General features: G+C 47.9%; 1 protein-coding gene across 1 annotated transcript; it reads left to right on the top strand.

Annotated features, from left to right (window-relative positions):
• The first annotated feature begins 29316 nt into the window (after window positions 1–29316).
• DCAF15 (DDB1 and CUL4 associated factor 15) lies at window positions 29317–113413 on the top strand. Its single transcript, XM_069604379.1, has 13 exons — window positions 29317–29476; window positions 39596–39693; window positions 44357–44498; window positions 45148–45254; window positions 58240–58370; window positions 63295–63465; window positions 67579–68178; window positions 77805–77896; window positions 91610–91738; window positions 92084–92169; window positions 105058–105162; window positions 108397–108512; window positions 111883–113413. The coding sequence occupies exons 1-13, from the start codon at window positions 29363–29365 to the stop codon at window positions 111936–111938; spliced, it is 1947 nt and encodes a 648-aa protein (XP_069460480.1). The 5' UTR covers window positions 29317–29362; the 3' UTR covers window positions 111939–113413.
• Window positions 113414–144179: the final 30766 nt, after the last annotated feature.

A 144179-nucleotide genomic window follows, 5' to 3' on the forward strand; every position in this document is an offset into this window, starting at 1 on the left:
CTAACTGATCCAGAGTTTGTCATCCCCACACCTCTCACAAATAAATGGGAACCCCGGAGTTGGTTCCTCGACAAACCAGGATCCAGGCTGCTGGTCAGATTCGGAAACAAGAAAAGAGGAGGTGCACAGGAGAAAGGGAGTCCCGCCACGATTAACTCCACCCTTGCTAAAACTAACATTCAGGCTCAGTTCTTTAGAAAAATAAAGCAATTTAATATATATCATAAATCATAGAATCAGTACAAAACACCTGGTCTCCTAGGACTCAATCTCCTCTTTTGAACAATCACAAGAGATACAATTTACAAAACAATCTACTGTGTGGGGGTTAGTACATGAGACTAGTAACCCGCTCCCAGTTTAACAAACAACATGACTGGGTAACACCATTTTTAACTCATTGTAGACGTGTTTGGCCTTCCACAGCACATTTAAATCACTCTTTCCACCCAGCTGTTGATGATCTTTGCACCAGATGTGGTAGTCGCTGAACAGGTGTGGAGTTCTGACCGCCTTTGAGCAGTTTTTCTGTCTCACCAAATATCGTCTCGTACAATGTCTAGAAACAAAACGTTGACACTACTGTGTTCTGGCCCAACGGCTTCCTGGGTCTCCCTTGAACAGTGCTTAGGAGCCTCCTTTGTTATAATCGACCTTCATCGGGACTTCACAGATCACTTCATCCCCTTCTTTGCTTTCTTTCCAGATGTGTAAATTCCACAAGGTACAACAGAAAATACTTTCACTTCAACCATTTGAAATGCTAAGGACCTTTAAATGGCTCCACTTCTGGAAACAATCCAATTCGAAATGATTACATATCAAAATCAATCTACTTTCATTTATCTAAGCTGAACGGCTTTCAGGATAATAAATAATGTTCCACTTCTCAGAGGGTCATGCCCTTTCTCAGACCGGCTCTCCTCTATTGGCATCATATTTCCAAAATCTCTCAGCTGTACCTGGTTCTGGCGGCGCCCTTGTCTCCCTCCACTCTATCTGCAGAATGTCTGTCTCCGCTCCCCGCTGGTTTACTGCCCTAGTTTTCAGTGAGCGTGACAGTTGTTTTGAACTGATTTTATGTTGTATGACATATATTAAATTGCTTTATTTTTCTAAAGAACAGAGTCTGAGTATTAGCTGTGGTTACCATAGGAAGAGTGTTGATTAAGTCATTATCATGTTGCTAGCAGTGTGCTAAAAATTGCTTTGTTTTTCATGTTACTCCCAATGAGGTGCTAAGTATATTTTCTTCCAAGCGCCAAGCCCCCCATCCTACAAGTTACCATTGTTTAACTTCAAACTGAACTCTGCAACTCAAGTCGCTCAGATTATCAAAGGCCCTAAACCTTGCTGTTGTCAGGGGGATTTCTGCCCAGATGCAGTCCTTAAGGACTGTGCGGCCCCCTTGCACCTTTCATTACTTCCCTAATTAAAGCCTCTTTCTCATCTTGCTCTGTACCCACTAGCCTTATAGATGCCTGGATTATGGCTCTTCGAAAAATAACGATGCTTGACCCATCCATCCCTATGAACTATGGCCCTATCACCACTGCCCCTTCCTACTTAGAATACTGGACCGAGCGGCCTACCTACAGATCCAGCCTCATCTGGAATCTCGCAACCTCCTCGGCCTGCATCAATCAGGCTTCCGACCAGGCCATGGCACATAATCGGCTCTGTTGGACCTAAGAAATTAAATGGATGAGATTAGGGATGCCGGTAACTCTGCCCCGCTCCTTCTGCTAGACTTATCAGCAGCCTTTGATCTTGTGGACCACCGAATCCTGTGTCATCATCTGGCTTCAGCAGTACCCTTCTCTCCTGAAGCCATCACCTGGACCTCCTCCTTCTTATCCAACAGATCCATGAGAGTGTTCTCATCCAATGCCTCGGCCCCGCTAGCCCGTCACCTGTGGTGTCATGCACGGATCTTGTGTCTTCCCCACCCACTACATTATCTTTACTAAACCTTTATTCAACCTACTAGATGACCAGGGAATTCCCTACACCAACTACGCCGCCGACGCACAGATCCTTCTCCCCCTCACTGGAAACTACCTTACGGACTCCAACTACCTGCAGTCAGTCTACCACACTATCCAGGCGTGGATGGCATCCCACCTTCTTTTCTTCAATGAAGAAAAGCTAGACATTCTTTTGGTAGGCTCTGTGAAGGCATCAGATGCAAAGTTCAAATTTAAATGTTTTATTAAATCAATTGTCAGGATGGTAGAAGGCCTAACTTGCCATGTTTTAAGGTGGGATGTCCCTACCTGAACAAAACTAAGCAAGGTTGTCTTGGGAGGATAGCTCAGGGGCAATGTGCTTGCATTGGAAGCAAGACGACACGGAGCAACACAGGTTCGATCCCCGTGTCCACACTTAGAAACCTCTGGGTATTAAGCGCGTTATTAATAACCAATCATATCATATCAATCATATCAAGGTCTCGTTATTGTTATTGTTATTGTTATTTTGCACTTATATAGCGCCTTATATACCATTGGTATGGTCTGAAGGCGCTGGTAGGTTGAACGCCCTTGGGAACCGAAGTTCAGATCAGTAGAGAGAGAACGGAGAGTCAAAAAGGTGCGTGTGGGCACCGGATATGTGTGCAGCTCGTGCGGTACTCGTGTAATAGCTGCTTCTTAGCGGTAGATGTGGTGGTTTAGAGATCAGGAGAATGTGTTCGTTCTGGCAGGATTTATCCGGAACGGATGTGGCTGCGTTAGGCCTGAGGAAAACGCCTGGCTGGAGGTGTGATACCAGCAGTGTTTACATAGAATGATGTGGAGTAAGCGGCGGATGTTGGTATGAGAACAGATATACCGAATGGTGTCATAGTATCTCTGTGTTCTAGTTGAGTGGTGATGTAAGGAGAGAGTAAGCGTGGTGGTGTGATATGATGGGTTATATGCTCTTTCAATGAGCACACTTCTAAATGCAACTTTCCCAGAGAGGGTACTGGGCGAACTTCTAAATTCAATTTTCCATAGCAAGGCTACTGGGCGAACTTCTAAATACACTTTTCCACAGAGAGGTTTATTGGGCACACTTCTAAATTCAATTTACCAGAGAGGCTATTGGGCACACTTCTAAATTCAATTTACCAGAGAGGCTATTGGGTATACTTCTAAATGCAATTTTCACAGAGCGTCTACTGGGCATACTTCTAAATTCAATTTTCCAGAGAGGCTATTGGGCACACTTCTAAATTCAATTTTCTGGAGAGGCTATTGGGCACACTTCTAAATGCAGCTTTCCAGAGTGTCTATTGGATACACTTCTATAATCAACTTTCACCGATGCTATTGGGAACACTTCTAAATGCAACTTTCACAGAGTGGCTATTGGGAACACTACTAAATTCACAGCGAGGTTATTGGGCATACTTCTAAATGCAACTTTCACAGAGGGTCTTGGGCACACTTCTAAATTCGATTTACCAGCGTGGATGTTGGGCACATTTCTAAATTCACGGAGAGGCTATAGGGCACACTTTCTAATGCAACTTTCACGTGCTAACAATCACATTTCTATCTAGATGCGACGCAGGCCAATATTCATAATTCCATCTAAGAGTGGACATGCTAACATTCATAATTCCATCTAAGTGTGGACATGCTAACATTCACAATTCCATCTAAGTGTGGACATGCTGACATTCACAATTCCATCTGAGTGTGGACATGCTAACATTCACAATTCTATCAAAGAGTGGACATGCTGACATTCACAATTCTATCTAAGTGGGGACATGCTAACATTCACAATTCCATCTAAGAGTGGACATGCTAACATTCATAATTCCATCTAAGTGTGGACATTCTAACATTCACAATTCCATCTAAGTGTGGACATGCTGACATTCACAATTCCATCTAAGTGTGGACATGCTGACATTCACAATTCTATCTAAGTGGGGACATGCTAACATTCACAATTCCATCTAAGAGTGGACATGCTAACATTCGTAATTCCATCTAAGTGTGGACATTCTAACATTCACAATTCCATCTAAGTGTGGACATGCTGACATTCACAATTCCATCTAAGTGGGGACATGCTAACATTCACAATTCTATCTAAGAGTGGACATGCTAACGTTCACAATTCTATCTACGAGTGGACATGCTAACATTCACAATTCTATCTAAGTGGGGACATGCTAACATTCACAATTCCATCTAAGAGTGGACATGCTGACATTCATAATTCCATCTAAGTGTGGACATTCTAACATTCACAATTCCATCTAAGTGTGGACATGCTGACATTCATAATTCTATCTAAGTGGGGACATGCTAACATTCACAATTCCATCTAAGAGTGGACATGCTAACATTCATAATTCCATCTAAGTGTGGACATTCTAACATTCACAATTCCATCTAAGTGTGGACATGCTGACATTCACAATTCCATCTAAGTGGGGACATGCTAACATTCACAATTCTATCTAAGAGTGGACATGCTAACGTTCACAATTCTATCTACGAGTGGACATGCTAACATTCACAATTCTATCTAAGTGGGGACATGCTAACATTCACAATTCCATCTAAGTGTGGACATTCTAACGTTCACAATTCCATCTAAGTGTGGACATTCTAACGTTCACAATTCTATCTAAGTGTGGACATGCTAGTATTATGGCACTCTATGTTATTGGTAGGTAAGATAGAGTGACAGAGGTTTTCTGGAGTAGAGTGATTGCTCTATTCCCCACCCATGCCACACTCACGGTTTTTGTTGGTGTCTGTTGTCTTCCTTGGCGTCCCCTGCGGACACCTGCAGACACATCCTGGAGCCGCCAATGTAGGAGCCGCCCTTGGCCTTCGGGCCCTTAGCCGCAGGGGGCTGCCGGGCAGAGGGCTGCCCTGGGGGTTTCGGATTTGTCTGTCAAGGGGCCAATCACGGTGGGGGTGGGAAAAATACAATCGGAGAGCTGGTCGGGATCGAGGCAGTTTATCAGGGATGGTGGGAGGGAGCGAGGGCGGGCGCAAGGGGAGGCAGGAAAGACACGGGGAAAGACGCGGCCTGCGCTGGGGGGTATGGAGGGGCTGGGGTCTCTAAAGGGGTTACAGGCAGTGGATTCAAGGCCTAAGGAGGCTGGGGGGCTCACCCACTCACCTGCGCAGCCCAGATGGAAGTGGCGTGCAGGTCGAGGTGGCGGCAACAATACGGAAATCAAGGCAGCCTATCAGGGATGGTGGGAGGGAGCGAGGGCGGGCGCAAGGGGAGGCAGGAAAGACACGGGGAAAGACGCGGCCTGCGCTGGGGGGTATGGAGGGGCTGGGGTCTCTAAAGGGGTTACAGGCAGTGGATTCAAGGCCTAAGGAGGCTGGGGGGCTCTCCCACTCACCTGCGCAGCCCAGATGGAAGTGGCGTGCAGGTCGAGGTGGCGGCAACAATACGGAAATCAAGGCAGCCTATCAGGGATGGTGGGAGGGAGCGAGGGCGGGCGCAAGGGGAGGCAGGAAAGACACAGGGAAAGACGCGGCCTGCGCTGGGGGGTATGGAGGGGCTGGGGTCTCTAAAGGGGTTACAGGCAGTGGATTCAAGGCCTAAGGAGGCTGGGGGGCTCTCCCACTCACCTGCGCAGCCCAGATGGAAGTGGCGTGCAGGTCGAGGTGGCGGCAACAATACGGAAATCAAGGCAGCCTATCAGGGATGGTGGGAGGGAGCGAGGGCGGGCGCAAGGGGAGGCAGGAAAGACACAGGGAAAGACGCGGCCTGCGCTGGGGGGTATGGAGGGGCTGGGGTCTCTAAAGGGGTTACAGGCAGTGGATTCAAGGCCTAAGGAGGCTGGGGGGCTCTCCCACTCACCTGCGCAGCCCAGATGGAAGTTCAACTTAAAAGTCTGTCTGCGTCCATAGCCTATCCTTGCCTTCACAATTAACGCTAAACAACGTGTAGGGATGTCAATAATCAGCTTCCTTTTCAGCTCCCCTTCCCCAAGTTCAAGAACGTTCCACAAATCCTTGGGGTTTCCTTCACCAAGTTCAAGGCAACACAGTTACACACAGTCCTTCCCTTACTCAAGGTCAAGGTAACATAGTTCTAAAGGATAAGGGTCTTGAGGCTCAGTCCTCAAGACAGCATGACAGTTTATCAAGTCTCAGGGTACCCTTCCCCAAGATTTCAACATAGCAACCCAGTCTTTCAATATTCAACACAACTCTGGGTAAAATGGCCCCTCCTTCTGGATTGCTTTAGCAGTTTACTCACAGTGCTCCTTCTTGGTTTGTTTCACAATGTCTTTCACTTTTACGAATCAGGGCTCCCTTGTCCAGGCGCAGCTGTCAGACCACACGGTCCACCGATCACAGGTCACGGAGCCACATAGCCCTGTATACTGATTCTTCTTGCTGGCCTCTCAGCTTTACGTGCAAGGTTACACTTGCTTGGCTTCTCCTGATTAGCCCCTTGGCTTTGCCACCGTGTGTCACACCCCTTTTGCCAGTCTTTGCTCTTGCCGCACTGTATGCATTTATGAAGTTCACTTTGTGGTGGTAATATTTACTCTGCACCTTTCTGTCATACTCTTTCACACTTGTACTTTTATTTCGTAGCTTTGCTTTTAAATGGGCACTTTCCCCTTTTTCTTTCATCGGCTCGTGGCTCTGCCCGCAAAGGTTTTATTCAGTTCACTATTCAATATTGTGCTCAGTCTTTCGTCTTTTGAAAGAGACGATCAACAATGCTCCATCTGTCTTTCTTTCCAAAGATATCAACAGTCTTTTGGCTTGGACAATGCATGTTCTCTAATTGTCCCTCTTGTTCACTTGGAACAGTTTAATTGGGTTGGGATACAAAGAATCGCTCTTATTGTTCATGAAACTCTCACACGTGACTTGCCTCTCATTCGCCGGGAGATTTAAACAATTGTACAATGGACTGTTAATTTGTTTCTGCTCGTGTACCTTCTGTTCGAGTACAGGGCTTTTCAATGGTGATCGGTTCAACACTGCTTTTACTCTACTTCCCACTGCTACTGTTGTATTAAAGATAAGCGTTCACGTGTACAGCGATCCATTGTTTCTAGGATTACTGAAACTCACTGGCTTAGGGATCCGCTGACACAGCAAACCTGGAATGCGACTTCCACTGCCACAACGAAGATTCTGTCTGCCCATCAGACACTGCAAAGTTTTACTTCACTTAAGGGTTAACAAGCATTTTTCTGAGTCGCTAGGATAATGGTCCAACACAGTACCACTTTTCGCTACCCACCGGCTCCAGGCTGGAGTACAAGCTTCCTTGCCAAACACAGGACAGGACCCAAACTGCATGGAGTTCTCAGTCCTGGCACCCTTTGCTCCCAACGGTTAACCTGGTCTGCTACAGCCCTTGCTGCTACCACACTTCCTCGGCTTCCAATTGCTCACACCTGTCGCTGCAATACATGACAGGTGCTCCTTCTCTTCTTTTCAGTCCGTTCTCTCTGCTCTTACACCCGCTTTCTTCCTTAGCGTGTAGCCCCACCTCATATATGCCCTGGGAGTATTAAGGGTCGACAGGTGTGGGCCAGTAAGTCCAATTGCCTGACCTTTAGGGAACCTATCTGTGGGACAGTTCTGACTTCCCCAATGGTGCTCTTCTTCTTCGTCTCAGTACCAGAGTGGGGAACATACTTGTTGGTGTTCACTACTCCTAGTCGCCTCTTCCTCGTCTCAGTAGTGTAATAGGTCACATGAGGGGAAATGAGGGGAAATGTCTTACAAAAGCACATAAAGACCAGAGGATGGTTAGGTTGTTTTTCACAGGGAAAAGGGGGACTTCATGTCTCGCCTGTGGGTACATCAATCCCCAAGGACCCTCCACCTAGGTGATCCTCCCTTGCTTCTCCACCCCTAGGGTATCCTAAAGCGATGGCCTTTCCCTAGCCACCTGAGTAGAGGATCCAAGGGGAGTAGGAGTGAGGATGCCCTCAGGTTTTTTCGTAAGCTCTCAAACATTGCTTAGTGAACTTGACCAAGCCTACCGCTCTTTCACCATTGATGGCAATCCGATCACTGTCTTCAGTAATGCAGTAGCATCAAGGCCTTGGGCATATACTGTAAGAGGATTCAATTCAGCACTACAGCTAAGTTAACGCCTAGTCTAGAATACTGAATGAAAACCCTTATTGATATATCTTTATGTCCAGTTCATGCGTTCTGGATGACTACCCCTATATAACACCCCTCTCTTGGAATCCCCCTGACCCCACTGAGCCAAGAAGTAGTTCTGTTTTACAAGTTAAAAGGTTTATTTGATAATTTAAACAAGAGATATATAGATCACACTTTATAATAAATTAATAATTGAATAGCACACTTAATCTGATATGACAAAGATTAATAACGGAGAATCTGGCACTAACACGCTTCTCTATAATCAATAAGGAGTTGACATGAAATGGATAAGGTAGCACACTGGTAAATAGGAACAAAAGTATAATGTGGTAGAGAATGCCTTATAGAGTTCAAATGGATGTAATGTTGAATGAAAATGCAATACAGAAAATACTCAATATGATTTCAACAAACAAGGTAATCACTTTTCTCTGGCAATCCCCTCCCCCCCTTGATGCAATGCAAGGAAATGGAAGGAAGCACACAGTTCTCAGAAATGCAATCAAATGTGATTCAGTTCAACCCAGCAAGCTTAGACAACAGAAAACAGATAGGAGTTTTGAAAACACAAGCCCAAATGCTTTGATATGTGCTAGCAATGGATGAGAAATATGCTAAATTTGCTTTTAATTCCCTTTCAGAGGTTCAGGGTGAGTGGTATCTAGTTAATATTAGTCCAGGCTCACACTAGCAATGATGCAGGGATAGTTAACAGGTTAAACGAATTTCTGGCAAATGGAAAAGCAAAACTGCTGTCTTTTTACACGTGAAGAAATTGCAAATCGCGGTAAAATTCGCGGATGCGTGTTCCGCGATTGCGGTAAAACTATAGGGGGTAGGAATGCGGTTCTAGGTTCGTAGGAAAGCCACGATTCTAAGCTATCAGAGGAAAGTTACTGCAAGTCTCTAGCCCAAACGGTTGCGGAGATATGACCGATTTACTAGAGGTCGTTTTTGGTTTTTGCAAATTTTAAACGCACACTTTTTCAGCTTTAAAAATGATGGCAGGATAACACAATTGCTAAGCTGCAGTTCTACTTAGATTAAAAATGGATTGAATTATATGATTTTAACTAAGAGATGTGTTCTGAGTTTTGCTGAGTACTCACAAGAGATTTTGAACCGGAAAGCGGCTTTGTCCCGATCTGGTCAACAGTCTGGTCAGGTCTTCCCGGGTTCTGCTCACAGCGCCTGGCCTCTGGAACTGCTCACAGCGGTCTGGTCTGGGTCTCTCTGGGTACAGCACTGCTTTCTCTCTGCTAGGCACCGGTTCTCTGGGTCGGGTCCTGCCTTCTCTTTGGATATCTCTGTCACCGGGTTCTTGCAAAAGTTCTTGGCAAAATTCAGACGGCTCACCCGGCTGTCTGAAGAGTTCAGTTGCAAAAATATTTTGAGGCCTGCTGACAAATACTCTTGCTGGCAGTGGCCTTTTTGGTTAAGGTTCTGAAGTCTCTGTTTATCTTGGAGTCTAAGGGTTGGCTCTTTGAAGATTGATGGAGGTAAGTATGGATTTTTCCGGCAGAGTGCGTTGCAGCAAATGGAATTGAAGCTCCCTATCTGTCCTGTCTGTCTGCTTTTATGTGTTTAGAATATGGGTGTGTTCTAGCATCACTGACCCTACCTCTCTCTCAGCTTCTAATTGGTCAAACTTCCATTTATCATTTGATTGGGGAAGGAAGTGTGAGTCAGAGGGATGTCATTTTATGGCTTGCAGATAGGACACTCCTCTGTCAGATTGCACACATTCTATATTTGATAATAAAAGACATATTTCACAGTTACACAGTTGCTTGAAATTACATATACATGGTGTGGCTGAATTTAGCCATGTCTCTGTCCAAATCTGCTGTTTCTAAGAGCTTGCATTCAGAAATGGCACATATTTCACTTTTTAACTGGTTTTGCAATTTCTGACATTGACCCAACTTTACATACATGTGCGCAGGGAGTAGGGACATTAACTGATGAAGTTTCAGATTTTTAACATGCATACATTTAGAGTAATATCCACTTTTCCGCTAAAACCCCCCTGAACACGCCACCGGGTCGAAAAACCTCTTAAAATGTGGGCAGAAAAATCACAAGAATTATGGTATCATTTATAAAATTTTCACATGTCTGCTCTATGAGTTATTCATCTTTTTAGAGTTATGTTCTGGCCCCAAAGGGGTGTGGTTTTCCTCCAGCACAAGGTTGAATTTCTGGTTGTTCCAGTTCTGCCAAGCCAGCTTGCTCTCACAGGCAGTGCTCCTCCCAGCTTCCTCAGGAGGAAGCCACTTTTTACGACCATTTACGACTCCTGCCAATAAAACCTTTGCCTGACCCAGGACAGGGCTTTGTTCACTTTCCTGCAGAGCACAGGTAATTCAATTATCAGATAGATGGCATATCCTTAGTGTGAGCAGCAAAAGGGCAGCTAGGCCTGGGAACACAGCTGTGACTCAAGTTTCACTCCTGATGGGGGTAGTTGCCAAGCAGAATTCAGTTCCTTAAGCCGGGTTTCAGATAAAATGTCACTTTTTGTTCCCCAGTTTCTGCATTCAAATAAAACTAAACATTTTCACATATGCAGCTAGAAGGCTGATTCTAAGTTTAAAACTATGACATTTAAACAATTGCAACCTATGTGACACTCAAAAGTAGGTCACTCAGTCAATTTAAACATTTAGATTTTAGTGTCTTTAAATCCAGTGCAACTTAAACTGCTGACTCCATAGCAGTTTTGTGATAAGCATTGTTTTGGGCTCTTCATTTCCCAGATTTTGTAGGCACACAACACTCCATTCTACCAAATGTCTGCTGGTGTCCAGTGAGTTTTTAGATGTGTTGCAATGTTTAAAATAGACAGTTTGAGCCTGCCTTCAGAGAAACACAGGGTGGTTTTAAACTGCCGGCTTTTGGATAGTGGTGAGTACTGGTACTGCACCCATTTTTGAGATTTAAGAAATGAATTCCCCACCAGTTATGGGTTTGCTTTTGGCAATCAGCATTGTCATTCCCAATGGTTTCAGACTACTGTGTGGGTAGTCCAATGGTGGTTTTAGGCAGTGTCCTTCTGTGCCCATAACATCGGCAAAATGAGTGGCAGCCTATTCTTCATGCATTTCCCTGTGAATTTTCTGGGAAGCTCTGGCCATCATGAGGTTTTCCATGTCAGTACTGCACAGTTTTGAGGTAGGGCTCGGATGCATGGGTAAATACATCCCACAAGCCCCCCCTCTTGCGATGGCCATTCTATTTCACGAATGGGACTCGCAAGACCTGGGATGTTTCCTCATCTTCTTCCAATAAATGGCACAGTTCAGCATCTTTTCCTCCATCCGGTCGGATCGATCGGTTCTCCTCGCCGGTCCTGATGGGAGTATTGGGCGGTCCACTGGGCCCATTGGATCTTCGTTCCCGGTCTCCGGATCGTCCTCCTTGGCCAGTCTCAAGGTCTTCTTTCTCCTAGGACGACAAAGGAAGAGCGGCAATACCTACTCATAGACTTTTTCCACCACTGTTGAGATGGTGGGACAGCATATGCATTTCATCATGACGAAACATTACATTCTTATTTAAAAAAAAAAAACAGTATAACTAAGAGACAGTTTCATGCAAATCACAATATTTTAGAGACTAGATGTGGTATGTTTTATGGTTGGAACTGAATTAGTCTGAGACAGTACCCGCTAGGATTCCAGAGGATTCCTCCAGTTGTTGCAGAGTGTGCCTGGGATGGCAACATTTCAACTGGTTTATGTGGACCCACTTGTCTTCTCCCTCTGCCAAAGGACCTTTGGGGATGTGGATTTTGTAGGCCACAGGGGAGATTTTGTCTATGATCTCGAATGGTCCCTTCCATGTAGGCAAAAATTTGCGCTGCTTGGCCTGGTTCCTTTGGAAGTTGTATAGATAGACCCGGTCTCCCACCTGATATTCCTTCCTGGAAGTTTTCAGGTCATAGTGGGTCTTCATGCTATCAGCCGATCTTTCTAGATTCCGCTGAGCATAAGCAAAAGCATGTTGGAGGTGTTTCCGTAAATTCTCTACATACTCATGAGTAGTGGAGGCATTTATCAGTGTCTGCTCTTGGGTCCTGTAGAGCAAATGCTGAGGAAGCACCATCTTGCGCCCAGTCATCAACTCAAATGGTGACATTTTGGTTGCAGATGAAGGGGTAGATCTGATAGCCATTAGGACCAGAGGTAATCGGATATCCCAACTTGGCCCAGAATCTGCCACAAACTTCTTTAATATGCTCACAATTGTCCGGTTATATCTCTCTACTGCCCCAGAAGAAGCTGGTCTATAAGCAATATGCAGCTTTCTCTTGACCCCCAGTATCTCCCACATCTTTGTCATTACTTCACTGGTGAAGTGGCTACCTCTGTCTGACTCAATCCTTTGAGGTAGACCAAAACGGGAAAAGATGTGGTTAATCATCAAGGCAGCTGCAGTTTCTGCCTTGCAATTTGGGGCTGGGAGACATTCCACCCACTTGGTAAACAAGCATGTCACAGTCAACATGTACTTATTCCCCCTAGCCGAGCGAATCACAGGGCCTACAAAGTCGATTTGTAAATCTGACCATGGCAGTGTCATCCCCCTCTTTTGTAAAGGCGCCCGGTGCGTGAGGGATGATGGGTGAAATTGTGCACACACAAGACAACCCTTCAAATATTGGTTGAGGTCCTGGCCCATGTGTGGCCAGTATGCAACCTCTCTTAAGATTTCCAGTGTTGTGTGAAACCCCCTATGACCGGCAGTGGCCGCATCATGGGCGTGACTTAACATCAGGCTTCGGAATGAGGTAGGAACCACCCACTGATCGTGGCCAGCTTTGGATTTCCTTACCAACAAACCGTCTTGTATTCGGAACATTTTTGGACATTTCATCAACACTCTTAGGTCCTCTTTCCCAATGTAATCGGTATCCGTCAGGGGAAAGTTCTCAGGGTCCTCAAGGTGCTGGTAAAATTTACCAATAATTGGATCCCCCTTCTGAGCGGTAATCAAATCAGCATCAGGGGTCTCCTTACTCCATTGTGCAATTGAAAGGTCGTTGTGAGCATTTGTCTGGGACCTAGTGATAGCAGTGACCTGGATTTCCCCCAACAGGGACTCAATCTCAATTAGATCCCCTTGGATGGCCCCGGTTTTGGCCAGCTGATCAGCTAAGTCATTTCCAGTTTTGTCTGGTCCCTCTACTTTGGAATGACCCTTGATCTTTTTCCAATAGATGGTCATCTCATTCGATGTGACCAGATCATCAATGTTTTGGATCAACTTCCCATGTTTCAAGGGTTTGTTGTTAGCACATAACATGCCTCTGGTTTTCCAATTAACCAGGTGCTCCACGAACCCGTTCCGTACATAATCCGAATCTGTGATTATGACCAGTTCGTGGAGTTGATGCTGGACAGCAGTGAGGATGGCCTGATGCACAGGCATCAATTCTGCCACCTGACTACTTCGGGGACCAATTTTGTATCCAGCGGAGGGTTCTGGGGACTCATTCACCCATGCATTCCCTACGCCAGCCACCAGTTCTTTCTCCCCGTCGTTGTCAACATGGTAAGAGCATCCATCCACATAGACAGTGGGCATTCCCTCACACTTGTCCTCTTCAAAGACTTTGAGTGGGGAATTAAGGTATGCCTCCGTGTTGTCCTTGATTTTTAGACTTTCGTCCTCGAGACAGTTTTCTCTGGCACAATCATGCAAGTCAGCCAGACCTTGCGCGAGTGGACTCTTCTTGTTTTGGCCATATCTGACCTCCACAGGAAAGCCTTGCATTGACAGAATCCAGGAAGTAATTCGGGAATTACTCACATTTCCGGCCCGGATTCTGTCACTTTGGAGATATTGCAGAGGCTGGTGTGGAGTCTCCACTATGATGTGTTCCCCCTGGATAAACGGGCGGTAATTCTTCAATGCCATCACCGTCGCCAGGAGTGCCTTCTCACAATCGTTGAATTTTTCCTCCACAGAGGATAAAGTTTTGCTCGCATAGGAGATTACTTTATTGACCTTGTCATGCTTTTGATATAATACTGCCGTCAAGCACGTATTAGAGAACCCCGTCTCCAGGAAGAACTCCTTGTTTCTGACAGGGTAAGCTAGGCAAGGCGCTTGTGAGAGGCTTCTTTTGAGTTGTTTTACTGCCTCGGATTGTTCTGGACCCCATTCCCACTTGACCCCCCCCTTCAGGAGATGAATCAGGGGTCTGGTGATCTCTGCGTAGCCCTCAATGAACTTTCTGCTGTAATTAGTCAGTCCAAGGAGGCTCCTTAGTTCCCGCAGAGTTGTGGGGTCTTTCAGTTTCTGAAGTGCTTCCACTTTCTTTTCCTGGGGACAGAGGCCCTGAGGAGTAATCTCATGCCCCAAGAAATTAACACGGGTTCTACACCACTGTGCTTTCTGAAAGGAAAGTTTTGCTCCGGCGGCCCTCAACTGTGTCAGAACATAACGGATCTCCGCTATGTGTTCCTCAACAGTTGAGCTTTTGATGAGGACATCATCTACATAAGCCAGGTTACCCCTTGCACCCAAGTCGGGCATGGCCTTGTGTAGAAAAATGTTGAATTCATTGCCGGAGTTGAGGTATCCGAAGGGAGTCCGGGTCCATGTGTACTGCTGGCCCCCAAAGGTAAAAGCCAGCTTGTATTGGTCCTCCCTACTGACAGGCACAGTCCAGTATCCATTGGTCAGGTCTATTGCAGTGAATACCTGTGACCCCTGGATCTGGGCCAGCCCTTGGTCAATGTAGGGCAGAGGCCATCGGGAAGTATGGACCCATTTGTTGAGCTCCCTGAGGTCGGCGCAGAGTCTCCACTGGCCGTTTGGCTTCAATATTCCCAGCACCGGATTATTGAAGGTGCTGTGGACTGGACGGATTATTCCCCGGGACTCAAGGTTCTTAATTATTTCAGTAAGGGACTCCATTGATGCGAGAGGCAAGCGATATTGCTTCACAAACACAGGAGTCATGCCAGGGTCCGTGGGGATTGTTGTTGTGTGGATGTCAGTGCGACCACAGTCATATGAGTCTACCGCAAAGAGATCTTGGAAATCCAAGAAAACTTGTTTCAACTTTTGCTTTTGTTCCAGAGTCACACAGGCATCAGCTAGGTTGACTCTCTCTTCCACCATCTGCCTGAAGCCTGGAAAGACTTCTGGTTTGGCTATTTCCGCGGCCTCCTCCAGCTGGGTGGAGAAGTCCCTGGTCAGAGTGCTGATTTGGACCGGAGGCTTCAGGTGGGAAAGGCAGCCTTCATGGACCTGGAAAATCACCTCATCCCTCCTGAAGTCACAAGTCACATCTTCCTTACCATAGGGGCAGGAAGTGTACACCAGGAAGTTCCCCCCATGCCGGGTAAAAATCCTGTCTGGTGTTGTATTGTCCTCACTGTCACTGTCAACACAGTCCTTGGGGATTGGTCCTAACAGTTCATTTACAAGATCAATGGAGAAATGTCGGTCATCAACCGCCATTCCAATAATGGTGCCTGCGGCTAGAGTAATACTCTTTAAGTCGCTGTTATCCACCTCTATTGGAATGGTGTCATGTTCTATGTTGACTAATGGGGTTGGGTTTACCCCCAACCCTTGCTGTTGGAGAGAAGCATTTAGATGTATGTAAGCATCAGGGTTTTTCAAATGTTGTCCTCTTTTAACTTTCACTTCCAGGGAGAATTGTCGGGTCCTTTCTGGGATGGTGACTTCCTCTTTAATCTGAATTTCAACTGCATAAGGTAGCAATTGAGCTGACCTAAATGCTTTTTCTGGATCATCAAAGCCCATGGGATTATCCGCTAATCGGGACCAAGCTTTGAAGTTTATTAGGTCCAAACTAATGGCAAAGCGATTGAGAATGTCACTGCCTAAGTAAAAGGCGGCAGGGACGTCTCGCACGACCCAACAATTGTGGACTATGCTCTTGTTGCCAATGGAGATTTTGAGCATACACCTGCTTGGCAGGAGATGTTTGGAATTAGGTGCTTCCAGGTCCATTTCCCATTTGTCTATCAGTTTGAAGGTGGGAATGGCTGGATCTTTTGGGAGTTGGCGAAACATGGCTTTGCTGATGAAGCTCTTACCGTTGTTCACACACACTCGAGCGAGAACAGAGTCCTTCCCATCATTTAACTGAACAGGGATGAACAACTGCTCTCCAATTTGCTGAATATCAGCCAGGCTTTGAGCTGATTTCACATCTTTCTGGACTATAGGAGTGGGAGTTTCAGATGGTGGATTGGTATAGAATTTCAGAGTGTTTCCTTCCAGCGTGGAGTACCACTTTAGACTGGAAGGAAGGTTGATTTTCAGAAATAGAGAGGACCCCCCATCACTAGTCTGTTGTCCTACTGCTATTACTGTCACGTCTGGAATCTGGTTGTTCTGGAAGTGAAATTCTACTTGGTCAGATTTTTGTTCAACCATGTGGCAGGTGCCGTTTAAACTAACATGGTTGACACTCTGTTTTAATTTTATTGGTCGGCTAGTCTGGGTCCAGAGGACCCTGTTTACGCAATCTATTAGGGGTGACAACCTTCTCAGGAGGTCATTCCCTAGTAAACAAGGGGTGCCCTCTGGGGTCACAACTATGACCGGGTGTTTCAACTTATGTCGCCCAATTTTAATGTCCAAATCTGCCGTCCCCTCGACGGGAATTTCCTTCCCGTCAAAGTTCTGCAGTTGTCCAGGAAGAGAGGTGAGAGGAATTTGGTAATTCTCTCCCCTTCCTGCATTCAGTTCATCAAAGGCCCTTCTGGACAGAAGGGTAGCTTGAGATCCAGTGTCCACCAGTGCCGAGATTGTACCCTGCCCCTGTACTTGTACCGGGGCATAATATCTTTCCTCCTTCTCCTCAAGGGGGCACAGATAATGTACATTTTTGGACAACTGGTGGGCTAATTTTCTGGTTTTGGACATCGCGAGAGAAGAATTTTGGGCAGAATTCTGTGGAGAGTCTTGGGAATCTGAAAGAAAAAGTTGGCAACTGGAGATCAGAGCCATTGTGGGTTCCCCTGGTTCCGGTTCTGGGCTGCCCCCCCCCCTTTTTGGAGGCAGTCCCCAGGATGGGTTTGAACCAGGGGATTTTCTTGCTGTTGGTTCTGGGATGAGATGGTGGGCGGCGGTAGCTCAGTCTCCACATCTCCCCAGTCTGGATTTGCATCCCTAGGGACCCATTTTTCTTTGGGAGGAGTTCCCCCCTCTCTGAAGGAGAAGATCCTTTTCCCAGGGTCCTCTGAGGATCCCTCTCCCTCAAATTGGAAGATCTGTACCTCCTCCTCAAACTGAGTCTGTTTGGGTCTTTTGTTTCTCCTACCCCCCCTCTGCTCCTTAGGAGGCAGACTTTCAGGGGCAAGAGATTTTGTTTCCGGTTCCTGGGTTTCCAGGGGCTGTTTACAAGTGAGGAAGGAAGCTTCCTCCAAGGCTTTACACCCCCCTTCCCCTTGTGCCTCCTCCCTGGGAACCGGTGAGTTATCGGGGTGCTGCCCCCGTCATTGTTCTGGAGCACCAGGTCCAGAGTTGGGTGCGTTCTGCGCCGGCACACCCATCTGAGGGTTCTGCTGAGCCCTCAGTATGTGACCCAGGTCCCGCGCCATGTTTTGAACCTGGCGCTCTAACTGGGAAACCCGCTCAGGCTGATACGGGGCCCTGTTTTCTCCCCTGGGCTGATCCCGGGAAGGGTAGCTGTCCCTCCTCTGGTAATACCCCGGGTTGGGAAGATTTGGGTACCCCTCCACCCTTGGCCTCCCCTCTCCCGGATTCAGTGGTCTGGGCTCAGGGAATTGGGGAAAGAAGGATGGATGGTTTTGGGGCTGGAAGTCGGGTGGATATCTGGGGAAAAAGTTCTGCCCAGGGTTTGGTAAATTTCTGCCCTCCTGTGGGAAGTTTGGAGGGAAGTTCCCTGGGTTAGGTGCTTGTCTGGATCCCCCCCCTTGGGCTGGAGGAGTCCACACATAACCCAGGATGGGTCGATTTCCCTTGTAACGGGGACTTACATAATCAGGAGAGCGAGGGACCCCATTTGTGGGGCTGCCTCCTTGGCTCCCTGTCTGTGACTGACCCGAGGACCTCCTGGGCCTAGCATTATTAGGTGCAGGCAGGTTTTTAGGCCTCCCCATCTCCAAATCCAAAACGGGGGTGACCTTTACCTCTGCCACCTTGGCAGCAGCAGGGGTGCTGTTGGCTTTGGGGTTTTTCTGGGCATTACTTTTGCTATCTATCGGTTTCTGCACCTCATAGATCCGGGTAGCCTGTTCAATGACCCAGTCTAAAGATCTTTTCTCGTGAAAATCCCTCACGAGCTGGGTCATGATATATTTGGGCAAGGCATGGAAAAACGTATTTATAAATTCCCTGCTATCCGTGCGCACCCTTCTTGTGGTCTGTGCAAAAGCCCGCTTTAACTCCTGCACAAATTCTTGTGGGGCCTGATCCTCCCCACATTGCAAATTGTAGGCTGCCTTGCGAGCCTCTTGAGGATTTCTGTGAACAGAAAAATGTTTCAAGATGGCCGCCTTATAGGTGGACCATCTTAAATGATTTTGGTCCTCCAGCCCCGCAAAGAAACTGGAGTATTCCGGGGAGAAGGTCCACTTTACATATTGAATACAGCTTTGGCTGTCCTTCAAATGGAAAGTCTCCATCATTTGTTCAAACAACTCTAAGTGCTCCCAAACAGAATACTTAGCGTTCTTATGGTAAGGCGTGATGACGCTCCTGATCGCCTTAATCTGCTTTAAGGGGTCCTTAAGCAAGGCCCTTTTTGCCTTATTGGCCTTTTTGGTTCGGGTAACCCTTGTCCATTCGTCCTCGGACTCAGAGGCACTGCTCCCAGAGGTTCCCGTCTGTTCTTCCAGGTTTTCCCGGATTCTGCGAGCCTGGGAATGGCTGGCAGAATGTGGGGACCTGGTCTCCTGTGTCCTGCGCAGTTCAGAGGAGTCTTCAGATTCCTCCTTGCTGCCAGGATTTGATGGGTACCCCCTCCACTGACCTAACTGGGCAGAGGTTTTCAGGATGCCCTTAATGGGCCTACTCTCCTGGGGTTCCCCATTGAACTGTACTGTACTTGGGTGCCCATTCCCGGATGCCCACCCCTCCATTCCTGAGTGGTACTGGCCTATGAGCCCCATACTCTTAGCTGGATAGTAATCTGCCATCCCTGTGGCCCTGTGCTCACGTGCGCCAGGGGACATGGGGGTGGCAGAGTCCAGGGACTGAGAGGTATGAGGGCCTCTGGTACTTGGGCTCCTGAGGTTATGCTCCGGAGTTTCCATTTCCCAGCGAACCTCATCTCTATCCGCCCCTGCTCCCTGTTGCAATGCAAGAGCCTGCATTTGTGCTTTCAGTTCCTCTGTTAAGGCCTTACTCGACTCTATCAGTCTCTCCTGCATCGCTACCTGTTGTTGGAGCCTATCATTGTGTTGGCAGAGAGCCTCATTCTCTCTCTGTGCTTCCTGATTGGTCCTGGAGTACTGGGCCAGTCTTTGCTGCAGGAGGGTTACCTCCTGAGCTGTGTCCCTATTGGCCTGCTCCTTTCTTGCTAGAGCATCCTCCACCCTCCTGGTGTGCTCTAGCAAGTTCTGGTGTTCTTTTTGGAGGTCACCCAGTCCCTGGTGGGTCAGGTGATTTTCTTCCATTTTTCTTTTTAAATGGCAGACTTCCTGGCCTAAGGTATCCCTTTCCTGACTGAGAGCCTGCATCTGTGCAGCCAGGTCGTCCCTTTGCCGTTGAAGGGCACCAGCTTTTTGGCGCTCCTCATCAAACTCTGCCTGGGTATCCAGGTCTTTCAGAATTAGTTTGTTGCTCTCTGCCTTCTCTCTATCTAGGTGGCTTTGCAGGGTGACTACCTGCTCAGCACATACCCTGTTGAAGTCCAGTTGTTGCTCCAGCTTTTTCTGGTTTTGCAGTAGGGAGTCCAAACCTTCTTGGTATTCCTTCTGCAAGGCCAGAAATCTGGTATCCTGTTCTACCTTTTCCTGTTGCAGCACATCCATATCCTTCTTTATTTTAATGATGTGCTGCCTACTATCATCTTCTGACTCCTGGCTCCTCTGCAGCCTCTGCTCAGAAGAGACCAGGTCAGATTGGACCTTCTCTAACGCCATCTGTTGCCTATTTGCCAGATTGTGGCTTTCAGCACATCTATCCTGCATGTCTCCCATATATAGGTACAGGTATGCCGCTATCCTAACAATCTTGTCGTGTTCATCTTTGGCCTTAGGAGCCATATATAGTTCACTCAGGGCCACATGTAATGGACCCTGATCTCTCCATAAATCTGACCCTGTTTCAGTGACCTGTCGCGTGATGGCCTGCAACCAGGCATCCTGGCCCTGCTCAACCCATTCACCTCTCACAAATAGTTTATGTAAGAAGTGCTCTCTGGCTATTTTCATATCTACCAAGGTCGTCATTCTAGAGATTGGTCTCTGTCCTGACTTACAGAAGTTAGTATTTTATTTTTGCAGAACAGAACTTTTCTTAGAGTGTCCCTTTTGAGGAATGCTTCACAGCGTAATGCAGCGTGGTGATCCGACCGGATGTATGTATCCCGTCAGTTAGCACACTGTATTAAGCTGCACAAGTGGTAAATCTAACCCAACGTCTCGGCTCGAGCCCCCAATTTGTAAGAGGATTCAATTCAGCACTACAGCTAAGTTAACGCCTAGTCTAGAATACTGAATGAAAACCCTTATTGATATATCTTTATGTCCAGTTCATGCGTTCTGGATGACTACCCCTATATAACACCCCTCTCTTGGAATCCCCCTGACCCCACTGAGCCAAGAAGTAGTTCTGTTTTACAAGTTAAAAGGTTTATTTGATAATTTAAACAAGAGATATATAGATCACACTTTATAATAAATTAATAATTGAATAGCACACTTAATCTGATATGATAAAGATTAATAACGGAGAATCTGGCACTAACACGCTTCTCTATAATCAATAAGGAGTTGACATGAAATGGATAAGGTAGCACACTGGTAAATAGGAACAAAAGTATAATGTGGTAGAGAATGCCTTATAGAGTTCAAATGGATGTAATGTTGAATGAAAATGCAATACAGAAAATACTCAATATGATTTCAACAAACAAGGTAATCACTTTTCTCTGGCAATCCCCTCCCCCCCTTGATGCAATGCAAGGAAATGGAAGGAAGCACACAGTTCTCAGAAATGCAATCAAATGTGATTCAGTTCAACCCAGCAAGCTTAGACAACAGAAAACAGATAGGAGTTTTGAAAACACAAGCCCAAATGCTTTGATATGTGCTAGCAATGGATGAGAAATATGCTAAATTTGCTTTTAATTCCCTTTCAGAGGTTCAGGGTGAGTGGTATCTAGTTAATATTAGTCCAGGCTCACACTAGCAATGATGCAGGGATAGTTAACAGGTTAAACGAATTTCTGGCAAATGGAAAAGCAAAACTGCTGTCTTTTTACACGTGAAGAAATTGCAAATCGCGGTAAAATTCGCGGATGCGTGTTCCGCGATTGCGGTAAAACTATAGGGGGTAGGAATGCGGTTCTAGGTTCGTAGGAAAGCCACGATTCTAAGCTATCAGAGGAAAGTTACTGCAAGTCTCTAGCCCAAACGGTTGCGGAGATATGACCGATTTACTAGAGGTCGTTTTTGGTTTTTGCAAATTTTAAACGCACACTTTTTCAGCTTTAAAAATGATGGCAGGATAACACAATTGCTAAGCTGCAGTTCTACTTAGATTAAAAATGGATTGAATTATATGATTTTAACTAAGAGATGTGTTCTGAGTTTTGCTGAGTACTCACAAGAGATTTTGAACCGGAAAGCGGCTTTGTCACGATCTGGTCAACAGTCTGGTCAGGTCTTCCCGGGTTCTGCTCACAGCGCCTGGCCTCTGGAACTGCTCACAGCGGTCTGGTCTGGGTCTCTCTGGGTACAGCACTGCTTTCTCTCTGCTAGGCACCGGTTCTCTGGGTCGGGTCCTGCCTTCTCTTTGGATATCTCTGTCACCGGGTTCTTGCAAAAGTTCTTGGCAAAATTCAGACGGCTCACCCGGCTGTCTGAAGAGTTCAGTTGCAAAAATATTTTGAGGCCTGCTGACAAATACTCTTGCTGGCAGTGGCCTTTTTGGTTAAGGTTCTGAAGTCTCTGTTTATCTTGGAGTCTAAGGGTTGGCTCTTTGAAGATTGATGGAGGTAAGTATGGATTTTTCCGGCAGAGTGCGTTGCAGCAAATGGAATTGAAGCTCCCTATCTGTCCTGTCTGTCTGCTTTTATGTGTTTAGAATGTGGGTGTGTTCTAGCATCACTGACCCTACCTCTCTCTCAGCTTCTAATTGGTCAAACTTCCATTTATCATTTGATTGGGGAAGGAAGTGTGAGTCAGAGGGATGTCATTTTATGGCTTGCAGATAGGACACTCCTCTGTCAGATTGCACACATTCTATATTTGATAATAAAAGACATATTTCACAGTTACACAGTTGCTTGAAATTACATATACATGGTGTGGCTGAATTTAGCCATGTCTCTGTCCAAATCTGCTGTTTCTAAGAGCTTGCATTCAGAAATGGCACATATTTCACTTTTTAACTGGTTTTGCAATTTCTGACATTGACCCAACTTTACATACATGTGCGCAGGGAGTAGGGACATTAACTGATGAAGTTTCAGATTTTTAACATGCATACATTTAGAGTAATATCCACTTTTCCGCTAAAACCCCCCTGAACACGCCACCGGGTCGAAAAACCTCTTAAAATGTGGGCAGAAAAATCACAAGAATTATGGTATCATTTATAAAATTTTCACATGTCTGCTCTATGAGTTATTCATCTTTTTAGAGTTATGTTCTGGCCCCAAAGGGGTGTGGTATTCCTCCAGCACAAGGTTGAATTTCTGGTTGTTCCAGTTCTGCCAAGCCAGCTTGCTCTCACAGGCAGTGCTCCTCCCAGCTTCCTCAGGAGGAAGCCACTTTTTACGACCATTTACGACTCCTGCCAATAAAACCTTTGCCTGACCCAGGACAGGGCTTTGTTCACTTTCCTGCAGAGCACAGGTAATTCAATTATCAGATAGATGGCATATCCTTAGTGTGAGCAGCAAAAGGGCAGCTAGGCCTGGGAACACAGCTGTGACTCAAGTTTCACTCCTGATGGGGGTAGTTGCCAGGCAGAATTCAGTTCCTTAAGCCGGGTTTCAGATAAAATGTCACTTTTTGTTCCCCAGTTTCTGCATTCAAATAAAACTAAACATTTTCACATATGCAGCTAGAAGGCTGATTCTAAGTTTAAAACTATGACATTTAAACAATTGCAACCTATGTGACACTCAAAAGTAGGTCACTCAGTCAATTTAAACATTTAGATTTTAGTGTCTTTAAATCCAGTGCAACTTAAACTGCTGACTCCATAGCAGTTTTTTGATAAGCATTGTTTTGGGCTCTTCATTTCCCAGATTTTGTAGGCACACAACACTCCATTCTACCAAATGTCTGCTGGTGTCCAGTGAGTTTTTAGATGTGTTGCAATGTTTAAAATAGACAGTTTGAGCCTGCCTTCAGAGAAACACAGGGTGGTTTTAAACTGCCGGCTTTTGGATAGTGGTGAGTACTGGTACTGCACCCATTTTTGAGATTTAAGAAATGAATTCCCCACCAGTTATGGGTTTGCTTTTGGCAATCAGCATTGCCATTCCCAATGGTTTCAGACTACTGTGTGGGTAGTCCAATGGTGGTTTTAGGCAGTGTCCTTCTGTGCCCATAACATCGGCAAAATGAGTGGCAGCCTATTCTTCATGCATTTCCCTGTGCATTTTCTGGGAAGCTCTGGCCATCATGAGGTTTTCCATGTCAGTACTGCACAGTTTTGAGGTAGGGCTCGGATGCATGGGTAAATACATCCCACAATACCTAGATGCCATGTTGTCCCTTTCAAGGCAGGTCAATGCGATTGCCTCCTCCACAGCCTACAGTAGCAAATTAATTAACGCTGGTAGACCCTTCCTAATGGCCGACAGCTGCCTCGCCATTGCCAGAGCACTTACCAGCTCAAGCCTGGACTACTGCAATTCCCTATTTGCTGGGACCTCTGTGTGCAACATCAGTAAACTCCAAATTATTCAAAATAACTCTCTAAGCGCAGCACTAAATATACCAAAGAGGGAACACATCTCGACTGCAAGAAGAAATGCTCACTGGTTACCTATTCACCAGCCTATCATCTTCAAGACCCTTGCCATCACTCACAAATGCCTCTCTAACTCTGCCCCGAGATACCTCTTACAAATATTCACCCATTCCCCCTGCTCCCACCAACTTATCATCCCAAGATGCAGGAGAAAGAGATCAGGGGTGCTAGTTTACTGGTTATCGCCGCCAAGAATTGGAACTCCGTACCTCTGTCATTTTACTAGACCTCTAGGAAACACCTTCAGACTTTGCTCTTTTCCTTGGCGGGACCGACTGTCTGATCTGTTCTCATGTACTTTCTATTCTATAAGCATTATAACTGATACTACTGTCTGTAACCAGCGCCTTGACGCCCTTGGGTTTAGAACGCTTAATAAATGCAAGAAATTAAATAAGATGAAAAATAAAATGGAGTAAACCAGCTGTGAAAGCTTGTAAAGACCTCCAGAGGACTATAGGTCATCCAATTTCCAAACAAGCATTCAGACTTCACTGATACTTCGAGAGTAGGACTAGGGGGCAGTTATCTATAATCACAGATTACCCCAAATTTGCAATTTAACCACTGACAAAGTAGCTGGCTATCGTGACCCACTGCTTTTTTCCGTAGGTCACCCTGTTTGCAAGGCATGTCCATCCTCATGTTGCAGGACCCTGCCGCCCCTGTGCAAGCCGTGGCACCTGAAGCCGCCATGGTGCTCCCACTCAGCAGATTCAACCTCTGACATGACGGTTATTTCCTTGCTGGGACCACGCTGGGTTTTCTGGTTGGCGCCCTGGAGTACTTCTTCAAGCATACTTGCCAACCCTACTGATTCAGGCGGTAGGCTACTACTTTTTAAGCAGTCATACCGCCTACAGATTTTGTTGTCAAAACCTACCGATTTATGGCTCCAGGCCTGGTTGCCTGCAGCCCAGCCAACCCAGCGTGAGCAATGAGAAGCATCCTCCATGTGTATTGGAAGGTGGGCGTTTTAATGGCCCATTCATTTGATTGATGTTGACATGCTGCTGGCCTTGAACTACTGTGAAACAGACACACTCTCTGCCCTGGGCACCGTGAGGTCCAGGCAAGCATCAGAGCATCAGCGTAACGCCACACACATCCTGTCCCTCTCAGAGCTGCCTGTCTGAGCTCATCGTGGACACTTTGTTCAGAGCTCCAAGCCACTGCTCTGATTCACTGCAGAAATTCTTCTGAACTTCCCAGTGTCTGTCACTGTGCTGTATACTACACACAGCTGCAAACGTCTCCAATCTCTGAGGGAGGTAAATTTGTTACTTCGACAATTCATGTGTCAAAGGTAGCATAAATAGGGTGCAAAGCTCCATTCAATGCCTGGCTGTAATGACGTAGTGTGCTGGTCCAGGGTTCCTTGTGCGCAGTGCCTGCCTGTTCATTAAACTTTCCACCAAATTTTGACCTGAGATTGCTTGTGAAGGTTGCAAAGAAGTCAATGAACATGCTCTGAGTATCTCGAATACTTTATTTAAAAGAGGGAATCTTGCACCATACATTTGATTGTCCCCCATTAGGGAAAGCACTGTGCAAGCACAGTCCTGCTTGCACTCTTCGTTCTTCACTGTGCACTTCTGTTGTGCCTCACGTCCCCCACAGCCATAGATTGTTGGAAGCTGTGTGTTGACATAAGCACAGTGGCGTCACTAGAAATCCGTATTATGGCATCAGGACCATTCCACCCTTTGACTTCAAAGGGCTCCTGAGCCTCAGGGAGGCCCCAGCAACTTCCCCATTTTGCCAGTCAGTCTTATAACATGGGAATATATTTCTTTCTATTTTACTTTCATTTGGGGGCTTTAAATGTACACTTTGCAGCACTTGCCAGCCTTTAATGCTACATTTGTGGGAGCCCTTGCGTCCGTCACTTCTCTTGGGGTATACAGAAGTGTTATCACCTTGTTGCCTTTTCACACTGGTTCCTCCACAGCAGGCACTTGCTGACATAGAAGGATTTATACCTTTTCAGTGGGTGTTTCATGTTTCAGCTTCCTGCTCGCTGGCGATCTCATGATAATCGGTGGCTATTAACCCCCAACTGTATTTCTTTGTCTCCCTTGTAATGTATTGTGATCAATCTTGCAGAGTCATCACTGATGCCCCGGCGATGATCTGCTCCCAAAAGGCCAGGGGACGGCAGCTGCTACCTGATCCTGACCCTGGGGGTGGTATTATGAGGGAGGATCATGTGGAAGGGCACTCCATTTATTAGCAACGCAGTATTCCTCCCCCTTATGAAGGAAACCCTACAACACCTAAACTTCTGATGGCATACTGTCATACTGACATTCTCAGTAGAACACCATTCATACTTCATATACACATCATTTTAAAAGTCCCAGAAACTAAGGACTCCAACGCCCATAAAGCCACAAGTACTGAGACGAGGAAGAAGGAGATAACGTGGATTGAAGGGAACACCAAGCTAAACAGGTGGACTATTTGTTGCAATGAAATCTGAGTGCACGCAACATTTAAAAATGGTGACCGCATTCAGAGAACCGGTGAAGAAGGAAGCAGAACTGAGAAGGCAGCAGCAGATAAACGAACCGTGTTGAAGAAGGCAGGCACTTCCAAGCTGCCACTCGTAAGCATTACCTACCAGCGGGCATAAGGCCAAAAGTGACACAGCAAGCACTGAGAGAACCGAGCTGCTGACAGCCGCATCAGAGATACCGTGGATGCGGTTGTGCAGAGAAGCAGTAGTTTTACCAGCGGGTGAACGCGGAACTAGCAGGAGACCGGAGAGAACGTCTGTAGTGCGAGAAACGCCATCCCAGAGAGGAAGCTTCACCACAGCGGCATGCCAAAGGTCAGGAACGCTACCAGACACCAGTAAGTTTTCCTAGAGATAGTGGGACCCCATTTTATACTGACAGGCATGTGAGCAATTAAGAAACTATTTTGAATACCAACCAAGTAAAATACAAAGAGGGAGTTTGGAGAAAGTATTACCACAAACAAATAAATACTAATGAAAACAGAACGTGAACAAGTCTCCATATATGAGATATCAATGTGGGGAAAGTTGGAACAAGTAGTCCCTCAAGCCAATAAAGTATAGATACAGTGAAGGAATATAACTGTGCTGTACTAAAAAGACAGTGAACTCAGAGAAGTCCTGGTGAAATAAGCACATCAGGTGGTGTGCATTGGGGGAGAGGGGGTTACCTGGCAGAGAAGCATACCAGGGAATCAGCAAAACTCCAGAAGGGATCCCTGGCAGAGGAGTACACCAGACAATCTATTCGAAATATACGGAGGAATAAGACAATGTGGAAAGATACCTGGTAGGAGAATATACAAGGGGATCTAAAGAACCTATTAAAGGATTCCTGGCAGGGGAGTATACCAGGAGGTCATCCTTAAGAACTGTTGTTTGAAAAAGACTATATTTGTTGGATTTATCTAACTGCTTTAATTATGAATTTTATTTTGCCAAATCTAAGTCAGAGACATTTCTTTGAACCCTTAGTTAATTTCTAGTGTGAGGGTCAGATTAGTATGTTTTGGACACAAGGACAGTTTATATAATTTTGATGACGAGACACAGACTGCTCTTTAGTTTACGTTTCTAGGCAGGGAAACTCTCTTTAGGATAGGGACAGGGAGGCCTTTATCCAATGCGTTTATTTTAATAAAGAGGTCTGACAATAAAAACACAACACCTTTGTGCCCGCCTCTCATTTCTGACCCCTGGAGCTGATTGAAAATTGATACAGAGCATACAAGGCAAACCTTCCGATTTAGGCGGGAGTCTCTCGATTTGTTTCGTGAAATATATTTCTATTTTTGACATTCTCCTGCCTAAAATAAATCTTTTCCTAATGTATTCCTATGGCAAAATGTTTGACTCCCGATTTTTCAGATGAAATCTCACTCCCGGGTGGGTTGGAATGTTGGGGTACATGTACAGAGTTTGTCAGAATAACTAAGGTTGGGGATACATTCAACATATTTTCATAGCTCTCAATGTTTTATCACCCCATGGCGGGTGAAAACACCTGATTTTCCTTTTCGCAGTTGAAAGCCCATTCATGTATATGGACGGGTAAGGAGCTTTGTGTGTGAGAGAGCTGTTTTCAGGGCGGGTGTCACCCGCCAAAAGCGTGTGAGTTGGGAGGTATGTATTTTAGAGCATGAGATCAGAAAAATCTGAAGAAGTCTTGAAGGGGCTGTAAGGATAATTGGCCCTCAAAGAGCACACAGACCTGTGTCCCTATAAAACCCTGCACGCAATTCACTTCTGCTTCTTATGTGAGAGTATATCATGACCTCTGTGCCCCTCTTCCTCGTCGCAGTACTTATTGAAGGCAGTCAGCCTGACTTCCAGCAGAAGTTCAGAACCCAGAGATCCTTGCAGAGTGTGGTGGCATGCAGGCTTCAAGGCTCCCATAAATTCTGCTCTTAATGTAAAGCACTACATGTTACTACATTTGATGGGAATTCATGTCCATGGCCTATTTAAAGCCTTGCTGAACACCCAGGAGGGGAGTGATTAGGCAGGGCAAACCAGCTCACACTGATACTAAGTTTAATCCTGACTTTGAAAAGTTCCCCCCAGCATGCACAGCCAAAAGCCAGGACTGGCTCAAGGTGTGAGGCATGGGGCCTCCTGACAGCCATGCAGTGTCTCATGGCCCTTAGTGTCCCCCTCACACCATGTCATGCAATATTATCTCCATGGAAACCGAGTGCCAAATATCCCTTCCTATTGACAGTCTCCAGAGCCAATCAGGACGGCCGTTGGCAAACGCTGCCTTGTTCCCTTTTACAGCTTCCGGTGGTAGGATTCAATTTGATTGATGGCTTGTTCCTCTAATTATATCTTGGATCGCTCAAAATCCCTCTAATGGAACCTCCCTGGAAAAGGCGGGCGCCAAATAGAAATGATAGAAAAGTGACAGGGTCACGGGCGAATGTGTGAATGCGACGGGACCGGGTTGGCCAATGCGAGTGTGCGACGGGTCGCTGGCCGACCAATGAGAGCGCTGGAGGGGCTGGGCGCGCTGGGGCGGACGCTCCGGAAGCCAGGGGATGCGGGGAAAATGGCGCCCGGCTCGAAATGCGAGAAGGAGAAAGAGAAGCAGCGCTGGGAGAGCGGCGGGGCCAGGCGGGGGCGGCGCAGGGGCAACGTGCTCAAGCAGCTCGAGCGGGTCAAGGTGAGGCAGCACGGCGGAGGGCGCGCAGGGGCACGGGCCCCTGGAGCCGCTGTAGGGGGCGCTGTGTCCTGGCCGTCCGTGGTGGCAATGCACGGGGTGAAGGGCAGTGCTGGCTGGCATAGGGTGCTGCCAGGCTCTACAGGGAGCCCTGAGAGGACCTGTGAGGCACCGAGGTGTCCTGGGAAGGGGGCCGGACACTGTGCAGGGGCAGCATTGGGAGTGGACTAAGGGCTGGCCAATGGGAGGCTCCCAGGCACCCTGCCCTGGAATGCATCATAGTGGGGCCTGGCTGGTGGCTCTGCATGCTCCCTGGAATGCATTGTGCCATAGTGGGTCCTGGTGGCTCTGCATGCTGCCCTGGAATGCATCATAGTGGGGCCTGGTGGCTCTGCATGCTGCCCTGGAATGCATCATAGTGGGGCCTGGCTGGTGGCTCTGCATGCTCCCTGGAATGCATTGTGCCATAGTGGGTCCTGGTGGCTCTGCATGCTGCCCTGGAATGCATCATAGTGGGGCCTGGTGGCTCTGCATGCTGCCCTGGAATGCATCATAGTGGGGCCTGGCTGGTGGCTCTGCATGCTCCCTGGAATGCATTGTGCCATAGTGGGTCTTGGTGGCTCTGCATGCTGCCCTGGAATGCATCATAGTGGGGCCTGGCTGGTGGCTCTGCATGCTCCCTGGAATGCATTGTTCCATAGTGGGGCCTGGTGGCTCTGCATGCTGCCCTGGAATGCATCATAGTGGGGCCTGGCTGGTGGCTCTGCATGCTCCCTGGAATGCATTGTGCCACAGTGGGGCCTGGCGGCTCTGCATGCTGCCCTGGAATGCATCATAGTGGGGCCTGGCTGGTGGCTCTGCATGCTGCCCTGGAATGCATTGTGTCATAGTGGGGCCTGGCTGGTGGCTCTGCATGCTGCCCTGGAATGCATTGTGTCATAGTGGGGCCTGGCTGGTGGCTCTGCATGCTCCCTGGAATGCATCATAGTGGGGCCTGGCTGGTGGCTCTGCATGCTCCCTGGAATGCATTGTGCCATAGTGGGTCCTGGTGGCTCTGCATGCTGCCCTGGAATGCATCATAGTGGGGCCTGGCGGCTCTGCATGCTGCCCTGGAATGCATTGTGTCATAGTGGGGCCTGGCTGGTGGCTCTGCATGCTGCCCTGGAATGCATCATAGTGGGGCCTGGCTGGTGGCTCTGCATGCTCCCTGGAATGCATTGTGCCATAGTGGGGCCTGGTGGCTCTGCATGCTGCCCTGGAATGCATCATAGTGGGGCCTGGCTGGTGGCTCTGCATGCTCCCTGGAATGCATCATAGTGGGGCCTGGCTGTGGCTCTGCATGCTCCCTGGAATGCATTGTGCCATAGTGGGGCCTGGCTGGTGGCTCTGCATGCTCCCTGGAATGCATTGTGCCATAGTGGGGCCTGGTGGCTCTGCATGCTGCCCTAGAATGCATCATAGTGGGGTCTGGCTGGTGGCTCTGCATGCTCCCTGGAATGCATTGTTCCATAGTGGGGCCTGGTGGCTCTGCATGCTGCCCTGGAATGCATCATAGTGGGGCCTGGCGGCTCTGCATGCTGCCCTGGAATGCATTGTCATAGTGGGGCCTGGCTGGTGGCTCTGCATGCTGCCCTGGAATGCATTGTGCCATAGTGGGTCCTGGTGGCTCTGCATGCTGCCCTGGAATGCATCATAGTGGGGCCTGGCTGGTGGCTCTGCATGCTCCCTGGAATGCATTGTGCCATAGTGGGTCCTGGTGGCTCTGCATGCTGCCCTGGAATGCATCATAGTGGGGCCTAGCGGCTCTGCATGCTGCCCTGGAATGCATTGTGTCATAGTGGGGCCTGGCTGGTGGCTCTGCATGCTCCCTGGAATGCATCATAGTGGGGCCTGGCTGGTGGCTCTGCATGCTGCCCTGGAATGCATCATAGTGGGGCCTGGCGGCTCTGCATGCTGCCCTGGAATGCATTGTGTCATAGTGGGGCCTGGCTGGTGGCTCTGCATGCTGCCCTGGAATGCATTGTGCCATAGTGGGTCCTGGTGGCTCTGCATGCTGCCCTGGAATGCCCTGTGGCAATGGCTCTGCATGCTCCCCTGGAATGCACTGTGCCATGGTGTGGCATGATGGCTCTGCATGCACTCTGGAATGCACTGTGGCAGGTATTGACATAGTGGGTCCTGGTGGCTCTGCATTCTGCCCTGGAATGCCCTGTGGCAATGGCTCTGCATGCTCCCCTGGAATGCACTGTGCCATAGTGTGGCAATGGCTCTGCATGCTGCCTTGGAATGCACTGTACCATAGTATGGCCTGATGGCTCTGCATGCTGCCCTGAAATGCACTGTGGCAGGTATTGATATAGTGGGTCCTGGTGGCTCTGCATGCTGCCCTGAAATGCACTGTGGCAGGTATTGATATAGTGGGTCCTGGTGGCTCTGCATGCTGCCCTGGAATGCCCTGTGGCAATGGCTCTGCATGCTCCCCTGGAATGCACTGTGCCATAGTGTGGCAATGGCTCTGCATGCTGCCTTGGAATGCACTGTACCATAGTATGGCCTGATGGCTCTGCATGCTGCCCTGAAATGCACTGTGGCAGGTATTGATATAGTGGGTCCTGGTGGCTCTGCATGCTGCCCTGAAATGCACTGTGGCAGGTATTGATATAGTGGGTCCTGGTGGCTCTGCATGCTGCCCTGCAATGCATTGTGGCAGGTATTGTTATAGTAGGTCCTGGCTGCCCTGGAATGCACTGTGGCAGGTATTGCCATGGTGGGTCCTGATGGCTCTGCATGCTGCCTTGGAATGCACCGTGGCAGGTATTGTCATAATTGGTCCTGATGGCTCTGCGTGCTAGTGCAGAGCAGGTTGGCGTGCCAGGCTTTGGGGCTGGTAGCCCTTCAGGTTATCGCAGCTGTCCTGGGTAGCAAAACCGTTTTGCTTGTCAAGTCACTTATGTGTTACAGGTGGAAACAAACATGCTCAGGTATGCAAACCGTTTTCTAGGGATTACCTTAAACCCAGGGAGTATCACTCATTTTTCAAGGTGGACAGCTCATGTGTTAACTGCTCACCTCTGACGTGTGGCCAGTCAGTTCTTAAAAGTTGAATCTTGACTGAGCCTACACAGCCCTTCATCCTTCTCGGGTTGATAGATTGAGTGCAATTAAATTATTACAGCACCGAATTCTTGAATCTGGCACGACGTGCTGCTTAAGGTTTATTATGTTGGTAATTGGCCTGCTGTGGCCTACCTATCAAAATCTCAGGTAGTGGCTTTGTTCACCAATGCAATCAAACTCCCTTTGTGCGTCATTTGCTCTTAATAAAGTTATGCCCAATGTTGTCGGTGAACCACCCATTTAGCATAGCATCAGGATTTGTTGTGTCAAATTTAGTTCAGCAGTGCTGGCGTTAATCGTACAACGGAGGCCAGGTACTCTTTTGCTCAATGAGTATAGAAGTGCCAGATTTCATTATGCCCAGTTAATCAGTGCTCTATTATGGCCCGATTGCACTGGTAAAACCAGATTTCAAAGGCCCAATTAGCACAGTGAGTATGGATGATTATTATTATTATTTTTTTTTTTTTTTGCCTGATCAGCACAGTACGGCCAGACTAGAGTATACTTACTTGGTACAGAATTCCAATAAAGGCAAGTTCCACTGTTGCCATTATTGAACTAAGGGCAAGTCTTAGTTTGTCCTGGTAGCCTAGTGAGGCCAACTTCCGGCATGCCTGGTAAGCAGAGTAGGGGTATTCCACTACGCCTGGTTAACTCAGTGAGGCAAGATTTCAGTCTAGCAAGGAAGCAAAGTGGGACTAACTAACACCGAGACAAACTTTGCTGGAAGACCATCCCCCAACTGGTTGTACTACTTTGCTGCTGCTGGAACTGAGTGTGAGGGGTCGAGAAATCTGTAGTAGAGAGCAACGTCTGTAAGCTAGCCAAAAGTTCCAGGAGTCTCCTGAGTCCTGAAGCAGGGCAACCCAAGCTAGTCAACTCGCCTTGAGTGCAGGACTCAAGGAGTGAAGGAAGCCCAACCGGTGTCCAAGATTCGCAGTCGTGCTGTTTACTGTGCACTGAACTGTGAAGTGCAGCTGAACTGAAGAGCCCGTAGCTGCCACCTGCCTCTGAACTTCTGTGCAGGAGTCCTCCAGACGTCCTCCCTTTTGTCCCCACGACTGAGGCCCAGGAACACCGGGTCTGCAACCAGGATAGAAGCCAGCTGGTTCCTCTTGTCTAAACTAAGGTACTGTTCTGAATAAGGGGTAGTTACCTCTTTGTCTCTAGCTTGCTCTTCTCAGTTGAGACTTGCAGTAGCTGTGTTTCTAGAGTTGATCACCGCTCTAACTTTCACAAGTGTTGTGGCCCAACAGTAATTTTCTACAACAAACTCTCTAATTTTGTGCGAGACATTTTGCTAAGTGCCTTAGCTCCATAGGCTTTGTTCCACTTGTCTTTGGCTGCCTGGCTCCCTGCAGAGACTCCTAGTCCGTTGACTTTGATTTGAACTGTCCCTCATAGGTGATTGTTTTTTAGCTAATTTATCTAGGCTTCATTGGGAGAATTTAAGTTCTCACATGCTCTTGAGAACCTGTTAACCCTTTTCCTTCCTCTAACCTTTCCTTTTTTACCAATATCAGAATTTACCAAGTGCAGTAGTTCACACAAGAAAAGGTATTTACACCTTATGAGAAATCTAAAGGATTTCTCTGTGACACTACACTGGAGGTGACGTGTGTCACCATACAAAACATAGATGCCTATGGAGTTTGTCAGACTCCAAAAATAAAGGACTCATATTCTAAAATCGGGTCAAAACACATGAGAAAAGGGGCTTGCTTGCTCCAGGTTTCAAATTTAAAAAGTCCTAACGTCCATCAAAAGAGCTGGGGGTCTTTAAAGACAGTTGGAGGTAAGAAAAGGTGTATGGGTGAGTGACTGGTGGGTGAATAAGTATGAAAGCGGTAGTGTGTTTGAATGCTGTCTGGCTGTGTTGAATGAATGTGAGGGGGGGGATGTATGAGTGAGCGACCGGTGGGTTAAAGGGGATGCATTTGTGCCTGTACGGCACTGTGAGACTAGGGATCACTAGAGCATTTTTGACACATCCTTTCTTGACTGCATGTTTTACTGGTATTTTGGACACTGCCAAGTCCACGAGCTCCATTGCCTGGCTAGACTGGCATTTTGGTGCATTCTAGCCATTGCTTACTGTGGCATGACAGTTACTCAGCCTCTTTAAAAAAAGCAAGTGTGAGTGTTCTCGCTAGACTGTTTTGGTGTAGCAGCCTGAATATTTTCACTGCAGCGTGACTCTTTATTAACTGAGCATCTATGATGAATCAAGCGAGAAGTGTTAAGGTTCTAGACTGGCTTACATTGGAACCAGTTTGTACAGGTTTTCATATTGTGACAGGTCACTTTTTGTTAGGCAGAAACCTGTGCAGTTCCCTTAGGGACTACTGCAAAGAGTTTAAGACTACAGGTGTTGGCAGTAAACCCAATTGGTAGCAGTCGGCACCACCCAGATTTACCTGGTAGCTGTGGCTGAGCAGTCAGACTTCTCTCAAGAAGAGTTAGGCAGTATATAGAGTATACAGAATAGGGCTAAAAATACAGTAGTACAAGCAAACACTGACCAGAGCTTTGGTATAAAAGTATATAATTATTTATTTAAAAACGCACTTGTAAAAATACACTGGCACTAATATGTCAAGCAAGTTCAAACGGTCACTAGAATATATACACCTCCCTAATTAATTATTTGACAAGTCTAGGTTAATACACCACTTATTTAGCAAAACACATGGTGAGCGCGTAACCATAGATGGCACTCCAATACTTATTTAAAAAGGGAGAGAAAAGGTAGAAATAGGAAAAATCGCACAATACCAACACTTTTTTAAAGAACCACAGCAAGTCAAGAAAGGCAGGGTCTACTGTAGAACAAAAAGTTCATAGGCCAGGCCCACTCTTGGAGAGAGCATGGCAGAATATACCCAAGATCACACAGTGGGAATACACTAAAGTCTTTGCAGGAAAGTCAAAAAAGAGGTTGGATCAAGTTAGAAAGGTAATGTTAACAGGTCTGAGGTCACCCCAGGATAGAGAGTCAAGGATTTACGGGACACCTTGGACGGTCTGTTGCAAGGGAGACCAGGCTGGACACAGTACCTGAAATGGTGAGAAAGCTCCAGCGGGGGCAGTTGTTCCTGGCAGCGGGTGCAAGTCGGTGCTTCGTCCAGGGGAAGAGAAGATCTCGACGTGGAGGAAAGCTGGAGATCGTTGCACTGCCAGGGAAGAAACCAGCCGCAGAGTTTCCCGGTTAAAAGGTACTACCCTTTTATTCGCGGTAGTGGTGAAGCGTGGCTATCCGGCATCCGGGGTGCTTGGCACGGGTGATTCGACCACGAGACGATCCAGGAAGGCGAAAAAGGCAAACTGGTTGGTCCCACCAGCTCAAAGGGAAGAAGACTCTCCTGGAAGAAGATCTTCTCTGCCGTCGGGAAAGTGGTGAGTTTCGTACAGCAGGGCTTTTTGTGGTGTCGTCGTTGTAGATGGCTCAGCTTCTCCCCTCTTCGGATTCTTTAGGTCCTGTGGCGACTTCTGAAGTTCCAGTCCCCAAAGCCCTGCTTTTATGCAGCAAAACCCCCATTCATCAGCCTAGCTGTCAATCAAACATGCTAAGTGGTGGCTCACCACTTGGGCCAATCACACAAGAGTGCGACTTGAGTTGCCAAGGCAACTCAGTCCAGGGTGCCTATTCCCCCCTCCCCTCCCTCACCCCCTCCCACACATCCTGTAGACCCAGACAGAGTGGCACCACTTTTGTGTAGAAGCCTGCCAAAAGTGGAACAAAGGGCTCGACTTGGGTTGGAGTTACAGAGGCGAACACAAACGCCATTTTCAAACCGAGTCCTGGCAAAAAGACCCAACCGGGGAATAAATATTAAATAAATAACCCAGCGGTATCTTTAACATTGCACCAAAAAAGTGGTGCATTTAAAATGAATGGGAAAATCCCATAGGAAATATTCTGGAGGAATATTTTGCATGGTACCCACTGCCACCAGCCAGAAACTCGACAAGGGGGGACTGGACAGTGCCTCCTTGAAAAACAGACCCGGTGGAAATCGAATTACCCCTACCAGTACTTCCACAATATGATTGTTTGTACTGGTTCTGTTCACAATGTAAGACTAGTAAAGTCAATGGTGACTTTACATGCCCTGGGAGACAGTAGTCAGTCCCAGGGTATGGAGTCTGTTTGGGGGTCACTATGACACCCCTGTGTTACTGCACTGAGGGTGCTGTGTAACACATATACCAAAAACACATCCAGCCCTATGGAGTAAAAGACCCCGTAGCCTATAAAACGCATTACAAAGTCAAAGGACATTCTCAAATCATGCCTAGTGGGAGAAAATAGTCTCGCTCTTAGCAGGAGAGAAAAAATTAAACCCCAAAAATCCAGCAAAGCTGCTGGGGGACTCACTAGGTTTGGGAAATTAGCCTTTACAGAGAATTCTCCCTAACACTTTTAATGGACAAACCAACAGGCGTATGTACTTGCATAACAGTACTGGCATATATTGGCAGAGCCAGTTTTGTGTCCAGTGCCAGTAATGATACTATAGAAAAGCGTCTTAAAGCAAACCTGAGTATGGTCTTGTATGGGAATACTAGCATGTGTTGGTCGAGCCAGCATGGAAATGTATGGGCACAGCCAGCATGAACATTTTTTATACTGGCATATATTGCAGGGACGGGCATGAATTTATTGGGGAAGGCCTTGTGCACTTTTGGTGACTTGCATCTATTGTACTTTGCTTCATAACTTGCCCTACACTTTACAAAACGGATTGTTGACCGTTTACCTACATTTTCACAAAGTGTGCTGTGTAATGCGCCATTTTAACCCATTAAAGCATTGTCTCTCTGTGCCTCGGTTCTTATATCTGGCTGAAATGAGAGCGCCTGGGAACATGGGTGCTAGACGCATCAGAAAAATCTGAAGGTCGTTTGACATCACTTGTGTGATGTCACTTGGGTGTGGGGGTCAAATAACATCACTTCTGGTGATGTCATCAGAGGGGGCAAAGGTTGTGTGATGTCACTTAAGCTACCCCTGGCATTTTGGTGAAATGACATCTCTAAGATGAAACCTAGTGATCAGGCCTAAGGATGCCCATCTGCTACTCTATCTGCCTCAGTCACAGGTTCTAACGCCCTGCACAAAGCTAGTACATTCTCTTGATACTTCCAGGGTGGTAATACTGCCCACTCTGTCTTCATGCTCTGCTCAGTTTTGCCACCTACACCAGACTTGTCCTTGGGTTGCCAACCTCGGGGAAATGCTCTAGTATGCAGCTGGTTTCTCATTGGCTCCACTGGCTGCCTCCTCTTGGTGTTGTGCACTCTTACCCGGTTCTTTGCGACAGCCCACAGTCCACTTGATTGTTGACTTCTTTATGGGTGTCTGTGCTGGTTATTGGTTTGGACCAATTCTCTTAATTTTGGCTCATCTGTACTTTCACATGTCATTGCTGAGTCCTTAAATGGACTGGTGGCCAATTTGCAGTCAGCATGAAGTGCCTTCATTTTCCGTGTGATGTGCATGTGGCCCCCTAGCCTTCTAGTGAGGTCTCCCAGAGCAGCTTCCGACTAGAATGGGTTGGATGAATGGGGGTGGTGCTTTCTCGTCTTGATTCATCTGCAGTGAACATCTTGTCATGTTCAGCCCATGCTTCATGTCTACAAACTGGTGGCAAAAAAGCTGCTGGCCGGAAGCATAGCTCAGGTGACCACGAGTTTTGTTGTGGAAGCAAGGCCACGCAGGGCAACACAGGTTTGTATCCAGGTCCCATGCTTAGACTGGTCTCCAGTATTGAGCGTGTCAAAAAATGATTGATTACCAGCAGGCCATAAAAAGTCACTCGCTACACATACGCACAACAATCCACTTTCACTAGCCAACGGTACATGCAAATTTTGTTTGCAGGCGTAAGTGCCTGAATACAAGTCCGTCTCCCATAACTCCAGTTGACGCTTTCCTCGTGTTGATCAAGGGTTGCTGTCTATGGCCTTGTGCGTAACCAGTCAGCATGGGTATGGGGAAAAGTATGCATACTTAGTCCAGGGCAAAATGATAATCCCAAACCTGTCTACAGGTAGGGTCAGTTGGCGCGGTTCTTGGGTGTCGTCCTCATGGAAAGTAGCTGGGGCCAACTTTGTCACAAAGCTTACAGATGTAGTGAGGGGTTTGCGGCTCAGAGTCCAGTCTCAAAGGTAGTCGTGGTGATGCAAGCAACATGGCTGGAGGTCTGTGGTTATGGACACACTGTTGACCGTGTCCACGGCCCCTTTATGGGTGTAGAGCTTCCACTGGGCCTGACCATGCTGGTCCAGTGGATACTTTGGATGGTGGGTCATGTCCTAGGCATTGTCAGTGTGGCCCAGTTATGGTGACTGAATTGTTCAAGAAACGTAAATTGTGCAAATGCAAGCTTCTGTAACTTCGGCCAACCCCAGTTCCTACCCAAATAACTTAACTAGTTGAAATGGTTCATTACCTTTCTTTCCCCATTCTTAACAGCCTCTGTGTTTACCGAATAATTAGTACAACTTTGTGGAAGATACTTTTAGGTTTTGTTTCAGTGGCAAACTGTTGTCTACCTTCATGCAGATTGGTGGACCAGGTTAAGCAGGTGTTTTGACCAACTGGAAGTACCCCTGGTGTGTTGATGGGCACGTTGAGAGTAGAGGACATTTCTAATGGTCATTCTAACGAACTGGTTCAAGCCCATCCCGGCCATCCCGAATCCACATTATACTGGGTTAGAGGCCCATCGGTGGACAGGAACTGAAATGCGTCCTTGTGGCTTGCGACAATGTCCCAGCCTGTGTAATCCCAACAAGCTCAAAATGCATATCGTTTTTGTCGGGCGTGTTTCTGGTTTCTTTGTGCCACTCATTTAAGATGGGGTGCTGTGCACATTTTGTCGAATCTAATATAGCAGTGTCAGATGCCTTCTCTATGTCATCTACTGAAACAAGGCGAAACCAGTTGGCTAGGTTTACTGCACGTTGTCCCATCTCACATTTTGTCTTTCTCTCCAGATAAGTGGACAGCTCTCCCCTCGCCTCTTCCGGAAGCTGCCGCCTAGAGTCTGTGTCTCTCTGAAGAACATTGTTGATGAGGATTTCCTGCGTGCAGGGTGAGTGTGGCTCAACATCTTGCTGTTTTTCAGACAGTACATTTTACAGTAATGGGGGCTGGGTGCTGTGCAAGTGCTGGCAGATGAGGACTGAAGCTGTGATAACATGTCTATAGGCGGGAGGCTGTTGCACGGATGGAGGGCTGGCCGGCGAGCTCAGGATATCACCTTCCGGGTTGGTAAGGTGTGTGGGATGCTGGGACAGGGTGGAGCTGGTTTGTTCGGCGTGGATATGGCAGAAGTGGTAAGGGTGATCACTTGCACTGGAAGGGGATTAAACGGCTACATTAAACTTAACCAGGTGATTGCATATCTGTAAAGTAAGAAAGTGGGATTGCTGTACAACAAAAACCGCATCGCATAGCGTAGAAACTGGCCGACTGGGTGAGGGGGGGGGGCAGGGAGGAGGTGGGTTGGGTATGGAGCAAGGATTTGTCAGCTTGCCAGTAAAGGCAAGACGGAACAACTGATAGTTGTGCTTAAGAGAGAGTCCTGCTCACTTGGACACAGGATAGGAAGCTGATCTGGTGCTCTGTTGAGACACCCAGGCCCCACCGGTGGAGAGCCGGGGGTTAGGGGGGGGTGTCGTGTGGGATATCTAACCACAGGTGGTGATGGACATACTGCCTGACTGGAGGGCAATCTAGCTAGTGTGTGTGGTTTAGGTCAGCAACAGCCTGACAGATGATGGGAGAAAAAGGAGGGGGGTATTGAGGTCGGGCAACCAGCACTGTTGTAATAAAGTACGAGAGGGGGATTAAATCTCGTGGTCTTAAGCCTAAAGGGCTAGGGATGACAAGTGCAAAATAGAGGCATCGGGATTTCCTTATGATTTATTCACCCTGGTGACTCGAAAGTTCTTTGCAGATGGATGGTTGCCCAAAGTGTAGATTGAGTGATAACAAGTTTTTACTAAAACCGCACTTTCCCACTAACTAAGGGATGTGCTGAAAAACCCATGCTTTCTGGGTTTTTAGTGCAATTTCGTGCAGTAACCCCTGTTGGTCTTGGGGGTATCATAAAATGTTGTGGTGGAGCCACAACAGGTCAGGTCGACCGGTTCCGATGGTTTGTTAGTGATTACCGACCATCTTCTTCAGGACAAGCTCAATCTTCGTGTGCTATTGAATAGTATCTGCCCTCTTAGTAGGGCAGCGGTGGCAGACTGCATGGGGATCCTGGGTAGGGTTGCTGCACTGTCCAGGAGTTCCGCTAGGAGTGGAAATGTACTCTCTGCAGGATCGTGCCTGGAAAGACTCAGGGCGGACACAACCGCTGCAGCCTGCACAACGTTTGGACTGAGCAGGATAACCTGGCACATATTCAGTCAGTTGGTATAAATCCAGCATATTCCTGCTGACAGGATGGGTTGGTTTAGAGGAGGCATGTTTGCCAAACCTCTGGCTGAAGTGGCTGACCAGAATGTTCCGATATCTGGGAGTGAACCGATCTTATGTTAAGGTATCACATCAAATAAACACGGTAAAACACAGGATGGAACAATCTATTAGGTTCTGGAAGAAACTGCCACTCGTAGTGATGGGACTGGTAGCACTCATCAAGATGGTGGTTCGCGCACACCTGTGATGTTCTTTATAAGTGTACCATTCTATATCCTGAGGACCTTTTTTAGGGAATTAAACGCTCTGCTAAGTGGGTTTATATGGGGCTCGGGGAGATGCAGAGTTGCTCTTGGCAAGCTGTGCAGAGATTATGTGGAAGGTGGGGTGAAACTACTGCATCTGGAGCTGTATTACTTGGTGGTTCAGCTACAGTATGTTGCCGGGTGGCTATCTGATGAGGCGCTACTGCAAGCCACGATACAACCGTACTTGCTGCCAGAGGTACTTTGGCTAGCAGACAGAGTCCCGGACTCGCCACACATATTAAGGCCAGGTAAGAGGATTTGGGTGAGAAACAGAAAATTGTTGGATCCTGAGGAACGCTACTCTACTCCCTTGGTGGGGGACTATGGCGTAGATAAGGGTGACCTTATTAGGTCCCAGTGGGATAAGAAGGGGGTGACTGTATAGGGAGACTAGATGGTGCACTCCTTGAGTTGCAAACCATAGTAGAGGAGGAAGGGCATGTATAAAGGATAGTTCTTAATGTACACAAGGCAGCTTCACCTGGCCAGAACTGAGTTTTCTGGGAATCCCTGCCATCTAGAAAAGGACAGTACCCTAGAATTGCTATATCTCGGAGGGCAACCACTGCGTCTCCTGACTGCATGGGGGGAGGGTTATTGGCGAGAGTGCAAACTCCCAATGGGAGACTGAGTTTGAGCAGGGAATTCACAGATTGGGAATTGGCAAACCTACTGCTATAAACAAAGGTGTCTAGGAATGCTAGGTTTGAACTCGCACAATTCTACATTTTACAAAGAGCATACATGTCACCACATAGGATATCTCAATTCCCAGGCACAACAGATAATGAGTCCTCCAGATGCGGGAGCAGGTGTGGTCCATATGTTTTGGTAGTGCAGTGATCCAACAATTATGGAGGGACTTGGAGGTGTGCGGGGTAGGCACCGCCTGGTTGCCGGAGGCATACCTATTGAGGATGTACCTGCGGCCAGACCCGTAACTAGGATGTTAGATTTTGCATGCATACTAGCGAAGAGACGGTTTGTCATGGCCTGGAAGTCCAACGAGGGACTACAAATTGAGTTTTGGTGGAGAGATCTGAAGCATTGATCCATGCCAGAATCAATAGTATGGCATATGAGAAGGAAGTGATAATGTGATTGCTTGGAAAGCGCTGGATAATCGTTTCTTTCGGCGGTCGACAACCCCCTTTAAGGTAAATGCGGGTTTGGGGATATAGGGGCAGTGCGCAGGTAGGAAAGGGAGCCGGGGAGGTGGGAGGAAGGTCAATAGGTCATGTGGGTGGCAACCCTAGCACCCTAAGATTAATCACGTTCATTGTGCTCTGCTGTAAGTTGTGTGAGCTGTTTGTTTTCCAATACATTTGTTTGTTACTATTAATACACTTGGCGTCACTCCTATTAGATATCTCAGCCGTATTCGACCTCGTGGACCACAACATTGTTTGTGGACACTTGGACTCAGCGGCCCATTTCTCTACAGATGCTATCAAATGGATTGAATCATTCCTGAGCTATAGAGCTATGAGGTTCTTCTCCCCTTCAGCAGCAGCGGGCCCTATTCCAATCGGGTGCGGCGTACCCCAGGGCTTCTTTGTCTCATCTACACTATACAATATATTTACCAAGCCCTCTCTTTGATAATTTCGACCTTCTGGGTATCACCTACGCTAACTATGCAGATGATACTCAGATTCTCCTCCCACTTTCAGGGGATTATCACAAGGATTTGGTGTTGGTAAATGGGGTGTATCTCATGCCTGAATGATGACAAGACTGAGCTCCTTATCCTGGGCATCCACTCTAACCTAAAGAAACTGGGCCAGGAGTACACTTCCTTCACTATTGATGGAAACCTTATCAAGGAGGTAAAGACCCTTGGCTCTACCCTCTCCTTTGACAAACAGGTGAAATCAATGGCCTCAGCCACCGCTTACACCTGCAAACTCATTAGGACAGGTAAACCCTTTCTATCGAATGATAATTGTATGAGATAAATAAATCGATCGCTCAGAGAATTCAAATACTTCAGGGTAATGCCTTAAGAGCTGCACTGGACGTCCCCAGAAGATCACATATTTCAGCAACCTGGCGGCAAAACAACTAGCTTTTGACTCAAAATAAAATTCTTCTACAAACTGCCGCCCTCACCCATAAAGCACTCAACAATGCTGCCCCCAGTTATCTCACGGCTAGATTCCATAGCAGACCCTTGAGACTCAGCAACCGGAACTGCCTCACCATCCCAAGGTTTAGACTCGCTAAAGTAGGTGGCAACAGCTTCCCTGTGAAAGCTGCTAAACTTTGGAATGCTCTGCCACACCCACTTAGGGAAGTCCAACAATACTTGACTTTTAAAGAAAATTAAATAAACCTGCTCAAATCTACCGACTGGTAGGCCCGGCCACCCATTCCAAGGTAGATCGTATGTATAGTCAATCAAATATCTGCTGTATACAGATGTCACACTGTTTATATTTTTCTCTTGTTGTATCCCTGTTCATAGTGTGCAGTACTGCTAAACCTGTAATTATTTCGTATCCTTGCCTATGTGTTGTAACAAATATTTTAAGCCTTGCATCTGTCGTAATCTGCTGAGCCCTGATACCCCTGGGTCTGGTGCGCATTAAAAGTGAATAAACAAACTTGCAACCAGAATGAGCGAAAGATGCAATGACAAGGTGGTTTTGCAACCAACATGTTAGACTGAATAACACTTCTTTATTATTTTTTATTTTTTTATTAAATGAGCAAAAGGTAAGCTGAAGTCTACTTCCAGGTTAAAAAACCGAGCGAAACGCATGTGGGCCCAAAGAGTATCATATGGTTGTCTGCAGAGTCAAGGGAAGCTCCTAGTATCTGTTGCTAGCCATCAGTTTCAGCTCTATTGTCCTTCCTAGGCTGGCAGGGGAGGGACTCCTGGAGGCTGTACCACTTCTGCATGTCCTTTTCCTCGCAGGGATCCTCTATGGGGCACTTGGTGTCCAGTGAAGCCAATTCTGAGTAGTTTGGTTAGTGCTTGCAGAGTTTAATACTGTGCATTTTCCCTTCTAGGCACATTTTCCTGGGATTCTCCAAGTGTGGACGCTATGTACTATCCTACACCAGCAAAGTCCTGGATGATGACTTCTCCTTCTCGTTCTACATCTACCACCTGTACTGGTGGGAGTTCAACATTCACAGCAGGCTCAAGCTGGTAGGAGTGCTGCGTGTTGAGCGGCGGGTGGTAGCGAGAGGGTATGTCCTCGCAGGCGCTGCCTCTGAGGTGTGGTGGGGTAAATCACAGCTGGGCTGCCTCTTGGTGTCCCCCATATATGCGGAGTTACTGGTGGCATGGCAGGACGGATGCAATCCTGTGCCATTTGTTCCCTATTGGGGGGGGGGGGGGTTGAGGGTGGAATCACTATTGCATTTGTTTGCTCTGCCTAGGTTTCTCCAACCCTGTCTGAGGGACCCAGTTATGTGCATGTATGTGCTAGACCCTCATGTGTTTGGCTGTGTTTTCCTCTGCACTGGTCACTCCATCCGTTTATGCAGTATCGTATGGCTCCCTTTGCTACACTTTGATCCCTGTGTGTGGGGCATTCAGTGCTTGTGTCTTTGCCCCCTTTGATAGTGGAATATTAGTGTCTTGTTACCGTGCCCTAGTGCATGGCTTACATTGAGGTGGTCGTTCCTTGCCGGTCGATGAGGGACCCTATGTATAATTTTCTGTAGACTGGCCCCAAGTTTTGTATTTCTGGGCTGCCTATTGTTTGCATTGCTTTGGTGAGTATGGTATCTCTGCTGCGCTAGGTATGCCTACTAGTTTCCCTTTCTGACACTTTGCTCTTTCTTGTTGGCAGGCGCGCCAGGTGCGTTTGTTTCAGGACGAGGAGATATACAGCGATCTTTACCTGACAGTGTGTGAATGGCCCACCGACTCCTCCAAGATCATTGTGTTTGGTTTCAAGTAAGTCCTGCAATGTTTTTTACACGTCTTCTCGCTGGGGCATTGCTGGCTGTTTGGTGAGACGAGTGCTTCTCACGTTCCTGGGTGGCCCGGAGCTCTTCTGTGGCCCTCGATGCCCAGCTGCACATGAGTTATGAAGCAATGGGAAAAGACTCTCAAATTGAAGTGTTCATTCAGAATTCCCATTTTGGGGTTTGTAAGAACTTTTTGTGGTCCCTCAACTCCACCCGCCCCAATACATGTTTTTTTTTTTTTTGGGGGGGGGGTTTACTATTTTCGGTGGCCAGAGTGACTTGGGAGGTTTTCTGTCATTACAACCCTCTATACATTGCTTGGTGTATTTTCGTCTCTGAGGTGCTTCACAGGCTCCCCGTTTTTGACCTAGGATGATTTAATCACCCTGCACTGGTTTTAAGGAGTAGGGTGGCAGTTGTACTTTAGGTTTGGCTTCACCAGGGGTGCAAGCCATTTTTACTGCATTGGTAGGCCAATGTATGTTTTTGTTAGCCATTGGCGTACTGTCATAAATCAACCACGTATCTTGTACTGACCAGTAAAGGATACAGGCATAACCATAAAGAATACAATTGATTGGGTTTTTCGGATCCTTGAGACAAACGGCTTGAGGGTAGTGAAGTCAAAATAGACCTTCCAAATGATACCACTCTCTAACTAATAAAACAGGCAGAGGGAGGAATCACTGGAAAGGGCGTGTGAAAACCAGCGGAAGTCAGCCTAGGATAAAATAAGGCGTAATGAAGATGTATCCCAAAAAATTCTCACTAATAGTTCAATAATTAGGACAACAACACTAACCTGTGGATGCTGATAACTGGAGGCTCCGACAACAGGTCTTAGAAGTAATCCAATATAGAAACGACGAAAAGGAGGGAAGGTTAGTAAGGGAAACTTATCCCGAACGGCACGAGGTTCACTCTAGATACTGGGTTGGTGCACCACAGCATAGCGTTTAAAGTAACGTGCACAATCACCTTCTTAATTAACAGTTGTCAGCAGTACTTCCTTTCCCATGTAGCCCAAAAGAAAGAGTCAAAGGATAAGTGAGAGAACCACCTGTTTCATCACAGGCGACAGGATTCAATTTAGAGCGTAGCACAACAAACTCGCCTGTGGATTTTATGCGTGTCAATAATACACGCAGCCAGGAAAACCGCACATCAATTTTCCACGCGTCAGCAAGAGTTCAAGAAACCGCGTGTGGTTTTACACGCGGCAATGGGACATGCAGCCAGGAAATCCGCACATACTCTTCTTCCACGCGACTGCAGAAGTTCAGGAACCCGCGTGTGGATTTTACACGCGGCAATAGTACAAGCAGCTGGGACTGCAAGAGTTTGCGTGTGCATGGAAAGCTGCACGTTGGTCTTGGACTCGGCTACGGAAGTTAGCGTGTGGAAAATTACACGCAGACAAGGAAAAACGCCCGTTTCTTCTTGTAAGCAGCTACTGGAGTTTGCATGTGGGATTTACATGCGAAAAGAAAGTCAAAGAAGTTGCTGAAGAGTTGCGGGGACGCAGATCAAAGTTTCGGCTACAGGACTCCATGTTTTTTCTCAATCAGAAGCAGCGAGCGACGTCCAAACGCTGCTTATAAACGTAAAGAGGAAAACACGTGACAATCTCGTATCACGTGATACTAATGACGTGAAAAAATGCAAACGTCGTTTTCCGGGCAAGGTATCAAACAGCCTCCATCTAGACTAGAAAGGCTTTGTGGTTCTATGGGCATTAACAAGTCTTTGCGAAGATTGTGTAACAGGTCCAGATGTGATTTGACTGCCATGCATGACACGTACACCTGCTGTCTTGCATTTGTGTATAGGGCTTCCTTTGTCCAGGTAACCCCTAGGCAGGCCTTAGAATGGCTGTTCGTTCTGCGTGGGCTCTTTGTGGGCCCATAATGGCATCCTTGAATATTGGTCCTAGAATTAGGAGTCAATTTTTCTGATTTCGTCTTAACCTATTGCCAACAGGGGCAGTATTGGCTAAGACACCAGCACAAATATGTGAAACCATGGCCAGGTGCTGCTACTGTAAAGAGCATGAGCAGTCCTTGCGTCATGTGGCCCTGAAAACGCGTTTTTGTGTCGCTTTTTCTCTATGGGCAGGATGGATCTAGCACAAGAAGTATGGGATAGATTCAGTGGAGAGGGATCATAATATTGGATGAGCTCGGCTTTACTAAGCTTAAGTATGTAGTGTTGCCTGTACTCTTCAGGTGTCATGGAAGTATGATGCATAGTTATAGAATAGGGATGCATTATTTAATAGAATGAATTGTGCTTATTTGATTAGTTTTATTGATCTTTTTGTATTGATTTGTAGCAATGTAAAGAATGTCAGTGTATTTATGAAGATATTGATGATGAAAAGTTTTCTGTTAAAATGTTTGTTTTTTAATTCTGTTAACATTTTATTTTGTACTTTGTAAAAGTTCAAATATTGAACATAAGCACAAAATAAAATATTGGTCCTGACTAGTTTAGGTCAGGAAAGGTCCTGTGACTAGAGTGGCTGTCTTAAGCATTACGGTTTGTTATCTGGCCCTTGGCCCCCGACTCCTCAAGTGCTTGGCTGGCAGTCCTGTTGTGCAAGAGTATTTAGGCATGGTCATACCCATCTTGCACTCTTGATTTCCTGTTCTGCAGTGAGAAGGAAGCATTTCTGTTGGCTTGCAAAGGAAATTTCTGCTGAGATTCCTGTCATTATTGCTGGTTTTAACCCTTAGTTGGTAATACTTTCTAGGTACAGTGGTTTGGGGTTGTCTGTTCTTCGGCAGGTCAAGTGCGGGCTCCCTGAAGTCTTACTGTCTCCCCACATCTGCTGTATCGAGACTGCCTTGTCAGGACAGTTTGTATTGCAAGTCACCACATGACGATACCGGCTGAATCTTTTGATTGGCTATTGGTCGTTGCAGAAGTACAGAAGGTGGTTGAAGCCTCAATTACATACCATCTTCGGCTTGGGGTGTCAGAGGTTGCCGCAGCTATTGACCGTTCTGTGACTTTTCTGCTGAGCGGTCTTCCACCGTGAAGCACCAAGCTTCCAGAAACTGTTTCTGCATGTTTTCTGGCCTTTTCTCAGTCATCGCCTAATCGATGCAGGCTTAAGGGCAGATTTCTTGGGAGGTCCTTTGTTTCTTACCTGGGTTGCTGAGCCCTCTGGCCCAGGGTTTGAGTTCTAGAGAACAGAACTCTGCAAACCGCTCCTTCAGTGAAAGAGCGGTTTACTGGGTCCTCTGGTGCTGCTGGGGCATTTAACGCAAAACTACCAACGTGAGCAACTACTTTTGTACATGGGGCAGGCGATTATTGGAGATGGTCCCTGTGTGAGGAGTAGATTCCTTGGAGGCGAGTCTTGTATTTGGGGTTGTCCTGTGATGCACCTGTTTGCCCTTATGCCTGGGCCTGTCTTCTGACATGAGCAGCACTAGTTTGGGCTCTCTTGTGCCTTTCCTGTGGTTGTCGGCCGCAGAATCCCCACCTGTGGCGGTCAAACACTTACCATCCTTTCATTCCAGTGTAATTGCTAACTTGCCTGCACCTTGTAACCTTCTGGGGTGCTTACCTGTCCCTGGACACTTTTCTTGGCTCCCCTAGGGGTTCAACGAGCTCTGGACCAAGGTTGCTGCGTATCTGTACTCTTTGATTTTAGTCTAAATTTGAATGTCTTCCATGGGATTGCAAATGTAACATTGACTATTTCTTGTAACTAACTTGTTACAATTTTTCCTTTGTCTGAATATGGTAAATGGCCTTTGGCTACAGTTTACAATTGTTTTATTCTCTCTGCCTTAATACTTGTATAAAGCTCTAGGGAGTTCAAATGTTATGGATATTTATAGCGTGCGCGGTCACCCGAAGGCATCTTGACACGAGGAGTACAGGGTTAGGACAACAGCTACATAAGAGCTAAAACAGGAAGGTTTTTAGGGCCTGCCTGAACAGATGTTTTTTTTTTAATCCCCCCTCAGTGCCGCAGGTAAGCTGTTACACAGTTTAGCAACTGCAAAAGAAAAAGCTTGGTCTCCCACACGGGCCCATCACATTTTTGGGATGACAGGAAGTTGGCCACACTAGATCGAAGTGACCAGGCCGGGATGTACCATTATTTCTCAAGTATTCAGCCTCTTGTCTGGACAATGCCCAGTGAACCAAGCAGAGGCACTCTATGGGCAATAGGAAGCCAGTGTAGAGTCGGTAGCACGGAACTGATGTGGGCTCCTTAGGGAGTGTCTGTGGCTACCTGAGCAGCCACGTTTTGTAGAAGCTGATGAGGGTGGATAGAGCCCAAAGGTTGGGCCAGATACAGCGCATTCAAATAGTCTATTCGACTAGTGATAAGTGAGGCTACAACCTGCGACCTCAAATGGTGCAGGACTAAGGGTAGCACCTTCCTGAGAATTCTCAGCATAAAGTGTCCTGTCTTACACACAGCACTCGCCTGTGGGGACGGAGAGAGCAAAGCTGAGAACCACCCTCAAATTCTTGACTCTGAACACGGGGACAGGGAGATCACCCAAGGTGGTAGGCCATAGCAACGAAGTCCATAGCATAGACTCAGACGGAGAACCCACCACCAAGACGTTTGTCCCCATTTAATTTGAGCCAGTTCACGCACATCCAATCTCCCACTGCAGAAAGGCATTCACAGAGGGCAAGTGATTTCCCAGCCTAGGCCAAATTGACCAGGATCTGGGTATCGTCAGCGTAGGAGTAAGAGCGGAATCCGAATGAGGCGAACTAGCGGTTGGATGTAAATATTGAAAAGCATAGAGGACCGGGCAGAGCCCTGAGGAACACTATGATTAAGACCACATGCCGTGGATAGAAAAGGGGAGAGCAGCAATGCCTGGCTCGTCTTAGACAGAAAGGAAATAAACCAAGCCAGGACGGTCCCAGAGAGGCTTGCAATGGCCAGCCGGGAGACCAGGGTGGAGTGGTCGACCGTGTTGCAGGCCGCTGACTGATCTAAAAGAATCGGTGTCCCCACTCCACCCTGGTCTACCAGCATGGGCAGGTCATCAACCACGGACATTGGGACACTCCCTTCCCCTCCCCTCCCCTCCCTGGGTGGAAACCAGATTGAAATGGAGGACTATTCCAAGAAGGAGGAAAGGAGGGGTGACGCCAGTGATTCATCAGTTGCATAGAAAGTTGGGGGGAAAGAGAGGCTGGAAGTTAGAACTGTAGTGTCCAGCAAGGGCTTTTTAATTATGGGGATGACTGTTGCGCGTTTACGTTTCTTGGGAATCAAACCTGCCTGGCAGGCATGATTCACAGCATCTGTAACTACGGGCAACAGGCCCGTCATAAATACCTGGAGTTGTGGCCAAAGGGATTGGATCAGAAGGGGCAGCCAATTTAGTCAACGGACAGCCCGATCAACCTTCTCTGCTGAAAAAAATGGGGAATTCCGCCCATACCGAGTCTCAGTGGGCATGGGGGGAGGGGGGGGAAGTAGTCGTCATGGAATATGTCCTCCTTAGCGCAATGGTTTCTCAAATCGTTCCAATCTTTGAGAAAATAAATCTGAGTTGCGTAGAGCCTGCAAAGGCCGTACCCCTGCCGAAGGTGGATGTAGAAGAGTTCCGGGATTGCAGCTTCTACCTTCTGGCTGAAGAACGTCTTTGGCCATCAAAATCTCCTGATAGATCGTAAGTTGGCTTTCTCGCCCAAGCCATAGAAGTGGCCCCTTCGGCCTGTCTCCCAAGCAGGTGGGAGGTTTTCAGTTGGTCACGGAACTATGGTTCGGAAGGAGCCCTCTGTGCTTGCATCAATTTCAGAGGAGCTACCTCGTCAGCCACTTGTTTCAAAATCTGAGAAAGAAAGGACAAATCATTGTTATCAAGTTTTCTACATTGCAGCAAAATTCGGGAAAGTGCCAGTTTCGCCTCCAAGAGGATCAGGAGGTGCTTTGGTCAGTGCTAAAGGCCAGGTAACTAAAGTGTTTATCCCTGACGACATCCGCTGCCAGGCAGAAACGCCGGGGGCCACCTACTAAGACCCATACCAAGGCCCTGTTTGGCCCAGGAGCCCCCCAGTCTACTTTCACTACCTCAGGGAGAGGGCAGCAGCCCTTTCTCCCCTTCGTGAGGAACAGCCTGCCAGCAACCGCATCCGATCGCTGCAGCTAACCTCCCTGCACTTGCCAACATGTGTAGCCCAGCTGCATCCATCCTCTTGGTAAGGGGTTTTGCTACATCTATGGTTGCCTGCATCTGAATTCAGTGTGATCCACAACCTGATTTACGAGCGTTGACCAAGTTCCATTGTGCCCTGACATCCGGCATTTTCTTTTGCCTGACCTTTGTATGGCAGGCACAACGCGGCGACAAAGTGAGGCTCTAACCTCGTACCAACATCATTCTGGGCCATGACAGTGTGCTGCAGGCCCCCCGCACGTCTCCCAAACCCGTGCCTGCAATCGACTACTAATGTGAGTAGTACGTGCGCAAAACCGGATTTGCACACTACGCACTCTGCCTTTCTTTTCGCCCTCTCCACTAAACTACCATTATCAATGCCTTCAGCTATGCACACATGAACCTGAACAGTGCATGACATCACAGTGCTGATTTCTTTGTCACTACTGTTAACTATTGTGCAGACTAAATGTGTGCTTCATGCCTCTCTCGCACCAACCCAGTGTTTCAAATGTGGCCTTAACTGCCTTACTGCTGTGCCTTCAGCCAGTCTCGCCAGCATATGTGCCTATCTCACACTAGCCTATTGTAGCAAACGTGCCTGTGCCCTTGACTGCGTTACACCTGTGACCTGTCTCACCCTAGCCTATTGCTAGCTGTACATGCACCTGCCATCACTACCCAGACCATACATGGCACGTATAAAATTTACTATCCTCGCACTCTCCTTTTACATCTACCACATCACCTCCGGACCCCTCCTAAAAACCAAGATGCAGCACCCAACAAGCTCTCTACCCATCTCCAACATACCACATAGCACCACTGGCCCACCTCATCCCTCTGATTTTTTTCACCTCACATCCTCTCACTGCAACATTAACTGCAGAAATTCCTTCTTAGGATGCCGCACCCCCATCACTTTTCAAGAAACACCACAAACTACACACAAGACCCCTCACAACAAGCCTAACCATCCGCAAGACACTCCTCTACCCGCCATCATCAAATTCAATTGTGCGTTCATAAATGCCAGAACCCTCGTAGCGCACGCACTTGAGATGGCAAACCTGGCTACATCAAGCCGCAGGTCCCACCATCATGCTCGCTGTTCCTGACGACTACACCATCGCCAAAATTGACAGAATAAACGGAAAAAGGGGAGGAATTGCTTTCATTTCCCATTTCCAAAATCCATCTATGCCTAAGAGAATTAACCTCACTACCGTTCTCATCTGGAGAACTTGTATCCGTAAAACTGCTACTATCTTCTCAATGCACACTTCTGATTCACTTGATCTATAGACCTCCAGGCCCTACCTCTACATTTGAAGAAGACCTCTCTTACTTTCTCACCAAAGCAACCTCAAAAATCTTACTATTGGGGGACCTAAACCTAGGGTACAATGACCCCTTGGAGTCTCATGCCCTTATTGTAGACCAAACCCTCATAGAACTAGGATTCAAACAACATACGTCAGGACCCTCGACTGGATCACCAACCTTAACTGCAATTTGAACCTACTCTCGAATAACCCTTGTGCTTGGTCCGACCACCACATCATCCACTTTGAATTAGATGCCTCCACAAACACCCCTCCGGTGTCTGCTAAAGCTCCCCCAGCAGTGACTACGAACAATAAGTCCATCACCTTGGAGACCATTCGCCCCCTATTCAACCCATCAACGCCTCGCATGACATTGAACTAGATCCTGAAGCGCTAGTTCACATGTTCAACAATAACCTACTGCTAGCTCTAGACCAAATCGCCCCTATCAAAACTAGAAAGGCGAAACAACCTAATCACCAATGGTTCACCCCAGAACTAAGCAGTGAGGAAAACTGAAAGATGAGCTGAAGCCATCTGGCAAAATAAAACATCACCCCAAAATAAAGACATCTTCAAGACAGCTGCCGCTACATACAAAAAAGCCATTATCAAAACCAAAAGTGACACATTCAACAGTAGAATACAAAATCCAATGTGAAACAACTCTTCACCATTCTCAGGGAATTGGAAACGCCCATCCCTCCCCAATCTACCTGCGTCAGACGTCACATGTGTGCCAAGATACAAACGGTACTTCTAGACAAAATAGCCCTACTCCAAACTAAAATAGAAGCCAAAAGACTCCTAGCCACCAAAGGTACAAATAACTCGAACCAACCCCACTCTACCCGTATCTTTTTGAATTTGCCCCGGTTACTACCACACAGGTTGAAGCAATTATTGCTAACCTCAAACCGTCTAAATGCCAAGGTGACATCTGTCCAGTGTCTCATCAAAGAAGGAGCCAAAGACTTTGCCCTCTTCATCACCACTCTTATTAACACCTCATTCGCCTCCTGCTCAGTATCCAAGAATCTGACGCCTGGGTCAAACCGCTTATCAAGAAACCTACTGTAGACCCAAGCGTTCCCACAAACTACCGCCCCATCACCACTGTCCCTTTCCTGCTACAAATCCTTGATAAAGCAGCTTGTATCCAAATTCAGAACCACCTAGAAACCCTCAACCTTCTAGCCCTCCGCCAATTTGGCTTCAGACCTAGACACGGCACTGAGGCAGTCCTTCTAGACCTGAAGAACCAAATGGACGAGGCCAAAGGTGAAGGCCATCCATCCCTCCTCCTACTCACCGATCTCTCTGCAGCCTTCAACCTAGTCAACTACAACATCTTAACTTCACACCTAACCACCTCAGCCTCCTCACCCAATGCAGCCAAATGGATCCAAACCTCCCTCTCCGAAAGATTGATGAGGGTTTTCTCAGACACTCCCTCAGCTGACCCATCCGCTATCATGTGCGAAGTTCCCCAAGGTTCCTGTGTCTCTCCCACCCTTTATAACATCTTTACGAAGATGTTGTTCGACCTCCTGGATGACATGAATGTCTTATACACCAACTACGCTGACGAGAACGCAGATCCTCATCGCTGTTACGCTCACTTGGTATCCACAGGGACGGCTTTATGCCCTGGTTGCTGGATTCACCTTGGACCCTTCCTGATTCCGGACGATGCCTTCTATGACGGTCAGGCCTGAAAACACAGGAGGACTGGACTTAAGAACAGATTTTGTTTCCTCCCCCTACCCCCCGCCCCTCCCCTCGCATCCATCCCTCCTGGACTCGATCTGATGGCCACTCCTCACCTTGTTGTGATGTCTGGCATGCTCTCCGTCGTGCCTTCTGTGCAGGGGTGCATAGTTTTTTGCGGGAGCGACCAAGTGCTAACCCATTCAAGTGTCTTTAAGAAGGTATTTTATTTATATAGCGCTAAAGCCCGCAGGCATCAGAGCGCATTCCAAAAAGATAGGACAGTGATTACAAAAACGGGACCAGAATAGGCACACAGAAGATCCTATCATGGGGAGCTGAGAGAGGTTGCTAGTCCAGTTTATTTAAAGAGTAGGGTCTTTAACTTCTTTCTGAAGAGTATGTAGATGGTTTCTGGTAGGTAAGTCTGGTTATAGCAGTCTTAAAATGTCCTTGCTTTCCTTTCTTGCTATTAATGCCTTTTCTTTATTTATTCCCCCTTAGGTGCACAGAGGTTCGGTGGATGCGCTGCTTGGGTCAGGCTCCTGCCAGGATGATGGACGCAGGAGCGATGGATGGATGGACGGATGGATGGTAGGTTAAGCGCGAAGTGCGGCGCGGTAATGTCTTTTCTTGGTAACCTGTATTCTTTATTCCTTTTCAGGTCGCAATGGCCTTTCTGGGCGTGTGAAGATTTCCGGAGCGGAACCGGCCAAGAAATGCCCAGACAGGTGAGGATTTCGTGATTACTACCGTAAATGCCATGAGTAACTAACGTTGTCCTTCTTTCTCTCTCCCTCCCGGTGCTTCGTTCTGGTGCGTGCGTAGTGTCCTGATGATGATGCTGCTGACTGGATGGAAGACCGCAAGCAGCAGGAATCGACGGATGGAAAGTTGCAGGTAAGCAGAGACTGCTAATGATGTTCTTTTGTCTCCTCTGCAGGTCCGCTGTTCAAGGATCGCTGGATTCTGGTCTCTGGACACGATGGCGTCACGCTGCTGGCTGCGGAATAACGCAAATCACGTTCTGTAACTTGGGTGTGGTTTATATAGCCCTCTGTAAAGTAGTCCAGGTAAAGTAGTCCGAGCTACCACACCCAAAAACACTGCACCGCACAGTCTGGTTCTGAGGAGCTAGACTGTGTGGGTGCCTCCATGTTGGCTGCAGGCCTTCACAGAAAAGGTAGTCCCTTCAAGGCAATGTCCCAACCTGAACATGAGCCTGGCGCCAAAGGCGCCAGGACTGACTCCAGGAGAGTCCATGATGATAATGCAAGGCCCTTGGAGCCCCAAGTGAACCCGGAGTCCTAACCCTACCTGGCATGTGACCATGCGCACTTTCAGGCTCTTATGAAAAGGATTCATCATACCTCAATGAAATCTATAGTAAGAAAGCGTGGGCTTTGTCTAACCGCTGAGAAAACCGAGCTCCAACTCATTGGAACCAAACAACGCCTCAACAAACTCAACACAAATTATTCAATACTGAAGGAAACCTTATCAAGGTCTCCAAAAATGCCAAAACACTAGGTGTCTAGCTTGACTCCACCCTGACCCACTCAAGACTGGTTAATTCCACTGCCTCCGCTTCAGCCTCCACCACTAAACTAATGAAAGCCTGCAGACCCTTCCTATCGTCACAGAGCTGTAACATCTTAGCTAGAGCATTGATATTTTCTAAACTTGACTACTGCAACTCGCTATGCTTGGGAACCAGTAAGCAAAATGTACACAAACTCCAAATTGTACAAAATAACGCTCTTAGAGCAGCCCTCAACATCCCACACACTGACCGCATATCCCATGCAAGGCAGACAGCCAACTGGCTCCCAATAAATGACAGAATCAACTTCAGAGCCCTCGTGATCACCCACAAATGCCTCAACACCGCCGCAAAATACCTGGTTGATAAATTCTGCACTAGGACATCTTCTAGATCCACCAGAGCCAATTACGCTCACTGCCTCAACATCCCCAAATACAGACTCCCAAAATCAGGCAGTTCCAGTTTCCCAGTCCTAGCGGCTAAAACATGGAACTCTTTGTCCCCAGCGCTAAGATGAACACTCCTTCCTTGCCTTACGGTTCAAAATCAAAGCTTGGCTCTCCACCGCAACCTACTAACACGTATGAACCTGCAAGTTCTGGGGTCAGTCGGCAACTGCCTATCCTAGACCTAACTTGTAAATATCTGTACAATTTTGTAAATTTTGTCTTGTATTCTTCTTACCATCTCTATGCCAAGTCACGTTTGTAACTATCCTCTATTTATGTATGGATTTCTGTAACTGTATAACTTCTCCACAAGCCTAAAGCGCCTAGCTACCTCAGGGTTCAGCGCGCTATATAAGCAAATAAAACAAACAAACCTTACCTTGAATGAGAGAAGGCAGTGGTCAGACCATATCACTGGCTTAACCAGAGGAGCAGTGATCCTGTCGGCAGCTGCATCAATCAGATCCAGTACCCCCCACGCTCGACCGCTGCACAGCCTGCTAGGGCGACACATCTCGTATTACAGGAGCCAGTCAGCTCCCACTACAAATAGGCTAGGTCGGGGGCAACATGCTCGCCTTGGATGCAATACAAAACGGGGCAACACAGGTTCAAACCCCCAGTCCGTGCTTAGAAACCTCTTGGTATTAAGCATGTTATAAATGGCCAGTTACAAAAAGTAGATTGAAGGCAGACTGCCCCACTACCTTGTGCGTCAGCATGAAAGGAAAGGCTGAACTGTAGACTTGAGCCTAGCCTTGGTGTGGAATAGTCCAGGCACCCTCGGAGTGCTTAGCCTACTAGGAAATGATAGGTAGGAATGTACTACTAGCTCTACAGAGTATGAATGTGGAATATTGTTTTGGGCCTTAAGGATTTCTTGGATATTTATCCTGTTGGTAGAAGTGTCACTTCTTTTCACATACAAGTGTTAGGTGATCCCTACATCTAGGGCCTTAAATTTATACCAGGGATGTGTCTATAGGGAACTACTGTATAGTGCGGGCCCATGGGGTATTTACTGGCTTGCTACCTTGTAGGATTCCCTGGTTCTTGCCAAACCAACCCCCTGGTTATTTTATGGTGCTTGCTCACCTTTGGCAGAGGGCCTACATACAGATATTGTGGGTATTATTATGTTTTTACTGTGCGCTTTACTAGCTAGTACTTTTGACCTGAAGTCTTGTTACTTATATATTTTTCAGTGGATTATTTTCTGGAGGTTTGTCTGGACTAATTTTTTTCGACCTACAACCCGTACCTGAGAGTGGAGCCTTGTCGCTCTGTCCATGTTTCCTACGTTGAGAGGTTTGGCTTACCTTTATCAGTTGCTAGCCTTCACCCCTTTCCCTTTAGGCTCAATGCTTGTGGCAATAGCGGGTGCTTCAAAAACCAGCCTTAACAGGATTGCACAAGGACTGGAAAATGCCACTAATGTGGTGAGCAAGCCACCAAATCCTGCTTCTGATTTTACACTGAGCTACCTGTTTGCCCTGTCGTCTCAATTCTGTGGTGGCAGAAGCATGTGCTGTCCCTCATAACTTCTCCAATTACTTGCTTGCGAGTATTTGATATTTTTCGCTCTATTTGACTTGTGGATGAAGTTCAATATGGACCTTCGGCAAATCTGATGTCCTCGTAAGTGGGGAAGGGGCATTGCAGATAAAATCTGCTTATGGGTAAGCAGAGGCATGTGTAAATGGGTGTAGTGCTGCTGGGCATCATGTTGAGGGCACACCGCAGGCACCACCTTATGCATTGGTTCCAATTGCTTTCTCTTCTGCAGCACTTCTGCCAATGGAAAGATGATGGATATGATGAGCGACGAGAACCATCGGGACATATACATCAGCATGGTGGCCATGCCTCCTCCAAGGCATTGCGTGCTCTGTCGCGAGGCCGCACAAGCCCATCCCAGTAAGTATGCAACTGTTGCACTCAAAGGACTCTGCTGACTTGCCATTGACCGTACCCTGACCGCTGCCTTCGATACCCAAGCACAGCTACTGAGTGCGCATTGCTCCTCCGTCCGCTCAGCCACCACCCCATGGCCAAAACAAAAGGCGTAATAGGTGGAATGTTTAAAATAAATCGTGACTTGGCATTGCTCTGGGCAACCCTCCAGGTCTTCATCCCCCTGCCAAACCGTTAAAGAAAGGGGGAAAGACCATATGCAAATCCAGTCTGGTCCCGTAGTCGAGCCCAAACTGTTTGTCGCATCCCTACTGCACGAGACCACAAGCCTCCCCAGACACGATTGGTCCCTGTGGGTGTAGTCTTAGGTCTGTGCTCATCCTACTTTTTCCTTGTACTGCGCTGACTGCTTACCCCCTTTCCCACTTTTCTGGCTGCTTCCTGTTCCTCCACCCTCTGCTTTCCCACTGTTTCTCCCCAGTCCTGTTGTGTCTCCTTGTTTGCTTACTCACTTCCTTGCCTACTTGCCTCATATGCACCTCAGCTGCTCTGCCTGCTTTAACTATACCACATTCTATGCCCCGCTCTAAGGCACTTTCCATCGATCCTACCTTCTCCAACTGCTTCTCTATTTCCTATTCGCCTTTCACTTAGTCTGGCAGAAAGCAACTCAAGAAGGCCACACTGGGCTGCAACCCAGGCCTGCTCATCGCTGACGCCTACGTTAGTGCTTCCACCAAAGAGACTGACCGACATCCGGTCATTCCTTCCCCTGACCTATGGACACGTCATATGGTCGCTCTGCTCTCTCCTTACTCTTCCTCGCACATTAATGGTGGCAACCGCCTTCTTGCCATATTCTCCTCCACCAGGGTCATCATAAATGTCTATCAAAATGGTACCATCCTGGTAGAATGTCCTCAACCCAACCTCCTACTTTTTGATAGGCTTCTTCCTTGCCTTATCAACTTTCCACCTCAGTCTCCCTTGCCACCGGTTTCTACGGACGCCCGGACTCCCTTGCCAGCTTTGCCCACCTTGGCTACCTTACCTCCTACTAACCTCATTGCCTCTCACAACTGCCCCCTTGGCACTTGCAACAGCACATGCTCTCTTGCCAACTCGCACATCTCTGACAACCTTATCAGCCACCACCTCTTTGGTGTCCTTGCCACCGCATCTGGGCCTCCCCTGACCGCTGTAGCCCCCTCCTACACTTACTTTCTTGCCTTACTCTCCTGGCTCCCTTGCCCAAACTGACATCCTTGGTTCCTCTTCCTACCTCCTCAGGCACTCTCGCCGCTCACTGAGGAGTCCACGATCCCCTGTAAGTCCTTCAAAAACAGCAATGTGCTCCACATTGCAGCGCTTAACTCTCGTTCTGTTGTCAGTCACTATCTGCCAACTCCTGGATCTCTATGTCCTAGCCCTTACTGAGATATGGTTCATGGAAGGCTCTGTCGCGAGTTTTGACACTTCTCCCAAGAGGCTACAATATCCTCTCTGTGCCCAGGCCTAACGCACCAGGAGGGGAAGTAGCCCTGATCTTTCATGAGTGGATCTCTATCCATCATTCCCACTTGGGTCTACTCTTTTTGAATATCTGGTCTACAGTCTGCTCGCTCGCTCGCTCTCTCTCGCTCTCTCTCTCGCGCTCGCTCGCCTTCAAAGGCAATACAGATGCTCCATCCGTTTATTCAAGCCATCATCTCAGCTGCATCTAACAAAACGGCTACAAGGAACTGGCCAATCCTATTGCAGCCTCATGCCTACTGCACACTCCCAGTCCCTTTGCTCGGCCCTGGCTGCCCAGTTCACTGACAAAACACGGTGCTCTCTCCCCACACCACCTTCGCCTGCGCCCCTCTTGGGGTTGCACGGGGGGCCTTGGCCAAACCCTAGCCCCCCTCTTCTCTCCGCCCACTGCTTCTTCTGTACTCCCCTCTCCCATGTCACACCTGAGGAGGTCTCTAGACTAGTCTGGTCCATGAAAGCCTCCTCCAACAGGTTGCCCTTTGTCCTCCTAAAACCATCAAGGACAACATTCTCTTGCTACTTCCTTGGCAGACCTCTGTAACCTCTTCTTCGGCCACTGGAGTTGTCCCCACCTCTCTCAAGCACTCTCTTGTGCGCTCTCTGCTCAAAAAACCCTCTGCTGACCCTTCTATTCCGGCAACCTATCGCCCGATCTCACTCCTTTCCTGGGCAATCTCCTTGAGAAATTAGCTATCGGCTTACCCTCCACACTGAATCTGTTGGTTGTGTCCATGACCATCATTATGGCTTTAGTGCATCCAGAGGCACGGCAACTGTGCTTTTGAACACCTGTGAAATCCTGCTCTCAAATTTTTCCTTCTGCCTTCATTCTTCTCAATCTCTTCTGCCTTCGACACTATAACCCACAACAGCCTGATCTCCTGGGCATCACAGACCTGGCCCTGTCGTGGCTTGCCTCTTTTCTCTGACTGTCCTTTCCAGGTGGAACTTGGGTCCTTTCTCTCCACTTGTGGCATCCCCCAGGAACCTAACCTGTCCCTGTGGTTCTTCAATGTTTACATGGCCCCTCTGCTCCACTTGATCTTTACATTCACCTCTAACTTTCAGTGTTAATGTGGATGACGCGCAGCTCTCTTCAGGCTGCCCTCGGCCTCTTCCTCCTCATTCCTGACTGTCTGCAATTCAGTCTTGGTGTGCTAACGATCTCTGCTTCAATGCCAGTAAGATAGATCGTCCTCATTGGGGCACCTGCCCTGCTTTCCCAGTCTCCCTTGGCTCTGTGTCCTCACCTGCTAGTGTGGTAAAAAATCTGGGGGTCATTTTTGACCACTACTCTCTCGTTCTCTTCTCAGCTCTAAAAAGTCCCACTACCAGCTGCACCTCTTCCAGAGGTATTCTACCTTTTCTCATCTTCCCCCAAAAGCTCAGTCTCCAGAGCCCTGGTTCTCTCTAGGCTGGACTACTGGAACAGCCTCTTTCTCAATCTTCCTACTTCTATTCTCCGCCCGCTACATCTCATCCAGAACAGAAGACTTATCCTTGGCTTCAAGCCCAGGGATTGCGTCTCTCCGGCGCTGGAATCCCACCACTGGCTCCCCATGACTGCTAGGAAGTTCTAGACCCTCTGCATAGTCCCCAAGGCTTTCAGGGGCCAGGGTCCGCACTATCTGCATCGCTCTCTTCCTGAATACATTCCTTCTAGAGCCCTCCGCTCTGCTTCCTCCAACCCTCTTGCGTGTGAGCCGTTTTTTCAAAGCAGAGATTTGGGGGTAGATCTTTAAGTTCCTGAAACTCCCCAAGACTTTTTTAATTCTTTTTTTAATTATTATTTTTTTTTTTTTTCTTCTCCCTCTACCTTGCTAACCTCCCCTCTTTCTCTCCAGCCTCAGTCCTCCCTCATCTCTCCCCTAACTCTGCTCAGTTTTTGCTGACTGGTCGCCTGGCTCGCCTCACAGGTCCCGGACCCCCCCTGCCAGTCTTTGCACTTGCCTCCGGGCCTCTGCACAGCACGTTCAGCTTTAGTTCCATGTGGGGGTGGGGGGGGGGCCTACTGCACTTCATCATATGTTCCATGAGCGTGGTAACATCACAGCACTTCACCCAGGGCCCTGCTAGACTGGGTGCACTTTTGTCTACCCTTTGCACCTCCGCCTGTACCTTTGCATGACCTGAATTTTTCTAGTCCTAGTAAGCCGTCTTGTTCCCCTTTGTCTCCCCTCCCTAATCTGGTTGAGCCTGTTTCATGCACTTGCACTAGGTGAAATGCCTAGTAGGCTATTTACCTTTTTGTTCGATCATTCGGAAACTTCAGTGCCTAAGAATGACTACTGGTTTTCCCCTTGCTCCCTACCCACCTTAAAGCGCTTTTAAGCATTTCATTTGGGTATAGGCGCTGTACAAATAATTATTTTATAACTTCATGGATGCATGTCATTCAGATTCCTGCACTGACCCACTTCGACCACAGCCTGAAGCCCCCACAAATTGGGCTAATTGCAGAATTACATTTTTGCCACTACCACCTTTTTAGCTCCATCTTTTCATACCCGGGAGGATAGCTCAGGGGCAACATGCTCGCCTTGGAAGCAAGACACAGAGCAACATAGGTTCGACCCCCTGGGTCCGTGCTTAGAATCCTCTAAGCACGGTATAAATAACCTATCATATGACCTTGGGTTCCCCATAAGGCTGACGGGCCCATGGTTAATTCTTGGGCACATCCATTCTGCCCTAGGGTGATGTATAACATTTAGCACATTGGAATGAAGTTTTATTTATTTATTTTGTCCTACTGCTGTTTTGTTTTAGGGGCTACGTCTGTTCCGGTAAATGATGCAGGGCCTTGCATGTTGGATCGTTGTGAACTTGTAATGGCAGCCTCTATAGTGGTTTGAACTGGTGTGAAACAATTCCTGGCCCTGGGCAGACCACTACACTTCCTGTGGGGGTGGTTTTTTGGCAGTTGGGGCCAAGTTAATTGTCTGGCTGCCAAAACCATGGTTTCAAATCCCCTAATGGGATTGGCGGTCTGGCCGAAGCATGTCTGAGTCAAAGGGACATGTATGGGCAGCCCTGTTTCTCAACTCTGCTGCTGTATTCTTGTAATGAGAGCAAGTTGTCCCACCTTGTTGCATTTTAGGACCTCTGGACATACTGATAGATGCTATGATCTGGGCATATCAACCTTTTACTTGCATTGCCTGAAGTGGAACTGTCAGTTGTGGAGAGCCCTCCCTCTATTCAACAACTTTGCTTCATAGGAGTGCAGCTCTGACTTCAGAGGACAACGTTGGCATGGTAGAGCACAATTGTGCTGAAGCCGACGTATGGTTGATGTGTGGGGTGAATATGGATGGGTATCCCGGTTCTCACTGGAAATGGGGTTTACCAGTGCACATACTGTTCTCACTGCCTATTTTCAATGTTACAGGTGATACCAATGCCCATTGTCTGCAGCATGGCTTCATGCTGCACACCAAGTACCAGGTGGTCTACCCATTCCCCACCTTCCAGCCTGCTTTCCAGCTCAAAAAGGACCAGGTGGTTCTTCTGAATACGAGCTATTCCCTGGTGGCCTGTGCGGTGTCTGTGCAAACGGCAGGTAAGTGCAACACCCAGTGTTCGAGGCGGTACACTAACCCAATTAGTCCAGTTGAGCCTGCTCCAGGGTAAGGCACATTGCATAGCAGTCCCTCCATACCAGAATAGTGAATCTTCACTCAATCTGAAACCTCTGTTCTCCCCTGCCCAGAGAACCGCATACGCAGCCTAGATATCGGAGAATCGGCCTCCGGTCCCACCCTTTCCACTCCTATGACTGAAACCAGATGGGGGAAAACTCTGTACATTATGGTGTTTGAGGGTGTGGCGAGAACTGATTTGTAGGCGATCTGATAACATCCTGGAATCCCCTTCCAGGTACATGGGATGAACAGTGTCTCCCAACAATCTCTAAAACATTTCAGGACACAAGACAAACTCTCCATCTGCAGGTTAGAGACACCAACAGAGTATTTTAACCAATGATCGTAATATATTGGTTGGGGCGATGTGCAAAACCGTTCCTTTCAGACTGGGGACCCTTGATGAAAACTTTGAGAAATGTATCAGGACTCTGGAACAAGTACTCTGTGCCAGTCACTGAAAGTGGCCAGTGAACTATGGCACAAGTACAGAGATTGTGTTGCTGTTTTGAAGAAGACCTGGAGTACCCTGGGACATGATCCATCGAACAGCATTAAATGATAGGTTATTTTCCTCCATTGGTGGCCTGAGTACTGAAGAAGACTTAAAGCGAGCAGAGGAACCAGACCACGTGATTCAGTTCAGAGGAGACAGCCAGAAAGAAGGGTCCCATTAGCTGGGACACGAGACTGTAGTAGCAACCCACTTCAGTTGATGTTAGGGAGAATTCTCATAAATGTTCTAATTCCCTTCACCTTACAGACCCCCAGCAACTTTGCTGGATGTTGACAACTTGCCTGGAAAAAGTAGCACTCCTCCCCCCCCCCCCCCCCCCCCCCCCCCCACGCATCCACACTGATGTATTTTGTGTTCTTATGGAGTTTTAGATAACTCCATAGGAATCATCTTCATGTGTTACACTGCACCCTCAGTGCAGTGACACAGGGATGTCTTTTAGACTTCCAAAAGCTTTAAATACTTTATCTGGGATCAACTACTGTTTCCCAGAGAATGTAAAGTGAAATTGACTTTACTTGTCTTTTTTTAAAATTCCTAGACCCAGCACACACTATCTTCCTATGGAGTGCTGGAGGGGTTACCTAGTACCCCCTGTGCCTAGAAACTCATGTAGCAGTCAAATGCTACCCTTTTCAATCGAAATGACTGGTGGCATTGGTTTTACAACGAACCACAATGATTTTTCCCGACCGCAAACACCGGTAGCTAAAAATCGCAGGAATCATGTTTTTCAAGATGGCGCCTTAATCCCCTTTGTTTAAACAGGAACCGGTCTTCTTTTTTCGCCATTTCTTTTTGGAAAGGTCCTTCTAGTGTTCGTCTATGCGCTAAACTAGGTGTGGTCCCTTTGTTTCTATGCCTTTGACAGGCTTCAGGACTGAAGACCGCCTCTGGCGTCAGAGTGGCTGGGGTGGGCAGGGAGGGAGGTGCCGAAACTCCGTGCTTGGTGTCCTAGGAGACCCAAATGCACTCTGGTGTGGTTGGCTGGCTGACTGTCCGGCAAGGACAGCCACCCTGCTGTGTGAGTGGCAGCTAGGCTGGAATGAAAGGGAGAAGACTTTTTAAAAGGGGAGCCTCTTGGACTGGAAAGCAGTCGACCACTGGAACGAAAGAACCAAAGATGCGCTGGAAGAGGATAGCTGCTGCAACTCCTGGACCGTTGGTTTGCCTGGTGAAGCCCTGCTGCAGGTCCGAATTGCCAAGTTTACCTCGACAGAGACGCCCCTTCAAGGACTTCTTCCTTTGAGTTGGTGGGACAATCAACTTGTAAGCTACCTGAATACCATTCTCAGAGCTGGTTAGGATTAACCAAGGGTAAGGACACCAGCTTGTGTGCTTGACTACAGCTATTCTAACCGAAGATCTTTCATTTTGCCAGCTTGTTGGACCCAGCCCCGCGCAGTCCCCCGACGTCCTTCATCTTGTCCCCACGACTGACTCGGGAACAGTGAGATCTGCAGGCACTGCCTGGAAGCAACGTCTACCGCTGCATCTTTTCTTCATATTAAGGTACTCTGCCAACCCGATTGAGAGCACTTGCCTCTCTCGGTGACGTGAAACTTTCCCAACTTACAGGCCTAATTGGCTTGTGACCAACATATGATTCTTTTTCGTTCAAACTACTTCTGAGAACTTAGGCAAAGACGTTAACTACAAGAACTGCTCTTTCCTATCCAAGACACTAGTCCATTGACTTTGGCCTAGGCCTATTGACTCTTCTAGTGAACTGAAACTATTTGCACTGCCTAAGAAAGTATTTGTGATATATTCTATTAACTTGTGCTTTTTACTCCCATTCAAAGTAACACATGCCATTTTGCTCATATTTCAGGGGAGCCTGATTTACTTAGAAACTTATTGGTTTGGTACTGAAGTTTATTTGTGTATAATATTAAGTTGCCTCCTTCTAGTGAATGTTTTCTAAATGACTGTGTAAATAGTGTTTTACCAAGAAACCTTGAGTGTAAGTGTCTACTGGAACCACTGTGATTGTAAGACCTGTGTGTTTTCTTTTACTACTCGCATTCCCTCTTGAGATCAGCCTGGCTGCTTGGCTCGCTACCAAAAACTGTGTAATACAGACTTACCAAAGATTGGTTTTGCGTACACCTTTAGTCCTAATTGTATGTGGTGGTCCCAGAGGGTACTGCTTGCAATTCTGCCTAACAGTCACAATGGCAGGCAAACTGTCCCAAGATGATGCCCCTGTTCAGCCAGCAAGGACGACGCGAGGCACGGGAAGCCGAGCCGGAGTTACTTTACTGCATTCAAGCACATACAGATGATGCAATTCCATAAAAAGCAGGATACAGGGTGCAAATATCACTCGTAGGGCCACTGTATCAATTAAACACACTGCACTTTATGCACTGGCAGCTGGTGACTAAAGTAGAGAACAATGTAGCGGTCATGGAAGGGACACCCCCTAGAAGTGAGGATGCAGCGTGCACATCTTCACACCGATTATACTACTAAAAGGCTTCCACCATGAATAGTACGTTATACCAAGTCATATTACAATGTGGCTACGACAAGACATGGGCGCCCCACCCCCCAATAGTGTGTTTCAGCAGCATCTCTCAGTATTGCAGCAATTCTGAAAAATCTCCAGAAGATGCAGGACTTGATTACAGTGAGTCCTTCTGAGCACAAACTACGGAAGCCATCAAAAAAATGTGTAGGAGACCCAGATACTGGAGTGTGTGCTGCTCCTTTCATTGGATCTCCTGTAACTGAAAGGGATCACCCAGGAAGTCTATTCTCACTGGCTCATTCCTCACTCCTCTCGTGACTCTGGCGAGGTCTCTGTTCCCGGCATTGCACAGAGGGTGCCGAATAAAAACACTAGGGTGCCCTCATATTTGGGTTTGGACTTTGGAAGAATGCTTGATAAAGTGTGTGTGCACGCCTCTGTTAGTACTGCATTATGGCACATAGACTGCCTGGTAGTTAGTCTTCCTCCAACACGCTGCTTCATTTGAGAACATCTTTTCCAAGCTCTCAGCCTGACCTAAACACAAAGGGGACACTCGTTCTAGCAGCGAATCCCCAAAATTAAGCAGTGGGACTACATTGGCCAGTTCTTGCATAAATAAGTTGTACCCGGATCGTTGATGTCTAACTGTGCCATTTTCTCTAGTCCTGTTAATTTATTTCATTCCCATCTTGCCCTGTTTTTTGGTTAAAACTACGGGTTTGCACACTTCCCCAGCTGTATGCAAAATATCCAGTTAGTAGGGAGGCAGGTAATTTTTTTTGTATGGTTTGTTAACCATCTACTTATGAAAAATGTATTGTCAGACCAGTAGCCTAGGGAGTGTATAGAGAGCCATGGAGTGAGCCTTTCTGGATCTCGGGAGGGGTCTGGGTGCTGCGGGGGGTGGGTTGGAGCTATAGACAACTATTAGTTTTCCCAATAGGCGTTTTAAGGACCTCCTCTCCAGCTGTGTTCGCCCTCCTGTTGGGTCCATATATAGTGACTGTACAATTGACCCGTTTCTCCTTTTTTCAGACATTGGAGAAAGCTGCCAAGTCTTATATGAACGGAAGACCCATAAGCATCCCACTGTGGCGGAAGAGTGTGCTGAAGACGTTTCTCAAAGCAGTTCCAGAGATATTGGAGGGGGGCTGGAAGGGAGCTGCTGCCAATGCCTGGACCCCCAGCTCTGCACCCGCCTGCCCCATGATGTACAAACCTGTTCAAAGCCAGCAGAACCTTCGCTGGCCATAGCAAAGGCCAAGGAATTTGTGGCTGACATTTTTCGAAGAGCTAAAGAAGCAGCTGCTGGTGTGCCGGACAGTAAGGATGGCGTTGGCTGCCCTGAAAGCTTCTACGATGTACAGGACACAGATTCTAGTCGGGGTCCTTCTAGCCCTGCTCTGGAGAACTCGCTCGGTTTGCATTCCTGTAACCTATGTCATGGTGCTGTGCCTGCTGGTGGCTCAAGCCAGAGAGCCCATGAAGGGGAACGCTTTGGCCAGGACTCTAGCCCCTCCAGCCAGCCAGAATCTAGCCCCTGTGGGGACAGTGAACAGGTGGAGCCTGGGTATGTGAATTACACAAGGCTGCGGTACGTCCTGGAGCCAGTGGAACTATCTGAGCAAGAGACTGGTGAGTTCCTTTCCTGGGGAGTTGAGGGGGGCATAGGAGGGTGAGAGGGAGGCAAGCATTTCATTTGTTGGTGAGAATGCTACTCACTTGTGAGGCAGACAGCCTCCTTTCTGTGGGGAAAGGCACACAGATTGGTGAATGGCTGCCACTCTGAAACCCAGGGGAGACCAGCTTTCCCTAATAATGCTGAATGATGGTTTGGGACAGAGTCTGTCTGAGGGGCACAGACGAGTCTTATGTAATGCACATGTTAGTGTAGAAGCAGTTTTAGTAATGCATGTTTTATGCTGCTTTTGCGGCGCGCACAGTCGGTGTTGGAATCGTATGAGAATATAGTCTGAAAAATATGCCGCCCCCCTCCACCTACCAGTGTCTTACCTCAAGACATCAGAAGAACACATGGGCAGGGTTATGAAAACCCTGGAAAGAAAGAGGCCAGCGGCAAAGGGAGGGTAGCGAGTGGGCTCTAATGGTCTCCATTTAAAGAACAAAGGGGAATAAAAAGCAAGTTCAGATGGTAGAGTTTTTTTCACATGGAACCAATGCAGAGGAATATGCCCCCAGGATGCATTCAGCATTTTTCTTAGTTTGAAGATTTTCAGAGCCACACTAGGTTTTAGGACTTCGGGCACCTAACCTTTCTAGCCTCTAGGTGTTAACTTGAATAACCTAACTGGTGATTGGGCACTGATGTCTGGAGCGGATGAAGAGGGCATGGGATATCTACAAGACTGAGATCCTCATCGTTTCCCCTCACTCTCGGACCGGCCTCCCTTGCCCCTCCTCCTAACTCCACCTGCGAGGCTAACAACCTCGGGGTCATCTTTGATTCCACACTTTCCTTCTCTACCCACATCTGAGGTCTCTAAAAACTCTACTGCACCTCCTCAGAGGTACTCTGCCTTTCCTCTCCTTCCCCCAGAAGCTCACTGTCTCCCAAGCTCTGGTTCTCTCTAGGTTGGATTATTGTAATGGCCTCTTTTTAAACCTACCTGTCTCTACTCTACGCCCTCTGCAACAAATCCAGAACAGGACTGCAAGACTTGTCCTTGGCCTCAAGCCCTGGGATTGTATCTCTCCAGCTCTGAAAACCCTCTGCATTGTCCACAAGGCTTTCTGGGGTCTGGGCCCAAAATACCTTCAGCTATCCCTCCACAAATAACTCCCCTCTTTCGAGCTCTTCGCTCCTCTACCTCCAACTCCCTCAGGGTCAGTCGTTTCTCAAAGAAACAAGCTGGGGGTAGATGTGTCTTCGGCCAGGCCTCCCTCTGGAACAGCCTCCCTGCCACTCTGAAACTCCTCTCCGGTTCCGGAAGCCCCTCAAGACCTTACTCTTTGTTTCTGCCTTCGCCCTCCCTCTCCCCTGCTGATCTGTTCTCTCCTGGCATCGTGCTTCTGGCCACCCTCTGTCCTCCGGGCCCAGGTTCCTACTCACCCTGCCACCCTCCCGCATTGCCTCCGGGCCACCCCTTGCACTGGGGTCTGTATCTGTACCCATACAGCCTCCCCCTTTTTTCTTTTTGCACTCATCTGACGTACCCTGTCTGCTGCCTTATACTCACCACTTGCTGGCTGCACTACCACTTTTGTTGCTTTTATTATTTATTTAGTATTCTGTTCTCCTTTGCCCAACACTTTCCACTTCTCTCTCCCCCCCAGCCCCCTCCCCTTGCACTTTCTCAATGTCACTGGGCCTAGTAAGATCGTTGATGTTTTTGTTCTCCCCTGTTCCCCTCCCCTCGCTTGCCTTGTCGCGCTCTGAAACACTTGTGTATGAGCGCGATAGAAATAAAATTTCAATACAGGTGATGGGATTTTCCTTGCAAACGAGCAGCGGGTAGCTGGAGCTTTCTTTAGAATTGAGCCTGAAATCTCACCTATCGGGTGTGGGTGTACAGTCCCTTCACCCCATACTTTACGATATTTGGATGTTTCGCTCGGGCCACGCTTGCACAGCCCACCCTTTTGGATTATCGATGCTGGTGTGAACATGTTAGTTACAAGATACTTGCAAGGCATAGTCTCTCAACCCCCTCAATAGAAGTTTCTTATCGGTCGTCAATGGCGGGTGCATTTTTATTTTTGAGGCCTGCTTGATGCAGAATACCACATGCTTTCCCACCACACCAGTCTCTGCCTCCTCAAGCGCCCCTTCTGGCTCCCATCTAGACTTTTTTTTTTTAAATGATTATAATTTGTTATATGGAAATATGGGAGTGGACAATATTCAGTGTGCCTCCCCTTGGTGTTCAACGTGTTGGAGAAGATTGTCTAGCCTGGCAGCAGAACCCACTAGTCCGTCACATGAGTAGTATAAAGCGTGGCTATGATGAGTTGCTTGCACCTCGCTCTTTGCTTAAAGCAAGATTTCCTGCAAATTATTTGTAAGTGGTGTTTAATTGGTTCTAAACCAGGGTCAATTTAAATTGTTTACAAGGTGCCAACATACTCCATTTGAAGGCACGTGTAACTGTTTTGCTGTGTCCTGGACTTTCTCAAGGTACAGTTGCAGTAAGAATGTGTAATCACCATATTGTGTCTCAATTAGTATAATCCATTTGTTTTGTACACATAGTACATGTATCCAGATGCACTGAATAAACCATGAGACTCGAGGACTCTAACTATTAACAGAAGATGTTGCAAAACCTACAATGCTGGGATCATTGTGGAAGCTCTGCTAACCAGCACCATAAGAAGTGAAGTTTAAAGTCTCAAGATTGACATATAGGACCGAATCCGCCCTGAGTTCCCGTAGTTACTAATCGTACATGAATACTAGGAGATGAACACCTCAAAGGACTGGATATATGTACTTTGTGTAAAATTGATTGTACTAGATAGAGTTGTGAACGTGCTACTGGTGTAATATAACCCCGGTCTGCTTTCAGCTAGTCCATTTAAAAGCACACTGTGTCCTTCACAAAAGTCGGTTAAACAGTAGTATTGGCAAAGCCAACAGTTTTGGGTTGTGTAACTATTAGAATTTGCCAGGCACTGCTATTTGATGTCCAGGCACTCTCATTTTGCACCTGCTAACATCAATAGCCTTTTAATGCTACTACTTTAGTGCCTGGCAAGTACCTCTCCCAGGCCTAAACTGTTGTCATTGCCAATGCTTGTTGCTGTTTGCTTGCAGGACAAATGCCATGCTGCCCTAAACTTATTCTCCACCTAACCTGCCCCGTCCTCTGGAACCATCGTTTTTACACATTCGAAAGCGCACATCCTGAAAAGGAAGACCCTTCTGGGGCACTATTCCCACTTGTACAAAGCTTTCCATTGTCTTGAGGGACGAGACAGTCCTCAGTCCATAAAATGTCATGTGGAGTATGTCTGGTTAAAGTTGGCAGCTCTATGGGATGGGCACAGGGCCAGCACCCCGGTGACACCTTCTGGTGCGAATGACCGTCGAGGCAAGTCCGAACCTGCGTTATCCGTGGGCTGAGGCAGGCCAAATGTTTTTGGTCAGCAATTTTGGGTACACTAGCACCGTCCAGCTTGTAGCATCCATCAGTAACTGGAGCCAATGACAGCAGTGGAATTGTTTTCTCAAAGTCCACTAAGATTGCATAGGAAAATGCCCTGGGGCTCGGGGCTCGGGGCTCGGGAAGGACTGCGATGGGGCAGAACGAAGATGGTGATGACCTGAGAAGAAAGACCATGATGGCTTCATCGTCCGAATCCCAGCATCCAGCCTATTTCATATACGCCAGGCTTGCCCTCTACTGGCCAGATTGCTCCTGGAAATGGTCATCCCATCTTCAGCTTTACAATTGGCAAGGACTGTTTCAACTGGGAGGACATTCTTCACCCATTCTTTCCATCATTGAACGTTGCTGCATAGAACCTGCAGTCTTCGGGGCCCAGAACTCGAGCACAGGGATATGCTTTTGTCACTATGAGAGCACTAAGATTTCACAAAGGGTCTCTGGTTTGGGCAAAGAAGGGGTTCCTTTAAGTAATTCCAGGCTATGGTGACTGGCAGAGCAGTCAAGTCTTCACTCTCGGGAAGGGGCATGGGTAAAGATTTCAAGTTGCAAGATATTAGCCAGTCATTTGCTAATTCAATTCAAAGCATACATGAAGCACCCCATTAACACTGATAATCCAATGGAGACCACTCTAGTGTAGCAAAGGCAGTGAATAAAGAACAAGGCAATTAGGGGACCTATTTGTTGAGGAGAAAGGTTGATGCACCACACAATGTGATATACATCTTTGTTTATCGGATCTGCTTAGATCACACGTTATGCATAGGATGGCATCTAGTGGTAGTCGGAGTATTGCATGTCTTGTTTTCTTAACTCGAAAAGGGATGTCGGCTGGGCATGTTTGTAATACTATCCCTAGTGTGACGTCTACTGTACCCATACACCTTAGTCCTTACCGATCTAGAACAAAGGGGCCTAGTTCCCTTAGGGTCGGGCTCCAAGGCAGATGTTTTAAGAAGGCTAGAGTCTGCACTAGAGATAGCAATGCTGACTGTTTCACAGACTCTTAAAAAAAAATAATTGGACAATTGAAGGATCGTTCTTAGCAGACACTCTCACTATCAGCCACCTTGGGAGAATCTATTGGGGGGGATGATTGACCAGCGTTCTATAGATTGACCATGGATGCTATACTGCAGCTGAAGATTCGGCACGCGGTTAAAAAAAGCACAATGGTGCGAAAATGTAAGCCACCAGAGAGGGTAACATAAAACAAATTTAGGTTGGATAAGGGGCTACTAAGCAACCCCCCCCCCCCCCCCCCCACCCCCCACCCCCCCCCCCCCCCCACCCGCCAGCACTCCACATAAGATGGGGTATGCTGGACCTACAAAGAGAAAAGGTGAAGTCAATTTCACTTTACTATTCTTGGGAACAGTAGTTCACACATGAAAAGGTATTGAAACCTTATAAGAGATCTAAAGGATTTCTCTGACACTGCACTGAAGGTGTAGTGTGTCACCATACAAAAAGTAGATGCCTATGGAGTTTGTCAAGACACCAAAAACGAAGGAAACACATAATCCAAATCGGGTCAAAACACATGAACGAGATAAAGGGCTCACTCACTCCAGGGTTAAAATTCAAGTCCATAAGTCCAGCAAAAGAGCTGGTGGTCTCTAAGGTTAAAGGGAATTGGCACAGAAATGAGAATTCTCTTTAACAGTGGCAATGGGAAGAAGGTTGCCACCCTTAAAAGACTTCCGTCGGGGGTTACAGTTCAGAGGTATGCCCTGTAGAAGGAGCCGACGGGTGGGCAGAGGGAAGCGAGGGCAAGGTAGCCAAGGACGAGGGTGTAGATGCCAGAGAGGTCGCGGAGGAGGGTGGCAACAAGGCAACCAGTGAAGAAGTAGAGGAAGCCAAAGAGTTGGAGGAAGAGCAGCCGGAGAAAGGCAAGAAGGGACATCCACAATGGTATTGGAGAAAAAAAACGAGTGGACGTTTATGTTGAACAATGAATGATTGAATGACAACCACAATATGTTTATACCCATATGTGCAAGCACCATTTAGGTAGGAACCCAACAAAAACCTACTCCACAGAGCAGCAGTTGGAGGAGATAGGAAAAAGGAGGATCAGCCTTAGAAACAGTGATGGCGCTCTAAGTGGACAATGTTTGGGGGGGTATAGGAGGGTGGTGGTAGAGATGCTGCAGCTGAGGGATGCCACAGAGGCTGACCTGGGCTTGAACAAACTTGAAGAAAATGGGACCTCCTGTTGCGCTTCTCAAAATGAGATGTTTACACGAATGAAAGGTTTCAGAGAATAGTTGATTTTTAATTTGCAATTGCAGAGATTGACACATATAAAGCAAAACATTGAATGCATCAAAATTAGAGTATATATATGTCAAGGTGAAGTCTAAGTCCTTAGTTGCTTTCACTAAGTTTTGATCCTTATGGGTTGAAAAGTCCTTAGTTGGATTCACTAGGTCTTTTTGTAGGTTGAAATAGATCCTTATTAGTTGAAAGTCCTTAGATTCACTAGGTCTTTTGGGTTAAGAGAAAAAAGTTCTTTCTGTTGATGAGTTATAATTCCAATTTAGGATTACGAATACAATTCTTCAATTGAAATATTTTCTTGAGATCTGGTGGTGTAGCGAACAAGTTCCTCAACTTGGAGGTGTATAAAGCAGCAGTTCCTCAACACGTGTTTCCCCGCCGCATGGTCGCGGCGGTTCTTCAGGAGGGGTATAATGTATGTTAGCAAATATGTCTGAGAGGAAGAGGAGAGGGAAGGTTAAGATTAGCGTGAGCATCAAGTCTTGTGCTATGGAACCTGTGAGTAGCACTCTGTATGAATATATAAATGCATCAAGTATGGTACTTACAAATTTGGTAAAGTCAATGTGATGAATGTTCAGTCAGTGTGACATGAGTAGATTCTTCCGTGTGGTACATTGTTGGGTACATTATGGTCTGCATCTTTGTGGGTTAGTAGGCAGAGTGACAGGTATTTCATGTATTGCTTGAAATGACAATACAATCGAATGTACATCTTCAGCGACACGGCGCAGTTTGTAAATGTCTTGCTTTTTGTTAGTATAAATTAAAGTATTGTTTAAATATTCCTGTATCGAAAGGTGATTTCTCTAAAGCTAGCAACTGTTCTAGCTATGCTGCAAAATTGTGACCCTATGTCACACCCTTGATTAGGGTAGCGTCGACTCATTTTTGCTCTTACTGTACTTCCTACCCTCTCGAGTCAGGCCCCTTGCAAAAAAGAGGGTTCCGCCCTTGTTTTTTCTCATCAGTTAGAATAAGCCTTCATCAGAAGGGACCAATATAAAAGCAACACACAAATACACCAACTACACACTTATGTCTAAGTCAGTAAAGATCCTTTTGGGATGGCCCACAGTCGCAACCTACACCCTCAGGTGACTTCAATAATTAGGGTGCTGGTGACATTAATATCTTACTGTGAAATTTAGAATACTGTCAGAAATTGGTCAAAGGGAAAGGTTATTAGAACACACGAGGCCACAAATATTCTTAAGTAGGCAAATACTTTTGGATCCCCTAAGCAGAGTAATTCAGCATAACGGGTTAAGCCAAAGTCAATGGGCAAATGTCTTATGAGATGAAGCACTTCTTGTAGGTAAGTAAGAAAAGTCTTTGCACAATGTTTTAGAAGTCTTTGAAGAAAATAATCCATGTAGGACCACACGCTGTTAGGCTTGTGAGTAGTAGAAGATGCGAGCAACTCTACAATAAGAGGTAAGTTCTCTCAGACTTTACAGTACGTTTTTGGATTGAAGAAAAAGTGCAGCTGATGACTTCTGTTCCTGTGCAGCTCTGCAGATCTCACTGTTCCTGGGCCTCAGTCGTGGGGACAAGAGGGAGGACTTCTGGGGACTCCTGCCCTGCAATGGGATGGTCACCGCTCGCAACTGGCAATCTTTCAAACAAGTGGCACTTCGGTGTTTCAGCTTCTTACGTCTACTGCAAATGGCAACACCATGGTTTCTGGCTGTCGAGATGGTCTCTCCTTGCTTTTGGGGTGCTGCGCTCTGTGGAGGAGGCTCAGGCTCAGTCAGTCCCGTTTCCTGGGGGTCTGGAGGATCTTCCTGGAGCTCTTGGCCAACTTAAAAGCAACGCACACAATCTGATGTTCCTCTCCCTAGCTATTCGGTTTCCAGCAGCAACTCTGTGGCAATGCAACCAGCTCCGAGAGAATGTCCAGGTGGCTTACTTTGGAGTTGATTGGTCCCACCAACTCAAGGGGAGAAGTCGACCTTGCAGGGGCTTCTCTGAGAAATAAAGGGTTGCACTCTCCAGGTTAAAAAATAATAATCAAGCCTTCAAAATACAGCAAAGTTGCTGGGGGTCTCTAAGGTGGAGGGCATTAGCACATTTCTGAGAATTCTCTGTAATAGTGTCCAGAACCGGTCCATTGGAGCACAGATCTGAGCCGGATCAAAAATCTGATGCCACAGATGACCTCTGCCTCCGAGACCCCCGTACATTCTTCATCCTAACCAAGGTATGTGAAAAGCTGGCCCAGTGATTTGTTTTTGTTTGTGTTTTTTGGGAACTTAGTTGTCCCTGGTTGAATCAGATTATGGTGGGGGCGGGCGCGGTAGGGGGGCATTGAGTACACCTACCTGTTCTACGCCTGCCTGCCCACCTCCGCAGGGTACGTCTCCCTTGCCTGACTGAACAGTGGAGTCCTGGTCAAGGATCCTCCCATGTGCTTCTCCCTCAGGTTGTTGGTTTGGGAGCAGGGTCTGCTGGAACTTTTCTTCAATTGGGGTCACCGGTCATTCAATTACTAATTCCGGTTCGGACTCCTGGCTTTCCGATGAGAACTACATTGGGACCTATGCCTCTAGCGCACTACACCCCATCTTGTCCATCTACGGATGGACTAAGGCTTTGTATGGTTGTTCCAACTCCTCTTTATTTCAGCATATTGCTTCTCTTACTTGTCTTGTTTTATTCACTCTCGTTGCTATCCTACAGTACTTTGAAACCGTGAAGTGTTACTGCTGCTAGCAGAGCACTCCAAGGTGAATGTGTATATAATAGCTGTGAATATTTTAGTGTTACCTGTGATTTTCATTGCTAAGAGTTTGGGCAGCGCCTCAATCTGTCCACAAAACCGATTCTAAAAAATCTGTTTTAACCCCTTGGTGAAGGAAAATTCACACTTGGGGAGTAAACATAGGATGTGCATGTGAGTAGCTGGTGTTCTTGTTGGACGGGTCATTTCTGTCTGGGCTAGTAGCTTACTTCCTGAAGTTGTACAGCCTGCCTATGTGGGCTGGCTCTCAGGTTGGTGGGGCTCTGGAGAAAATGTTGTGGAGGGTAGGGGGCTGCTCCTTCCTCTTCCACACATATATTTAGAAAGCCTTTTTGTGGAGGGTTGATGGGTGAGATTCCTACCTCAGCATCTTGTCTAAAATTGGAGTACTGTCTAGTTTGCTGTAATATTTGAAGTGCCCACCCCCACACAACCATTAAGTGTTGTGGACGAGTGACTGTCGGGCTGGTGTGTCCCTTTCTTCACCCCAGCACCAACCTCCCTCTCTGAGCGCCCTTTCCTGTCTGATAAATGTGTATTTTCTGCATGGAGTATGTTCCTGGGGCTCGTTGGGGTTATTGTTTGTGTGGGGCGAGTATCGCGTCTCTCCTGCTGGGATTGGGATTTCAAGTCTCTCTCCTTTTAGCGTGTCCTGCTAATCTCTAAGGGAGTGGGTGCTTTAATCTCCTTCCCTGTCTCTATGATCCATTGTATCCTGTTTTTCTCTGTCTCTTGCTTTGATCTCCTTCCCTGTCTCTATGATCCATTGTAGCCTGTTTTTCTCTGTCTCTTGCTTTGATCTCCTTCCCTGTCTCTATGATCCATTGTAGCCTGTCTTTCTCTTTCTCTTGCTTTGATCTCCTTCCTTGTCTCTATGATCCATTGTAGCCTATTTTTCTGTCTCTTGCTTTAATCTCCTTCCCTGTCTCTATGATCCATTGTAGCCTGTTTTTCTCTCTCTTGGTTTAATCTCCTTCCCTGTCTCTATGATCCATTGTAGCCTGTTTTTCTCTGTCTCTTGCTTTGATCCTCTTCCCCGTATTTGGTCCCATAGAGCCTCTTGTTTCCTACTCTTGCTCACATTTGGTCTCTGTTCCCCCACTCAGAGTACGAGGATGATAAGATTTCGCTGCCATTTGTGGTCACCGACCTGAGAGGAAGGAACCTCAAGCCCATGAAAGCCAGCGCTACCATGCACGTGAGTGTCCTGGATGAAGCCTGTGTGACTGGCGGGGCGTGGGAAAGGTGCACTATATTGCCACCATGGAATTTGTGCTATCAATACGCTGTGGTCCGTGTAAGCTAGTCCTGAAAAGGCAATGCCAGCAGAGGGAGGAGAGGTGGTTGGGGAGGCCGGGGGCGGGGAGGGGGCCGGGGGGGGAATATGTGTTTCAGGTACTGTGATGTATAGAAGGAAGGCTCTGCTGGATGGCCCCTGCTTTGTGTGCCACCAGATGCATACCGAAGCAGCGGTTTGGAGGACACCATGTATCCTTGCCCAAGCGGAAGGCTATGACGGGAGGGTGGAGCCATGGGTTCAGCCTTCCAGACTCAAGACCATGTTGGTGGACAGGAGTACTGGCCTGTGCCTGGATGGCACGAAGTGACCAAGTGTGTAGGAGGAAGGCAAATGTGCTGGTGGCAAGAAGTAGGGTGGGGGGTGGGCTTTTCCTCTGAACACTGACACCATCATGCTTATGATTTATTGGGAAAGATGTCTGTTGAGATTAATTTCTAGAATCTGGCATGTTGAACAGATTTTATGGGGCCACCCTAGTTATGATTAACGGGGAGCTCTAGGGGGTTGGCCAAAACCAATCGAGGTACTTGGAGGTGCAGTCAAGGCTTTGTCTCAGTGTCGGCGTGGTCAGGGGTCCTCTGAGTCCACACAGGGTAGCACACAATAATTCAGCTGAGACCCTTAAACATATTTGGCGTTTGCAACACCACGAAAAATATAATTGGTGTGTAGCATTCACACACCACTGCTGCATCTAGTGGTAGGTATACAGTATTGCAAGACTTTTTTCCCAAGTTTGAAAAGGGACGTTGAATGTGTTTGTAATGCTGTCCCTTGTGTGACATGTACTGTACCCATGGACGTCACACGGCGATGTACCTCATTGTTTTTTTCCACCATGGTGGTCAATCGCTCTATGCAGCGTTCTTGGCTAATGCCATTATCATATAAAAAGTAAATTTAACCCCTTAACTGCTGATGGTTTTCCCTCCCAGGGCCGAGCCCTTTTTTGGACATTTCAGTATGTCTGCATTAAATCCCTTGTTTTTTTTTTTTGTTACAGGTACTATCCCGGCCACATTTGCACCCATTTATTCCCACATGTAGGCAGGCGCCACCAATGATTAGTGGTTTACTATAGGGGCGGTGGTGAGAACGTTACAAAGTGACAATGTTGTGTTGTCTTTTCAAAAAATGCCACTAAAACGATGTACATAGAAGCCTGTGGTTTTTTTCTATTAGGAGCTAGGAACATATGGTTTGCAGTTCTGAATTCGCCATTTTCCAAGATTTTAAGTAAAGGTTGAGTGGACAATTTTTTTATAAGGTTACCATACGTTTTGTGAGAGGTAGACTTTATTTTTAATAGGACATGCTTGGAAGGAATAGAAGAGGGGTAGGAAAGCTCAATGGGAACTCTTAAGGCATACATTTCTGAAAAGTAGACAAAATTCCAAGTTCAGGAACGAGTCATTTGCCATGGTCTGGCAACAACCTAAAATCCCCATAGTATGTGCTTGTGCTTGACATGTTTGCACAGCATCTGTGAATATTGAGAAAAGCAATGCACCGCTGCATTGCCCCGACTCTTCTAGTTGGGGCAATCCCACATTTTTATGCTTCACAAAACAAGCAATACCACAAGCCAAAAACTGAGCCAATGATTTTTATTCTGATGACCTAAACAGACGTACCTATTTGAAAATGAGGAAAACCAATGTGGTGGTGAATGGCAAGCATACATTTTTTTGAAAGAGCACATGCAGAACATTTGAAAGGTAGGCGACTTAAGAAAGTGTGCTGTGCCTAAAGCAGCAACTAAATGTAGGCCACATTTGGGAAAAGAAGGGGTTGTGTAACAAAGTGCAGTAGGAAATGCAAGCGAAAACATGTCCTGCCTTCCTACCTGTGTCATGATTAAAATGGTTCAGTGTGTAAACCACTGGTACATCAAACTACCCTGGGGAGAACTGGATTTGGCTTGTGCACAACCCACAGATTTAGCCCGTGTTCCAAGACACCTAATGGCCGGTTCACCTGCCCTGTCCCTTTCAGACAAACCCTCCCTCTCCACTTATTTCTGTGTCAGCGAATGCCACCACCACCACTGCTCCGTGATGCCCCGTCAGGATTCCACGGGCATTGTCAGGCTTCCATACCATTGCTAGTGCTTTAAAGACCCATTTAGGTTTCCACTTATTGGTACACAATTTAAAAACTTTTAACTGGAGGTGCAGGAGTGGTAACCAGTAGTATGTTTCAGCTAGTGAATGAGCGTGATTTAGTTGCAGGGGGTCTGTGAATGAGAATGCGAGATTCTTCCTTAATGTGGCTGTCAGGAAGCCTTTGTTTCTCCAGGTCAAGATGGAGGCTCCGCTCAGCAGCAGTGATTGGCTGTGCCTGGTGGTGAGGTAGTTTGGAATTCCACTAGAAGTGCTAAACTGCCTTTCATTCTAGTTTCCAAGGGAACGGGTCGCAGTTTATAGTTCAGCAAGGTATTTTAGTAAAAACTCTGAAGATTTCCATTTCTGAGAGAATAGATGATTAAAGACAAGAAACAACGAGAAGCAGTTACAGCAAGAGTCAGCTAAGGAAGTTAAATAAGGAAAGTGAAATATTAATGTAATTCTGTCTGCAGCATTCTCCTTCTGCCGGTGTGTGTGAGCTTTGTTTCAAGTAACTGCAGAGTTCCAGACCACGGATTATTAACCTTGGAGCGTGTGGCAATCTGACACGGTCGTAAGGTCTTAGTTTTCTGCAGATACTTGTTAATAAAGACTAACAGACTTTCCGTTGTGTTGTCTGCGTAGTAGAAGCATTGCGTGCGTCGGGTCTATTAGAGGTAGGAACCCAAAGACGTGCGGTGACGTGCAGTGCAACGTATTCCTTCGCTACGAACTCACGTAACTGACACCGGGACAGCTGATGTCATCTGAGGAATGGTCGCAGTGGGGCTATGTTACGACAAAGGCAATGAATGAAAAACAAGTCAGCAAGTGAGGAAGTGTGAACGCCGACTTGCGGACTACGCATGAAAGGAAAGTTTCTCGGAGGTGAGCGGACTGTGCTAACAAGCACATTAGGACAGAATGAGTCGTCGAATCGTGATTTGAAGGAAGAGTTTAGAGAGCAGAGCAGAGGGTGAGGGGGTCTGGTGGGCTATCATCACTACTGCAGGAATTCGCAACTGGACCTGCCATGCCCCCTTGGAAGAGGGGCTCTGTATTTATTTATTTATTCACATTTGTTGAGCGCACTGCAGCCCGGAGGCATCGTGGCGCTGGTTACAGAAAATGTTTGAGTTTCAGATCACTTTTTATTTACAATACATTTTACTTTACATTTGACTTATTTACAGTTGCGTTGACATATGCATTATTTACAATACAGGGCCGGAGAAGGGAAGAGAGATGGGATTAGGTGAAGATGGTGGTTTTTAGTTTTTTTCGGAAAGCCGGGAGGGAGTTTTTGGCTCTGATGTCGGCAGGTAAGGAGTTCATAGCTTGGAGGCTATGTGGGGGAATCCTAACCCTCCAACTCTAGCTTTATCTGTATGGAGCCCTGCCTTTCCAATCCGTGGTGGCCATCTTTGTGCAGTATTTTCTTTATTTGAACGGGGCCCTGCGAGACAACCCTGTCACGAAAATAAAATACTTTGAATTATCCGCATTCCAACCTTTTTGGACTGGTTTCTACAGGAGTTAAGAACCCATTACACGGGCCAAACCTGGGAGCGGAGGGGCTATCGTAACATCCCGGGCCCGTAACGTACCCCCACCTTGCCGCACCAGTTTAGCTTAATGCCATTTTATGTTGCCGACCTCCGATAACCATGCAGAAGGCAATGTGTCATCTCGGGGTGATGCCGTCTACATATACCTTGTCCCACATGCATGTCTACGCATGTGCCCAGTGTAAATGTGGCCGGCAAAACAATGGTCTCAAGCAAGTGGTCAGTGGGACGATCAAGTGGTCAATGCAGTCGCTAGTACAAGCATTGCAATGGTGGTCCTAAGAAACTGGGGGAAATCCTTTCGCAATCCAGCAGTGCAGGCCACTCTTAAAACAGATGCATCACTTGGGGAGCACATCATTTCCACCACATGGTCAGTGGGCTCAAGCAGTAGCAAAAATCAGATCAATCTACTGGAGTGTCTTGCAGTCATCAAGCCACTTCAAGCTTTTCAACAGGGAAAACCGTTCTCGTCCTCAGACTGCACCACTGCCACTGCCATGTTCTATTAAATGGGCAGGTATTGGGTAAGATTTGGTGCAGTCACACTGTGAGACTACACAAGGCTTATCTGCTTGGTATTCGGTAACCCATCTCTTGTCTATACTACACAAGTTGGTAGTGTGACTGAGCAGCAAGGCCCCTCTCTCAAGAGGGGTAAGTGTGAGCTGTAAAGCTGTACAAATGAAATTCATCAATACAAGTAACACTTACACTCAAGGTTTTAGTTTATAAGCATTCTTAAAAAGGCAAATGTTTGTAACGGATCAAGGGAACTTTGGACTTACTTTAGAGAATCTTTACAGCTGGTGAATTGAAGTGACTTCATTAACAAGGATAGTATTGCATTAATATATCACACCAATATACTTTTCAGATTCTTAGTTTCAGGAAGGAATAGTTAAGGAAAATATAACAGTTAGAACAGTTTCTTATAATGTGAGGACAACTGAATTCTCAAATTAAATCTAGGTAAGCCTTTCCCAGCAGTAACCGTATTCAAAAAGCTCCAACCTATGGAGGGACAAGTAATGCCAAAGTCAATGGATTCAGAAAGGTCCCTTTAGGGAGCCAGGACAGCCAAAGTCATTTGGACAAAGTCTATAGTTCTGATGCACTTCTTGGATAAAGTCTTTCACAAAGTTAGAAAGTTCAAAGGAAATCACTATAGGACACACAAGCTGTTAGGCATGGGCAAAGGGGAGTTTGTATTGATTTATAAAGCGCTTTACACCAAAGCGCTGTACAAGTGAACAACTTAATACATAAAACATAAACGTAAACAATATAACAGTAGAAGCGAAGTTACAATATGAATCAGTCAATAAAACAGCAAGAAGAGCAATTAACTGAAGGGAGAATAGTGGAGTAGGACTGGGTGGGGTGGGGACAGCGGAGGGGTAGGAGGAGGAAAGGGGAAAGAGAGTGGGGAGGTGAGGGGAGGGGAGGGAAATGGTAAAGGGGGGAGGGAGGGAGGGAGGGAGGGGAGGCAGGAAGGGGAAGGAGTTTCAAGGAGGGGAGTGGAGAAGGAGAGATTTAAGGGAGGTGCAGAATGAGAAAAAGGTGGTGGTCGAGCGGATTGCAAGAGGAAGGGAGTTCCAGTGCAGGGGGGCTAGGAGTTGGAAGGAGCGTAAACGGGAGGGGGCACAAGGGGACGGAGGTACAGTGAGAAGGAAATGGTCAGAAGACCGAAGGGAACGGGAGGGGGAGTAGAGAGAGATGAGGGAGTACAGGTAAGGGGGAGCAAGACCATGGAGTGATTTGAAGACAAAGCAAGTGAAATTTGAGTTGAGAGTGAAATGGAACCCAGCCAAGAGAGGAGAGGGAAGTAGTGATGGGGTCTCGGGTGGTAAGGAGACGGAGTATGAACAGCAGAGTGGTAGATGGATTTGAGGGGGGCGAGATGAGAAGTAGGTAGTCCGAAGAATAAGGAAGAGCAGTAGAAGAGGTGGGAGAAGATAAGGGAGGAGATTAAAAGTTTGGTAGCATGGAAGGTGAGAGAGGGACGGACTTTGCGAATGTTGAATAGGTGGGAGCGACAGGTGCGAGAAGTGAGCGAGATATGGTGGGAGAAAGAGAGAGAGAGGAGTCAAAGTGAAAAAGTTACGAGCATGGAGAGAGATAGGGAGATTGGAGGGAGGAAAGTGAATGAAAGGCGGAGGAGAGGGAGAGGGTAGAGAGTTTGAGGGAAAGAATAAGACTTCAGTCTTATCAGTGTTAAGGGAGAGAAAGCGGGAAGACATCAAGTTCTTTATGGCAGTAAGGCAGGAAAAAAGTTTTAGGTGGTCAGTTGAGAAAGAGGAGAAAGAGAGGAAAAGTTCAGTGTCGTCAGCATAGAAGTGGTGGGAAATGCCAAATGAGGAGATAACGGGGGCTAGGAAAAGAGGAAAGGTCCAAGCACCGAACCTTGAGGTACGCCGTATTCAAGAGGTTGAGATGGGGAGGATCGGCCACCCCAAGAAACAGTAAAAGAGCGGGAAGAGAGGTAAGAAGATAGCCAGTTGAGAACAGAGCCTTTGAACCCAAAGGAGGAAAGAGTGTGGAGAAGAAGGGGATGATCGACCGTGTTGAAGGCAGCGGAGAGGTCGAGGAGAATAAGAATAGAGGATTGCTTAGAGTGCCTAGCAGAGAGGAGGGAGTTAAGGATATAGCTGAGAGCAGTTTCAGGAGAGTGTTTAGGGCGGAATCCAGATTAGGAAGGGGGTAGGAGAGAGAGATTGGTGACAAAGGATGAGAGCTGGGAGTAGGTGAGGCGCTCGAAGCTTGGAGAGGAATGGGAGAAGTGAGATAGGTCGGTAGCTAGAGGTGAGGAGGGGATCGGCAGATGGTTTTTTCAGAATAGGGATGATCGTGGCATGTTTGAAAGCAGAGGGAGGTAGCTGAGGAAAGACAGATGTTGAAGAAGGAAGTAAGGTAGGGGATAAGAGGAGGGTAGATCTTAGGGATGAGAAGGGATGGGAGAGGGTCAGTTGGGGCAGACGTGGGGTGGGCTTTAGAGAGGAGGGTGGAGACTTCAGAAGGGGAGATAGGTGAGAAACAGGACATGCAGGATGAGGGGGGCTCAGAGGGAGGAGAAGAGGGGAAGTCCGAGGAGCAGTTGATTTTTTAAGTTAAAATCAACTTAAAAGTTAAGCATGTGCAATTCTCAAGAGATACAGCACGTTTTAAGGCAAGTACCCCAAAGCCCAAACAGTACTTGGGAAGTTGATGGCAGCTACCGGCTCTCTTCGATTCAGCGGCACTTCGCAGTTTCAGCGCTTCGCAAACCGCACTGATGCAGATTGAATATCTCTGGTTGGACTTTCCTTGCTCTCAGTCCAGCACTCTAATGAGGGGTACCTGGATCAGGATTTCCTTCTTCTGGAGTGTCCTTAGGAGGCTCCTGGTGGGCTTCTGCAGCAACTGAGAGGCACAGCAAGGTGGATTAAGAGAAGTTGTGTACTGCGGCAGTTAAATGGTTTTGTTGAACTTCAGAAACTGTCCTAACAGTAGAGAAGGGGATCCTGTCTCTCAAACAGCTACTTCTTAATGGATTGTCAAATGCATCCAAATGTGTTCTCTGGTAAAGAAGACCACGTTCCACTCTAGGCACAGGGGCTACTCTGGCCTTTATTGCAAATGTACCTTAGATTCCCTTTGCAAAGCAGCAACTTGGAGCGAAGTTGACACCTTCACACAGCATTACTGCTTAAATGCACATTCAAGGAGTGATTCACAGGTGGGTCAGGTGCAATGTTAAAACATCTGCTTGTTGTACCTTCCAACAACCCACCACCTTCAATGACTGATAGCTAATCTATGCAAAGCATGCGGTTCTAAGCAAAGCCACAGAAGGCAAACATTACTCGACATAATCATATTTCCTATGCTTGTATCTGCTTGGATTTACATGTGCCCACCCTTCCCCTCTTGGAGTTAGACATTTTACACGTTTCCTTTTACTTTCCTGTACTTGCATTTCATGCTCCCTCTTGTCAGACAAAACGAGGGACATCGATGTGTGAATGACCATGGGTACAGTATACATGACACTAGGGATACTATTACAGACCTGCCCAGTGGACGTCCCTTTTTGAACATCGCAAACAAGTCCTGCAGTACTCCGCCCCTAACACTAGTTTGATGCTTGTGAATCTGCTTAGAATCACATGCTGTGCATATAGTTAGACATCTAGTGGAAATCGCAAAGTATTCCATCTTTCAAAGATCGAAAGGGACATCAACATGGGCGTGAGTGTAACACTATCCCTAACGTGTAGTGTACCCAAAAACCCTCACGCGTCGAGGTCTCACCAGATTCTTTTTTTCCACCAACCATGTTGGCCGTTTATGCAGGGCTTATAAGAGTTTATATTGCTAATGTTTATTTCCACTAGACTACGGTGTCGTCTAGTCACTTCGACTGCTTCGTGGGTTTCCTGCCGCTATCTGCTAGACTACTCAACTGTCGACTGCGTGGCCTCGGCCATCCGGCCAGGCCCTTACAGTAGGGAGAGTGGGGCGCTGGGTTTTATTCCTCTCTGAGAATGTATTTCCTTCACCCCTTTCTTTCTCTTCTTGGTCTGGCTTCCGCTACCCACTGGTATGGAGAGGCCTCACTTTATATTTTACCCGTTGTGTAACGGCAAGCTTCCTTGGAAGGACACTGATGCAATCAGTGTCTTCGCAACCACGACAAGTGCTCATGGAAGGCCTATAAGCTCTTTCGACCAAAAACGTTGAAAGACAGGCGGACTAAGCGGTGGGCGGTCTACGCCATGCAGGCCGAAGGTCTTTCCCTTGTCGGTGCCATCACCTCAGATGACCGGGCTGCAGCCTTGGCTGCGATTTGGAAGCAGTGGACCTCGCGGTGGAGCCTGCATGCTCACCGATGCCCGTCCAAGCCCCGATAGACAGGCCACCTGCACTGTTATGGGGAAATCGCAGCCTGGCGACGAGGGGAGACACGTACCACGTGTACACCAGCACACAACCCCTACGGCCTCTTCGGAGTCGTCGAAGTGCTCAACACCTGCATGACTGTCGAAAGTTTCAGTGACACCTGCCGAACCTCACGGTTCGCCCTCCACGCAACCGCATTTGTGGCATGAGACTAGGCATCCTTCTGGAACAGGCGTTCCCTCTAGAAAAATCCTGTCGCCGACCCACCATCCAACGGTGCACAAGTGCCGAAGGACCGGGGGGTGGTGAGAGGGGATGCCGGCGGCGCCCTGACGTGCGTCAATCCTTGTGTATACAGCCACCGAAACTTCGTGAAAACCTTTCGGAGATAATTTCGGTGGCCAAGGAGTACAAGTGCACCCCATCTCGTCTGACTATTCTGAAGCACCACTCTAAGGCCTTCTTAGGAAGGTCTCCCACTTTTGAGGAACCCTTTCCGCCTCCTGGCATTCAGCTTCTTTATGGTCTAGGGAAAGGTTTGAGCAATACATGGACAAAATGTCCCAGTTCATTGACTTTTCAGACCGCCATATGATATGGCATTTATAATGTGCCTATACACAAGTGTTTGAAGGCACGACGAGGCAAGGGAGGGGAACAGAGGGAGGACAGACAGCGATCTTACTAGGCCAGGTGACATTGAGATCACACAAATGCAGAGGAGAGGGGAAGAAGAAAGTGCAAGGCAAGGGAGATGGGGGGGGGGGGTGTTAACTGAAGGGGGTAATTAAAAAGGGGGAAGGTTAATAGGTTAATTAAAAACAATAAATCAGAATAAAGCTGGTGCCGGTGCAAGGGTAAGTGCAGACATCAGGTGTCAAGTGCTGGTAGGGTGCTATTGGGATACAGAAACAGCCCCAGAGTGCAAGGGTTGCCAGGGGGCAGTGCAGGTGTGCAACTGACGGTGAGGGGAACTGGGCCAGACAAGAGGGTAGCCAGGTGACCAGTGCAGTTTCAGCCAGGAGTTCAGATGGGCAGGGGAGAGGAGAGAAAGCAGAAGCAAAGAGGATGGTCTTGAGGTGCTTCCGGGCGGAGATGGTGCTCAAAGTTTCAGAGAGGCAGGGAGGCTGTTCCAGAGGGAGGCCCCAGCCGAAGAAGAGATCTACCACCAACTCGTTGCTTGGAGAAGCGACTGACCCTGAGGGAGTTGAGGTGGATGAGCGAAGATCTTGAGAAGGAAGCTATTTAGGAAGAGAGTTGAAGGTATTGAGGCCCCAGAAGGCCTTGTGGACAATGCAGAGGGTTTTGAACATAATCCTTGCAGCAACTTGGAGCCAGTGCAGAGATTTCAGTCCTGGAGAAATATGATCCCTGGGCTTGAGGCCAAGGACAAGTCACGCAGTCCTGTTTTGGATAAGTTGCAAAGGGCAGAGAGTAGAGGCAGGCAGATTTAGAAAGAGGCTGTTGCAGTAGTCCTGCCTAGAGAGGAAAGGAAGAATACATGTGATGAGGTGCAGCTGATATTGTGACTTGGAGACGTCAGATGTGAGGAGAGAAGGAGTGTGGACTCGAAGATGACCCCTAGGTTTTTAGCCTCATAGATGGGAGCAGGAAGAGGGCCAAGAGGCCGGCCAGAGTGACGGGAAAGGAGGGAGTGGGTGTGCCGATTAGGAGACTAAATCTTGCTGACATTAATGCAGAGATAATTGGTGGCACACCACTCCTGGGTGGCAGACAGTCAGAGATGAGAGTAGAAGAGGTGGCTGAGGGGAGCCTAAAATTAGCGAATGTCATCTGCATAGCACTGAAAGCTGGGGCAGAGAGTGGCAATGCAGTGGACCAGAAGTTCCAGCTATTGGTTGAACAGCCAGGGAGAGAGGTTAGACCCGTGGGCAACACTACAGGTAGAGATGGAGGAGAGGAAAGACCCATGTTGCACCTGGGAGGGACGATTGGAGAGGAAACGGGTCAGCCAAGCCAGGGCCTGATCAGTGATGCCCAGGTTATCCTGGAGACTGTTGAGCAGGATGGCATGGTTGATCATGTAAATGTTGGAGAGCAGGTCTTCACGAATGTTCAGGAGAGCAGTTTCTATGCTTCTGGCAGCTCTGTAGCCAGACTGATGGTCATGAAGACAACCAACAGATTCAGCTGGGAGATGACAAGCTTTTCCAGGAGTTTGCCCTGGAAAGGCGTGATGGAGATTGGGCGATGATTAGCCGGGCTGGGCAGAACTGGTTGGCAGAGGGTCACTTAAGAGGGTGTTGGGGAGCATTCTCAGAAATGTGCTAATTCCCTCCACCGTAGAGCAACATTGCTGGATTTTAAGGACTTGATTTTTTTTTAACCTGGAGCGAGTGAGACCCTTTTTCCCCCTCTATCATGTAATTGAATGCATTTTTTTTTTTTTTTTTTTAAACTTTCTTTTGGTTTTGGAGTCTGACAAACTCCATAGGCATCACAGTTTACATTGTGTCACACTGCACCTTTAGGTGCAGTGGCAAAGGGCAGTCTTTCAGATTTCCCAAAGGTTTAAATACCTTCTCTGGGATAAACTACTGTTTCCAAGAGCAGTGAAGTGAAATTTACTTTACATACCATTGTAACTTTCTAGACCCAGCACACACACACCCTATCTTACAATAGGGTGCTGGAGGGGTTATCTAGTATCCCCTTTGTCTAGTTTCTTATGTAACATTTTTATGTTACCCTTTTCTAACTGAATGGATGGTGGCAGTGGTTTTGTTTGAACTACCATGGTGTGTATTTACCGCAGGCTGCGTTCGCAAATACAGTAATGCCCCCATGGGAGCCATCTTTGTCAAAATGGGCCCTGGTCCCTGGTCTTCTATTTTTCGCACATTTCTGTGTGGAAAGGTCCTTCTTGACATTTACTCTGCGCGCCAAACATGGTTTGGTCTCTTTGTTCATTTTGCCTTTGGTGGGATTCACGAGTGAAGCCTGTCTCCGGCTTCAGTGTTTCTGGGGTAGGCAGGAAGTGAGGGAGGTGCCTGAAACTCCCTGTGCTTGGTCTCCTACAGACCCAAATGCACTCTGTGGTGATTGGCCAGCAAGGACAGCCACCCTGCTGGGTGACTGACAGACTGACAGCGAGGCTGGAATGAATGGGAGAAACCAGCATAAACGGCCAGGCTTTTTGGCTTGGAAGGCAGAGTCGACCACTGGACAAAGGAATCCGAAGTAGAATTTGAAGAGGACGGCTGCTGCAACTCCTGGAGCGTTGGTTTGCCCGGTGAAGCCTTGCTGCAGTGCCGAAACGCCAAGTTCGCATCGACTGAGAAGCACCTGCACAGACGACTTCTCCCCTTGAGTTGGTGGGACCAATCAACTCCAAAGTAAGCCACCTGGACATCCATCTCGGAGCTGGTTGAATTTCCGGAGTTACTGCTGGAAACCGTATAGCCAGGGAGAGGAACACCAGATTGTGTGCGTTGCTTTTAAGCTGGCCTGGAGCTTTGGAAGATCCTCTGGACTCCCAAGAAGCAGGACACCCCGCCTGAGCCCCCTCAGCAGAAGCAAGGAAAGTCCACCTCAACGGCCAGGAACCGCAGTGTTGCTATTTGTGGAAGACCCGAGGAGCTGAAACGATGAACAGCCACTGAAAGTGAAGTTTGCCGGTTACAAGTTTTGACCGTCCCAGTGCATTGCAGGAGTCTCCCGACGTCCTCCCTCTTGTCCCCACGACTGAGGCTCAGGAACAGTGAGATCTGCAGAGCTGCACAGGAACAGAAGTCCTCGGCTGCATCTGTTCTTCATTTCTAAGGTACTGAGAACTTGCTGCTTACTGTAGAGTGCTTGCAACGTCTACAACTCGCAAGTCTAATTAGTTTGTGGCTCTATATTTGAATCTTCTTTTCATCAAGGACTCCTAAGAACTTGTGCAAATACTTTTCCATTTACTTACCAGAAGTGCTTCATCCCATATAAGACTTGCCCATTGACTTTGGCTTAGCCTATTGAATTGTATGACTCTTCTTGGAGGATCCAAAAGTATTTGCCTGCCTAGGAATATTTGTGGTCTCTTGTTGTTGTGATAAACTCTTCCTTTTGCCAATGCCAACAGTAAGATATCAGTTTCCAGCACCCTAGTTATTGAAGTCACCTGTGGGTGTAGGTTGTGTCTGTGGGTCATCCCAAAAGTGTCTTTACTGATTTAGAAGCTAAGAGTGTACAGTATTGAAGTGTATTTGTGTGTTACTATTATGTTGCTCCCTTCTGAAGGCTTATTCTAACTGACTGATTGATAATTGTTTGTGCAAGAAACCTTGAGTGTAAGAGTTTATTTGAATACCTGTAAAAGTAAATCTCTAACTCCCTTACAGCTCACATTTACCCCTCTTGAGATCAGCCTGGCTGCTCAACATGCTACCAAAACTGTGTAGTACAAGCTTAAGGTTGGGTTTCCTATAGCAGAGTTGTGTATAGTGGTCCCAGAGGGTACGGCATACACACTTTGCCTCACAGTAGGTTCCTGCATTAAACTACTCATTTAGTGGGAAAGGAGGGTGTATGAAATGGGAGAGACTGGAACTTGCACAGAGTTCAAATACCTGTGGTGTAAACACAGAGGTTATCAAATATTGATGCAGATGGGGGGGGGGGGGGGGGAGAGATGGTCACACTCCTTAGTATCTGCTGGAGCCAGATCCCACCAGATGACCACCTACACCCTGTGCACTCTAGTGACCCCCAATGTTTTGTCAGGGGGCCACATCACAAACTCGGCAAGGCATATTGTGTCCTACTCAAGTTAGTCCTAGAGGTGTGTTTTATTTATTTGCCTTGTCTGTAGGGGTTTTATCTGGGAATGTGTTGAAGCTACAGTTGGTGCCTTGAGTGGACATTTCTAGATCATGGGGGAGGGGTGACTTAATCAGCATTGCTGTCTCCCCAGGGAATGGGGAATGGGGTTGCAGGGTGCTATTGTGCCTCCATTACGGGTGCTTGAAGGGTCCTGTGCTGTTGCTGGCAAGAATGGGCTGAGCGTTGAAGTTTACTCTCATCCCTGTTTTTCTTCTCCCTGTCCCCGCCCTCAGGGCCAGTATCTCAGCGTGGAACAGTTGACTCTGGACTTCGAGTATGTGATCAATGAGGTCATCCGTAACGACGCGGCGTGGTCCAAGCAGTTCTGCTCCTTTAGTGATTATGATATAGTTATCTTGGAGGTAGGTGAAGTTTACTCTCATCCCTGTTTTTCTTCTCCCTGTCCCCGCCCTCAGGGCCAGTATCTCAGCGTGGAACAGTTGACTCTGGACTTCGAGTATGTGATCAATGAGGTCATCCGTAACGATGCGGCGTGGTCCAAGCAGTTCTGCTCCTTTAGTGATTATGATATAGTTATCTTGGAGGTAGGTGTGCTATAGACTGAGAGACTGAGGTCTGGAAGGCTTTGTCTTCTGAGACATGCTTGAAAGGTTGAATGTGCATGTTGAATCCTGTCTGCCCCATTGCTTGTATGCTGCTCTTGCCCTAAGAGGCTCCAGTTTTTCAATCCTTGTACTGTGTTACAGGTGTGTTCTGAAACCAACCAAGTCATAATCAACATTGGGCTGCTACTCTTGGCCTTCCCTGCCCCGGATGAGGAGGGCCAGTTGAGGTGAGTCTGGTGTTTCCTCTTCACTTGCACTTCTTTCTACTGGATTGTGTAAAAGCTGCTGCCTTTGCACTAGTACTTGTGTGAGGAATTTTTGCAACCATCCACTGTAACCTTGTAAAATGGATATTAACTGTCTTGGTTGGTCATTTTCATGTGGTGGTCATTGGGAGGGATGGGGGGTGCAACAGGAGACTGGGAATAAGAGGTACCAAGTCAGGGTTAGGATAGTCTACAATTACTCATTCCTGCACAGTATGATAAAGTGGTTAAAAATAATACCCCACAGGTGCTTACACTGAGGTTAGCGCATTAACCTACGCCAGGACATGATTTCATGTGTTCACCTCGTTGAAAGTGTCCCTGTATTCAGATATTCTGGTCTGCCCAGTGCAGCCCCCTCAAATATTTCCATGTCTACTCAGCCACTACCACTAGGTGACCAAAAGGGAAGCTTGAGAAAACTATAACCCCAAAATCCCCACCCTGATCCAGCCAAGCTTTGGATTCCTGCAGGGGCCAAAGCAGCTGAGCCATTCTTCTCAGTGGGAATGGAGTGAGTGAACCCATCCTGGTAATACATTATGTTGAAGAAACGTATGTCCGTACAAGTGTTACTAACGGGCACTGGATTGGTGGTGGATGTGGCAGAGCAGTCAAGGCTGCACTCGTAGGAGGGCAAGGCAACGGTAGTAAATCCTGGCACTAACCGGAATATCCTTCCAACATATAACTGAACATTAGAGCAAGGTTGCTGTTAGGGGACACCAACTAAACGTATGCAAACATACATTTACAGGTAAGATTTGAAGATACTTTACAAACCAACTTTGTATGTATGGCATTTATGAAGTCTGATCCTAGCTGGGAACCAACAGAGCTCCCCGAAGCTTAACTAGTGCGGGTGAGCTGGGATGTGTAGAGCCATCAATAGGAGCTGGAAGTAGGATAGTGTAGAGCGATGAGTGATCTGGTCTTAAGGTCTTTCCTGAAGTGTAGGCAATTCTTATCCATATTGGTTACTTGTTTGTGTCCTGGTGTGTATCAGAAAAGGCTGGTTCATGTTTTCCCCTCTTGCAGTTCTTGGTTTTCAGCCTGCCGATGTTGTGGTTTGCTACCTTCAAGACATGGTGAGTTTGTCAGCTGGATAGAGTGGAGTTTTGGTTGTGACTGCTTTGTAGGTGAAGCAGGCTGTATTGAACAGGAGCTTGAAGGGGTAACCAGTGCACCTCCTTGATAGTGCTGTGAGGCATGCTGCAGTGCATTTATAACGCGTCTATAGTGTTTCAAGGCGCAATGCGGCAAGGGAGGGGAACAGGGGGAGGACAGACAACGATCTTACTAGGCCCAGGTATCATTCAGATTGCTAAGTGCATGGGTAGGGGGAAAGGGGAAAGTGCGGGGAGAGGAGAGTATGGGAGGGGGACAGTGCAGTATATGGGATAAAAGAATAAATAACAATAAATGGAAGTACGGCCAGCAGGTGGCAAGTGCAAGGGTAAGTGCAGACATCGGTGTAAGTGCTGGTAGTGGGACTGTAGGGATGCAGAAAACAGTCCCCAAGAGGGGGTTGCCAGGAAGGCAGTGCAGGTGTGACTAGAGGGGAAGAGGGGGGGTGGCCTGGGCCCGAGATCAGAGGGTGGCCACGTAACCAGTCCAGTTTCAGCAAGGAAGTCAACAGTGGAGAGGAGGAGAACAAGCAGAAGCAAAGAGGAAGGTTTTGAAGTGTTTCTGGAACCGGAGAGGATTCTCCTTAAATTTCATGTAGGCTGTTCCAGAGGGAGGCCCCAGCTGAAGGAGATCTAGCACAAATCGTTGCTTGGAGAAGCGACTGACCCTGAGGGAGTTGGAGGCAGATGAGCGAAGAGCTCGAGAAGGAAGCTATTTGGGAAGAGAGAGTTGAAGGTATTGAGGCCCCAGAAGTCCTTCTGGACGATGCAGAGGGTTTTGAACTTAATCCTTGCAGCTACTGGGAGCCCATGCAGAGATTTCAGTCCTGGAGAGATGCGAGCCCTGGGTTTTAGGCCAAGGACAAGTCTCGCAGTTTTATATGGCCTTCAGAGAAGGCATAAGTAGCATCTGGAACTCTGAGTAGGACTTTGCCACTGTTCAGATGGGAGATGACCAGGGCTGTTATGAAACTGCATAGTGAAGAAAGACAGGACTGTGCAATGGATCGCAAGTTGGTGCCAAGCAGCACAGAAGGATGCAGCTCTGTTTGGAATGAGGCCATTGTAGATGAGAGCGATTTCTTACTGGGTGAGAAAGGAGGCGCATGTCTGAGCTTCATGTCGGCGAGTTCTGGCCCTGGGCATGCTCGGTAGGATTACCTGGGGAAACTCCTTCTGTCTTCATAGGATTGGGCTTCATTCAGCTGGGTGCTCGACTTGCATGCGTGTAGAACTCTCCCTAATACCCATCACCTTAGACTTTGCTGGATTTTTAGGACTTGATATTTTTACCTGGAAAGAGTGAGCCTTTTTTCCCACTCTCATGTATTTTGATGTGCGTTTTACTCTTGTGTTCTTTGATTATGGAGCTTTAAGAGAACTCCATAGGCATATTTGTGTGTGTGTGTGTGTGTGTGTGTGTGTGTGTGTGTGTTTGTTACACAGCACCTTCAGTGCAGTGACACAGGGATGTCTTTTTAGACTTCTCGCAGGTTTAAATACCTTCTCTTGGATAAATTACTGTTTCCCAGAGAATGTAAGATTAAATTGACTTTACTAGTCTTTTTAAATTCCTAGTATCCCCTGTGTCTATATACTCATGTAGCAGTCAAATGCTACCCTTTCCTATCGAAATGGCTGGTGGCAGTGGTTTTTCTTTGAACTACCATGAATTTTCCCGACCGCGATCACCAGTAGCTAAAAAATCGTGGGAGCTATGTTTTTCAAGATGGCGCCTTAAGCCCCTTTGTCTAAATGGGTCCCGGTCTTCTTTTTTCGCCATTTCTTTTTGGAAAGGTCTTTCTAGTGTTTGTCTCTGCGCGCCACACCAGGTTTGGTCCCTTTTTGTTTTCATGCCTTTTGGCGGGCTTCAGGACTGAAGACCGCCTCTGGCGCCCGAGTGTCTGGGGTGGGCAGGAAGTGAGGGAGGTGCCCGGAACTCCCTGTGCTTAGTCTCCTAGGAGACCCAAATGCACTCTGGTGTGATTGGCTGGCTGACTGTCCGGCAAGGACAGCCACCCTGCTTGGTGAGTGGGAGAAAACAGTTTAAAAGGCAAGTCTCTGGGACTGGAAAGCAGTCGACCACTGGAACAAAGCGAAGATGAGCCTGAAGAGGATGGCTGCTGCAACTCCTGGACCGTTGGTTTGCCCGGTGAAGCCCTGCTGCAGGTCTGAATCGCAAGTTCATCTCGACAGAGAAGCCCTGCAAGGACGACTTCTCTCTTTTGAGTTGGTGGGACCAATCAAATCCACACTAAGCCACCTGGATACCATTCTCGGAGCTGGTTGTATTTGCCTCAAGAGTGCTGCAGGAAACCGAATTACCAGGCAAGGGGACACGAGTGTGTGTGCTTTACTACAGCTACTGAAATTGAAGATTTGCCAAGTGCCAGCTTTTTGACCAGTCCCAGTGCAGTGCAGGAGTCCCCAGACGTCCTCTCTCTTGTTCCCACAATGGAGGCTCAGGAACAGTGAGATCTGCAGGAACTGCCAGGAACAGAAGTCTTCAGCTGCATCTTTTTCTTCATTTGTTAAGGTACTGTGAAACGAGACCGAGTACTTGCCTATTGCGGTGAAAGTGCTTGAAACTTTTGCAACCTGCAGGCCTAGTCCGCTTGTGATCCGACATATAATTCTTATTTTTACTAACTACTTCTGAGAACCTCTACAGAGACTTTACCGTTTACCTACCAGAATAGTTTTATCCTATCCAAGACTTTAGCCCATTGTCTTTGGCTTAGCCTATTGAATTGACTCTTCTGGTGAACTCAAAGTATCTGCACTGTCTAAGAATAATTGTAATTCTTTTATGTTTTTCCTATAGGAAAACTTCGACACTTTTGTGTCCTATCCACGTCCTTTTAGGGCCCGCCTATGCATGCTCCGTAGGCCGTCACGGTATAAGAGGCCCGCCCCCGCGGCTCCCCTTCAGATTTCAACCGTCTCCAAAGTAGTGGGATCTCCTCGCGTCGTCTTACTATTTTGTACAAGGTTGTGTACTTGGAGTTGGAGTTAAGTGAATTTTTCCTTCATGTCAGGAAAGGCGCTGTTCCGTCCGTGCGCGACTTGCGGCTTGAAAAAAGTTTACGAGGGGGACGGACATATGGATTGTATATACTGTCTCCACCCTCATCATTCGGCTGATAACTGTGACATATGCAAAGGGTTTTCTCAAAAGACCCTCAAAGACCGAAATCGACGGCTGGTGGCATGGTTGAATGATGGAGCGGGGGCATACCCCCCCTTCAGAGGTAGGCTCCACACAATCGGCGAAAACATCACACCACGCTGTGTCGTCGGAACCACCAGCGAAGAAATCTCGACCGACGGAAAGAGTCATCTCCGAGTCATTCAGCTAGAGAATCTTCGTCGAGAAAATCGTCCTCTTCGTCAAAAAAGCATGACAAGGAAGAGCCGAAATCCTCCTTGGGCGATCACCATAGATCGACCGCGAGTCGAGTAAAAGCAGGCCAAGTGTGGAAAAGGCAGGACCGCCTAAACCACTTGCTAAGCCACCGTCGTCGTCGACCTCCACCCTACCACTGATGCATGTGGTATCCACCGTCTGCGACGGTGGCCTCGTCAACAGAGGTTCTACAGGAAGCCTGAAGTTTTTGATCCGATCCCTCCGGATACTTTACTACAGGAACAGGCAGTGTCGCTGTCCTCGGGGGAGGACGAGAGCGGGGGAATAGCTGGCCCGGCAGACCTCGGGCTACGAGTGGTTGACAAGTCGTTGAGGGGATCCGGAATTCCGGTGTCTGCCCCTCTTCTCAATCCTCAATCTGTTTTGTCGTTGGAGATTCTGTCCACGCTTCAGTCTTTAGTACAGTCGTTGGACCAGAGACTACTGCAGGTAAACCTGCCACAGTCACCCGTCGACGAGCCGGGCCCGTCCCGTCCACCGACTCACGCACGCCAGTCTCAGCACCACAAGCACCAGGTGAGCTGCCAGATTCGGAGTCTGACAGAGGAGCCATGTCGGATATCTCATCATCCCCCTCCAGGGATCCAACCTGGGAGTCAGAGGTGGCGTTAGAAACCCCAAGAAGCCCGGCTCACCCGTTGCCCCATCCCCCCCACCCCCCGCGGACGATATTGCATGATTCCATGATGGAGAAGGCGTGTAAGGAATTTGGTTTGTCCCAGGAAGAACAGAAAAAGGACTTTTTTTTTTTTTTTTTTTTTTTTTTCCGACCACATGGGTAAAAGAAGTTCAGTGTTCTCAATACCCATACTAGATCACGTGTGGAAGGAGGGTTTGCAGAAAATGCGTCGCCCCTTTTCGGAGCCGGCGGTAAAAGGACGCCTTGAGAAAAAATGTAAGGCTCCAGAGTCTACCCCCAAGTGCTTGTCCTCCCAACCAAAGCCTGATTCGGTGGTGTCGGCGGCAGCAGCGAGGAAAGTGAAGGCCCAGCACAAGTGCACGACTCCGCCTGAAAACGAGGCAAGACGTCAGGATGCCTTCGGCAAAAAAGTGCTATCTTTGGGAGCAACTGCAGTAAAGGCCGCAAACTCCCTGGCTATTGTAGCCAGATACGACCGAGAAATGTGGCACAGGCTGGCTCCGTTGCTGGATCATCTTCCGGAAGAGCATAGGAAGGCAGCGATGTTACTTGTCCGAGAGGGCGAGGAAGCCTCCAATCACGCAATAAACATCGCGGTTGACCTCCCTGAATCGGGCTTCAAGCAAGTCAATAATGGGGTCGTGTTACGGCGACAGTCATGGCTTAAGTGTACCTACTTCAGGCCAGAGGTACAATACAAAGTACTAGATATGCCCTTTGAGGGAGACCTCCTATTCGGAGAGAAAGTAGGTGAGGCCCTAAAGGGAATGAAAGAGGACTCGGACACGGCACGTTCATTGGGTGCCCTCCAGAGTGGCCGAAGCTACAAGTCTTTTCGTCCCTTTAGATGGGCTTCAGGTAATTTCAGATTCTCTGCGTCAGGAGACAGATCCTTTGGTAGGTCGGCTTACCCCTCCCAGGGATACAGGCGTGCTTCCCAAACTGCAAACCGACGCCGGAACTTCCAGACTTCAGGAAGAGACCATCTTACCCGTCGTCGTCTAGAGAAAAGCAAAATAAAGATCAGCACACCGTTCTGGGCGGAAGAGTATCAGCCTATGTCGACGAATGGGAACGAATAACGACAGATCAATGGGTGCTGGACACAATAAGGAACGAGCATTCTCTACAATTCAAGCACAGCCCTCCGCACATTCTACCTGCGTTCACCGCTCATTCCCATCTGAGGGTACTGCAACAAGAGGTAACACTCATGTTAGCAAAGGGCGTGATAGAATTAGTTCCAAAATCACAGAAAGGTCAAGGAGTCTACTCAAGATACTTCGTCGTAAAAAAGCCGAACGGAAAATGGCTTCCCATTCTAGACTTACGCGATCTCAACAAGTCCTTAAAGAGCCTGAAATTCAAAATGCTCACGCTGCAAGAAGTGATCCGAGCCGTTCAAGAAGGGGATTTTCTAGCGTCCCTGGATTTGCAGGACGCGTACTTCCATATTCCAATGTGTCGGAAACACAGGAAGTTCCTGAGGTTTGTGATAGGGCGGACTCACTACTAGTTCACGGTTCTTCCCTTTGGGCTCAAAACCTCCCCAGAACGTTCACGAAATGCCTGGCCCCAGTAGCTGCCTGGCTTAGGAGGCGGGGCCACCATGTATACCCATACCTCGACGACTGGCTGGTAAGGGGATCCTCCCCAGCGTCGACCAACACAAGTTTGCAAGCCACCATGCAACTTCTACAACAGCTGTGATTTGCCATAAACTTCGAAAAATCCTCTCTGCGGCCATCGAGAACGTTGGTGTTCCTGGGGGCACAGTTCGAGACCCAGTCGGGGCTAGTGAAGCCTTCCCTCGACAGAACCTCAAAACTCAATCAACTGGCGAGCCGACTACGGCGAAACACCAAGCTCTCAGTGAGGAAATACGTTTCGGTCCTAGGGGCCATGGCATCCTGCATCCACCTGGTGGCAAACTGTCGCCTATTCATGAGGCCAGTTCAGGAGTTCCTCGCGGACCGGTGGACACAGGCCCAAGGATTGTGGTCAGACAAGATAATCAACGACAAACTGCTTCAGACCCTTCAGTGGTGGCAGAGTTTCCACAAAGTGAACAACGGTGTACCCCTGCAGGAACCGGAGTTCCAGCGAACCATAGTCACGGATGCGTCTCTAACTGGATGGGGAGCTCACGTGGGCACTCTTCAAACGCAAGGTCGTTGGTCTCAAACGGAGTCACTCCTACACATCGTGTTAGAGCTCAGAGCAGTGCGATGGGCCTTGAAGGTGTTCCTACCACACATCAAGGGATCGAGAGTACGAGTGCTGACGGACAATACGACGGCCATGTTTTATTTGAGAAAACAAGGAGGGACGCGATCCAGGACTCTTTCCATGGAGGCCCAGAAAGTATGGCATTGGGCATTAAAGCACGAGATTTCCATCGTTGGTCACCATCTCCCTGGAGTGAGGAATTTGCAAGCAGATTCCCTCAGCAGAAGGATGGCCCAGATACACGAATGGGAATTGGACACAGTTCAGCTGACGAAAGTGTTCTAGAAATGGGGTCACCCCCACACTAGATTTTTTCGCAACGAAGGAAAACAAGAAATGCGAACAATTCGCAAGCAGATGGCCTCAGGAGGGTTCCATGGGGGAGGCGTTCTCCTTCCCATGGACGGACAAGTTTATGCTTTTCCTCTGTTTCCCCTCATACGGAGGACAGTGCAGTGGATACGCAGGTACAGTTGCCGGGTAATTCTAGTGGCACCGTGTTGGCCGCGGCAACCGTGGTTTTCCGACCTGCTGCACCTGTCGCTGGAACATCCAATAGCGTTTCCAAGAGTCCCGAACCTACTGTCCCGGGACAAAGGTACGGTGTGGCATCACGACCCGGACAGCCTCAACCTCACAGCCTGGCTCCTGACTTTTCGGAATTTGGTACCTTGGACGTTTCGGAGGATTGTCAGAAAATTCTGCAAGCGGCTCGGGCCCCTTCTACCAACAAATCTTACACCTATAAGTGGCGAAGGTTCTGTGAATGGTGTCGAGGACAACAAGGTCTACATCCGTTGAAGGTGACTCCGGAACAAGTTCTACCTTACCTGCTTCACTTGGCAGGGGGGGGGGGGGGGGTTTATCTTTCACATCGATAAAGGTGCACCTGGCGGCCATCTCTAGGTTCACGAGGAAAAGACGGTTGTATCCTCTATTCAGCGACAGACTTGTGAAACACTTCATGAGGGGCTTATTTCGAACTTTCCCCCCAGAAAAACGTTTCCCACCAACATGGAGACTCAACATGGTGCTGGCAGGCTTAATGAAACCACCCTTTGAGCGTATGGCCATGTCGGACATGAAATTCATATCGTGGAAGTTGGCATTCTTAATTGCGATCACGTCAGCTAGGAGAATCTCGGAACTGCAAGCGTTGGTCGTAGACCCTTCATACCTAAGATTTTTTAAAGACAAGGTGGTTCTAGCAACTAATCCTACTTTCGTCCCAAAGGTTCCTACAGTGTATCACAAACACTCGTCCATTATTCTCCCTACTTTCTTTGCGACCCCATCATCGGCAGCAGAAAAAGCTCTTCATACCTTGGACGTTAAGAGGGCCCTAAAATTTTACCTACATCGTACACAAGAACTCGGTCTACTCGACAACTGTTCATCGCGTATGGTCCGTCGACGAGAGGAAAGGCAATTTGTAAGCAAGGATTGGCTCGATGGGTCTCGTCGACGATTGCGTTTCAAGGGCGGAAGGCTGCTGCAAGGGCATCCTAGAGCCCATTGTACAAGATCAACTTCCTCCTCAGCAGCATTATGGGCAGGAATTCCGCTAACGGATACATGCCAGGCTGAGGCATGGTCAGTGTCCCACACGTTTACCCGTCACTACTGCCTTGCCAGGCAGCATACGGACGAGATGCAGATGGGAAGAGCAGTCCTGCGCCATCTGTTTCAATAAGGTAAGCTCTACACTGTAAAGTTTTTTTTTTTTCTACCTGTTGGTGACCATATGCTTTATGGAGGTACAGTTATATGGGTAAACTTATTTCTGTTGTACCTGTGTATTGTGGTGAGGGTATATTGTGTTGCATTCTCACGCCGTCTTCAGGTTCACTGCTATACAATCTATTCTAAGCATGTGAATCCATGAAAGATCCAATGCTGGAGAAGAATAGTTTCTTATCTGTACCTCCATTTCTCCAGCATTGGTATCTTTCATGGATTCACATGCGCCCGCCGGCCTCCCCGGAATGCGATGTATATACTTGATAGGTTTGACCCTTCCTACTTTGGAGGGGCCGAAATCTGAAGGGGAGCCGCGGGGGCGGGCCTCTTATACCGTGACAGCCTACGGAGCATGCGTAGGCGGGCCCTAAAAGGACGTGGATAGGACACAAAAGTGTCGAAGTTTTCCTGTAGGAAAAGGCTATATATGTGTACCGAGGGGTCCCAGTCTGAGGACGTGGAATATTCTAAACATGTGAATCCATGAAAGATACCAATGCTGGAGAAATGGAGTTACAGGTAAGAAACTATTCCCTTGTGTATGATATTTGACTGCCTCCTTCTAGTGACAGTTTTATAACTGACTGTTGAATAAATTAATAAGTATTTAACCAAGAAACCTTGAGTGTAAGAGTTTATTTGAACAGCTGTGATTGTAGACCTCTTGTGTAACATTACAGCTCGCATTCCCTCTTGAGATGAGCCTGGTTGCTCAGCTCCACTAACAAAAACTGTGTAGTACAGACTTGTACCAAAGGTTAATAAAATCGATCACAAATACTTTCTTAGGCAGTGCAAATAGTTTCAGTTCACTAGAGGACTCTATTCAGTTCTCTCTATTCAGTTCAGTAGGCCTAGGCCAAAGTTAATGGGCTAGTGTCTTTGATAGGAAAGAGCAGTTCTTGTGGTAAACGGTGAAGTCTTTTCCAAAGTTCTTAGAAGAAGTTTGCACGAAAAAGAATCATATGTTGGGGTCACAAGCTGATTAGGCCTGCAAGTTGGGAAAGTTTCACGAACTTTCACGCGAGAGGCAAGTTCTCTAAATGGGTTGGCACAGTACCTTAATATGAAAAGATGCAGCTGAAGACGTTGGTTCCTGGTAGTTCCTGCAGATCTCTCTGTTCCTGAGCCTCGGTCGTGGTGACAAGAGGACAAGAGCGGAGGGGGGGGGGGTCGGCATATGTCAGGTGGGGGTATAGGGAGGGGGGCAGATATCTGGTGGGGGTAAGGGGGGGTAAACAAGCTGGCAAAATGGAAGATCTTTGGTTCAAGTAGCTGTAGTCACACACACGCTGGTGTCCTTACCCCTGGTTAATCCTAACCAGCTCCAAGAATGGTATCCAGGTGGCTTACGAGTTTATTGGTCCCACTACCTCAAAGGAACAAGTCGTCCTTGAAGGGGCTTCTCTGTCGAGATGAACTTGGCGATTCGGACCTGCAGCTGGGCTTCACCGGGCAAACCAACGGTCCAGGAGTTGCAGCAGCTGTCCTCTTCCAGCTTGTCTTCTGTTCTTTTGTTCCAGTGGTCAACTCTGTTTTTCAGTCCAAGAGACTCTCCTTTTAAACTGTCTTCTCCCTTTCATTCCAGCCTAGCTGTCAATCACCCAGCAGAATGGCTGTCCTTGCCGGACAGTCTGCCAGCCAGTCTGCCAGCCAATCACACCAGATTGCATTTGGGTCTCGTAGGAGACTAAGCACAGGGAGTTTCGGGCACCCCCTTCACTTTCTGCCCACCCCGGACACTCAGGCGCCAGAGGCGGTCTTCAGTCCTGAAGCCCGCCAAAGGCATAGAAACAAAGGGACCAAACCTGGTTTGGTGCACAGAGACAAACACAAGAAGGACCTTTCCAAAAAGAAATGGCTTAAAAAGACCGGGACCTGTTTAAACAAAGGGGCTTAATGCGCCATCTTGAAAAACATGGCTCCCAGTGATTTTTAGCTACCGGTGTTCGCGATCGGGAAAAATCATGGTAGTTTGTTGTAAAACCACTGCCACCAACCATTTCAATAGGGAAGGATAGCATTTGACTGCTACATGAGTTTCTAGACACATGGAATACCAGGTAACCCCTCCAGCACTTTATAGGAAAATGGTGTGTGCTGGGTTTAGGAATTTAAAAAGACTAGTAAAGTCAATTTAACCTTCCATTCTCTGGGAAACAGTAGTTTATCCCAGAGAAGGTATTTAAACCTTGGGACAGCCTAAAATGCTCCCCTGTGTCACTGCACTGAGGGTGCTGTGTGACGCACATGAAAAGATGATGGCTACGGAGTTGTCTAAAACTCCATAACCAAAAGAAAATTAAAGTAGAGTTCCAAAGGTCAGCAAAAGAGCTGGGGGTCTCTGAGGTAGAGAGGAATTGGCACATTTATTAGAATTCTCCCTACCACCCGTATAGCCAATGTATGCAGAAGTCCAGTGGAACCTTCTGCAAGAAGGCCTTCAGGAAGTGCCAGAACCTACACGGGCCAAGTTGCTCATCATAGTTTCCGAAGCCAAGCAGGTGAACCAGAATGTGCTCAAAAACACTCTGGACCCTGCCGAGACAGCAGGGAGAACCCTGGCAGAAGGTACCTTGCTCAAGAGACTTGCATGCCAGAGACTCAAGCAGCACTGATTTTAAAAAAAAAAACCTGTTGAGTAGACCAACCTGTTTGGCAAGCAGTGGACGATGCTCTTGAAACAGCAAAGAAAGAGCATGAGACACTCAAGTCCCTTCAACAAATTACCCAGAAACCCTCACCTCAGAGGAAGCGGCTCCGGCCGGTCCTTTCGGGGCCAGTCTTGTTTTTCCCAGAACCAGTATAATGCAGGAAACCACTGGAATTCGGGACAGGGGTCCAATACCGCCACCACTTATGCACCCAGGGGACAGTGGCGTGGGAAAGGTAGAGGACGAGGTTCCAACCCCAGAGGCGCACCGGCCTCTGGTCAGAAATGACCTGTGTATAACATCTTTCCTTACTGGACCACCCCAATTCAGCCTGCCAAGATCAAGATACCTGATGCCGGACCACCTGCAAATCCTACTGCAAGAGGTGCAGACTCTTCTAGGAAAGGGCGCCATAGAAGTCGTCCCTATTCTACAGGTAAACTAGGGCATTTATTCAGTGTACTTCCTTGTAACCAAAAAGGATCTCACCATGTGCCCTGTGCTAAATTGACAAGTTTGTCAAACCTCAAAAGCTTTGTATGGTCACTTTACAGGAAGTAATCCCGCTGTTGAAACGGGGATTACATGGCAACACTGGACATGAAAGATGCATAATTTCATATTTCAATGTTACCAGCGCACAGAAAATAGGTTCATGATCGAGGACAAGCACTGTCAGTTCAAAGTGCTCCCCTTTTGGCATCGCCTCAGCGCCAAGGGTGTTTACAAAGGTACTGGCAGTAGCAGCAGCACACCTGCACAGACTATCCGTCCCGGTTTACTCTTACCTCAACGACTGGCTCATAATGGGGAAGTCCTAGTCAGAAAACGCACTTAAGATTGTTGGGTAATGTAAGCACAAATGCATTGTTGACACAGGTGCCCATAGTACAAAAGGTAAATTCTGTTTGTAGGGAGAAGTTGACGGTTAGACTGAAATTATCCAAATCTCATCCTTTTGTATGGAGTACATTTGCTTTTGAGAACTATTCACATGAAACGCCATTGCATTTTGTTTTTTTTCCCCTCCAGACCGAAGACTTACCACACTAGCCTGAAGGTAGCTTGGGATCTGAATACTGGAGTCTTCATCACTGTCAGCGTGGGAGATCTTACAGAGGTCAAAGGGCAGACAAGGTAAGTACTTGATGCAGCATCTTACATGCACATCTGTTCATCATAAAGCAAGTCAGGTTGTTTTTGTCTGTTTTGTATAGGAAGTTGAAGGTTGCTGGGTCTTTTGGTGGAGGGGAGATTTGCTTTTAGGTAGATAAGCTACATCTTTGGAGAAGAGCGGGGGGGTGGCTACATGGCCATGGGATAGGAAGTGACTCCAAGGTGCTCCCGTTTATCCTACAAGATCCTTGAAAAAAGATGTGCTCAGAGCTGGCTGCGACGTGAGAGCCTGAACACACTGTAGTATGAATATGTGAGGCACGACTTACACAGAAAGCTGTTGAGAATCTTAGCAGTGGAGAGACACTGCTGGTGTGGTGAGCTGCAGAGGAGTTGGAGCATCCCGGCGTTCGGATGGAAAAGATGGCGGCCGGACAAGAACAAAGTAGCCATCTGACGAACTGTGACATGGAATGAAGGAGTGCCGGAACAGACAAATGCAAACATCCAGACTGGCCATGAACACCAGCAGCTCGCCAGCTGACCCAGCACTACATTATCATCTGAAGCTCTAATAAGGAGAGCTGCCGATACGAACAAACCAGAACAATAATAATAAAATGTAAAATAAAAAAAAAGAGGAGCAGCTGCGGTGGGCGCAGGGAGTCATTGCCATGGAGCTCCTGTCACCTTACATGCAAAGTGGAATTTCGAGTAACATAGGATCAGTGGGCTGCAACTCCTGCTGGGCTAATGGAGATCTAAAGAGCAAACAGAAGTGGATACATTGTCGCCAGTGCACCGGAAAGGCAAGTCGGACAGACGAGAGCGCGATGGCTGATGGGATAAGGAGTAGCTCAAAACGAAAAGCCTGAAGGCGATGACAACAAGATAAGTGCAATGAATCCACTAGGAGTGCAGCTCTAAGCATGATAGGTACTCAGCAAATACTCAAGCATGGACACGAAATAAACTCGATAGTACAACACTTTGCAATTGACGCGGTAGCAGAATGGCACGAATTGCCGAATACACTAGAAGCATGGTTCAACACTAGCTGAGAGGGCCGTATACAGGCGAAGCTACGGTGGAATGAATGTAAACTGCATGCAAGTTAGGAAAGACGCCTGCCTGACCTACCAATGTGAAAATGGAGGAGGCATGCACTACCATGTTCAGCGAAGCAGCACAGCTTTAGCAGATGTTGGGAGACCCGACAGGAAAGTAGTGTAAGCCCCAGCAAGTAGCACAAAGAACGGAGTGGTGGTGTTGCCATCCAGTGTGGCCCTGCAAGAAGAAGCCCAGGCTGCGAATGGCATTGAGAGCTGATGGCACAAGAGGAGTAGTGATCGCAGCTGTGGTGGAACGGAGTAGAGTGGGACTGTAAGGCCGGCACACGATTACGCTGAGTAGGACTGCTTACCACTACATACGTACACAGCAAGGGATGATGATACGCAATCCCCCCAGGGAGGTAACTTATCTGTATTGTTCTATCAGCGGAACAAGGTACAGCAAGAGACACTGGGCAGCAAGAACAATTGGCACGCACAAAGCGAAGGCGTATGATCGCCATGTAAAGGTGCATTTGAGCAGCAAGCCAAGACACCGTACACAACAAGGGAGAAAACGCTGGCGTCACCCGGAAAACAAGGCTCCTGGCCCACAATACGGGTGCGTACTGGCAAGATCGGAGTGCAGCTACATTGTTACATGGGAGGGCAGAATCCACTCCGGTAGCTAATAATTGGCTCCCGGACACCCCGTGCACGGCCCGCCCAGGCGCTAACGGCAGTTTCATCCCATTGGTGCTGGAGAGAGGGGGAGGCTTGCCCACAATTTTTTGGCATGCCATGTCCAGCCAACCACTAAGAATGAAGAGCAAGCAGCCCACGCTGGAAGAGTACGCCAGAACAGTCTGGCCCAGAAGGAGCCAAGAGCAAAGATAAAGCCCCTGCAGGGAGCACAGTCACCATGGGCACCAATCAGGAAGTCCTTGTGGCGATCGCAGATCTGAAAGTAGCCTGGGAGACCAAACTGGGTCTGGCTATGACTGAATTGAAAGCAGCACTGGAGCTGAAAGTCAGGGCAGTGCAGGAGGAAGTGAACCTCCTCCGACAAGATGTCGGGCCGCTGGCAGAATGCACAGAGAACCTGGAAAAAGAGGTGAGCCCGAACACAGCGGACTGCAACACATAAAGCAGCCCTGCACGCCCTAGTGCAGCGCGTGGGTAACCTAGAATGCAGAGCGGAGGAGGCAGAGGGACGTGCCTGAAGGAATAACATCCCCATTGTTGGGCCGCGGGATCCAACCCTACAGAGTTTGTTGAATCTATGCTGCTACAGGAGATAACCTGGGTAGTTTTGTCCCAGGGGGTTTGTGGTGGAAAGGGCGCACAGGGGTCTAATGAGGAGGACTGCCGTCAGGCACTCCGCACCCCCCCCCCCCCCCCCTCCCCTCCCATCCCCCAGGCCGGTGATCGCCAAGATCCTAAACTATCGGGATCGAGAAAGAATCGTTTAACACTTATGTAAGGGTGGAACAATACAAAGAGGAACATCAAATAGAACCGCACACCCAGATTATGCCCTGTTGGTACAACGTAGCCTCATGAACGTTGGGACTGTGAAAAGATTGCGTGAAGCAGGCTACAGGTAGATGCTGCTCTACCCGGCGACGCTGAAGATGTTCCACAAAAACAGAACCTTGTTTTTAGAAACCCCGGAAGAAGCTATGGGGTGGGGCTCGACGCGCAGAGCTGCCCCCAGGAGACGGGCATCCAGATGGGGGAAGGAGAAGTAAGAGATGAGTAATCTATGAAGGGGGCACTAAAGGGTGTCGCAACTTAAGACTATGGGACTTGACTTTTATAATAGATGGAGCTTATGGGCTGGCATGATAAGGTTGGAATGGGACATGATATGTGACATGATACGTGGGCACTGAGACTTTTACCTAGCTAGGGAGCCTCGCATAGCTAGTCCTCATACCCCCATTCCAGACTAACCATTAGTCGGTGGACTATCCACAGAAGGTCACCCTAAAACAGACAAAAAGCTCTAATGAAAATATGTATTGTAATATTTTCTTTTACCCCCCTTCATGGACGAGGAATAGTGTTGTCTTGTCTCTTTATAGCTCCCTTTGCGGCAAGCTCGCAGAATTGTTAGCATGTCCCCATTACTCTCACACAGTACTAGTTCTTGGTTCACAGGAGTGGTTGTGAGCATGGTCTGCTTTTTGATTCCCTGCAGTGGCAGTGTTTGGAGCGCCTATCGGAAGAGCTGCGTGGACATGGTTATGAAGTGGCTGGTGCCAGAGAGCAGTGGGCGATGTGTCAACAGGATGACGAACGAAGCGCTTCATAAAGGTACTGCTGAGGGTGGGGATTGGGCCATGCTATTTGGTACTCCGTGTCCACAATGGGAGGTTTTGGATAGGACCGCGACTTGAGTGGGAGAAGTATTGCCATAAAATGCAAAGAAAGCCGTGATCTTTAAAAGGGGGCATTACCTCCAGTGGTGTAGGCACAATTAGTCTGAGGATGATGGCAATGACCGCAGGAGTTCGAAAAAGTTCTCCTGTGTAGTTGATGCCTGCAGAGGGAATTCCAGGTTGATAACCTTGCCATCAAGAGGGGTCAGGGCACAGAATGAACAGGAGGGTCGCTCTAGCACTCTGGTTCCTCTGCACCCTTAAAGGAGGATTGACTGAGCATTGTCCAACTCCTCTTTTGGTGTCTCGCCTTCCATCGTATACTGAAACTGAGTGAGGCCTTCAGTCAGAAGAGTGAGGCGGTAGATCATTCAATGAGACACACCAGACTCTTAATGCAAGGTGCACTGTCTGTATAACTAGTTATAGTGATGTTCCCCTCTTAGAGTCCATAATGTCAATGATAGATGATGCTCTTGAGTCGGTGGGCGATCCCTAATTCATTCTGGGGGGGGGAGGGGAAGGGCACTGCAAGACGCTCTATTGGGAGCGAGAGCAACATGGCTACTTGAAACGAAGGCTCGTGAACCGTCACTGTTAAATGACCAGACGTAAGAGAGATATTCCAGGATAAAATACTTGGTCAAGGGGGGAGAAACAATCTTGTATTGACTACTGCTTTGTCTCCCATAATGTCTTGGCCGATATTGGCAAGTTCAGGGTTGTTGAGATGCCAACCAGGGATCACGGTCTCTTCTCAAGTTGGGGGGTGACGAGGGGGGGGGGTGAGGCTTTGGGATAAGAGGGCAGTGGTAGCTGGCCCGATTGACCTAACATGGGGGGGGGGGGGGTGGAACAGGCTTGGAATCAGAGCATCTAAAGTACTGCAGATTGTCGGTCAGCTTGAACACTTAATCCACGACAATCCTGGAGCAAGTCACTCATATCCTGATAGCACCATTGTGGACACGACAGCCATGCTTTTCACACCTGCTCAAAATGTCGCTTTACTACTACTGTGCCCTTACAACATATTATCCCAACATCAGGCGACAACCCGCCATCCATGCCCACACACTCAACCTGGCAGCTTGGATCCTGAAGTGTAAGTTAAACTTGCCACATAGATGCATGCCCATCAAATGCAAATGCTTTATTTTTGGTGTAGACCACGCAGCGTCATCCTCATTGACTGCTCACCTGCACATATAGTACTTCATCTGCCTTACCTCTTGGACTCAGGATAAGTCTTTAATTCCCTTCAAGTTCACCGAGCAGCTCTTTGAGCATACACCACCTCTCACAGTAAAGTGCCATGGCGGAAAGTAGCAGGGGTTAAAAGAGATTACTACACCTATTTAAAGTCCAACTCCCGGATGCGACTTAAAGTTGTACTTTCTAGCTCATGGGTCCCCCTTTTTCAGTCAATGCATACAGCCAGTCTTAAACATCTCACTTACAAGACTGTTTATGGTCGCTAGTCCATCAATAAGACTGGTTAGTGAACTTCAAGCCCTCTGTGAATAACCACAAGACCAAGTGGTTTTAAGAACACACCTACTTTTCACAACCAGTCCCTAGAACTTCCAGCTTTCTTCCAAAACACGACTAATTCAACAGAAAAAGCTCCCATACTTCAGTACATAAAAGCTCTCCTGTCTAAACAAATCAAAGCCACTGAGAAAATAAAATTAGTTCTTGGTCTCTCTACGCTTTAACAATAGTTCTGCAAGGTTAGTAAAGGATCATAACAAATGTTACAGAACCAGTGAGAGGGGTGAAGTATTGTACCCTTGGGAAGATTAGTTGACACAAGGTAACCAAGAGAAAATTAAAGGCCAAGGTGCTCACCACCAAAACTGTGTGATGCAATAAGAAAATGCAGATGCCCAAAAAGCTATTGGAAAGTATAATTCCCAAAATAAAATAGTCACAAAAATGACTTCCATGGAAAGAGTGAAAGAAAGCGGGAGTGGGAGAGAGTGATGGGCGAGAGGTTCCTACTCGGGAACATAGACAAATAATCCACAAGTCCAGCAAAATGTGCTGGGGCCTCACAGGTGAGGGAGATTTAGCACAGATTTTGTGAGTACGTTCCTACTGCTTCAGCATGAGACCCAGTGATTGCTAAAGAAATAGAACTCTTCATAGTTGGATGGATACCTGCCTTCGAATCCAGTACATTGCGCCATACAATCGGGGATGGACCCCCTCATTCAAACCTTCTTGGGCACATGACAATTGCATGGGCACTGATGATAGTGATTCAACAGTGAATGGCAGGTACCCATTCACACATCCGGCCTGGTCTGAGTCTTCATGCATTTTCATTCATACTTGAAAGGTTAACCAAGCCTCATTGTGGAGTCTCACTGGACTTTTAAAATCAAGTTGCCACTTTAGTGGTGACCCTGCGGGGATCAAGTCTTTGTTCCTTGGAAAGGAAAATGGATGTAGAAGAAGGGTAGAACCTTATAAAATTCCCAGAGTGCTGTCACTAGCCAGAGGGGACCTGCTTGCAGAATGGATACCCATGTGGGCATATTGATCGAGCCCTTTACACAGTACAGTTAAAAGGCTATAAGATTTAAGCAAAGTAGAGAAACTACTGTAGTGCTCTAGCAGGTAGCAGCAAGGCTTTGTCTGGTTAATCTGGCACACATGGTGTAGCCACCACACCAGGTTTACACTGTCACTAACCATTACCTGGGCACACTGTCTGGGCAAGTTTGCTTGCTGAGGGAAACTGGGAGGCACCATTAAAGGGGCCTGGCCATTCCACTTTGGGGCCCTGGCGCCAGTTGTGATTTCTGGAAGATCTCAAAGGGGGCTCATTGTGGAAAAATGTTGAAGACTCCCAAAGAATGTACTTTCTTCCTTGCACTTGTGTGCTAACTACACCCTAACACAGTTGTGTAAGTTAAAAGGAAAGGTTTCCAATTTCAAAATGAGCAAATACTGAATGTTATAGGTTATGGGCCTCCAGAGGAATGAGTCTGCTGAGAAATTTTAGACCCGAGGAGTGTGAAGTTTCTCTGGTACATGTTTAAGGCTTTATGGTGGGAGGTGAGATGAATCGTGGGGATAAGGAAGGTTTTTCAGGGTGGTGGTGTGGGTGCTTGCACACATTCTGGACCACACTCCCAGCACCTACCTCCTAGTTTAACTTTCCCATGCATTCAGTATAAGGTTGTTGCCCTGGTCCCTGCTTCTTCTCTTTATTTTTGTATCCAGTGCATATGGTCTTCCTCAACGTCTTCTAAAGTTCTTTTTTTAAAAATTTTTTTTCCTTCCCTTTCCTTAAGGCTGCTCTTTGAAGTTTTTGGCTGACAACGTGCGCTACACGTGGATTGTGCTTTAACCTGGTGCCGAAAAAGGAAGACTTCTTGCTCCAATGTGTAGAAGCCTGAGAGATTTCCGGCCATCTAAAAACACTACCTCCTCGGGATTCATTGTTTTTGTTCATTAATGCACAACTTTTCTTCAAGTCAATCCCGTGGGTGCTCCCTGGAGACAATACTGATTGTACGATTGGGAGAATGCTGTTGAAACAAATGGTTGTGGGCTTGGGCTTGGTGGCGTCTATGGTGAGAGCTTAGACACCCAAAACGTGGCACTGCTCTATGGCACTTGTCACTTCTGCGAAGGTGCAATATGCCGACCCAGCTGACTTTCTTTTGTGTTGCTTCCAAGGCCTGACATGGGACATGGAGAATGTTTTGGGCAGCTTAGGGAGACTGAATCCTGCTCCTTCCATGTGGGCTGCACATGGAAAGTTACCATACAGGCATCCAATGGGCCAGTGGTCTTACAGGGATGACTCATCGGTGCTTGGGAGCGGGGCTTCCCAGTTTGTTCCGTTTACCTCCGGCTGGGATGTCGATGAGTTGGGGAAAGTGAATGCTGAAAGCAGTCACTAAAGGGGTCTGTGCAGCTGCTCTTTGGAGGGTCAGTCTAATACTCACTCAAAATACCTGCACTTTGTGTCCAGTTCCTGGAATACCTGTTTAACCCTTTTTATTACAGCAATGACAGTATAGGGCTGCTGCTACCACGAGAGACCTGTTGACTAGTCCAGTTAAGTCACATTTCTAACCTAGGCGCAGGTATTCGTGATGGCCCTGTGCTGTTGCACGAATGGTCTTGTGAAAGCACCCGAGGAATCTTTTGTATGTGGTCTCACGGGTCTGTTTGCTGGAGCACGGCAGTATAAATGTATAGAGGTCCATCTTATAGTAAAGTATTTTTTTTAATCTAATGATTGTTTTTGATGTATAGCCATGAAGCCTCTTAGGTCTGTCTCCTTTCCTCCGTATTCCTTTTTGCTCTCACTCGATCTGTTCGCATTGGACACCTGTCCTGGATGGCTTTCTGAACACGCATTCAGTGTTAAACGCCAATGGAAACATTCCTCTAGGTTTCTCCATCAAAGTGTCCTTGCTATGGCTCTGCAGGTCCCCTGCTGTCTGTGTAGAATTAGCCATGGGTGGCCATTTAGCCAGTCTGATGGAGGGCCACTAATGCTTGGTGCTTGGATGAAGTGTATCGTGGCCCCTTGGGTTGCGACGTGTGCTTCTGTCTATAGGGTGCCCTTCTGGCAGCTTGGCTGTTCCTGTGGCCGGTTTGTGACCCATGACAGGAGGGGGTTCCCATTTCGGGGTTGTGCGCCTCTGGTCTTGTGGCCCCCCATTTGTTTAGAGGCAAATTGCGATCCGTTTATAGATGCCTGTCCAGTGTCTCCAGGTTCTCCTTTATCATTCAGATGTTTTTAAATTGGGGTTTTTGGATCCTCAGTATTTTTCTGTTCTCATTTAATAAACATTTATGATTTCACAAGTTTGTTTTGCGAACATTTTGTTATCTGCTGTGAGACTCCTCTCTGCCGGTGCAATTAGTGAAGCCCACAAACGCAAGCTTTGGAGACCTCTGCTGAACCAAGTGGATTTCAAAATCTAAAATGTATTTTCATATATTAGTGTGGTTAAAATGTATCTTCGTCAGACTGGCTACAATTAATATATATCACTGTAGATTTTTATGCAAAGCAAAATAACCCACTTTATAAGTGTAGCTTCCGCAGAGCATGTAGTTCTATAATACCTTCCACCAATGAGGATGGTCTCTTACCTTGTTTACAGGTTGTGTGGGCCATCCTGAGAGCTTTGCGTAATGCTTTGTGTACTTTAAGGGTGTGCGTTTTTCATCAGACTCTGGGATGGCTACTTTGAATTTCCTCTAGTTCTGCCTGCACTTATGGTTTGGTTACTCTGACCACTTGGAGCATCTGTAGCTGTTCAGTCTGCTGTCAAGGTACTTTCTAAGCCGAGGAATAGGGGAATGTGAAGTAGGAAAATCACCCTTCCTGTCAAGAACCAGCTGGTAATGCAAGCACCTCTTTCAGGGCATGCGCAATCTACTTGCCAACTCGCTTTGGTGAGATTTTAAGACGTGCGAGTACTGTTGCCATGGTACTCTTTGCTGGTGAATATGGGGAGGTTATGAAACCTTATTTGGCCTTTACTGCAGTCACTTTTTAAGAATTTGCAAGGCAGTCTTCCATCTGCAAAGGCATTTCTACCAGGTCTGTAAATTGCAGAGCCTGAAAATGACCCATGTCCTTATTTTATGATCATGTCTCTCGCTAGATGACGAGACTGTTCAGTGTGCCCTCACCCACGGCTTTGAGAGTACTTTTTGGAAGTCCCCAGTGCACAAGGACAAGCTTTACAGGTCTCGCGTCAGAGGTGGCATCCCAGCATGAGGGATCCAAAGCCCCCAAAAAAGAACACCTGGTCTTGGGTATTACCTCAGCATCTAAAACTGAGCTCTCGGACATGAATGTCCTTGATGGTAGTTGCCTTCCTGTCGACTGTCTACTCTTTAAGATAGTAATTGGTTGCATCGACATTTGCAGCAGCATTAGGCTTTCCAGTCTTCAGTTTGAACCAGAAATACTCCCGCCCACCCACCACCCCGGAGAAAGAGACTTGTATGATCATTCTCCAATTCACTCCCAGTGGTGAGCTGGATTTTCAGAATCAAACCTGTGGGCAGGTTGAGACCATCCTGTTCTAGTGAACGGAGAAGGACCAGAGTGTATAAGCAAACCCTATCCGGGTAGAGTAACTGAGCAGCAAGGCATCGGCTTACTGTGGGGAAGGATACAGTCAAGCACACAAAGCACTCTAAATACAAGTTGGGCATAATGTATAAAAATAGTTGTTTAGGTCTTACGTTAGGTGAGGTTATCTGAAGTACTAAGGGCTTAGTAAAACATTCAACTGAGAGAGTACAAGACTCCACTCGTAGTATAAGGCTGTACCACTTGAGTATATGGTAGCGGAGACTGAGCAGCCTGGCTCATCTTAGGAGGGGAGGGGGCTGTAGGAAGGTACAAAGAATCTGTAGTACACCAAGGGTTCAATAGAAACGCTGACAACCAGAAGTACTATCAAAAATAAAGGTTTATTATGAATAAAAGTAGGCAGAGTTACTGTCATGATGCCAACCCCCGGGGACCCAGACCAAATCCAGCAACCCCGGAAGCAGGCATCAAGTTATCCAAAGCAAGACCAACAACCCCTGCTAGGGGCTATTTGGGTCCAGTCCTGGCGCCTATGGTGCCAGGCTCATAGATTAAAACGTACCTGATGCAGACCATGCTGCAAAAGCTCCAAGCCAAAAGAGGCTTGGAAGGGACTACTTTACTTGGGGACTATTTTTTTTTTTTTTACTCGGGCTGGGGAGGAATACTTACCTGGGACTACTTTGGAGGCTATTTAAACCACGCCCGAAGAGCAGCACACGCTTCGCGTTATTCTACATCCAGCAGCGTAACGCCCACCGTGCCTGCAAGTCTGCATCCAGCCTTCTGCCACGCCCGCCTCGAGTTTGGAGCTCCTAGAAAACGGGAGAAAGAAGGAGAAAAGGTTGGAACAAGAGCAATGATCCTGAATTCCCGATCCATCGCGCCTTCGAGCTGGAAGAAAGAAGCTATTTATGCGCGTCGCCTCGCCTGCTGCAGCGCCGCGCTGAACTCACTGGCCTTCGCAGCATCTTCACATTCCACCGCATCCTCCTGCATGTTCCCGCCGCACTCCGGCACCTAAGGAGAAGACAAGAACAGCAAGGTGAGCCAAGGGAATACACAGAGGAATATTAGTCCCCCCCCCCCCCCCCCCATAGACTTACCTGATTTTACCACTGGGGGGTACTATTCCTCTTCACGGGTCGGCGCAGCTTCCACTGCATCTTTGCCGAACCCCGGCCCCTAAGGGGGAAACAAAAGGACAGCAAGGTGAAAAAAAGGGACTAACAAGGGGAACCCTCCTCACCACAATACACTTACCTGATTTTACCGCTCGAGGTATTATTCCTCGAGACTTCATACTTTCTCTCAGCGCCTGAATAAGGGAGAAAGCAACAGGTTACATATTGACATTTTATCGAACTGTGTTGGAAGATACAAATCCTTACCAGAATATTACCAGTTGCCAGTAGGAACTCTTCATTAGGGTCAAGCTGCAACCTGCAAGGAATCGAACAAGAGAAAGTCAGGCATTTGAACTCTTACGAACTTTATACTTACGGCGTCTTGCCGGGAATCTCAGTCAATATTGTTCCGGAACTCACCAATTCCTTCGAGCCAGTGAAGCAACTGGTTATCAACGCGCCCCTGCCCTCAATCCAGGATGGAGAGCTCATCTTTTCAAACCATCAGGTGAGACTGTAAGAGGGGACATCAAAGGTGATCTGTGGGGAGAATAGCGGGGGTGGGGGATTTACGCTCAACTCCACGGGTGGTTAATTCCCTTTCTCCATTTGCAGAAGAATATTCCTATGGGCCAAGCAAACGAAGCTAGGTGGGCCAGTCCAGTCTGTCATCTCGGCCCTACGCATCACATTGGTGGAGACCGCAGCTGTCCAGTTCCGATCAACGCCTCTGTGGGAGCAAGGTGATCGTAATAGTTACATCTTGGGGTAAGTAATTCGTCAGTCATAACGACATTATAAAACATGCACAATGCTTGAAGGTCCACAGACCAAAGCATAAACCTTGTTCAGAATACCGAACAGTAATTCTAGGGAAGTCGGACCGTCTCGTACACATTTAGTATAGGCCACACACATTCATGGGGAGCAAAACCATGTGTAACTTTCTGATTACTTTCAGTAATACAAGGGTTATAGACCCCGTCAGTTATGCAGTGAACCTCAGCAATAAAATCATAATAAACCAACTTGCAAATATACTTTACTTTTTTTTTTCACCCAGATAACTGGTCCCCCTATACCGGAGCTCTTACATAAGAGACATTGTTTTTCTTAAACCGACTTGTCGGTTTTCCCTGTTAATTCACTTCGATGTCAAGAACAACTTTGACGAAGACTGCAGGGGATTTGGCTACGGTGGTGGATTTCGGCGGCTATGATCCAGCGGCTGAAGCATCCACGTTGTCGGGCCATCTGGCCGGCCTTCACAGTAGGGAGAGTGGGGTCGGGGTGGCCATATTTCCGTCATGTCTCGTCTTTCCCCCCTCTTTACCCTTTAGGTCTGGTCATCTTTCCCTTTTGCTATGGAAAGGACTCCTTTTAGTTTCTGCCCCAAGTGTAGGTTCAGATACCCGTGGAAGGACTAACACAGGACGTGCAACTCCTGTCTCCCCTTAGATCACGACGAGAAGAGATGTGCAGCTTGTAAACTCCTTCGGCCTAAGACCCTTAAGGAGCGCCGTGTAAAGCGGTGGGCCGCTGGCGGAATCCTCTGTACAGCGAGGGGGCGTGACCTCTGACCGGCTCATGGAATCAGAGCTCGCCCTTGAGTACTTTAAGACGAGATAGCTGCACCATGAGGTGGATGGGGTGCGGGATTCTCTTAACACCAATCAATAAGGACAACTCAATGGTTTGGCAAAGGGGAGTCCGTTTAATGACAAGTACAAAAAACGGGGAAACGTGGAGATCAACAATGATGCGATGGCCCATCTTGCTTCAACGCCCAACAATCTTCATTCAAACAGCTATAGTTGTAGTCAAAATTCGTCATCATTGACGTGTAACACTCAAGTTTGTTATGCAATTCTATTGGATCGAAAAGGTAACTTAAGTATAGGTGCTATATCTGTATATGGTAATTGAGTGCGAGGATTGGATAACTCTTATCGGGTGGGCGTCTACTCCCTTCCCTCTACATTACTCATGCAAACATCACTAAAAGTACGACGTCTCATTGGTTCTACTACCTATAGGACCTTAGATTATTTGGCCCAATGTGATTGGGCGGGCTACAACCCCAAGCATAAATCTCCACTTTAATTAGCAGCATGCAGAATGGTCACCCAGATATAACATGCCCCAAGATTCACCCTGCCTCCCGTCCATCAATCAGTACTTTAGGGCTATGTGTCACTTAGTTGGCTGAGGTTGGCCTTGAAACTGTAGCTTCTTCTCAGGAAAAGTTATGGTATCTCCTGCTTTGGGTGACATGAGACGTTGGTACCTCTTAGCGTTTGGCTGGTCACGTGTTAGCACACCGTGAATCGGTTTCGTTTTCCTTCTATTTGTGCATTTAATTCTCTTTTTCGGCCACCACCTGCCTGGGCCCCCTTATCTCGACCTTCACGGGGCAGGCTGCTCTGCTCTTAAGTTTTGATTCTCCGAAGTTATGTCTACCTCCCTCTCTTGGTTTGATCTCGATTTCCCAGGCATGGCCTGCTCCTTGATGATGATTCCGCTGTCTCTTCTTGTTTTAGCTGGAATACGAATTCTGGCCTGTTTGAGCCTTAGTAACCTGGGTTAATTATGCTTTTGTATAAAGTGGACTCGCACTTATATAATGTGCTTCGTTGAGGTAGATATATAGTTGCCGCTTGCCGCTCTATTCTTCTACTAAGCATAGCAAGCCGCACTGTTTTCTTAGCTTCTTGCGTTACAAGCCTATGTACAGGCGTTAGCTTGTTGAATATTTTCATCCTGCTTCAAGTTTCTTTATATTTCAACATCGTCTCTTCTATGTCTGTGATATCCTTATCCATGGTGTTTTGTCTTTGTGTGTCATCTTTTGGTTGTTCTTCACCTGTACGTCTGTCTGGGCCCTTGTGATGTCATCATTCGTCTTCCATTAAGGCCTTTTGAGTTTCTTCTGGGACAGCGTTTAAACAATCTTCATTTCTTGTCATTTGCTGGTACGGTTGTCTCAATGGATACCTTACTGCCCATGGTTGTCTGGTTATTGGCGCTTCAATAGGTATTTCTCTTCTGATTGGCACTGGAAGGGGCCCTAGTGCGGCTCTGCTGGTTTATTTGCTCATCGTATGTCACATATCTCGATGTAAACGTTCCTGGTACTTCAAAATTGGCGACTGGAGTGCAGGCCATATTTGGGACCTCCTCTACACCTCTTCCCCCCCCACCACCACACCCGCTGAAAGTGACTGGGGCACCTCCGATGACCAAACATCCGTTGAGGATGTGATAGACCTCGAGGCGGACACTTCTAGGTCTGCCACGCCCGTCCCTGACCCTTCAAGGCCTGACACTAGTCTCGCTTCAGGGACAACACCTGGCGACAGGCGCATACAAGCGCATTACATTAAGCACACAGCCCCTACACCTATTTCGACGGGTACGTCGAAAAAGGTGAAAGCGCCAGCAGGGCAACCAAATTTCGGCGGATTCCTCTGATCGTTCAGATCAACAGCCTTCCCTGCATCCGCAGCAGCGTTTTGCTACTGGGCATTCCAAAACAAACAGGGGTGCTACCCCTAAATCAGGTTCACACATCAAAGCGTGAACATTCGACGCACCGGCGGTCCCAAAAGGCCTGGTAGGCCCAAAAACTCTGACTAGGCCTCAAGGCGAAAAAACATATTGCAAGGCCTTCGAACGCTGCGGTAGGCGGCAAGTCTACCGATAGACCTTTGGACCCACTAACTCACACCGATTCAGTGGTAATCGAACACAGTATCGCAAGAATTACTTTGGTGGTTGGGCTTATACCTGTTCTGCTGAAAAGCATAGGGCAGGCCGCTGACAAATCTATTGATATGCCATGGTGCCACGATTCTCGCGAAACCTATGAGGACAGTGAAGAGCCTCTTTCCAACACCCTGAGAGACAATTTTCGCCCCCAAAGGGCAGAAGACTACGTTTTTTTCCACCTGTAGGCCCTTCTGGTTCCTCTAAATGGACAAGGGAGAAATTTGAAGGGTGTATGTATCGTCTGGAAAAAAATTATCCATTTTTCTGAACATCCTTCCCCCGAAAAAGATCTAGTGGAGAACCTAACCTTCAATCTGCTTCACATTTCCAAGATCATCAGCCCCCTGTCCCTATCCATCATGAAGACATCGTTCAGATGGATACTTATCAGGACATTTACAGTGAAGATGAAGAACCCTCCTTCCTGCAGGGCTACAATGAGGATCAGGCGGATGCCACAGACAACTGGTAAGAAAACCAAGTGGGGACGGACCCATGGACGCTAGCCCCCCAAATCCCTCTACAAGATCAGGACACTGATGTATTGTGCCTGGATTCTCTTCTGTCCACCCCAGCTCGCCAGGCCTCGCCTGTAGACGACCAAATGGTCTTCAATGCCATGTTAAGGAAGGCAGCAATCCCTTTCAAATCACTACTCAAGAGGCGGTACCTGAGCAGGACTTTGTAGAAGACATTCTCAAGAAGAAACCTCCCTCAAGCCAGGCCATTCCCCTCCTTCTATTAAAAGAAGATTGGCCCCCTCCCTGGTGTCACCATCCCAGACCCGGGCAGTGAACCGAAGAGTAGAAAAATTATTTCGGCCAGCTCCTTCGGACACTCGATACATTAAAGGGCACGCCACTCCTGATTCTCTGGTAGTGACTACCACCTGGAAACGGGCAGGAGTACCCCTTGCTACGGGGGAGGCGTCTCCGGATTGAGAATCCAAGAGGTTGTATGCCTTAGGTAAGCAGATTACCTCAGCTGCCGCGTATACCACGTGAATACTATGCTGCTGGTGAGTTAAGCTGACGCTCAGTGGAACCTAGTACAGGAAGGTCTCCAGGAGGTCCCAGAACCCGTCCGGTCCAAGCTTCTTACCATTGTGGCCGAAGGCAGGCAAGTAAACCAAAATATAATAAACACTCTGGACACTGCTGAAACAGCAGGCAGGACTCTGGCCCAGGGCACTTTACTTAAGCGCCATGCTTGGCTTCGTAACTCAGGTTTTAAGCCTGAGACACAGGCCGGCCTCATCAACAAACCCATTGAAGAAACTAATCTCTTTGGGAAGGCGGTCGATGAGGCCCTAAAACAGCCAAAAAAAGAGCATGAGACTCTTAAGTCTCTACAACAAATTACTCGGAAACCTTCACCCCAAAGGGGAGGTAATTCCTGTCGGTCCTTTCGAGGGCAGTCCCATGCAAGTCAGAACTATGGCACGGGAAACTTTAATGCTGGACAAACATCAGTAATCCCCCCCACTACCCACCAAGGGGTCAGCGAAGCGGCAGAGGCCCCAATCCTAGAGGATCCGCAGCCTCTGGTCAAAAATGACTATAAGATCCAGGTCCCCTCCCTTGTCACCCTGGTCGGGGGCGCTTAACATCTTTCCTCACAGCATGGGAGGGGATAACTTCATACCAGTGGGTCATAAAGACGGTCGCCCACGGGTACTGCGTGGAATTTGCCCGACCGCCACAATTCAGACCACCGCGCTCACAGCGCCTCTCACTGGACCATCTGGAGATCCTGAATCAAGAGGTGGAAGTGCTGCTGGGAAAGCCGTCCCTATTCTTCAGGTAAACAAGGGTATTTATTCAGTGTACTTCCTTGTACCCAAAAATTACCTCACCATGCGCCCTGTTCTAGACTTGCATCCAGCAAACAAGTTCATAAAACCTCAAAAGTTTTGCATGGTAACGCTACAGGAGGTGATCCCACTGTGGAAACGGGACTACATGGCAACATTGGACATGAAAGATGCATGCTTTCATATTTCAATGTTGCCAGTACACAGGAAATATCCAAGGTTCATGATAGAGGACAGGCATTACCAATTCAAAGTGCTCCCCTTCAGCATCGCCTCGCCGCCAAGGGTGTTTACCAAGGTCCTGGCAGTGGCTGCAGCACACCTCCGCAGACTCTGTCCCAGTTTACCCATACCTCGATGACTGGCTCATAACAGGGGACTCCTACGACGCATGTTTTTTTTAACACCCAAAAGACAGTAGACCTTGTGTACAGTAATTGAGAAAAAATCCAGTTTATTCCCCCGTCAAATAAAACAATTTTTGGGAGCTCTAAACTGGACAAAAGACGGTCTCGTCTTCCCCTCCGAGACGGTTCAGAACATGCTTTTTCAGATCCCTCATTCTGTAGCCAGTCGGGAGGTGACGGTGTGCAAAGCAATGCGTTTGCTAGGAATGATGGCGTCATGCATATACTTGGCTCCCCACGCGCGTCTGCGCATACGTCCCATGCAAGAGTGGCTCAACAGCCAGTGTTGTCAGGCCAGCGGACAATGGGAAGAACTGGTAGTTGTCTCGCCAGTCCTCGTTCTCTCTCTGCATTGGTGGTCAAGGGAAAACCCTCTGAAGGGTAAAACCTTCATCACCCCTGCAGTGGAAGCCACTCTCACGACAGACTCATCTCTCACGGGGTGGGGCGCTCACCTGCTTCAGCAGACAGCGCATGGCGTTTGGTCTCCACAAGTAGCATCCAACCATATAAATTTACTGGAGCTATTAGCAGTGTTCAAGGCATTAAAGGTCTTTCAGATGCAACTACAAGGGAAGACAGTACTGATTCTAACGGACGGCACTACAGCCATGTATTACCTGAACAAACGGGGTGGCACACACTCTCCAGGGCTATCCAAGCTGTTCCAAAACATTTAGATGTGGGCTTTCAAGCACAAGATGTTTGTTGTCCCAACATGTTCCAGGGCAACTCAATCTTCTGGCAGACTTACTCTGCAGAGATTTCCCTCTTCCCAAAGAATACGAATGGCGTCTGCACGAAGACATCATGTCCAACGTCTTTGCAGAATGGGGCTTCCCAGAGATTGACCTGTTCGCAGCTAACGCCCAATGCCAAGACTACGCCTCCAGGTACCTCCAAAACCGCTCCGAGGGGGAACTGTCTCTGGATAACATGGTCAGGGAAATTTGTCTACGCTTTCCCCCCCGACTCCCCTTCTCAACAAGTTACCATGATAGTGGTGGCCCCCATGTGGGCCGCCAACCGTAGTTCGCTCATCTAATGGAAATGTCCCTCTCCCCACCACTAAAACTACCCTGCCCGTACAACATGTTGTCTCAGGACAGGGGGAGACCCTACACCCATGCCCACAAACTCTGCACTTAGCAGTTTGGCTCCTGAGGTCATAGAGTTTGGACACCTTCAGCTCCCTCAGAGGTGCATGGACATACTCAGGGAAGCTAGACAACCTAACACACGATAGTGCTATGCCAGCAAATGGAAACGTTTTGACATCTGGTGTAATTCCAAGGGTGTCAATCCCATCGATTGCTCACCCACACACATTGTGCTGTACCTAACCCATCTGTTGGACACTGGGTTGGTCTTCAATTCCCTAAAGGTTCATATGGCTGCTCTTTCAGCCTACACCAGATCACAACAAAAGGTGTTGTGGTGGAAGATACCGGTGATTAAGGCCTTTATGGAAGGGGTTAAGAGGAGTAATCCTCCCATTTCTCACGCAGCTCCTGGATGGGATCTAAATGTGGTTTTGACCAGGCTCATCGGAGCTCCCTTTGAGCCTATGCATAAAGCAAGTCTAAAAGACCTTACTTACAAGACGGCCTTCCTAGTGGCTATCACTTTTATCAGAAGGGTTAGCGATCTACAGGCCCTTTCTGTTCTAGACACCTTTGTGACAGTCCACAGGGATAAGGTAGTTCTGTGCACTCATCACAGATTTGGACCCAAATTCTTCTCGAAGTTCCATGTGAACCAATCGATTGAACTACCTACCTTTTTCCAGAATCCCATTAGCATGGCCGAAAGAAGCCTATACACACTAGATGTGCGCAAGCAGTCACGTTCTACCTGGAAAGAACTAATCCACTGAGAAAAACAAACCAGTTTTTCGTTTCAGTGGCAGCTGGTAGAGAAAGGGATCCTGTCTCTAAATAGGCTATCTCAAGGTGGATTGTCAAATGCATCACCCAATGTTACGCTCTTGCTAAGAGAGAACTGCCCTTCAAGCCTAGTGCACACTCTACTCAGGGCACTGGGGCTTCCATAGCATTCATTGCATATGTTCCCCTAGAGTCCATTTGCAAAGCGGCAACCTGGAGTTCTGTACACACCTTTACAAAACATTATTGCCTAGACACCTATTCTAGGTCTGATTCTCAGGTGGGACGAGCAGTACTAAGATATGTTTTCTCTACTGTTCCTTCTCACAACCCACCTCCAACTCTGGGTACTGCTCGCTAGTCTATGCGAAGCATGTGATTCTAAGCAGATTAACAAACATCAGAAGACATGCATTACTTACCGTAATAGCATTTCTGATGATTGTATCTGCTTAGATTCGCATGCGCCCTCTCTGCCTCCCCCGCTCGGGGGGAAGGAACATGGACATCTTACTACTTTCTCTCTTTATAGAAATGAAATATTTTATTATATAGCGCTCGTACACAAGTGTTTCAGGGTGCGACCAGGCAAAAAGGGAGGGGAATAAGGGAGAGAAAAAAAACAGGAAAAATCAGTGATCTTACTAGGCCCAGTGACATTTAAGAAAGCGCAAGTGCATAGGAAACGAAAATAGGGGGGGGGGGGCGGGCGGTGGGTGGGTGGAAAGTGCGAAGCAGAGGCGAGAAAACATAAATATTAAATATAGGCTTTAAACCATGGTAGTGCAGCCAGCAAGTGGCAGGTGAAAGTTAGTCAGAAAGGTATATCTGATAAGTGCAGAAGAAACTTGGGAGGGGGACTGTATGGGTACAGATACAGAACCCTAGTGCAGATGGTGGCCTGGAGGCAGGGCAGGAGGGTGGCAGGGTGAGCAGGTACCTGGGCCCGAAAGAACAGAGGGTGGCCAGGTGCACAATGCCATGAGAAGAAGCAGATCAACAGGGTAGAAGGGGGGCAAAGGCAGAGGCAAAGAGGAAGGTCTTGAGAAGTTTCCGGAACTGAAGATGTTTTTCCTCAAGTTTCAAGGTGGCTGGGAGGCTGTTCCAAAGGGAGGCACCAGCCGAAGACAGGGATCTACCCCCAGCTCGTTTTTTTGCAAAACGACTAACCCTGAGGGAGTTAGAAGTAGAGGAGCGAAGGGCTCGAGAGGGGAGGTATTTACGGAGGGATAGTTGAAGGTATATTGGACCCAGGCCCCAGAAAGCCTTGTGGAGAATGCAGAGGGTTTTAAATTTAATCCTTGCATCCACTGGGAGCCAATGAAGGGATTTCAAGGCTGGAGAGATACGATCCCAGGGCTTGAGGCCAAGGACAAGTCTTGCAGTCCTGTTCTGGATTAATTGTAGAGGGCGGAGAATGGTGGCAGGTAGATTTAGGAAGAGGCTGTTGGTAATCCAGTCTGGAAAGAACCAGAGCTTGGGGAAACTGAGCTTTTGAGGGAAGGAGAGGAAAGGTAGAGTACCTCTAAGGAGCTGAAGTAAAAAGTTAGAATTTTTGGAGACATCAGAGTGAGTATGTACTCACTCACTATAGCCTTGGGCTCCCTCATGGCAGAAAAAGTACAATCGGAGGGACCTTTGCGCGTGAGGGATTTTGGGTACACTACACGTCACGATAGGAATAGTGTTACAGACACGCCTATGCCGATGTCCCCTTTCGGTCCCTGAAAGACTAGATGCAATACTCCGCGGTTACCACTGGATGTGGGACCATATGCACAGCATGTGAATCTAAGCAGATAAAATCATCAGAAATGCTTTTACGGTAAGTAATGCATGTCATTACCGTTTGGTGTAATTTACAGTTGCTTTTTAGCTCAGTGCAACACGGACTAAGATAAGCGAGAACTCTTTACACCAATTTATGATTGCACCAAGCAGACCAAGGTCTGCTACAGCTACAGAACATATTTTAAGAATGGCAGGTAATACCTAATGATGTAATATACTATTAAAATTGCTTTCCGGATCAGTGGAATACAGACTGAGGTAAGCCATAACTCTAACTTATTTTAGGATGGCACACAGCTAACTCAAAGTAAAACCTATTAATTTAAGTATAACCTAAGGCAGACTTACCTTAGACAGGCTAATAGCAAATCCGGGGAAGCAATATATAGGCCTGGCCGGAAGGCCGGGGCCACGCGGTCAACAGCGTTGACGATGCACCGTCACTGCAAGCAGTAGGCGCCTTGGCGTCAGGGTCCACAGGTAGCCATCGAAGATGAGTCGAAGACTAAACGCATAAGGTGACCAACTAGTTGGACAGAAAAAACAATCGGAGGAACAGCGACACGTGAGGGATTTTGGGTACACTACATGTCATGTTGGGGATAGTGTTAGACATGCACATGTCTGTCCCCTTTCGATCCTCGTAAGAAAGATGCAATACTCCGCAATTACCACTAGATGTCGGACTATATGCACAGCATGTGAATCTAAGCAGATACGATCATCAGAAATGCTATTTCGGTATGTAATGCATGTCATATCCCTACAGGAATAGTCCAGTGAAGCCAACAGCATTACTTTTGGCGGAAGAGGAACAATCAATTCACAGTTGAGTAAAAAAACCTTACTTCTGTGGAGTAGGCTGTGATTCCTTGGAGCTCCCTGATCCGACTTATTGATTCGAAGCAAAACGCATGTTTTGACGGCTGATTCCAGCGGAAAAAAGATACTGCATCTGGATGAATACTTCAGGCAGCAGATGAGCGTATCGGCGGGAGAAAGCGGACACAGCAGATGGAATTAGGCCACTTTGTGTCCTGATCCGGGAGCGGTGCAATTGATACTAAGATGGCGGCTGGCCAACACAAAGGGACCCCCAGCGGCACTTGAAATCGGGTGCCAGGCGGGCAGTGAATGGACTGCAGGCGTGCAGCTGCGGATGGAACAGTGAGCGGCCGACTACCGGAGAGAAGCCCATGTATAGCCCGAGAGGATGTACACAGCGTTGGGCCACCGGGCCATGAGATAGGCGGCACGTCCTTGGTGCTCCCACTGGACCAGGACGATGTATGCACGAAACGGACAAGAAGAATGACAGCGTTCCCACAATAGGTTGGAAGCGGCGAGCACGCAGGGATTACATCCCGAAGCCGCTCCAAGGAGTGGATGAGCAAATACAGACACAATAAGTGGCACCGAGACCTGTACCGCCTGAAACAAAATGGCGACTGATCCTGAACAAAGGATTACACTGGTGGACCGTGAAGCGGCCTTGTAAGGGTTGGGACGCAGCAAATGAGTATATGCATCTTGTATGTACCATCGGCCTCTGATAGGTGCAGAGACCAGGAAGAAGCATTGAAGACGCATAAGACAGCACCCTGCTAAGGGGCACGGACACTGAAGTGGAAAGTTACAATCCACCCGAATAACAACTTCATGTGTAACAATTGGTGTAGGTTGATATACAGAGACCCCAACAACTAAGCGGCACCGGGCCGGAGCCAGACACGTGGGCAAGGTTGCATCATGTTGGTGAAAAGTCTGAGAACCAAGACCAAACAACCCACAATGGAGGTCTTCGCGAAAGCGCAGAGGACCCCCACAACATCGGAGTGGAGCGCGTCCGAGACCACTGCTGAAGAAGCTCCAGAAGGAGAAAAGCACCAAATCCTGGAGACTATATCGGAGCTGAGCACCAAGTGGGGCGTGGCAATGGCAGACTTACGGACAGCCCTGGAGGGCAAAATAGATGCGGTCGGGACTGAACTTACCCTGTTACGGCAAGATGTCAGGGAGCTGGCGGAGAGAACAAGTGGGCTGGAGACTGCCGTAAAGGCCAATACTGATGTCAGCACAAATAATGCAAAGGAAGTTCATGTGCTCAAACAGCAGGTTGCTAACCTCGAAAATCGGGTGGAAGAAGCGGAGGGAAGAGCGAGGAGAAATAACATACGGGTGGTCGGCCTGCCAGAGGGGGAGGAGGGCCAAGACCCTACAAACTACGTGGAAAACATAATCCTACAAGAAATGGGAGCAGATAAGCTTTCGCAGGGATTCACGGTGGAGCGGGAGCTCCGAGCCTTGATGTGGAAACCACGACCTGGGGCTCCGCCGAGACCTATCTTGAACTGTAGAGATGGGGAGAAGATCCTGGAATATTTCTGTAAAGGTGGGACAATACAGAAAGCATCTGCCAACATTACAGTATATCCGGATTATACGATGCGGGTGCAGAGACTGAGATACAGCTACGTGGCCGTCAAGAGGAGGCTGCGAGCAGCAGGCATCAAGTACATGCTCCTGTACCCGGCAAAGCTGAAGGTGCTACATAAGAGCAGAGCGCTCTTCTTTGACACTCCCGAGGAGGTGGTAACGTGGCTGGATCTGCAAGGGTGCCGGGAACAAGAAGTGGGCCGTGACCGGCAGGAACAGGACGGCTGAAGAACTGGTGCCACGGACATTTGGGGTACCGGATTATACCGGGAAGCGAGACTGGTTGAACACTGGATAGCATTCGGGCCTTGTGCCCGTCATGGACTGGAATATAGTAGGTAAATTGTAATTGGAAACTGCAGAGGGTTAACACAATGCGTAATAAATTTGGAAATAGGAGGAATAGGATGGAAGCAACCCACCCCCGAAATACTAATAGTTAAGTGGACATTAGGGCGACTTTACCCTACTGAGCCCTGAGCATAAGTTTGTGCTGGACGGGGCTAGATGTGGGGGTGCCTGAGATCCAGGGATGGAGCTGGGCAACAGTTGGAGGGGGCGTTGTTGGCGAAGGGTTGGGTGGGGGGAGGGAAGGGAGGTGGGAAGTCTGGGGTGTACATAGTTTTGGGGAGTTTAAGTTTAAACACGAGCCTACATGGAAGAGCTGAAGGATTGTATCTGCATAGCATGACCGGGAGGGTTCGGTTGGAAATGAGGGAGGAAGATATCCGAGTGCTATGGGAGATCTCAGGATAGTGACGTGGAATGTCAGGGGACTTAACAGTTCTATGAAGAGGAATAAGGTCATGCTGTATTTGAAAAGGCAAAAAGATAGATGTTGCATTGATACAGGAGACGCATTTGACGCGGGAGAAGCTGGAGCTAGTTGGGGAAAAAATGGAAAGGGATTGTGGTGGGTTCGTCGTACTCTGCTTACGCTAGGGGAGTGCTTGTCTGGGTGGCGCCTCATGTCCTGTTTCAGCTACTACAGGAAGTGGCTGAGACTGACAGGAGGATGGTTATATTGAGAGGGCTGTTGGAGAATAAAGAGGTATGCATTGTGAATACGTACGCCCCCAACCATAACACGGCGGCATACTTCAGGACTTTGTGCACCAACCTTAGTATATGTGTGGGAAGTGTGGTTCTTTGGGGCGGGGATTTCAATTGTGTAATGAACCCCCAAGGTGGATAGATCTGATAGCAGGATTGACAGGCCCACCCCAGCGGCCAAAGCATTGCAGGTGTTACTAGATGATTTCGGCTTGGTAGATGTATGGAGAACAAAACATCCCAATGATAGGCAATATTCGCATTATTCTGCCCCGCAGCAGCTACACACGAGATTGGACTGTGTTTTTGCCACGCCGGATGTAATTGCGGAGAGCATTCAAATAGAATACAAGACGAGGGTCCTCTCAGATCACTTGCCCCTGGTCTTCGGATGGCAATACTGCCCCCTGAGGGCGCGGATTCTGACATGGTGCCTCCGGGCGGAGGCACTCAAAGACCCGGTCTTTCGTGAGGACATAAGAGATGAGATTGTTAACTATTTTAAAACTAATACTGGTAGTGTTGACTCGGTGGGTACACTATGGGAAGCTTTTAAGGTGGTGATGCGGGGGGCAGCCATAGCTAAGTCAAAGAGCCTGCAAGGTGGGGTACTGGCTGACCTACAAAGAGTTGAAGATGAACTAGAAAGAATATTAGAAAGTGGCAGTGTGGACACTGAGCTAGTACTTAAACTACAACAGCAATGTGCGGAACACTGGGAAAGGCTCTGTAACCTCAATAAAAAGTATGTAGAAAGACAGCACGCGGGAGGAGATAAAACGGGTAGGCTTTTAGCGTGGCTGTACAAGAGCGAGACCCTTAGACCCCCGATTAGGACAATAACTAGAGAAGATGGCGATGTAGTAGACACTCAAGAAGGAGTCAACAAGGAATTTGCGGATTATAGGGTGCTATACGGGGACAAGGAGGGGAGTAGTCGAGAGGAGATAACCGAAACACTAGAAGATATAGGACTACCTAAGATAAGTGATGAGGAGAGAGAAGAGCTTGATGTGCCAATTACCCTGGGGGAGTTGGAGGAGGTTGTGAGGCAGTTGCCCACCAGTAAGACCCCAGGAGCAGATGGGTTTCCTAGCGAATTTTATAAAGTATATAGAGGAAGCGCTCCTCCCAATGCTAGACATGCTTAACGAAGCGTTTGAGATGGGGAGGTTGCCGAAGTCACTCAGAGAAGCGATCATAATACCGCTCCCTAAACCCAACAAACCGGGGTGTAGCTGTAGCTCCTACAGGCCTTTCTCGATGCTGAACCAGGACAGCAAGATACTGACGGCTGTCCTGGCAAACAGATTGCAGAGAGTAATTAGCCCGTTTGATCCGGGTGGATTAATTTACTATGTCCCGAATAGGAATATAACCCATAATCATAGGAGACCCCACTGTGTGATTGAATGGGCGGATAGAAATGAAGGCGAAATGGCGATTGTATCCCTAGACGCAGTAAAAGCTTTTGACTCAGTTAAGTGGCCATGGCTGCTGGTGGCCCTGGGAGGTTATGGAGTAGGGCCGGGTTATATTAGGTGGGCGAAAATGCTATACAGTGAGCCGTTAGCCAGTATTCGAACGGGATCAGTGATATCCGAGAGATGGCAGCTTAGTAGAGGTACCAGGCAGGGGTGCCCCTGGTCCCCGATGCTTTACATCCTAGCCCTGGAGCCACTAGCGATATACCTCAGGCAACAATACGATACGATAAGATAGGTATTGAGGTTGGGGAGGAGCGGCATCTAATATCCTTATATGCGGATGATTTATTACTATACTTGAAATACCCGGAAGAGAATCTTCAATATATCCTTGAAGTGATGGAGAAATTCGTGGGGTTGTCCGGCATAGCGGTAAATCCTCAAAAATCTAGTATATTCCTGCTAGGTAGCTATGAGGGGACCCCGGAGGAAAGGTTGCCGGTGTTACAGATACCATGGGTGATTGGTTCTTTCCGTTACCTTGGCATAGATGTGTATCACACCGCAGAAGAGGAACATAAGCACAACACCGAGGTAGCTGTTGAGAAAATCTGGAAATGCATGACGTTTTGGGAGAAGTTGCCCCTCGCTATGATGGGACGGGGGGCAATGCTTAAGATGGTGGTCCTACCTAGGCTTTTACATTATTTTTGTAATATCCCACATATGATACCCAGGAAGTTCTTTGCTAAACTGAATAGTGTGTGCAGGGACTTCCTATGGCATGGTACCCGGAATAGAGTAGCGTTATGGAAGTTGCAGAACCTCTACGAAAAGGGGGTATCAGGCTGCCCAATTTTGAGGTCTACTATATAGCAAGTCAATTACAATATGTGGCCAATTGGCTCTCCGACGAAGTGACCCCTGAACATAGGTTGTTTGGGCGGGTTTGTACCCCATTTTACTTAAGGGAAATGATATGGTTGCCTGAGACAGATATGAAGGAGCGCCCTAGGATGATGATGTTGGGGTGGAAAATGTGGCGTCGAGCGTGTCGGATGATGGAGGACCCATTCCCGTGCTCCCCGCAAGTACCGCTGGTCGCTTTAGCAGGAGGGGACAAGCAGCTGAGGGTGATTATCAGAACCTACTGGGAATCGGTGGGGCTGGTAACGTTAGGGCACATCTAGCAAGAGGGGACCATTAGAGATTTCGAAGAACTTGGGGGGGATTACATACTGGCCAATCTGTTACATACCATAGGATGGTTCCGAAAATTCGGAAAACGTGACCTGAAACAGTGTTGGCAGAGGAACCAGATGCTACTGTGGGGGCAATATATGACATATCGGAAGGGGGGCCTGATATTTCTAGATTGTATGAGATGGTAATGACCAAGGTGGGGAAGGAATTGACACATTGGAGACTTGATTGGGAGGAGGAGGTGGGGGCCCCAATGGGAGATGGGATGTGGGAACGCGCCCTGGGATATCACAAAAAAGTGTCACGAAACGCCAGACTTGAACAAATACAGCTGTACATAATGCATAGAGCATATATGACCCCTCTGAGGATATCCAAGTTCTGAAACGCTGGGCGACAGGCGTGCCCTAAGTGCGACATGGAAAATTCTGACATGACGCACATGTTTTGGTCATGCCCAGTAATCGAATGTTTCTGGGGTGAAGTGGCACAAATTAATGACAAAAGGAGTCACGCTTGTCATAGATACGGCCTGGGCCTGCTTGCTGGGAGAGTTCCCCAGACCACGGAAACTTAAACATGTTGAGAAACTTGGCATACGTGTTAGCAAAACGGAGGATCGCCATGGGATGGAAGAAGTGCCACAAGCCACGGGTGGAGGTATGGTGGAAGGAGTTACAGAAATGGGCGGAGGCCGAAACGGTAGTATGGCAGGAGGCGAGCAGCATGAGTGGGGAGGAAGAAGTAGGTACCTTGATGGCATGGAAATTATTAATAGCGAAACTGTTCGGATCTATATCGAATCGGATGATAGTGAGACCCGGTCACATGTAGCAGATGTTGAACGCGAAGTATAAATAGGCTCATAATGGAGGGTGGGACCTGGGAAGCAGTGGCAAAATGGAAATACAAATGGTGTTTAATTAAATTGTTGTAAACTACACTGCGTGTTGGGATTGTTTGTATTGTTTGGTTTGAATAAAATTAATAAAAAATAACCTTACTTCTACTTTTAGAATGGCACAACACACATTCAAGGTCAGTAAGTGTTCGAGAGAATGTTCAGTTTCTGTGATAATTCCCTTTAACCTTAGACTCCCAGCCCTTTGCTTGAAACTAGGACCTTTTTGATTTTAACCTCCTGAGTGAGTGGACCTTTTTGCCACCCACTCATGCCTTTCTCCCTTATGTTTTAATGGAGTCTGGTAAACTCCATAGGCATCTGCTATTTATCTAGTGACGCACAGCGCCCTTTGTGCAGTGCCACGGAGGAGTGCCTTGGATGACTCCTAAATGTGTAAATGCATGCTCTTGTGTGAACTACAATTCCCAAGAATAGTAGGGCAACTGTCTTTTTTTCCTTTGTGGGTCCAGCACACACACCAGGTTATGTGGAGTGCAGGGGGGTTAAATAGTAACTCCTTATCCCACTTCTCATGTAACGTTTTGTTACATTAACTATCTTGAATGGCTGGTGGCAGTGGTTACTTTTTACTACCTTTTGTGCAATGTATCTGCAGGCTGATTTCTCAGTTGCAATACAGCACCCATGGGTGACCATTTTACCAAAATGGCCTGTGTTCTTTTTTTTCACCATTTCTTCTTTGTTAGTTCCTTCTAGGCTTTTACTCTGTTTAGATCAGGTTTGAGTCATTGTGTTTTGCCTTTGGCGGGCTTCAGACCTGAAGCCCGCCCAGGCTCCTTTGTGTCTGGTAATGCAGGAAGTGAGGGAGGAGCATGCAACTTCACTGGCCTTTGTAGGCATGCCTGGCTGAAACCAGTTCCAACTGGGCAGGAGGCAGTCCTAGAGGATGCCCCCCCTATGTGATTGACAGCTTAGTGCTGTGAATGAATGAGATTTTGCATATAAGGTGAGGGTTTTGGGGGCTACATGCAGAGTCGACCACTCGAACATTAAATCTGAAAATGACGCAGATAGACGCAAAGCAGCACCTTCCATGACCTCGAAAGCACCGGTGAAATCTTGCAGCTGTGCTCACCCTGTTTTATCGACAGGGAAGGTCTGTCAAGGACGACTTCCTCCCTTAGGCCGGTGGGACCAACTAGCCCAAGACCTGCTTTGTTCTGGGCCAAACCCTGTGTTGCTGCAACCTTCCTGGGCGGCAATTCCCCAATACCCTGGGTACCTGAACCACCAATGAGTGCAACGTCTTCCAAAGGACTAATCCAGCTGAAACTTCGCAGGCATCCGTGCGAGTCTGCAGAAGCAGGAATCTTCCTCCAGGGTCCCCTCAGAGTTCAGGACTGAGGAGATTCGAACCGCTGATATTCGTTCATCTTTGGTGCTAAGAAAAAGGCGCCAAAACCACAAAGAGCCGCTGAAATGGGTGGAATCCATTGCTGCAGAGTCCCTCTGGCGAGTGCGAGTGCTGCTGCAGAAGCCCGCCAGACGTCCTCCCTTTCATCACCATGACCAAGGTCCAGGAACCACGGCCTGCATCAAGAAGGGAAGTCAGCTGGAAAATCTGCTTCAATTCTAAGGTACTTTGGGTTTAACCACCTTTAGCCGAATCTAGTTCTTCTTAGCTTGGGAAGTACTTCTTTTCTATCCCTTTAAATTACTTCAATTCACTTGTGCTGGCCAAACAGCCTGTGCACATGAGGTAGGCTCTCTTGATCTCCTGGAATGTTCTTCAAAGAAAGATTGCATTAGAACTAGAACTGTCCTATTGACTTTGGCTGTTCAGGCTTTGGCAGTGCTTGCTCCCTATAAAGGTTTTACAATGTTCTTTACACTTTTTGCTAGGGGAAAACACTTCCTACATCCGCCTGGGAGAAAAGACTGTTACCGTGCTTCAGTGTTTTCCCTCCCAACTGCGTTATTGCTGCTTTTATAACTTTAATCTGAAATTCTACTTGATGTTACTATCTGCTGCAAATTTAGTGTGATTGCTTTGTGTATAAATCATTTATAATGATTTAATTTAACTTTTGGGTGGGTTTGTTGAATACTTGTATTTACTGATTTCATTGTACTGCTCTCCAGCTCACTGTACCCCTTCATAGATTACCCTGGCTGCTCAGCCACTCTACAGACTTGTGTAATACAGGCCTATGTTACTAATACCAAGCGGATATGTCTTCTAAAGTCCCACACCATTTGGACTTTACAAAATCTTACCTAACAGTAATAACTTTAGCAACTGTTCACTCTACAAGTTAGTTACCAACCAACTTTCACAAGTAGGTACTTCTAAACCTACTTTTCAAGACAGAATCATGTACTTATCCAGTCCTTCCCTATTGATTATCCCGAGGGGACCTGGCAAAACTGCATCTGGGCGCTGATGTAATTTTTGATTCAGAAAGAACATAAACCGTTTTCTTTAAAATTACCAGGAATTTTCATTTGAACAAAAAGGTTTCTGGAAATTTTGCGAAAGCTGGATAAAGATTGAATTTCACGCAGTAATTGTGGGAGGGAGTTCCAGATACGAGGGCCCAGAAAAGTGAAGTCTGTCCCCCCCCTCCCCCACATCGATTTTTGGGAGGAAGGCACTATTAAGTCACTGTGCGTTTGATCGTAGAGTACGACTTGGATGGTAGGGTAGAATCTTGGAGGTCAGATTCAAAGCTGCCAGCCTGTGACCACATTAGATCTTGAACACTCTCTGCTGTTGTAACGACAGCCAATGTAGACTTCGTTGGAATTCTGAGATGGAGGCTTTCCGTGGTAGAGAAAAGATAATGGGCCTCATTACACGGTAGGCGCTAAAAAATGTGATTTACCGTCATGGCGCCATTAGCGTGTCCGCCATCGTAGGAGACCGCTAATAGCGTCACATTACGAGTTAGCGGACACGCGCATAGGGCCATGACGGTAAATGACCCCACCGCCATGGCGGAAAAGCACCTTACCGGCTCCGACCAAAGTGCTGATAGCACCTCCGCCCTCATGCTGCACGCTATTAGCGGTCACTGCTGTTAGCGGTCACTGCTGTTAGCGGTCACTGCTATTAGCGGTCACCGTAAAACACCGGAACCGGAAATAGCGTCATCGCACCGGAACGGGAAAGAGCCCGGCGGCCATCTTTAAAAACACAATCCATTGCCATCCCCTGCACTCAGGACCTGCAGCAACACCACGACTGGCAAAACCACATCCCAGAAGAACAAACAATGCCCAAGGCCCTAAAGAAAGCCGATGCGCGCCAGCGCAAAGAACGCTTCTCAAACGAGGAATTGAAAATGCTGGCAGACACCCTGGCTGCAAATGCAGAGGTAGTGTTCGCTAGCGACATGCGGCGCCCGGCACTCCTGAGAAAAAAGGAAATCTGGGCTGAGGTGGCGCAGAAAGTCAGTGCGGTGGGCTCCACCCCCCGCACCGTAAAGGACGTGCGCAAGCGGTGGGATGATCTGCGCCTCCGTGTACGCAGCATTTTATCGGCCAACAGGAATCTGGCCATGGGCACAGGAGGCGGAGGTGGATCCCCGATGAAGATGCAGGAGTGGGAGGAGACATGTGCCAGCACCATTGGCATAGAATCCATCGAGGGAGTGGGCCGAATGGAGTGTGGTGTGGCAACAACGTCAGACGGAGGTGAGTGACCACGCAAGACACAGCAATGCCAAGCATGAGTCCCTCCCCTAAATGTGAATTGGGAATCAGCTAATGGATGGGGTCATCACACACACATGTACACAACCCTGCATATATGCCCTGCACATCCCCACACAACCACATGCATGCAGCACCTCACACACGTGTCACCCTGACACATGTCCGGATGACCCACCCATCTGGCCAACAACCTGCAGGCCCAAAGTAGATGTCCAAATCCAAAGAACTGCAGCAACAACAACATATGCATGATGCACGTTGACCCATCACTGATGTTATCCCTGTCTTGCTCCCCCACAGGGTCACAATCTGACAGTGAGGAGCTGGACGCTGCAACGCAGGCCCCACCACCCAAAAAGCAGGCCAAGGGAAAGGATGCAGGCACCAGGCCCAGTACATCGAGGGGCACTGGGATATCTGGAGTGGCCCAGCGTACAAAAGCCACCCACGCAACGACCACACCAAGGGTCGAAATGCCATCCGACACTGTGGCAGCACCCCCACCACCCACCCCCACCACTCAGGAGCCAGTGCCAGAAGGCACGCCGTCCGCAGCCAATAGCTCCGTTGGGGAAGCAGCAGCCACGGCACCTATGAGTGATGTGGACGACCCATGTCCGACACCGGAAGGGCAGTGTACACCCAGCCCCCAGCTGTCCCCACTCCACAGCCCATGCAACACATCCAATGGCAACATCCATGAGGTGCATGCCGGAGATGCAATGGATGGGTCATTCAGTCCCGTGGCGAGCTCACCTGATGTCGGCCACATGCAGCAAGCTGCGCCGAGGAGTAACAGGGGCAGGGCCGCAGACGACACCATGAGCCTGATACGCCAGCGCCAGGAGGAGCTCAATGCCCTGGTTGCCCGGCAAGTGAGCGAGGCTGCCTCGACCAGGGAGGAGATCCGGGTGTTGTCAAGGGACATGAAAGCTGCCATGGACAGCAACACGACGCGCCTATGTGAGGAGATGGCCGCTGTGAGGCAGGTCCTAACGCGCATTGCTGAGGCGATGGAGAGCATGCGTCACTCACAGGGAGCAGATCAACCAGCCACGCCCTCGTCTACTAGCTCCGACCAGACAACCATCCTGCGCAGGTCCAGCCGGTCCTTGCGGCGGTCAGACTCACAACCCCCCAATGGTGGTAGTGGAGGAGGGAAGTAGGGCCAGCCTGTCCCTGTTGACACTTGGGAACTAATGCAGCACTGATGTGCACACCATGTTCGGTGGAGTTGTGGGGGAAGGGGGGTGAGGGTGTTTGGGGGAGTTGTGGGGGGAGGGGGGTGAGGGTGTTTGGGGGAGTTGTGGGGGGAGGGGGGTGAGGGTGTTTGGGGGAGTTGTGGGGGGAGGGGGGTGAGGGTGTTTTGGGTGGAGGGTACATGCATGTTTGAATGTCATAATGCTCAATACAGACGTAATGGCATGGATAATCACATGACTGGACATTGATAATTGTGTATGTGTGTTTTATTGTTGAAGGGTGCACTGTGATTATGTCCTCCATACACCCCGTGCCCTGAGCTGAACACCAATTGCACCCTCCTAATCCATGTGCATCAGAAACAATGGTCTATCAGGTGCTGCCGCACAGCACGTCCCTCATGGGCATCGCCACCTGCATGACCTGCAGCCCCCTCTCCTCCATCCTCATCCCCGTCATCATCCTCAGACGGTGGTCGCAGTTCTATGTCAGGGGGCATTGGCACATTCCGTCTGATACACATATTGTGAAGCATGACACATGCCATGGTGATCTTGGCCACCTTCTCATGCCCGTACAGGAGTGCCCCGCCCGACCTGCTGAGGCACCGGAAGCGTTCCTTCAATAGGCCGAATGTCTGCTCGATCACCACGCGGGTACGGGTGTGTGCATGATTGTAGTCCTCTTCGTGCCTGTTCTGTGGGTTCCGCACAGGGGTAAGGAGCCACCTCTTCAGGGGATAACCTGCATCACCTGCATGGGTGCAACAATGGGTATGTGTAAGTGTCTACATAATGTGGAGCGTGCACATGTCGCACAAACAAACATTGCATATTCAACGACATCCACTGATCCAAGCACGCATGGCAATCAGGGTAACTGCAATGTGGGAAGGTGAGGTGGTCCTTGCAAGTGGACATGCACCATGCATGCATACAGCAGGGATTGCCATGTCCCGCCAGAGTTTAAGTGATTTGTGTTTCCTGGCCCTGGCAACGTTAGTGCCACACTGCTAGTACACTGCCATTCCTTAGTTGATGTCCCCATGCTGTTTGATGGCAATTCTGTGGTGGGGTACGGGTGTGCCTCACCACAATGGCTACAGGGGATCCATTTGTATGCACTCATGTGCGCGGACCATTTCTGATGTAGTTCAGCGTACATTTCAGTTGTGATTTTGATATGCATGTTGCTGATTTGTGTAATGGGGGAATGGTGTGTTGTGCGGTGTGCATGTTGTTTGGAATGGCCTGTTTGGCGTAATGGATTGATATGTTTGCCGTGGCACTCACTTCCGGCATGTGGTTTTGTCTCTGGTCCATTGTGGGCTGCCTCACTGTACAGTGATGCAAATATGTATGTCCATTCTTCTCATGACACAAGTTCACGCCCAGTTGGAGTATGCATCTCCCCCCCCCCCATTCACGCCCAGTTGGAGTATGCATCTCCCCCCCCCCATTCACGCCCAGTTGGAGTATGCATCTCCCCCCCCACTCACAATCCACATCACACTGACATGTGGTCGGCCTGCTACTCACCAAGTAGCCACGAACGTTGTCCAGCATGTCGCTCCATGTATCGTGGTATTGTCGAGTTCCGCAGGACCATTGCATCATGGGTTGAACCGGGATATCGGGCACAGCAATGTGTGATGATCTTATTGGAGTCACATACCATTTGGACGTTGATGGAGTGGTATTGCTTTCTGTTACGGTACACTACCTCATTGGCATGTGGGACCACCAGTTCTACATGGGTACAGTCGATGGCCCCAATGCAACTTGGGATGCCTGCCAGTGTATGGAAGCCTACTTTGGTGTTGGAGATCTCCTGGGCAGTCCGTGGCATGTATATGTGTTGACTTGTGTGCTGCAGGAGGGCATCGAGCACCTGGTTCAGTGTGCGTGAGAATACTGGTTGTGATTTGCCATGCATCTGACCTACCGTATGCTGGTAGGTGCCTGTGGCCAAGAAGTGGAGCACAGTTACCACCTTCAGTAGAGGGGGGATGGCAGTACGGATGTCAATGAGACTCACAATGTCGTTGTATATCATGTCTACTATGGTGGTGATGGTATCCCAGTCCAGACGGTACAGGGTGTGTATCTGCTCAGGGGTTAGGTTGACTGGACTGGCTCTGATCCTGGGAATTGGTGGCTGCCTCTGTGGTATCACTAGGTGCACTGGTGGTGCTTGCTGCGCCTGTCTTGCCCTCCTCCTCCGTCTCCTCTGTGCTGCCTGTTGTTGTAGCTGCTGCACAGCAATCATGTCCTCTAGCCCATGTAATGCTGCTAGTATTGCACTCATCTTGGTGTGGGAATGGGTGTGGGGAGGGGTGTGGTGTGCTCTTTTGTGCTGCCAGTCTCCATTGCCTCCACCTGTGCTGATTTTGTCCACCTGTGGCAGGTTGGAACTCTGCTGTGCTCTTTTAACGTGTGGTTCGCGATGCCGGTATTAGCGCCTTGCCGGTAAGGGTTCTTTGGGTCTAGTACATGCCGGTATTGCCATGTACGCATGGCTCGTGATGCCGTGATATTAGCGCTATGCCGCTATTTCCGGTCTGAGGGGCCGCGCGCTCACGGACTTGCCGCTAATAGTGCCGCCGTACTTTGCGGTGCCGCTAATAGCGGTATGTCCGGGTCGTGATTGGGGTGGGGATTTACCGATTTCGGTAATCCCTTACCGGTAACGGTATGTCCCTACCGCCTACCGTGTAATGAGGCCCAATGTGTCTAGCTGAGTTCTGAGCCACCTGTAGACGTTGGGCCTGATGTAGTGGGATGCCAGATAGCAAGGCATTACAGAAATCCAGCTTCGAAGAGTGCCTACCACAATGGGAGGATCATTGGCAGAAATGAGGGGCAATAAAGGTTTAAAAGCTTAAGTTGGAAGTACTGACTTTATGATTTGATTCACATGTAGATGACGGCTCCGGCTAGCCTCCCATATACAGCCATTTCTTTTTCCGACTGAGTATATTTGGTCTGCATCCCAAACAAGGCGGGACAGGGAATCCTAGATGTGTAATTGGACCATTTCTTTTTTCGGGCCAAGAATAACCTCTGTATATGAAGGATTCAGCTGGAGTTTATTTTCTAGCAACCTGCATTACATTTTTTGGGCGCACTCTCGGTCACTCCCCTGCCTCTGCCGGTTGTTTTAGGCGGACATAAATGTGAGTATCACCTGCGCATGAGTGATACTGTAAGTGAAATTGCCTGGAGATATTAAGCAGGGGATGAACATAGACAATAAAAAGCAAAGTTGACGGAGAATAACCCTGTGGTACTCGACAGGTGACTGGTAGTGCATCGTGTAAAAAAGGACCACAATTGGCCTGTTGCCAGCGATCAGTTAAGAATGACTCAAACCACTTGATGGTTTCTTTAGATGTGTGTGTGTGTGTGTGAATGATAGATAATGGTTTTGAGTATTTATCGAAGTCCAATGCTGTAGACAAGTCAAGCATGCTAAACTCTCCCTTGTCTGCAGCTTCGAGAAGGACGTCCCAAACTGCCATTAGGGCTGTCTCGATTCCCCATGACCTGGCCTACATCCTGATTGATAGGCATTCAGAATATTATCATCCAAAAAAGCCTGCAGCTCAGGGGTAACCGCAAGTATGTATTTTTGCTGGCCAAATAAGGCCAGCCGTTGAACGATAATTTGAAAGAATGCTATGGTCCAAGGTAGGCTTCTTTAGCATTGGAGTAAAATAGGATTGCTGTAGGGCTGTTGGTATACTCCCTCAAGTTAATGAGGCATTGACAAACTACTGTAAAGGTTTGCTGAACGCTTGTGCATGTTTGGCCGGGTAGGCCAGAACTGGGGTCTTGGGGGTTATTTGTTAGCATAAGATCACTGTTTCTTCATTCATTGATGAAAACATTTGGATCACTTTTTCCCATAGTCTGCCTCGTGGTCATTGTGGGCCCCAGTCTGCAAAGATAGTCTGAGACTCCATGTTTAATCTGATTAAAAAATGTGTCAGTTGTCACTGATTGGGAAGATGTAGGCACGCCCCTAACCACTCACACCCAGAAAAAAATGCAACCTGCTAGGGAAAAAGTCCCAAGAAACTTGGAAGTATAACCGGTTTTATTTCTACAAAAAGAGGTGTGTCAGCAAAGAACTCTGTCTCCTTTTAAGCTTCTGCGTGTACCCTTTTCAGGGCAGCAGTGTCCTAGATTGCGTCATTATATACAGTGACTACCCGCATCGCTGGTCGGTGAGACCCTATACATGGTCAGCCTGCTTCATAGGGGATGCCCAGTCATTGGTCCCAGCCCATTCCGTCTTCCATCACGTGGGGTCTGCTGGGCTCATCGTTTCCAGGGATCCAAGGCCAAAGCAGCAATTGGTTACATTTGCAAGTAGCGCTAATCTATCATTATGCAGGGCAGCTGGCGTACTCCAACTGGCACAAGGGGAGTCTCGGGTCACACTAACCCACACATGCTTCACTCATCCGGATCGCGTCTCTCGGCTTGCAAGACTTCCACCCTGGCTTTTTAACTATAGTGTATTCCTCCCTGTACCTTGCATTACAGATCATGTCATTATGAAATAAAGGTGGGACAGACCTGCTCTTCAATCTTTTTGTATTTTATTGGTTTATGGTCAGTGGTCTGGGGGGGGGAACTAGTATCTTGGACTTCAGGGGGTCTTGGGACTGGGACAGTTGCAGGGGCTATAACTCTTAGTTGGCTGGGTGGGGGTCGGTGGCTGGTTCTGGCCTGTTTGTGATGACACATACACCAAGGTGCCCAGTACTCTCTCGCGGCTTTGCAAGGCACATTCTTTCTTAGAACAAACATATTGTCAACACTTTAGAACAAGGGTTTCTGTGGAAGTTGGCAGCGTTGGGCCTCTAGAACGCTTTGGCCTGTTCAGATTTCCCCTTCAGGTGTGCGGCCTGTGTCTTAACACACTAAATATTGCATGGCTGTGCAGGCCCATGCTTTCGATCATGGCTACTCAATGGCTGCAAAATAGCGTCTACTTGTATGGGCACACTGTTTAAACATCTGAATTGCGTACAATATTATGATTCTTTGGGGCGCCCCCCCTCACCCTGGGCTATTGGTGTTCCAGTGGGGCTAGCCTCACCCTAAAGCGCTTAGTGGTGTGGGATGGGTTTGCTCCCTTCCCAACAAAGGCATCAGCTAACATTTACGCAACTAGTATTGGAAACGTTTTGGATAACTGTAAATGGGGCTTTAGGTCTGTTATCTGCATGATCTATCGGTGTCTGAAGCCTTTAGGATTTAGCCAGTAGAATTTCGGCTTTATAGGTCTCTAGAGCAAGTTTATTTTTAACATGATCGTCTTCCGTCCTTGACTTAAGCCGTTTTCTGATACTGACCATTAAGGAATCTTTGTTTTCCGCTATAGCATTGATTATTCTTTTTCTGTGTGGTTTTCACTTTCTGAAAAGGGGCTATGGTGTCACGGTTCGGTAGTAACTGATGCATCAATTTTGTGTCAAAATCTGTACATGCAACAGCTTGGTATCGAATGAGAGCTTTCTTCTGACAACAACATTCTGGGTTTGTGGATGTCAGCATTTACTGGAAAATGGTAGCAACGATCATAGTGAAATTCACCATGTAATGATCTGTCCAGCTGACAGGTTCGTTATTTAGATGAAGGAGTATTAGAACTCTGGATAAAATAGGGTCCAGACAATGACCCTTTGTACGAGAAGGCAGTCTAGAAAGAATATCAAGACTCTGAGTATCCAAAATATCATCTAAGTGTGTACAATTGACATCAGTGGAATCATTGCACCAGATATTTGGGTCTGCCAAGATTATAACTTTGAGTGACAGAGCTCTTCTGTCCCCAAATAAATGTCCATAGCTTCAAGAAAAAGCCTGGCCGATCCTGTAGGCCTATAGCAAAGGATCAATTGACACAAGTTGTTGGAGGTGATCGGATAAGTGCAGGCCAGCGCCTGGGGAAAGGTCATTCCATTTCGAAGGGTGAAAATTCTGTAAAGCGAAAGAATAGCAATTCGCCCCCCTCACCCCAAGCCCTCATCATCCCCTTCCTTTCTGTTCTCTATTGAGCAATTTTATCTGATAATTATCAGGCACTAGGGCGAAGAATGACACACCAGTGTCTGTTAACCAAGTTTCTGTTATGGATAAAATATATGGGCCATTGCATTGGATATAACCGTATACGGCTACATGAATTTTAATGACTGAACTAGCGTTAATCAATGCCATCTTAAGAGCGGACACAGTAGTATAATGATAATTTGCCGTGATAAAGGCAGGCAAGATTTGTGCATACCTAATCTTGTTCAGGGAGAGGTGGCCTTGGTGCCAGTTCTTAAGCGACAGTGTGGCTCTACAGTAGATTTGACCCATTCTAGCTTAGGAAGGCAATATTCTGGCTTAATGCGAGACTGAGCCGCAACGCTGAAGCAATAAGAGACCATACAAAATAGTAAGGAAAAAAAATGGGCTCCCCAGAATCGAGCAATCTAAGTACCGGAGCGTTCTCCTGTACGCCACAGACCAGCGTGACGCTGTCGTGCCTGGTGTGCAAGTTATAGTGATTGGATCTAGAAGCTCACTAGGGACTTGTAGATCAGACTGGTAAAGCGTGACCAGTAGCTGAGCTGTATTCTCTGGTGTTTTAGCAAAGTTGGGCACACTCAATTTCAAACCTACATTGACACCCTCGTTCCGGCCCTTCATGATTTTTGCAACCACTCCTTTGCCTCAAGATCCTCCCCTCTGAAGCACTCCCTTCTATTCTCACAGTCTAGTGGGAATTGAAGGACTGTAATAAGCAGAGAAAGGGAGTGG

The sequence above is a fragment of the Ambystoma mexicanum genome, chromosome 3q, assembly GCF_040938575.1.
Source record: "Ambystoma mexicanum isolate Mex_15411 chromosome 3q, UKY_AmexF1_1, whole genome shotgun sequence".
Classification (NCBI taxonomy): domain Eukaryota; kingdom Metazoa; phylum Chordata; class Amphibia; order Caudata; family Ambystomatidae; genus Ambystoma; species Ambystoma mexicanum.

What these genes read in the sequence shown, in the direction of transcription:
- DCAF15 (XM_069604379.1), top strand. Translation starts at nt 29,363, where the DNA reads ATGGCGCCCGGCTCGAAATGCGAGAAGGAGAAAGAGAAGCAGCGCTGG. An exon ending in GGCCGCACAAGCCCATCCCA is followed by an intron (nt 58,371 to 63,294) that starts GTAAGTATGCAA and finishes TCAATGTTACAG; the next exon opens with GTGATACCAATGCCCATTGT. An exon ending in ACTATCTGAGCAAGAGACTG is followed by an intron (nt 68,179 to 77,804) that starts GTGAGTTCCTTT and finishes TCCCCCACTCAG; the next exon opens with AGTACGAGGATGATAAGATT.